At 40.6% G+C, this 144,179-nt stretch overlaps 2 protein-coding genes across 5 annotated transcripts; one reads left to right on the top strand and one right to left on the bottom strand.

Annotated features, from left to right (window-relative positions):
* Nucleotides 1-54,781: 54,781 nt before the first annotated feature.
* On the bottom strand, nt 54,782-76,456 carry isoc2.S (isochorismatase domain containing 2 S homeolog). 2 transcript variants are annotated; one of them, XM_018227017.2, is made up of 6 exons: nt 76,242-76,456; nt 74,269-74,412; nt 67,404-67,616; nt 65,381-65,451; nt 56,663-56,780; nt 54,782-55,009 (listed from the first exon to the last, which is right to left on the bottom strand). In XM_018227017.2, the coding sequence occupies exons 2-6, from the start codon at nt 74,401-74,403 to the stop codon at nt 54,929-54,931; spliced, it is 618 nt and encodes a 205-aa protein (XP_018082506.1). In that variant the 5' UTR covers nt 74,404-74,412; nt 76,242-76,456; the 3' UTR covers nt 54,782-54,928.
* A 2,854-nt stretch (nt 76,457-79,310) lies between these two features.
* tmem238.S (transmembrane protein 238 S homeolog) lies at nt 79,311-96,798 on the top strand. Of its 3 annotated transcripts, XM_041571561.1 has the most exons (3): nt 79,312-80,009; nt 82,526-82,569; nt 84,678-85,260. In XM_041571561.1, exon 1 carries the CDS (start codon nt 79,524-79,526, stop codon nt 80,004-80,006), a length of 483 nt encoding a protein of 160 aa, XP_041427495.1. In that variant the 5' UTR covers nt 79,312-79,523; the 3' UTR covers nt 80,007-80,009; nt 82,526-82,569; nt 84,678-85,260. The 3 variants fall into 3 exon arrangements, with proteins under 3 accessions (XP_041427496.1, XP_041427495.1, XP_018083581.1); XM_041571562.1 differs by lacking the exons at nt 82,526-82,569; nt 84,678-85,260 and adding an exon at nt 96,468-96,798 and having other exon boundaries at nt 79,311-80,009; XM_018228092.2 differs by lacking the exon at nt 82,526-82,569 and having other exon boundaries at nt 79,317-80,009.
* Nucleotides 96,799-144,179: the final 47,381 nt, after the last annotated feature.

The raw sequence follows: 144,179 nt of genomic DNA, 5'->3' as shown, positions 1-144,179 counted from the left end.
GGCAAAAATTGCGAACAGTTCGCGAACAGTTCGCGAACTTCGAACATCCGAAAATCGTTCGATTCGAACGATCGAAGGATTTTAATCGTTCGATCGAACGATTTTCGTTCGAATCGAACGAAAATCGTTCGATTTTAGCGACCGAATGGTCGAATGGTCGAACGATTTTGACGCGAACGCCTATTGGCGAACGTCGCGCGACGTTCGCGAACTTGCGGCGGACGCGAACAGCCGATGTTCGTGCGAACAAGTTCGCCGCAGAACAGTCCGCGACATCCCTATTTACTAACAGGCGCAGGCACCAATTCGCTAGCGAACGGGACCGTCATTATCGGTCAATCGCACTCTATCGCCAGACGACTTTTTGCTCTGTCGAACGGACGTTCACTAAAATGCGGATTTTACTGAACGTTACCACTTTCGCCAGAGTTGCCTTCGCCACCTCAGACCAGGGGAAGTGCTATAAAGCAGCAAGATCTTCCTTTGTCTTCTGTCACTTACATCATATCCTGTGAGCCGAAAATGCATCAAAGTTCAAAAAAAACGCTGGCGACTTTTTTGAAGCGGAATTGCCTGCAAAAGTCCTGACTTAAACATTTTTTTGAGTAACTGTTTTTCTCCAGACATTTTATAACATATGGAACATTAATTTTACAGTGAGCTCATGTGTAGGGCATTATATTAACTCTCTTGTCTTTATTAAGGTTCCCTGGACATTTGTAAGAAAAAGTGGTAACTTCAAGCATTTGCACCAACATTTATAATAAAGACGTCCATACAACTTTAAATTACCTGCCGTATGCAAATTGACCTAAGCGCAAGATCACTAGCGAATTTTAGCTAGGCACAAACGAACGCTAGCGCATCTTCGCTATGAAATGCTCGCACTGCCGAAGTAGCGCTTCTGAAAAGTCGCCAGTGTTGGGCGCCCAGGACGCAACTTTGCATATTAGTGAATTACCGTAGTGGTAGCGAATTTGCACCTGGTGAAGTGGTGCGATGGTGACAATTCGCCCTTTAGTAAATCTGCCCCTTTGTGACTAACGGCATGTTTTCATATGTTTTGGGGGCTTTGAACCTTATTTATGACTGCAAGAATATAGTCCTGAAATGGAAGCAAAACCGAGTTTGCTTGGAGGAATCCCCAGTATTTTAAAGATAAATGTAGATATCACATTTATTAATATTACTGTAAGGTATTATTCTGCTAGATTTCCGTAGGCAATTCCTGCAACAGGGGCAGAGTTCCAGAGGAGGGGTCCTTGGGCATCGCAGGTGGGCTGAAACCCAATCCAATGGAAAAGAATGTAACTGAGGGATGACCAACCTGCCAGCTGTTGAGGAACTACAACTTCCAACACTCCACCAACAGTGCAAGACTGTGGGTTAGGGTTACTCGATTTCATACAAACATTATGCCTATGTGATGCCCTCTCTGCTCAACCCTAAAACTGGCCTTGTTCTTCAATAAAATTCAGCTAGGAATTGCGCCACTTTAAGGGCTCTTACACATGAGCGTTCTGACCTGCGCTCCCCTGCGTTCCGTTTTTCGGCGTTCAGCCGCAGGGGAGCGCAGGAATAGACGCATTTAATTATTTCAAATGGGGCTGTACTCACACAGGCGCATGTAGGCGCCGAACGCAGGTTGAGACGCAACATGCTGCATTTTTCCTGCGTTCGGCGCCTACATGCGCCTGTGTGAGTACAGCCCCATTTGAAATAATTAAATGCGTCTATTCCTGCGCTCCCCTGCGGCTGAACGCCGAAAAACGGAACGCAGGGGAGCGCAGGTCAGAACGCTCATGTGTAAGAGCCCTAATTGTGCTCACATCTTACTTGTAAAGCCCCTGTTTATTAGCCTTAGTAGCAGCTTAATGAGAAGGAGCTTAGAATCAGCTGCAAAAAAAAAATTCAATTTCAAGGTTAACGACGCACAACCTTTAACATAAGCTTTTTATTCACAATGCAAATTGTGGGATTCTATCACATCCAAAACTGCCTGGCTCCATCCGTGTGTTATTGGCATTCTACATTAAAGGGTAACATCATGACTGATATTACATAATGTGCATGTGAATCTATCATTATACAATTATAGAGTATGACAAAGCTGGCAAGCTTATGAATAAAAAAAGAGCCTGCCTTACAAAGATCTCTGAGTGCACAAGGCATGATGGTATGCTTTAACCCCCCGAAGCCCTGCTAACAATTATAATGATGACTGTGTAGCTTTGATATATGGAGATACTGTTATAGGATTTGTTATCCCCTCTGGTTCTGCTAAAGACGCTCTTCGCAGGGAGCTTTCCCTTAATATGCACAGCCCTAGCTTATATTGAGCTGATACTTGCAATTAAGCTTAACCTTTTGCTTTCTGAACAGTTACCCATGGTCTACTTTCTGTTTTTAATGTAGGGCCACTAGGGTGTTCACTGGGGGTCCCATGAGTCCGGAGGGAAGAGGCAGATAACATTACAAAGGACATATTTGGTGGAATGAATTTCAGATGAGTTCAGTATATACATCAGGGATGTCTAGCCTGCAGTCGTCTTTGGCTGTCACTGGGATTTGGGATGTGCAGTTCAACAGCTCGAGGGCAGCAGGGTGGACATTATTTACAGTATGTCAGTTTTCCCCCTTCCAGCCTTTATAATTTCCCAAGGCTCCATGTTATCTAACTCCAGCTCTACATGTTTATTCATCTATAATGCAACAGTTAGGAAGGACATAATCTTATACAGCAAATTTGCATGATTATATTAGGTTTGGATGTGTACGATGGATCTCATAAAGGGTTACATTTTTAGAATTAAAGGCAAACATATGCCCATTTGCTGTATATCAGTGTTATGCACCTGTTATAATATCATCATACCTCCCTTTTTCAGAGGGACAGTCCCTCTTTTGACAGCTCAACCCGCAGTCCATCATTTGCACTGGAAAGTCCCTCTTTTCTCTGCACTGAACAGCCAGAAAAAGAAACAAAGTTTCTCACTTAATTGGCTTTTAGCAGAGAGCCCAGAACAACTAACAGGTGCAAATAAGATACTTTGTAACAATTTTGAGACACAAAAACACAGTTTAGATGAGGAGAAACATTTTCAAACTTTCATAACCTGCCATATTTTGTAAAACAAACATGGTAATTAGGGGGTGTGGCCACAGAAAGGGTGTGGTCAAAAAATTGCTGCGCTACGTGCGAAAAAAAATTTTTTGTCCCTCTTTTTACTTCCAAAATATTGGGAGGTATATATCATGTTATTGACAGTTCTCTATTGAACAGATAAGGAAATCCCATATACAGTATGAAAATGTTAGCGATCATTTCCTATACCCAGCGGACTAAATCAACCATATTTAGCCCCTGACATATCCTCTTGTTACATATGTACCAACTTCTTCCTTTTCAGATCCGTCTGCCATATCAATTCTACAGGTATCTTACTGTGCTTCATTCCCAGGGAAATCTCCCCGTCCCCTTGAAGGACACGACTGCAACTATCAACTATGTGATCTTTTTAGGAAAATATTTTGGTACTGTACTGTCCAGCGTATTATTAGGGATGCACCGAATCCACTATTTAGAATTCGGCCGAGTCTCAGAATCGTTTGTGAAAGATTTGGCTGAATCCCGAACCAAATCCTAATTTTCATATGCAAATTGGGGACAGTAAAGGAAAAAGTGGAAAAATAAAAGTCACGTGAATACCCTACCCGCCCTAATTTACATATGCATATTAGGATTTAGATTCGGTTTGGCCAGGCACAAAGATTTGGCCGAATCCAAATCCTGTTGGAAAAGGCAGAATCCTAGCCGAATCACGAACTGAATCCTGGATTCGGTGCATCCCTATTTATTATATTGCTTAACTGGGAGGTGATTCTAGTGTATGTAGATAGCTTTAAAAATATTTTTAACATTTATCTAGAAAACAGCCTACATTATCCACTGTCATTTACAAAACATGCTGGGAAACGCAAAAAATAGGTGCAGGTTCCTGATATCTGTCAGACGCACTCAGGTTCCAATTAAAGCAGATATTCGCTAATGGGCCTATTGGGCCCTGGACAATATCCAGACCTGTCAGTCTCAGATAAATAAAATCAGAAATTTTCCAGGTCTCAGCAGAGTCAGAACACATCCTGGCATCTTAAAATACTACTGGTTCTATTGCACCAACCTTACAGACTTCTGAATATGAGGTTGTTAAAACAGAGACATGCACAACACTGGGTGGGCTCATACACCAACTGGGTATTTCCAGCAACACAACTGCCCGCAGTAGAGAACTTATTCTGCTGCTGAAAGCCATTCTTGTTGTTTGAAAAGGAAAACTGCCTTTGTTTGTACCTGTTTGCTGCCAGCTGAAGTAAAAGCCATTTTTGCTGCCCTGACGCTTACTCTGTGGGAACCTGTCATAATGAGTTTGATTGCATTTGTTAACGAAAAGTTTGTATGGTATAGAATGTCCTTCTGTACTAAGCAGCTTATCAATTGGTCTTTTTTTCTAGTTTTTGAATTACAGGTATGGGACCTGATATCCAGAATGCTCGGTTTTTCAGATCTTTCCATAACTTGTCTACTAGAAAATCATGTAAACATTAAATAAACCCCATAGGCTGCTTTTAGTAAGGATTAATACTATCTCACTTTGAATCAAGAACACTGTACTGTTCTATCATCACAGAAAAAAAGGAAATCATTTTTAAAAATCTGTATTATTTTTAGAAAATGGGAGTCTATGGGAGATGGCTTTTCCATAATTCAGAGCTTTCTGGATAACTGGTTTCCAGATAACGGATCCCATACCTGTATTAGGCACTTTTTAATACTAGGGTAAATGGGACCCTAGCAACCAGACGGATGCTCAAATTTCCGAACTGGAGAGCCGCTGAACAGAAACCTAAATCATTGAAAAACCATGAAAAATGAAGGCAAATTGCAGATTTATAGCTCAGAATAACTGTATATTTATACTAAAAGTTAATTTAAAGTTGAAAGGAGAAAGTCCTCTGTCAAAGGAAACACTGCATTTCTTTCCTTCTATTGTGTACTCATGGGCTTCTGTATCAGACTTCCTGTCTCAGCTTAAACCTCCTTGCCCCAGGCGTGAGCATGCTCAGTTTGCTCCTCCCTCCCCCTGCTGTAATCTGAGACCAAAGCTATAAGTGAGCATAGAGAGCTTCTTAAGCTTTTTACTCAGGTATGGTAAAACATTCTACAGAATAAATATAGCATTCTAGCTTGCACTATTGCAGCTAATTTAATTGCAATAAAATGCCTCCGTAGCTTTCCTTCTCCTTTAATATAGAGTCTAACACTTCTAAAGCAGAAAAGTATCTGTAAAGCTTTTCTTTAAAAAACAGGAATGTCAACTTATCTATTAAAAAATCTGAATATAAAAAGCGGGAACAGATAACGAATATGAATCAAAAACATTGTCATCCTCGTTTAAGTACATATTTCCATGCTCTGACAAATGAAAAAACACGAAATGCACTAAAAGCTCAAAGAAAGAAACCTCTTTGCATTTGGAAATGGACAGCTGCCATTGACTTCTACATGACCTTGCCGGCATTTGGATGGTGAAGTTTTGTATTAGTGGTTTTTGTGTTGTCTAAATTGGCCCCTTAGTGTTAGACAGTGCTAAGGTCATTGTATGTAAAAGGACCACAGATTCTAGGAAAGCAGGCTGCATTATTGGTAAAAAACTTGGTGATTCTTGTTCGAAAATTACACTTTGTGCCACGTTCATAAGTGAGGCTTTAGAAGGCATTTTCTGAACGTCTTTTGCTTTCAGGCAGAAAAATGGAAATAAACTGCATGTTTCATCAAATATTAATACTTTAAAATTGAGGATGAACACTGGTGCTATCAATTACTCCACAGAGCTCTGAGAATCCACAGCATCGTAATTCCGAGGAAGAAAACCAGGACATGCAATGAAATGCCTTTTGAGAATATTAATTCATTTTGTGCTTGACTAGTATTTATGGGGTTGGAGACAAGCTGGATTCTTGTGTAGCTCAGGGGCAAATGGATATTACAGACGCAAATATCAAGCAGGCACTGGCCCTGATTATTTCACTCTGTAGAAAGGTGAGATTTGTCCATCTGAGCAACATGCAGAACAGCATCAGACTGGGGTGTGCGAGGCCCACCAGGGATATTAACCCAAGCCAGGCCCGGACTGGCAATCTGTGGGTTCTGGCAAATGCCAGAAGGGCTGCTATAAGGTGCCATAGAAAGTCAGTATTTAGTGGGCTGGTGGGGGCTGTTTGGGCCTCTATGTGGGCTGATTGGGACTCTGTGTACCTGAAATGCCAGGGCCTAGTTTAATTCTCAGTCCGGACCTGGGCCCAGCCACCCGCTCACCCACCACCAACCCCTTCCCCCCCTCCTGTACACCAATCTTATTCTTACTTTGCCATGATTGGGGGAGGGAGGGCAGTAGGGGAGGAACAATATTGCAGGTGAGGATCATGTCTTGGTTAATGGGTCCCACTGGGTTTTTTCCTGGTGTCCCACTGGTCCAGTCCAACCCTGATCCAGAAGTAAAGACTAGTGATGCTTGAATATGCAAAAAATTTCAGCCAAGGATTTGTGAAACGATGAAAACTCTCAAAAGCAAAATGGGTGTTATTTTCACTCATTTTAACTCCCGTTTTTTCTTATGCCAATACATTGAAGTCAACTGGACTTTTTTCTTGCTCCAAATGCATTGAAGTGAATGGGAATTCTTCAATACGTTTTTTTTTTCTCTTTATTTTTAAGGCGAAAGTATCCACAGAAAATTTGACTACGGGGAAATGCCAAATTTTTTCTTGAAAAAATGTGCTAATTACTCCTGAAGAGTTACTAAGCTGCTTCAGAGCCTCATAAGGGCCATTTGGACTGCAGTAGGCAATGCTGTCAGTTCTGTAGTCTCCATCCATCAATCTATCAGTTTGAACCTTTCCAGCTCCATCTGTGTTTCTAAACCAGGCATGTCAAGCCCACAGCACTCAAGAATTTGTGAGTCAATCCTCCCTGTATCCCCCAGCAGCCCCTGCATTTGGCAAAGCAACTGACCATCACTTGAGACCAGCCTTCAGTTTCCATTGTTTGCTTAGATAAACAGAGATGCACAGAGTGTGATGTTGGCTTTCCACTCTATAGCGTGTGCAGGATTTTGTCAATAAGAAGCTCCAGGGAAGCTAATGGTGACCTTGGGTCAGCTCTATGAGGGCCCAGTATAAAGTCTATTAGGGCTGAGGGGGAAAGACCTTCTATATTAATTTTAAGGATCAGAAAACCAATTCTGCCTTCTACATATGCATGGTTGTAACTTGACCTCCATGTCTCTCCATCTCCATTATGCTCCAGACTCCAGGGGGATTGGTGGTCCTTAACCAATGGCATGACTAGATGTTACTGGGCCCCACAGCAAATGTTAGGACCCACAACATATCCAATAGTTGTCTTATTCTACCAGTATATATCGAAGCTGCTCATTAATTAGGGACTCATGGTGCCCCCTACAGCTACAGGATCTGCTTCTTTTTTAGTTATGTCCCTGTTCTTAGTGGCCCTTGCCTCTTTATCTACCTCCCCCCTGCAACCATGGGTTTCTTCGCCTCCTATTTTTATACTATTGTACTGACATCCATTGCCTTTCTGTTTGGAGTTTTGACACAGATAGAGCATTAGATATTGCAAATAATCCTTCAACGCAAGGCTTTATATATATCATGTCACAGTATTGAACTGCCTCACCTCCTTGCATTGTAGTCAGTGACAGCAGTAGTGAAAAGCCAGAATTATCTTGCGACGGGATGACTGGATTACACAGTGATTCAAAATATCTTAAACTCCATCTGCATTCTGAATTTAGTTGTATGGAGTATCCGAGGGAAAGGACGCTGACGTTAGATTTACATGTAGTGGCAGATTTGTGGTGTTGCAGGTGTTGGGTCATGTTAGATCATGCCCCCAGCCGGCTTCTTGTAAAGGGAACAAAGGAGATTTGGGGCGACATGAAGGTTGGGGCAAGAAGAAAGAACTATAGTAGTGTGGTTATTGGTAGGTTAAGAATAAGATTTAATTAAGATACTTTGAGTATCCTCTTCATAGAACACACACAAAGACTACACTATCTAACTATCAGTATATATCCTGAGGCTAAATCTGTAACTACCCATCGAGTCCATTTAGGAATATATAGAATGCTGTAGTCACCATGTAAACTCAACCCCCTCACCCCAAACATAAATTTGCAGGGATTTTTATTCCATGGCACGGTGATGGTAGAGCAACAACTACACTCACTGATTCCATGGAAGACATTTTTTCTGATTTGGTCTTTCTTGATCTAGTTAGCAGTTCATTGGCCTTTATGAGACCAATCACATCAGCAAAAGTGAGATATTCAGTCCAGTAAGAAGCACACGGGTCCATGTTTGCAGTTTGTAACTTGCCATTGAGATCCTGTCCTGATAAAATCAGGAGCAATGCTGGATTATTGGGCACTGTTATGGGAATATAGCACAGAAGAGCTAAATTACAATTTCATAACTCCTAACTCCTGAATTTTTTAACCTGATTTCAATATTTGCAAAACCTGCCCCATTCTTGCAGGAAGCTTTGTACTGCTTTATCTGGAAATAGAGTGGTGAATCTCAAATGCTTCCACTCCATTACAGGTGACTGAGAAGGTCAAGGTTTTAGCCTTCAGGACCAGAGTGATCAGGGGTCCATTTAGCTTTTTTATTATTATTATTATTTGCATTTTTTTTAAATATTTATTTTAATTGCACTACTGGGTCTGGTCAGGTGCACCCAGGTCCGCCATCAGGGGGAATTTGCCGTACAGGGCCCCGTGATTTCTGAAGGCTGTCCTGGGTGGACCTGCTGGGAGAAGAAGGACAAGCATGATGTATGCAGATCCAGTGACATCATTGGAGCACACCAAACCCAACCTGCTGTAGTTGGCTTGGGTGCACATGTACTTGGATCTGCATGCATCCGGACCCAGCAGTGGCCTAGAAGGGGGCCTTTGTGGATGTAGCCTAGGGGCCCAACATGTCATTAATCCACCACTGGGGGTGTGCTGCAGAGTGTAAATTTAACCATACACAGGGCTACTAATTTTCATCAAGGGTCGAAGTGAAAATTCGAATTAAAAAAATCGAATTTCAAGCTATTTTTTGTGTACTTCGACTAGGGAATCGTCCAAATCCGATTCGAATTTGAAAAACTTCAAATCGAATTCGATCGAATACAATGTTACTTTGATCCGTACGATTCGAATTCGAACGAAAACGGCCTATTCACCCGGAAAAAAAAAATTTGATTTTATTAATACATTCCGGATGGTCTTTTTTTATTCGAAGTTTTTTCTTTATTCGAAATTCGACCCTTGATAAATCTGCCCCTATATGTTGAATCAGCTGTCACAAATCAAAAACTGATGACATCTCTCTGTGTGATATTTGTAAGGGTATTCGTGGCATTTTTGTATTATATACATACAGTAGTTACATAGTTAAATCGGGTTGAAAAAAAGACAATGATATATTGATTGTTTACGATCTCCATGGGAAAGCTTACATATATATATATATAATACACAAAAGACATGAATATCTTGTAAATTATATCCTTATAAACGGTGAGTTCTGATGTCATCAGTTATAAACGGTGAGTTCTGATGTCATTTCTGTCACATGACTCACTGAAACTTGTGTATTATAATAAATAAAGTACCCCCAGTTGCAAAATATGAGGATATTAGAAGTTACCTCGGAGTTCCATGACCAGTATAAAAACACTCGGCCTTCGGCCTCGTGTTTTTATATGGTCATGGAACTCCTCGGTAACTTATAATATCCTTATATTTTACAAGAGGGGGTACTTTATTCACTATATATATATATATATATATATATATATATATATATATATATATATATATATATATATATATATATATATATATATATATATATATAGCGACCTATTATCCGGAATGCTTGGGACCTGGGGTCCGGATAAGGGATCTTTCTGTAATTTGCAGTTTGTTTTCAATAAGGATTAATTATATCTTAGTTGGGATCAAGCACAAAGTACTGTTGAATCATTGGAGAAAAAAATATGGCCTTCCTGTAATTCAGAGCTTTCTGGATAATGTCTTTCCAGATATATGTGTTAACCGCTATATTCATTCATATACAGTAGTAAGGCTGTGGTTACTGAATTTCGGCAACTGCTTAAAGTGTTTACATAGGTCATATTTAAGTGCTACTATGCTCCACTTCTAGGCTTAGTCATGTTGCTACAGTAACATGTAATTAAGGGGACATTTTTCATTTATTTTTGATTCCTGCCTCACTCTGTCAGGCTTACTAGAAATGAGGACATTTTAATGGAAGCTAATACTGACGATGCCTTATATCCTATCTGAATTCAGTAAAATGTATAATATTATGGTTACTATACATTATCAAACCTTATTGAAACTGGCTATGATTGACATTAAATAAACCTGCCTTGCCTAGGGCCATTCAGCTGATGTTGAACTACAACTTCCAGCATCCCAAACAGTCTCCAGCTTTCAAAGGGTGTAGGGAGTTGCATTTCAACAACATCTGAAAGGCTGCTGGTTGGCTGCACCTACATAAAGTTTCACAATGTTGCCCTTCTGTCTTCATTTTCATCTGCTCTACCTGCGATCTCCTTACCTTAAACGGATGCTCATATAGTGTACAATACAGGTATGGGACCTGTTATCCAGAATGTTTGGTACCTGTGATTTTCCAAACAAAGGATCTTTCCATAATTTGGACCTTGTGTTAAGTCTAATAAAACGAATTTAAACATTAATCAAACCGAATAGAATTGTATTGTCTCCCATAAGGATTAATTTTAGGGGGTTATTTACTAAACTACGAATGCAAAAATCACGAAAAAAAATTTAAAGTCCGATTTTATAAAAAAAAATGATTTTTGCATTCAGAGTTTAGTAAATAACCCCCTAAATCTTAGTTTGTATCAAGTACAAATTAATATATTTTTATTACAAGGAAAAAGAAAATATTTTCTTTGATTAAATGGAGTCTATGGGGGGTGGCCTTCCCGTAATTTGGATAATGGTTTCAGGGTAATGGATCCCATTCCTGTAATGTGCACCGGTGCTAGGCATGTCTTTACTCCATTCATTTATGTTCTCTGGGGTTCAGGAAAGAATCCAAACCCCCTCTGCTGCTTCTAATGTAATAAGCCTTAATTTCATGAAATTGCTACCACATGCATTGAACAATATTGAATTATTTAATGTAAAGCTTTTCTGTAGGAGTCTTAGATATATAAAAAAAAAAAAGACCTGGCTGAAACGGCTGCCAGGCTATGAATTGCTACACAAGACAGTCTCCCCTGGGAGCTAATGGATAAGCAGCTCTCTGGGATGGAACCCTATACATATGTTTGGCTGGGTCAGACAAAGGGAGGGCATGGCTTGAAAGGGGACTGGCTGTTTGGCTGCATTGTAATTTGATTTTGAACAATGGACCATGTTTTTCCCTGCTTTAAATACACCCCTTCCAGTCCTTGGCACACTGTACATTTATGCATATGATTCCGGGGGAAAAGATATTACCCCCTTACATTAAACTATCTATCACAGTACACATTCAAGAGCACGAGTATGTGTATGATATATAACCTCTGTAGAGCCCTGAGGAATATATTAGCCATTATATAAATAAAGAATAATAATAAAATTCAGTTCATTCTAATACTGAGCCTTTATGTCTTCTGAGAGTCCCAGTCGGTGACCCCACATGCACTATTTTACTCTGAGCTGATAAATGGCATCGGGAGCAACCAAACTGCTAGAAAGTGAAAGGCAGAGCCGATAGCAGTTAGCTCCTTGGGTTTCTTATAAGAACCCTCAGTCTGAGCCCACCTGTGCTACCACCTGTGCATACGGTGTACAATAATGCTCAACACCTTTCCAGCTGAACAGCCCAGCGGCTTACTGCTGTTGCTACATATGGTATTGAATATGGGTCTGTATGTCTGTATTCTGCAAAGGGCCACATTTGCATGAAATGTTCCTAGGGCAGGTTTTAGGAAAGGACAAAGAGAGCAACAAAGGGGCCCTGGGGTTAGGGATATGTATGGAAATGTTAATAATGGGTGACAATGTTTAATAAGTCAAATGCAGGTAGAAGATCCTTTATCCAGAAACTAGAAATGCACCGAATTCACTATTTTGGATTCGGCCAAAACCCTGAATCCTTCACGAAAGAATACCGAACCCAATCCGAATCCTAATTTGCATATGCACATATTTTTGCATTTGCATATGCAAATTACTGGTGGGAAGGGCAAAAATGTTTTACTTCCTTGTTTTGTGACAAATAGTGATGCTATTTCCCTCCCCCTCCCCTAATTTGCATATATCCGGTCGGCCGGCCGAATCCAAATCCTGCTGAAAAAGGCCGAATCCTGGCAGTATCCGGAACCGAATCCTGGATTCTGTGCATCCATACCAGAAACCCATTATCCAGAAAGCTCTGAATTAAGGGAAGGCCAGTGCCAGAAAGTCCATTTTAAGCAAATAATTAAAATTTTAAGAAATGTTTTCCTTTTTCTCTGTAATAATAAAACAGTAGCCTGTACTTGATCTAAACTAATATGTAATTAATCCTTTTTGACGGCAAAACAATCCCAGGGCCGGAAGTAGGGGTAGGCAGAGTAGGCACGTGCCTAGGGCGCAAAAGCTAGGGGGCCCGGCTCTGATCAATCCTATTGGGTTTAATTATTTTTTAACATTTTTTTATTAGACAAAGTATGGAGATCCAAATGATAGAAAGACCCCTTCTCATGGAAAAGCCCAGGTCCTGAGCATTCTGGATAACAGGTCCTATAGCTGTAACACATATGAACCCATTAGGGATTTCCATTCTGTGCCCAACTCCCTGACAACTGGGAGCTGTAGTTGAACAGGAGGACCACAGGGACACCAGTTACATATGTTTCTTTCTCTTTAAGATTTTTGGCACTTCTTTGCAAAAAACCATAGCTCATCCATAAGGCGAGCCTACAGGCTGATAAACAAAGAAGTTAATCAGTGCTCAGGTAGCATTCCTTATAATCTATATATTGCTGTCTCTGTCTCCCTCCCCCCTATCACCCGCATCTGTCCATTCATTCTACAGTGCACCTAACCAATGCAAAATATGCCAGGCAGCCTGTACTGTTTCCATGGCAACCCACACTGTGCAAATGGCACCCATCCCCCCCCCTTTACTGCTGCTTTCGGGATGCTGTCTCTCTACTCCCTGCACCCTTTCACTAACTGTGCACAATCCTATATCAGCCACAGATTGCTGTATTCCATGCCAAATCAGGAGTGGGGTGCAAGCCCTGTCCATGTTGCTATTGTGCACTATGGTGCCTCCTTTCCATACAGGTATGTGCCAGCTCTGTTCAAATCTTCGCACAATATAAGTAACAAACCCAACAGTTTTCCCGAGTGGATAACTCAATTCATACACAATGTTGCGCACAACCCCGGGGCTATAAATTCCCACCAGTATCATAAATAACTTAAATCATTTAGCGGCTGTAATGAAAGCAGCCTTGTTTGCACATTGGCCATAAAACGGATTATTAGTTATTATTTAAAACCCATAAGCATTCCGGCACCTGCTTATTTTATATTCCCCACTAGTGAAGGGCGAATTTGTCCCGTTTCGATTCGCCGCAAATTTACCGCGTCAAAATGGGCGCCGGCGTCCGTTAAAGTCAACGGGCGTCTATTAATCGTCGCCAGCGTCACAATTGGCGCCACAAATTTGCGCCTGCCGAATAAATTCACCCATCACTATTCCCCACCTAAAGAAATTCAGAACCATATACCCCCCCAAAAAAAGCCCCTTTATTACAAAGGAGTGAAAAAAACCACTAGAATAAAAGAAAATCTCTGTGTTGTGTATCTGAGGATTTGCTTTAAGACACGGATGTTCTGAAACAGTAATAGTGAAATAGGACAATTTAAAGTATGACCTAATCCGCTACAAAATCAATAAGTGTGAAAGCAGCAATAGCTGCACTCTAATCTATGATGTGGCTACTGAACTGGACTCAGCACAGCCTGTGGGTTCTTCAGTTCCTTTGCACCGTGCCTCTTGGCATCTACACCCATACACCCCTAACAAAACCCCAATTCCCATACACATCGGCAATGCCACACAATGCAGGGACTTACCTTCTTTATCCCCCTGTAGAAAAGAAAATCCTCAGGTATAAAATCCAGTATTGGCGTGAGCACTTTCAGTTCCCAGTGAACAATATCCATGCAAAAAAAATGTAGAAAAATCTGTTGCTGATATTTTGCTCTTGTTGCTGTTCGATTATTTCCCCTTTCTTTGTAGCCGGAGTCCGTTTGGTAGAAAACACACAGACCATAAAAATTAAGCACTTGTTTTTATAAAAATGAATTTCTTCTGTGCTTTCCCCCAAAAAAAAAAAAAACCTTGGGGAAAAAAAATGAGAGCTCATGTCTGTTTGATTCCATTGGATAAAACAAGCCACCCTTGGCCAGCCTGATGCTGTCATTGGCTGCAAATGTCTAGGACAGGGGGAGCTTTATCCCTATCTACCCTCCCAGTCCCCTGCTCATATCTAATCTATATCTTCTCCTGTTTCTGGAATGAAACAGTTAATTCTCCACGTCTGGTTGGTTTTGCAGAGAAGACATAAAGAAGTAGCAGCCGTGTTAACCTTTCCCATCCTGAGGGGCGCTGCACTACACCAGGGCACCCATATCCATGCAGCCTTGATACCTATGTTTCTATATCAGTCTACAGTGTGTCTTCAAATCATATCCCTGCTTCTCCTGTTTTCCTGCATCTATCCATCACCTCTTTACTTTCATTCATTAGCCTCTTCTTGCACTCTGTGCCAGATGTCAGGACAATAACTGCAGTATTGCTCCTCTCAGAATATTGATTTAGGGGCGAGCAGGAGAGACAGTTACATCACAAGGCTGGCCGTAAAATTAAGGATTAGGGATTTTGTATGAGAAAAAAAAAACAGTTATTCTTGTTGTACAGCACTGAGGAATATGTTGTTATTATGAAGAAACACCAACGTATTCCGCAGCAGTGTACAGTATGAGAGTATATACAAATAGAGCCCACAGGAGGTTAAGAGGGCCCTGAATATGCCCTATAAATACTTGCTGATCTCTAGTAAATACCCTGTAAATATCTAACAAATGGTAAACCATATAATGTGATGTGGGCATATTGGCCCCAAGGGGCCCAGGACAGGTGTTCTTCCTCCTCTACTCCAAAATCAGTTCTGGCATGAAATAAGCAGAATGACTTATTTGCATTGTTTTTTTTTATGTTTTTTAAATGGGCAAATTCAGGGCGATTCTTTAGAAACGAGACCCCATCCCAGTGCTCTCTGCCTTTCATCATATCCCTAAGAGCGCTGGGCTGTAACTGTACCTTCCAGCCACGCAAAATGACTGCAGTCTGGTTACTTTGTATGTGCAGCATGTTCCTCTCTGGGCACACGCTTTCCTCTATTGTTCTCTATTACCCACTTCTTCTCTCTCTTGCCGAATTTCTTTGATATATTAATTTTTGCGTCTCTTTCTGATGCAGGTATTTGAGAAGTAGAAGGTTAGCACTATTAATACCATGTTTTTTGTTCAATGACACAGCAAACAAACAATTGTGTTTAACCCCTTCAACAGTGGGATCACGCTTTGCCAGACAACTCACACTCTGCATTGAACCTACAAAGATGCCATTGACGGTCCTGGCACTTTGTAAATTACACAGCGCCAGTGCTGTAAAGTGATCTGTGGCAGTTAAAGGAGTAGGAAAGCTATGGAAGCATTTTATTGCCAATAGATTAGCTGCAATAGTGCATACTAGAATTATATATTTATTCTGTAGAATGTTTTACCATACCTGAGTAACAGCTTTAGAAGCTCTCTGTTTGTTTAGGATAGCAGCTGCAGTATTAGCTTGGTGTGACATCACTTCCTGCCTGAGTCTCTCCCTACTCACTTATAGCTCTGGGCTCAGATTACAGCAGAGAAGGGGGGGCTGGAGAAGAGGAGCAAACTGAGCATGCTCATGCCCGGGGCAAGGAGGTTTAAGCTGAAAGAAGGAAGTCTGATACAGAAGCCCATGTGTACTCAATAGAAGGAAAGAAATGTGGTGTTTCTTTTGACAGGGGACTCAGAGCAGCATTACTTTGAGGGTTCACTGGTATATTTAGGTGGACCTTTCTGATAAGGCTTACTTAGTTTTAACCTTTCCTTCTCCTTTAAAAAGAGTAACTGCACCTTAATCAAAATCAGTTGGTAGTCTGATTTTTATATACTTAGTACAGTATAGTGTGGAATATGAGGCAGAGGCTGCCAACACTGTTAATAAATTAAGATTAGGAGTTGCCATAGTGCTTCCCAGGAGATATAGGATCTATCATGGAGCTGGTGGTTCTGGTTTCGGAGATTAACTTTGTACCAATAGCTAGATGGACAGGAAAGAGTCTTCAGGGGATTAGGTTGTTGAACAAACAGGTAAGCAAAGGGTCTCCTATTCTCAGGGGTTGGTTCGCTGATGCAGTCCTGTCTATGACCGCCTGTATTCCCTTCATTGTGATCTGATTGGATCAGTCTATTTCCCACCTCATGGTGAGCATATAAGGGGTAATATCTGCTTGTTGGGTGACAGTTGCTGCCCATTGCCCGAGGGGCGCCGTGGAGTTTCTTTGCATCCCCTCTGCATGAATCTGCTGCTCTGTGCAGCCCTTGATCTTAATTTAGTGCCTATTTGAAGGCAAATAAAGAACAGATAAAGAGCGCCCATAAAAAGCCTGTATTACCCTTTTAACTAAAGTGGAGATGAGATTTAATGTCGTTATCAGGGAGTGTTGCATTTGCTCACTGTGCACAAACTGATATTAAGTCACATGTACAAGGAAGATATAACTGCCAGCATTGGGCTTAACCCAGAGTACTAGCCTGGCAGTCAGCCAGGGAACAATATGCAGTTGAATGCATTTACTAATTAAGGGCCCAATTTGGTGTGGTATTTAAATCAACATTTTTGCACAGAATCCTAAGAAGCTTTCAAGCTGTTTGCCCATATGGGGCTAATGGGGAGAGGCATAAAACTGATTCTGCTCCCTGGAGCTTCCTCAGCTCAGCACAAACAGGTTTTGGGAACTTTGTAAGTCCTATTGATCATCACACACATATACACATGCACCTATTTAATTGCACAAGAATACTCTTGGTCACAGTCATTCCCAAAAACCCATTGTGAGTGAGTAATGCTAGGGGCAGTCACACTCTAGAACCCATCGTGAGTACTCTTGAGGACAGTCACAATATAGACTCATTTTAGGTAAGTTATGCTGTGGACAGTCACCCTCTAGAACCCATTGTGAGTACTCTTGTGGACAGTCACACTGTAGACCCAATTTGGGTAAATAATGCTGGGGACAGTCACACTCTAGAACCCATTTTGAGTGAGTACTCGTGGGGACAGTCACCCTCTAGAACCCATTGTGAGTGAGCAATGATAGGAGCAGTAACAATCTAGAATCCACTGTGAGTGAGTAATGCTGGGAGCTGTCATATTCTAGAACCCACTGTGAGTGAGTAATGCTGGGGACAATCACGTTCTATGAACCCATTGTGAGTGAGTACTGTTAGGGACAGTTACCCTCTAGAACCCATTGTGAGTGAGTAATGCTAGGGGCAGTCACACTCTAGAACCCATTGTGCAGATGTACAGTGCCGGACTGGCCCACCAGGATACCAGGGAAACTCCCAGTGGGCCCAGATGCAAGTGAGCCCTCATGCTGCTAAACCTTTGGCCTATTTCATGACCATTTTCTATTTCTATGAGAACAAAGAGGCTTAATAGATGTTATAATAAATCATAGTATGTAAAGAAAAGAAACTAGGAGAATAGAGGTTTAGGGATGTAGCGAACTGCCGATTTGGTGTTCGCGAACACCGGCAAAAAATGCGAACGTTCGCGAACAGTTCGCGAACTTCGAACACCGCTAAAATAGTTAGATTCGAACTATCGAAGGATTTTAATCGTTCGATCGAAGGATTTTCATTCGAATCGAACGATCGAAGCCATTCGATCGAATGCTTTTCATTGAATCGAATGCTTACAATCGTTCGAACGAATGGAAATCGTTCGATTTTTAGCGGTCGAAGGAATTCGAATGGTCGAATGGTCGAACGATCGAACGCGAACTCAAAATGCGAACGTTCCCAAACGTTCGCGAACATTCGGCGGACGCGAACGGTCGAAGTTCGCGCGAACTAGTTCGCGGGCGAACAGTTCGCTACATCCCTATAGAGTTTGAGTGAGGAGAGGAAGAATAATAGTACTAAGGCTTTTGGGTGGGCCAGGGCCGCTATCATGGGAGGACAGGGGGGACAAGTATCCCGGGCATGAAGGGGGGGCCCGCAGTGCTGCAGTTTTGAATAGAGTCGGGCCCCCCTTGAGAGCGCCGGGATGTGCAGAGAACAGCCAAAGGATCCGAAGCCACGAACACAGCCGAAGCCGAACTCCTGAAGCAGGGAAAAGACCCAAAGTCACGAAAATAGCAGAAGCCAAGTCCCCGAAGTCATGAAAGTAGGCAAAGTTGAAGTCCTGAATCCACGAGTTCAATTCTACTGAACACCAATGTGGGTTTTTTTTAATCCCCTGGCCACCAATTTTAATATTCTGTAGGCCCCTGACACCAATTTTTTTTAACTTGTAAGGGGGGCCCTGGCACCAATGTTTTTTTTAAAAAAATATTTTTTGGGGCCCCAATTTTTTTAACTTGTAAGGGGGGCCGTGGCACCAATGTTTTTTTTTAAAATTTTGTTGTAACAGGCCCCCGGGTGGCGGCCCTGGGGTGGGCCCCAATCCAACACTGAATGAGTAGTCTTGGGGACAGTCACACTCTAGAACCCATTGTGTATGAGTATTACTAGGGTGAGTCACAACAACCACCAACACTTTCTATATTAGTATGGGATCACAGGTATACGATTGGAGCTGTAGGGCCACTGCTAGAACATGCAGATCTTGACCTGTGGAGGCGGTGAGTCCGCTCCTCTGCTGCTCGATGTGCCTGCAATGGAATACATTGCCAAGATTTTGCGTTGAAATTCGCCATATTTGCCTTCACCTAAACCGATTCAATGTATCCGAGTGCAGGCACATCAAGCAGCAGAGGAGTGGATTCTCTGCAGGCCGAGATTCACATAATTTGGCACTTGCCTAAGCCATTATGTATGTGAATTCAGCTGCCAACTCAGCTCCTCCACACCATGTTGGCCTTTTATGAGCCCATGTGTGGGCCCTCAGGAAATCCTACCCTATAGATGATTGACTTCATTTTGATTGGTTGGCTTAAATTTGCCCAAATCAGAAAGGTCTGGAAATCTTCATGGGTGAAAACTATATTATCACAATGATGCAGTACTCTTCTGATTGGTTGCTAGTTGGATAATAAGCTTACAAATCAGGCTTCAGCTGTTCTTCTCTGTGGCCCTAAAACCATTGCTTGAGAAGCGTTTACTTAAAACGGTATTAATATTAAATTCTACTGGGATATAATGAATATAGTTCTGCAAACCTATTCTCTGGAGCAGCGTACAAGGACTATTATAAGTACTATATTTCATGTTCTATTTATTACTATAGTGTAGGTGTTCAAACAGCAGCTGCATATAATAGCTAGGTTTATTTTCTTATGTAACAGTAATATTGTGTTACTTTGTAAACTGGCTACTTAATCTCTCTCTCTCTTTTTTTTTTTTTTACATGCCTGCAATATACAGGCATGGGACCTGTTATCCACAATGCTTGAGACCTGGGATTTTCTAGATATGGGTCTTTCCATAATTTGGATCTTCCTACCTTAAGTCTACTAGAAAATCATGTAAACATTATATAAACCCAATAGACTGGTTTTGCTTCCAATAAGGATTAATTATCTCTTAGTTTGGACCAAGTACAAGCTACTGTTTTATTATTATAGAGATAAAGGAAGTGGTTATTTTTTTTTTGGATTATTTTGATACAATGGAGTCTATTGGAAACAGCCTTTCTGTAATTCTGAGCTTTCTGGATAATGGGTTTCCGGATAAATCATCTCCTGTACCATTTTTGGGGAGGTTTTATTTGAGAACGGATACTTTATGATATCAGTAACCTAAGTGTTATTAAACGACATTGGAATTGATTCAGTTTGACGTGGAAAAACATCTCCTAATTTAGTTTTAAACTAGACTTTAAGAGAATTACGGAAGGCCATCTCCCATAGAGTTGATTTAAAATTTTAAAAATGATTTCCTTTTGTTCTGTACCTTGTACTAGAGTCCTGCAGTGGGTCGGGTACCTGCATAAACTTGAGGTACCCTGCGGGTTGCGGGTAGAAGTTCAGGGTGCGGGTATAGACGCGGGTCAGTGGTTCTGTGGGTTTGCAGGTCTGGCTGCGGGTCTTCTCAATAGCGATTTTTACTCCTTTTTTCTGATCACGCCTACTTCCGATGATGTCACTTTCCGGTTACAATGACAGCACTTCCTGATTCTCGATGGTCAGCGGGGGCGGGTCCAGGTTGCGGATAAGGTACTTGCGGGTCGGGTAGCTGGTCCAAGCGGTAAGAATGCGGGTTGCGGGTCCGGGTTGCGGATTGCAGGTTGCGGATACGGGTCGGGTATGGGTTCCAAAAAATGGACCCGTGCAGGACTCTACCTTGTACCTTGTTTAATTTGTTTTTAGTTTAATTAGTGATTACATTTTTTGGTAGACTTTAGGTATGGAGATCCAAATTACCGAAAGATCCCTTATCCTGAAAACCCCAGGTCCCAAGCATGCTGGATAACAGTTCCCATACCTGTAGTTCATTGTGATTAAATGTCTTTGTAATAGTGTAATGGTGAGCAGGTCCCACGTATATCTGAGGTCCTGTCTTGCTAATGCAGCGCAAGTAGAAGACCTACATTTCTTTTCCTGACTTCTTGCTCTCCACTGTGCCATGGCTCTGGCTGCTAATGAAACAGCGACTGCAGGAATGCATACCTATATCACAGAGAAAAAGAAAAAAACAGAGAGTACCAGAAGATTAAAAAAATCCGAAGTAAAAGGTGCATCAAACACATAAAAGATCCTAAATGTACAGTAAGTGCAGGAAACACACTAAATTGCTTTACCTTCCGATCTGAGCCTCAGTTCTTTGCTAATGGACTCTTATGGCATTGCTTCCTAGCTTTGCCAAATGCCAGCGCAATTTAAGGCTCACTCATACTAAAAGCTGTAAGATTGTCTATTTTTCATTTTTATTCTCTATCGACAGTGGATGAATCAGGCATAATATCAGCAATGCAGTAAATAATAAAAAGTTAAAGAGATAAAGCTAAATAAGAGAAAAGGCATGTTATCCAGAATGCTCGGGACCTGGGGTTTTCCGGATAACAGATCTTTATGTAATTTGGATCTTCATACCTAAAGGGCAGAGACATACGTGAAGATTCGAGGAGATTTAGTCGCCCGGCGCCAAATCGGCTCTTCTTTGAGCGACTAATCTCCCGGAAAAGCCTTCCCGCCAGCTAGAACCTAAATCGCCGGTGGGAAGGCACTCGTTTTCCGAAGTTGCCCGAAGTTTCTGTCTGATTTAGATTCTAGCCAGCAGGAAGGCTTTTCGGGGAGATTAATCGCCCGGAAAAGAAGCGAATTGTCGCAGGGCGACTAATCTCCCAGAATCTTTGCGTGTGTCTCTGCCTTAAGTTCACTAGAAAATCATGTAAACATTAAACAAACCCGATAGGCGGATTTTGCTTCCAATATGGATTAATTATATCTTAGTTGGGATCAGGTACAATGCACTGTTTTATTATTACAGAGATAAAGGAAATCCCTTTTTAAAATGTGGATTATTTGGACAAAATGGAGTCTATCGGAGCTTTCTGGATAACGGGTTTCTGGATAATGAATCCTATACCTGTAGGAACGTATTATGTTTATTATTAGAATTTATTAGAAGGTCATGTGTACCCAGAATTTATTATGTGTATATTATATTTTGCATAGAGTACCATTAGGTTCCAAATAGTTGCATTCTTGAAAACAGTACTTTCCCTTTAGGAGGCAAAAGCATTGGAAAGGGGTCACAGACTGAAGGCCAGAAGGGGTGAAATGAATGCTTATTTACAGTCATGAATATCCATGAATGTAAAGAAAAGTGATTGCCGCAACTGTATTTTCATGCATCACTTATCAATGAAGGGTGATCCAACTGCAAGGGGAGCTTGAGCCATGTCTTGACTTATACAATACAGGCGCAGGCGCAGTTTAAATGTAAAGGCATCATGCATTGACATGCATTGGATTGTATTTGGCTGATTTGCCCTAGAATCTAACGTTTATCATCTTAATCATCCGGAAACCTGAAACCACAAAGGCCATCTCCCATAGATTCCATTTTTATCCAAAATAGTGAATTTTTTTTGAAAATGCTTTACCTTTTCTCTGTAATAATAAAACAGCCCATTGTTCTTGCTCAAAACTAAGATATAATTAATCCTTTTTAAAAACAAAACCAGCTTATCGGATGAGACTTGATAGAAAGGATAGAGGGGAAGTCTCATATGGTCGGCAATATTTAACATGTTAATGTTATAATAAAAAGTACCTAAGGAAATATAAAGTTGATTGGTATTTGATATTACCCTGTACCCCTACCACTTTTTTCCCTTTTATGTTTGGAAAAATAATTGAAATAAAGAAATTAAAAAAAAAACAAATAAAAAAAAAAAACAGCCTATTGGGCTTATTTAATGTTTACATGATTTTCTTTTACGGTATGAAGCTCCAAATTACAGAAAGATCCATTATCCAGAAAATTCCAGGTCCTAAACAGTCTCGATAACAGGTCCCATACCTGTAATAATTTTATTATCACCCCGCTTCATTTAAAAAGGTGATTTTATCCATGGACTTTAATTATATCATTAAAAAACCCAAGACTGACACAGCACTGTAGCAAACAAAAACATGGACATATATTAATGAAATATAATTTGTTTATTACAAACAGGAAATATTGTGATTGGGCTAATAAAACAGATTACTTTGTCTATGGTTAGATTCTCGTTCTGTGCCTCACTTTCATTTCATTGTTAATGAATCAAAGCAGATCAGGCACATTGGAAGGTGTTTTCCAACCGAGCCAACCGATAAGCAGAATTCTGCATGGGGTGCAGAATATACACACATACAGCAGCCGCAGGGGAGTGACACGGACACTGGCATGATAGTGACACAGCAGCAAAAAGGGAGACAATAAACACTAGCAGAAAGCAATTGTATAACTGTAGTGACTGAATACTGTAATCATAACATTTATTACCATAGCATTTCATCATATCATGGCAGCACCGAGAGTGACTGTGCATGCAGTACTCCGTGTCCTAATTTAACACCAGTTATTTTGGGTAAGGTTGCTTGGCATTACATAATGAGAGGAAAGGGAGCAGCAGAGACGGGTGGCACCAAGACCTGCAGCATGACAAGATGATGGGATAAAGATGGTTGGGACTGATCAGAATGATATATTCTGTTCTTATAGATATAGCTAATAATGTTGCAGGATATTTCGTTTGCCCGTTAACTTGTATATGAATAGAAGCTGTATCACCGGGTTCATTAAGTGAGTTGTTAGACATCCCTGTCTGTCTGAAGAATAACTTTTTAAATGAACATTTAGCTAGCCAGCCACAATCACTACCAGCAGCTGTAGTTCAGCTTCACTATAGAGGCATTTTTGTGTTGCAACCATGATTCCTTATAAACTACTGAAGAAGGAGCAATTTGCAGCAAGGTGTCCAGATCCCCATACCCCTGACCAAAGGAGGCACCCAGGTTAGACATCAGAGATGGAAAAGTTCAATACAGACGCACACCCTAGTCCTCCAAATGCGAAGCCCCGATGCACGGTGAGATAGGTATCGGCCACCTATACAATGTATACGGCAAAGGATTCACTGGCATACGGGTAATGCTGGCAGGGTGATACCCTTGCTTTAAATTTATTTAATGCAGCATGCGTTAAATAAATTTAAAGCAAGGGTATCACCCTGCCAGCATTACCCATGTGCCAGTGAATCCTTTGCCGTAGACATCAGAGCTGACCATTGTGTGCTTCACATCTGCCATTGTTTGGAGGGAGTTATTAGCTGGGCACAATTAGCAAAATAGATTCTATTATCAAAATGCAAATATTTAATTAGAATGAACAATTAAAGTCACTGCGTCTCAGTGAAGGACAAATGCATTGTTGTACATTGTGCTGAAAACCACTCATGTTCCAAAGGGTGTTAGACACAATGTAACCTATGTATACATCAAGCAAAGGACAATACTTTGTAAAGAGCAAGGGAGCCTACTGGAGCTGTTCTTGAGACTGCTCCTGGTAATGCCACTGAGGTTTCATTAAGGACTAAAATAGTAAAGATGTGTGGGCAGAGTATGCGTTTGCCTTCCTCGCTTTGTTCTAGAGCATTCAAACGGTTCTTTGTTCATCATGAACACTCACATCCACAATTGACATAATTTATTATGAGCAAAGGCAATGACTTGGATGGGATTGTTATAGTGGCGTATGAATATGATAAAAATAGCAAGGCCTGCTCTCTGTTTTGTTGAGCACGTTCCACCAGATTCGTTGTCACGTTTTAGCGTTTTCGATACTCTTTCAGGAGGACAATTCGCCAATTAAAAAACGATACCAGAAGAATGGACGAGGTATAAATGAGGGGTTTCTTAGTCACTGTATCCCCCTGAGCAAAAAATAACATTTCATTAATCATTTTACTGAATAAAGGCTAATCAAAGGGCCAAGAAACATGTTTATTCTCTTATGTATAGGCATCTATTGGCTAAATGACAGGGACTAGGGTTTGTTTACAGGTATAAACTTTGGCAACCTCTTCAATTATAAAGAAGGGGGACACATACTTATTCTTACACATTACTAAACCCCATTAAATGTTATGCTAACTACAGGTAACGACAAAACTTGCAATACTTGGCCAAACACACTCCTTTAAGACAGCAGCCTGCAAATGTTTTTTTTTTTTTTTTTTTAGTAAATAGTTATTATACCCACATATAAGTGCCACAATCATATTATAAGAAGACCACCTTATATTATCAAAGAAATCAACACAAAATACTTATTATCTTGTGAAACCACCTGCTCACACACATAATACATGGCATAATATGATGAATATTAAATGTAAAAGATAAACATAAAGGTGGCAGGAAACTTATGAGCAGACTTTCTATCACATACAGTAGCTTTTATTCTTCTATCTCTGCCCCTGTCTACAGCTTTAAACTGCAATATTCCCCTTACATCCACCCGGGGATGAGATGACAGTTTAAGGTACATGTCTTGCTCAACTGGAGCATCAGAAACAGTATTACTTAAGAATTATTTAACATTTTTCCCCAAGTTTCTATGAAGTTGTCACTGACTGAACTGACTTGTTTTGTCACATAATTCCCTAAACATGGAACAAAATGGTGTTTGGTTGACAGCACTTAAAGGACAAGGAAAGTTAAAATAAAGAAGTAGCTAGAAATGTTGTACATTTTGTTTTGTGTTTCTGTACCAGCCCAAGGCAACCACAGTCCTTTAGCAGTAAAGATATGTGTCTCCAAAGAAGATGCCCCAGTAGCTCCCCATCTTCTTTTCTGCTGATTCACTGCACATGCTCTGTGCTGTTGTCACTCACTGAGCTTAGGGACTGACTCACATACTCACACATACACATAGAATAGAAATGGCACTGTATAAGGCAGATTAGTAATTAATATGGATAATTACTAAATGGCAGCACAGAAACCAGTGCAATTAGCAGCAGAATTTAATAATCAGCCCTGTAGCATCAGCTTATATTACAGACCAACCTCATTTTCTGCTTGATAATTTGTGACAACCCCTAAGCTTAGCTTCTCAACAGCTGCTCAGAGCCCACTGACACTTTCCAAGATGGTGACTCCCTGTGACAAGTTTAAAGTCCTGGTTCATTGCTGTTATTAAAGGAGAAGGAAAGCTCCACGACAGTTTATTGTCAACAGATTAGCCACAATAGTGCAAGCTAGAACACTATATTTACAGCAGGTATGGGAGAAGGGAGGGGGAGTGGAGCAAACTGAGCATGCTCAAGCCCTGCCCTGGAGGTTTTTGCTGAAAACAGGAAGTCTGATACAGAAGTCTATGAGTACACAATAAAAGAAATGCTGTGTTTCTTTTGACAGAGGACTCAGAGCATCATTACTTTCAGGGTTTACTGGTGTTTTTATATAGACCTTTCTGATAAAGCTTACTTAATTTTAGCCTTTTCTTGTCCTTTAAGAAGCTGAAACTTTAGGCTGGTGCATAAAGTTCAGTATTTAAAACATGACATTCATTCATTTTTAGGGTTTATTTCTCCTTTAATGCATGGGCAGACACAAAGGATACTAATGGTCATGTTGGAACTAGGGCTAGGCCAGGGGTCAGCAACCTTTACTATCAAAAGAGCCATTTTGCCCCCTCTTCCACTAAAGAGAAATAGTTTGGAGCCTCAAAACATAACACAGCTTATAAACTTTGAAATGTTTTAACCTTTTTTTAATTTAAACTGTTACAACAACAGAATACAACAAACAGAAGTGCAGTGTGTATGTGTAGGTCCTACTTTAAAATAAATTAAACACTGAATAGCCTTATTATATGCTAGTGTTCTCATCTGCTTAATGTGACTTCTGTTTTTGAAGCTCCATGTTGAATTTCCCTCTCTTGTCTTGAGTGTGTGACCGCGGTAAGGACCAGGATGAATCATCTTCCTGCGGCTCAGTCTTGCCTGTCACTCCTGGGACGTCTATACACCCCTCGCTGGCGGCTTCCTGAGTGTGCGACCGCAGTAAGCTAACTGATAGTTTAACGCGGTCGCACACTCAAAAAGCCGCCAGCGAGGGCTGTATAGATGGCGTGACAGGTAAAGCCGTAAGACCGAGCCACAGCAAGCAGGATGAAGAGCCGCATGAGGCTCCGGAGCAGCGGGTTGCCTACCCCTGGGCTAGGCAGAAGAGGAAGGTGCCAGGGACACAAAGTGGGGTTTTCTAGGACCCTAGACACATGCCTTTGCTGCCTACTTCAACACTGTCCCTAAGGATCAGGATTGCCAAGCACGAAACTGCTGAGATGGGTGGGTGAAGAGAAAGAGACCTAGAAGAGCAGTGGTGGAAGGCGAGAGAGAGAGAGAGTTTCCAGCTGGGGGGGGTGATGAGGGCTTGTCTTGGGTGCTTTGTCCAGTGGCCTAGTTCTGCAAGACAGGAACAATCTTGGTCACTAGGTTCACTAGGTTACTATGCGGGGCTGGATCCCCTAGTTGGCAGAGAGTAGAGTGCCATTTTGATATATGAGCAGAGGTATGTGCCTATTGTCCTTACACACTTTGAAACTGAGGCATGTTCCTCTTTTGCCTAACCTTAGTTTGCTCTCCTAGATATTCCTGGGAGCCCTTTCTTTTGGTCAGATTTGGGGGGGGGGATACATATTTGCTTAGATATCCTTAGATCTGTTGCTGACTGAATCATTCAACTTCATGACAACAGTTGCAAAATTGTAACCGACTCAGCCAAAGTTTGCTCTACAAAACGGACCCAAAATTATAAAATCTGAAAACGTGTGCCCCTAAAGTATAAAAGCTAAACAAATGCTTTAAAAAAAAAGTAGAAGTTTGCCTCCCGACATTGTTCCCTGCCTTATATAATAAATACAATGTATTTCCCATTCTGGTTATGACCTTGATTTGTGCTCTAGCAGCAAGTTCTTATTGTTGGCGATGGTGACAAACAGTCAAGAGAAAAGGTTATTAATGTGGTACCATGAGTAATGCATGCATGAGCCAGAGACTGACAGGAACACCGAGTATCTCGGCAGCCTGTCTTCCACCTATCTCATCATACTTGTTAACAGGACATCTATATATGTCATGTTGTAAAATCTCATGCTCTTGTATTTTCTATTTGAAAACAGCAAATAAAACAGCCAGGAGCTGCCTCTGTTAAGCCATCCTGGAAAACACAATATTGAAAATATGAAAGTTGAACTTATACTGTCCCTATATTTCTTATCAATTTCATTTTGAGCTGGAAAGAAATTCAACCATTGACTTGTTCAACCTATAGCTCCCAGCTGCAGTACAATTTCTTTGCACATCGCTGATGGAATAACATCAAATGTCATGCCTACGGTGGCAATGGACCTAAATACAGCTCTACCTATTCATCTTCCTGTAGATACCATAGGGTCACACATTTTACTCAGGCAGTAGGATTTGGGTCATGCTCTAAAACAGGGGTCCCCAACCTTTTTTACCCCTGAGCCACATTCAAATGTAAAAAAAAATTGGGGAGCAACACACACATGAAAAAAAGTTCCTGGGGGTGCCAAATAAGGGCTGTGATTGGCTATTTGGTAGCCCCTATGTGGATTGGAAACCTACAGGAGGCTCTGTTTGGCAGTACAACTGGTTTTTATTCAACCAAAAATTTGCCTCCAAACCATGAATTCAAAAAAAAGGCACCTGCTTTTAGGCCTCTGGGAGCAACATCCATGGGGTTGGTGAGCAACATGTTACTCACGAGCCACTGGTTGGAGATCACTGCTCTAAAGCCACGGAGATGGACCCAGTTTAAGGGGTAAATTTATCAAAGAGTGAAGTTCCGCCACTAGAGTGAAATTCCGCAGCTCTCCATTCATTTCTATGGGATTTTGAAAGGCGTATTTATCAATGGGTGAAAGTGAAAGTTCACCCTTTGATAAATACGCCTATAAAAATCCCATAGAAATTAATGGAGAGTGGCGGAATTTCACTCTAGTGGCGGAACTTCACTATTAACTTCACTCTTTGATAAATATACCCCTAAGTGTTTGGGTGTTAGACCCATGATTTCAGTTATTAAGGGACCAGTTTATAGGTCCCTGGTGAGGCCTCATCTGGAGTATGCAGTGTAGTTTTGGACTCCAGGCCTTAAGAGGGATATAAATGAGCTGGAGAGAGTGCAGAGACTAAGTGCAACTAAACTGATTAGAGGGAGGGAAGACTTAAATTATGAGGGGAGACTGTCAAAGTTGGGGTTGTTTTCTCTGGAAAAAAGGTGCTTGTGAGGGGACATGATTACACTTTACAAGTACATTAGAGGACATTATAGACAAATGGCAGGGGACCTTTTTACCCATAAAGTGGATCACCGTACCAGAGGCCTCCCCTTTAGACTAGAAGAAAAGAACTTTCATTTGAAGCAACGTAGGGGGTTCTTCACAGTCAGGACAGTGAGGTTGTGGAATGCACTGCCGGGTGATGTTGTGATGCTGATTCAGTTAATGACTATAAGAATGGCTTGGATGATTTTTTGGACAGACATAATATCAAAGGCTATTGTGATACTAAACTCTATAGTTAGTATAGGTATGGGTATATAGAATTTACGTGAAAGTAGGGAGGGGTGTGTGTATGGATACTGGGTTTTCATTTGGAGGGGTTGAACTTGATGGACCCGATTTAACTATGTAACTATGTAAGTTTACAAAAAAAATGAAAATGTGTATTTTGCTCTTTGCAGGATCCATTGTAGCATGGACAGACCTCAGGGAAGGCTGTTGAAGCGTGGTGTACAAATGTGAAATGTTAATTTAAAATGTGTTGTTGATAATAACTATTTTGTTCTGTCAACGTGGACGTTGACATTTCTAAGTGGGGGGTAGAGTATAGAGACCCTGAGGGTTAGAAATTTTATTCGGCCAGTTTCCCCTGTATTTGGACATCTAAGTGGTCCTTTGATTCATCCAGGCAGCTATTTCCCTCTTCCCGTGTTTGCCCAGAAGGTGGCAGTATAATTTTGTATAAAAGGAGAGCGTTCGGGGTATTTGCTAGATCCCCACCTTGAGGGTAGGCGGGTACAGGAGTGGGTCTGGACAGTATCAGGCCCCAAGTTAGGGAAAGTTTATTTGCTGTGATTGAACTGGAAGAGCTATTCTGCCAGACTTCTGTAAAACATATCCTCTGCCAATCTTAAATAAATACGCTTGTTTTCTCTTCACCCACCCATCTCAAATAATTATTTGTTTGAAGCAGCCTTTTGGAGTGCTGCGACTTTCATCATGCTTGATCTGTGCACCAGAAGACACCCAGGATCCACCTGAGATGCTTAAAGGGGCCATACACGCTGCTGGGAGAGAGTATCCAGGGTACACTGTTAGCAAGTCACACCATTCACTCACTTCTCAGGCCCACCCACGGGTTAATAGAATATGAATGCGGGATATTGGGGGATTACCTTTGCAGTTGCCGAGCCATCATCGAAAAATTCCTGCTCTTTTTCAGCTCCAACATTGGAGAGATCTGCTATTCATCTTCCTATCTCTCATTGAAACCACTGCTTGGTTACTGGGGTAAACTAGACCCTAGCAACCAAGTAACTGCTGAAATGCCAATCTGGAAGACAACTGAACAAAAGCTAAATAATTAAAAAAAAAATTAATTGTACACAATTGTACACACTCACATTAGAATATGAATGTCTACATCATACTAAAAGTTAGTTCAAAGGTAGAGAACCCTGTTAATTATGGATGTCAAGGCAAGAAATGGAAAAGCAAGAAAATGTTCAGATAAAACTTGTTGTATGCTGGCCAGAAAGGCAAATCCTGTATAGGACATGCAGCAAGGTTTGGCTGACACAAGCCCGATCCTAGACACAATTCATGTCTCTTCTATTCATATTGCATTCTTTCTTTTATATCACTGCCTGGTTGATAATGTAAATTGGACCCTAGCAACCAAATAGCTGCAACCAAACTGGAGAGCTGACCAACTCCAACCTGTGGTCCAGTCCAAACGAACTTCGTTAGAAAACGTGCTTTTTATATGAGTACGGTTACGGAAGATCAGTAAAAAGGGATTAAGCCTAATGTAGGATTGTATATAATTCAGCATTTTTTTATAACATGCAACGTTAGCATGCATACTTTATACTGTATATATACAACCTGGCATATGCCACATGTCAGGAGCTAACGAGAAGCGATTGCAAGCTGCCTTGCATGGATCTAAGCCTATTGCACGGTATAAAGGCAAGTCAAAAAGCTGTATAATGGTGATAAATGTTCAAAGGCATCACTTTAATTTACCATTTGCAGATCGTCACATCCTTGTCTTTAAGCTGCTGTAACATTAATAGGTCACACATATCAACCCCAACAGAAATATCTACAGGGCTATGTTAACATTTTTTAATGACATCATGTGCGCAGCACTAATCAAGCAGATTAAATGGGAAACTGCCACGAAAAACATTTTTAATTTTCCCATTTTGTGAATATATTAAACATTTTGAACCATTTTCATTGCCCTCCCCAACAGCGGGGCTGATCTTCTATATTGCTACTACTTGGGATACACTGATTTCTTGGTAAGCAGAGCTCTACTTAAAAACTATAGGAGTGCAATTAAAGTGGCCATATCTGTTTTAACATTGCCCTATAGATTGGCAGCGAAATGTCATCCCCTAGAACAGGGGTCCCCAATCTTTTTAACTTGTGAGCCACATTTAAATGTAAAAGAGAGTTGGGGAGCAACACAAGCACGAAAAAGTCCATGGGCATGTCAAATAAGGGCTGTTATTGGCTATTGGTAGCCCCTATATGAACTGGTAGCCTACAGAAGACTCTGTTTGGCAGTACAATTGTTTTTTATGCAACCAAAACTTTTCTCCAAGCCTGGAATTCAAAAGTAAGCACCTGCTTTGAGGCCACTGGGAGCAACATACAAGTGGTTGGTGAGCAACATGTTGCCCGCAAGCTACTGATTGGGGACCACTGCCCTAGAATGATCTGTAACTTTCATGTCATTCAAACATTAGGTATCACCAGGGACCATAAGAAGCTGAGGAGCCGGGCCCGTGTATATTCCCAGATTAGAGCCACAGTTCCACCCATAATTGTCTCCACTGTGCCTTTAGCAAAGTATATTATTCTGAGAGGTGTCCATTGCTCAGTAACATGTGTAGAATTTCATATTTTTGCGAGCTCCACATGGATCCACAGCACAACTCATATGCAAAATTATTTTTCGTTTAGGAAAAGAGGAGAAGAAGGGGGGGGGGGCATTCTACACCTTTATATGTCACTTCCATTCTGGTCTAATGGGCAATTATATCATATGGCATATATACCCTAAGATCCTCTAGATAAGTGGTTTCTGCCATTCAGCCCAGAACAGTACCAAGGGGCCCAGTCTGAGACCAAGTTAAGGTGAGATTTTTGAAAGACTCTCTCTGAATCCAGAAGGTCAATTTGGGGTTAACAGTATTCTTGCATTATGGATGAACTACTGATAAAAGTGTGGGGTCTCTGGAAGGTTGAAGACCACTACTTTAGATGTTCTTGAAGTGCAGCTCACTCCCAATAGCCAGGTGGTGTTGTTGATGTACGAGTAGCTACATCCCGCCAATAGTTGTAAGGATTTTGAAGGCCACAAATTTACCAAACCTGCTTCAACAAATGAAACAGTAAGGGACTGGACATAACACCTCTTAGATTAGGAGGATGGTTGAAACTAATCTCTGTGAAGCTGGAGGAAGGAAGGCAGGGAGCTAATACAAGAAAGCCCTGCTTTTCAGATAGAGACACAGATACATGGAATAGCAGATGAGGAGAGGCTATAGGTGGGATACATATTTGTAATAGAGCAGAGGTCCCACTTCAGTCCGCACTTCCATATCAAACCTTTAAAACATACAACTACTGTCTCCTCACTCAATCTAACATCAACCTGGTAGGCTTCAGTTGATAGCAACTCTTATTTTCTATTGCTTATCTTTCTATTCAGGTCTTTTCAGATTGTCTTAGAAGATTACTGTATACAAAGATCATACTAAAAGTTCATTTAAACTAGTGTAACGCTAATTTGGCTAGGCAGACCAAAAAGGGGTTAATGTCCAGATAATGATTGGAGCACGGGTTACATGTGACAACACTTCAGGCTAGGGCCTTCGCTAAGTGGAAGATTTCGGACAGGATGTAGTGCAACTACAACTCTCAGGCTACGTAAAAATAAAAATAAGAAAGAACAGACACCAGGAGATTCTTATGATGGAACAGAAGTGCAACGGTTTATTTGTACAAGACAAATGACCTCAGGTTTACTTACAGTTATATGAGGTATATGGAAATGGTATTAGCAGAGCTGAGACAGGTTGGATGACATGGCTGAGGAATGTGACTCCCATAAGGCATTGTAGTCAAGTAGTAATAAGGAATCCCAGGCAGATTTACCTTGAAGTGGTCCAGATCCCACCCAGTCAGAGACAAGAAGTCTAAGCCTGACACCCTGTCCACTGAGGTCCCTTCACTGAAGGCAATCTAGGTGCCTTGGGAAGCTACTCCCTGCTACAGATCCTTGATGCAGCACAAAGCTGATCTTGCTATCTGAACTCTCTACCTTACTCTTCTAGAGAGTCTATAACAGATATAATTTGTCTCTAGCTAACTTCGTTCACGGGGTTCCCTGGTCCCCGACTCAGACACTAAAGGTGCTGGTCCCTTTAGAGCAATGGCATTACTGGGTGTTGGTGTACCGAGGGTCAATGGGCACATCCAGATGGTTAGGACACCAGCAGCCAAAGAGAAAGATCCATCCCTTTCCACACACTATATGGAAGTGCGGTAGGAAGTGGTCATTACACCTCTTGGCCAATAACACTGGATATGTAAATACTTAAACTAGATACACGGGCTTTTGCCCAGCAACAAGGGAAAAGGAGGAAGGGTTGGGGTTTTAAGCCATAGGGACATATTACACCTATGGGTCCCTACACTAGAACAATCTTTTTAAGTACTTAAAAAGGCACCTTAAATAAAAATTGTCATGAGCAGACAAGATGAATTAATTGGTTTTCCCCTGCTCCCAGCTCCTCATTCATCCATCTGCAACCGAAACAGAAGACTCAAAGCCAACTCAGCATACTGTAATGAAATACTGTCTAAATGTTCTACCCACAAACGATCATAAATATTTATCTGATATTCTGTCAAGCGTAATCAAATGACACGGCGAGTCTCAATGCCTGCACGTCATCAGTGCCACTTTCATACAATAAAACACTTCTGGCTGTTTTTACAGTCTATTCCTTTGCCTTCTTCCCCGTGTTCCTTGCTCGATGTATGTACATTACATGCGGATGAACTACCTAAGAGACTGAGTGATTAAAACCCTGGGCGAAAAGCAGCTTGAAACATCAGGCACTGGAATCTGTGCACAGTCTCTGAACATATGAAGATTTAAAGTTTGGGCTGTAGACATCTGAATGTGGAGGTCACGCATTCTGCTTTGGCAGAAGTTTCTATATAGCACAACAAGAGCATATTGCTTTATTGGATCCCTTCCTTTTTGCACAATGGTAGAGGACAAGAAAGCTAAGTCATAAGCTCCCAAATCCTGATGCAGACAGTGCCAAAATTTGCTGTGACGATGCCTCTGAGATCCAAACACTGCAAAGGCATTCAGAATACGAAACACGTTCTTGAAGGTTTAAAAATTACTCGCATTTAAAGGGATTCTGATGCATTTTTTTCCAAACAGCATCAGGTAATAGTGCTGTATTCCAGCAGAATTCTCCACAAATCTATCTTTCAAAATCTAACATGGAGCTTGACATTGTGGTTATAGTTTCCCAGGTGCCCTAAGGAAACTATAAGCCTTCTAATAATATTGAATCACTTTTGGCTTGCTCTCTTCAACTTTGAAAAGCACTACCTGGGAAAGCACTACTTGGGTTCCATAACACTTGGAGGAGCACAGGTTTGGTACCACTTTCTAAGTGTTCCATATGTAATGTATGCCAGGCAATTGTGGAGTGCATCAGACCACGTATTGTGGTCTAAACAGATGTGGAATCTTTAAAGGTTTCCTGTTCAACGTCATATATTGCAATGTATTATAGTATGTGAATTGCAGTGTTCATAGTGACAAGCTACAGCAAATTCATGTTGTAACTGGAAGTTAGATTAATCATTCAGTTGCAGTTACATAGTAAGTAAGGTTGAAAAAAGACACACGTCCATTTTTTTTTATCTACCTAACTGCCAGTGGATCCAGAGGAAGGCAAAAAACCCATCTGAAGCCTCTCCAATTTGCCTCAGAGGGGGAAAAAAAATCCTTCCTGACTCCAAAGTGGCAATCGAACTAGTCCCTGGATCAGAGACTTGAACATGTTAAGATTAACAAAGGTCCAGGGCCAGATGGTATTCATCCCAGGGTAATTAGCGAGCTTAGCTCTGTGATTGCCAAACCTCTTTACTTAATTTTTCAGGATTCATTGAGATCTGGCATAGTGCCGAGAGACTGGCGAATTGCTAATGTGGTGCCTCTATTCAAAAAAGGATCCCGTTCTCAGCCTCAAAACTATAGGCCAGTTAGTCTGACGTCAGTATTAGGAAAGCTTTTCGAAGGGTTAATAAAGGATAAGATACTGGACTTCATAGCAAATCATAATACTATGAGTTTGTGCCAGCATGGTTTTATGCGTAATAGATCTTGCCAGACTAACTTAATTTCTTTTTACGAGAATGTAAGTAGAGACCTCGATTCTGGGATGGCAGTGGATGTGATTTACTTAGACTTTGCTAAAGCATTTGATACAGTGCCACACAAAAGGTTACTGGTTAAATTAAGGAATGTTGGCCTGGAACATAGTATTTGTACCTGGATAGAGAACTGGCTAAAAGATAGACTACAAAGAGTGGTGGTAAATGGAACATTTTCTAATTGGACCAGTGTTGTTAGTGGAGTACCGCAGGGCTCTGTACTAGGTCCCTTGCTTTTCAACTTGTTTATTAATGACCTGGAGGTGGGCATTGAAAGTACTGATTCTATTTTTGCAGATGATACTAAATTGTGCAGAACTATAGGTTCCATGCAGGATGCTGCCACTTTGCAAAGTGATCTGTCTAAACTGGAAAACTGGGCAGCAAACTGGAAAATGAGGTTCAACGTTGATAAATGCAGGTTATGCACTTTGGCAAAAATAATATAAATGCAAGTTATACACTAAATGGCAATGTGTTGGGAGTTTCCTTAAATGAAAAGGATCTAGGGGTCTTTGTAGATAACACGTTGTCTAATTCTGGGCAGTGTCATTCTGTATCTACTAAAGCAAATAAAGTTCTGTCTTGCATAAAAAAGGGCATTAACTCAAGGGATGAAAACATAATTATGTCTCTTTATAGGTCCCTGGTAAGGCCTCATCTGGAGTATGCAGTTCAGTTTTTGACTCCAGTCCTTAAGAGGGATATAAATGAGCTGGAGAGAGTGCAGAGACGTGCAACTAAATTGGTTAGAGGGACGGAAGACTTAAATTATGAGGGTAGACTGTCAAGGTTGGGGTTGTTTTCTCTGGAAAAAAGGCGCTTGAGAGGGGACATGATTACACTTTACAAGTACATTAGAGGACATTATAGACAAATGGCAGGGGACCTTTTTACCCATAAAGTGGATCACCGTACCAGAGGCCTCCCCTTTAGACTAGAAGAAAAGAACTTTCATTTGAAGCAACGTAGAGGGTTCTTCACAGTCAGGACAGTGAGGTTGTGGAATGCACTGCCGGGTGATGTTGTGATGGCTGATTCAGTTAATGCCTTTAAGAATGGCTTGGATGATTTTTTGGACAGACATAATATCAAAGGCTATTGTGATACTAAACTCTATAGTTAGTATAGGTATGGGTATATAGAATTTATGTGACAGTATGGAGGGGGTGTGTGTATGGATGCTGGGTTTTCATTTGGAGGGGTTGAACTTGATGGACTTTGTCTTTTTTCAACCCAATTTAACTATGTAACTATGTAACTATGTAACTTGTACTATGAGCTATCTTCCATAACCCTGTATTCCCTCACTTGCTAAAAAGAAATCCAACCCCTTCTTAAAGGGATCCTGTCATCAGAAAACATGTATTTTTCAAAACGCATCAGTCACATGACTTGGGGCAGCTGGGAAATTGACAATATGTCTAGCCCCATATCAGATTTCAAAATTGAATATAAAAAAATCTGTTTGCTCTTTTGAGAAATGGATTTCAGTGCAGAATTCTGCTGGAGCAGCACTATTAACTGATTCATTTTGAAAAAAGATTATTTTCCCATGACAGTATCCCTTTAAAGCTATCTAATGTATCAGCCTGTACCACTGATTCAGGGAGAGAATTCCACATCTTCACAGCTCTCACTGTAACAAACCCCTTCCCAATATTTAGCCGGAACCTCTTTTCTTCTAATCGGAATGGGTGACCTTGTGTCAGCTGGAAAGACCTACTGGTAAATAAAGCATATAGTTACCACTATATAACTGGGCAGTGACAGTTGGGGCTGTATTATTCTCCATACATTTCACAGAAGCAATCCGTCTGGCTTTTCCCAGTGTTTCACAACAAACCCCCTTTAGAAAAATTTGGACACACCACCAATTGTTTCTCTCTTCTCACCGGAGCCATTTACATCTGATATACATAGCAACTAACACCTCAGCAACAAAGTCTTTATTTCTGCTTTCATCTCTCAGGACACATGTACGTAAACCAACACAATTCATTTTACACAGTAACTAAAAGACAAAGAGATTATCACAGTAAAAACACACAGCAATATAAAATCACAGTGGCCTGTCTTGGAGAGACATGACTCAGTAGGGTTGCTTTTTTTTGGAAAAGTAGCCATAGACTCAAGCTAGGAGCCAGCGGTATCAACCTTATGCCTTGGAGGTACCAAATACTCTAGTGTCCGTTATATTGGGATCATTATGTATCACGGGAAACATCATCCAGTCATGTATATTCACTGTTGGTTTGAGGGGCAGAGCATAGATCTATACTGTATATCTATCTACCTAATATCTATCTATCTATCTATCTATCTATCTATCTATCTATCTATCTATCATCTATCTATCATCTATCTGTATCTATCTATCTATCTCTCATCTCTCATCTCTCTATCTATCTATCTCTCTATCTATCATCTATCTATCTATCTATCTATCTATCTATCTATCTATCCATCTATCATCTATCTATCTATCTCATGTATCTATGAATCTATGTATCTATCATCTCTCTCTCTCTCTCTCTCTCTCTCTCTCATATATATATATATATATATATATATATATATATATATATATATATATATATATATATATATATATATATATATATATATATTGTCACATGGAGGATAATGTGGTCATGCTGTTAAGTTATCCTGAACTGACCTTCTTCTTTTTCTCTGTCTGGGCTCAGATGACAGCCATCATGGGTACTTGCCAAGTGACATTGTAAGTGTAAGATCAATGTATGTCCAGGATGCACTAAATGGGCATTACAGTAATCTTTGCATTTCTTTTTCATTTGCGTCAGCTTCCTTACTAGATTACTGAAGGGTTTCTTGGCAGAAAAGTCATCGCTTATTCTCTGAGGTTATTTCGGAGAAAAAGGTAATAGAATACAATCTTTCCTACAGACATAATTAAAAAGGACCTCTACCAATTAGGTATAATTACATTTAAAACCATATGCAATCTTTACTGACATGCAAATGCTCTAGCTGAAACCAAGGGTATTAATTTGAAGTTGGTCCTCTCTTAGTGGCTCTTCACTCCCCTGTTGGTGGGTAGTGATGGGCGAATTTATTCACCAGGCCTGAATTAGCTTCAAATTTCCGTGTTTCCAACGACAATTCCGACGCCGTCAACAAATAAACCTGCGCCCATTGACTTTAATGAGCGTCAAATTGTCGTGGGAAATTCGCGAATTTTTTTCGGTGAAGCGAAACGTGACAAATTCACCCATCGCTATTGGTGGCATTTGCTTCCATTCAGCCACAAGAGCATTAGGCTGGACAATGATGATGGAGGATCAGTTAAGGCTTTCTATTCCAATTCATCCTGCAGCTATTCAGTTTTCTTGTGATCAGGATTCTGAACTTAATTCTATATGGACCACAGTTTGGGAAATGATCACAGAAAAGGGAATGCCCAACTATTGATACAAATTGGTAGGCAAGGGATTTTGAAGAGTTTCATTGTACCTTGTAGCATTAAGTTTTGATCTCACTGGAACCAGGGCCCCCAGCCCAACCCATAGAAAACATCCCCAGAACTTTATTACATGATTATATGTTTTAGTTGCCATTGTGCATTCCACCAAACTCAGATTGTTGGATAGTGAAATGTCACCAATTACTCCAGAAAATGTGTTTCTGTTCTAGATTCCAGTGATGCCAAACTGTATACTGCAGCCAATGCTCAGCTTTGCTCAAGCTCATGTTAAGCTTATGGGGGGCCACTTGTCAATTAATAAAAACCTCATGTTCTCATTGTTTTTTTTGCTGACAATGTATTCATGAATGGTTTTTTAATCTGTGAGTGTTCCAGCTGAAACTTTTTAGCTCTATGCAACTGTCCCCCATTGGAAAAAGGTTGTAAAACCCATCATTTAACATGGCTGCTCAATTGTACCAGTGCAGTGACTTGCCAGTGGCAATGAATTTTGATCAGTATTTTATATTTTGAGTCTTCCATTTAGGAATTAATCATGCAGCTTGTAGGTTTTGCCTTGACCAGTGGTATAACTATAAGATGCCGTTACCCCCCAAAAAAATATTTGTAGCTCAATGTGCCCTGCAAAAGCACTGCACACCCACCCCCTCTTGCATCTCCGTTCCTCACTCGTGCCAAGGTGGACAGCGGCTGGGAGGGTAAATTTCTTACAGTAACTATAAAGGGATCCTGGGATCCCCATGGGGTCGGATCCTCACTGGGCTTGATACTGTCTCTCTGATTATACACATGGGGGCAAATTTACTAAAGGGCGAAATGACTAACGCTTGCGAAAATTCGCCAGCATGATGTCATTTCGGGACTTTGCCGGTTTACTAAAGGGCGCTGGCGTAAATTCGCTTGCGAAGGAGATAGACTGTAGCGCTACTTCACACTCTAACACTGACGACTTTTCTGTTTTTCAGGGTGATAGGCTGCAAAAGATCATACATTTTTTTAGGGTACCCGGCTTCCCCCCTACATTTCCTAACATATTGGACATAAACTATACAGTGGGCACATGTATAGGGCATTATAACAACTCTATTTTATTTTATTAAGGTTTCTGGACTTGTGTAGTGTAATGTATTTGCTGCAACATATACGTCCATTGAAATTTAACTTCCTGCCGTATGTAAATTAGCCAACGCTAGCGCAACCTAACTTTGCTTGCCGAATTAACGCTATGAAACTTCGCCATCGCTCGGCGCCCTAGACGCAACTTCGCATTTTAGTGAATTAGCGTTGTCCTGGTGAATTTTCACCTGGCGAAGTGTGGCGATGTGAGCGATGCCGTCGCTGGCGAATTTCCGCAGGTTAGAGAATTTGCCCCATGGTTCCATATCACTTCCCAAAGAACAGTAATTGTTTCATAATCCCATAACAGAAAATCAGAAGGAGTTGTGGTTCTGTCAGTCATTGGGTGTGTCCATAAATGGTATTTCTCATAGCAGGGAAAACTCTTTAGGTTTGCCCATAACCTGAGTCCATGATTCTATATTACCACCATTCTACAGAACAATTTGGGGTATAGACCCTTCCTACTTCCCCGGATTATATATGTCTAGCCCATCACCCTCCTTATGCCCTTCATAGAAGCTCTGAAAATAGATTGAGCACAAAACAAGCAAAATATAATGTGTTTCTCTTTTTAGTGAATTTGCAGATTTCCCGGGGGAGATATAACCAAACATCTCTCCTCGTTCAATCATCTCCCATTCATTATCTTCACTGGTCTGGGGCCCAATTCCCTTGTATCTTTAATGACTGCATTCACTGTCAGTGAATTTTGTTCCGCCATGTGACTTCCTTTTCAGAACAAAATTGAAGGCTTGTATTGCCAACTAATGCTTCTGATTCCTGTGAAAACTCTGCTGTTTAACAAATGGTGGGTTATATTGCTGGGAACGCTTTGCTTCCCGTTAGATACAGTACCTTATTAATAACGATGCCTTTATACATAGGGCCCTGTAAAGGCATGGGTGCCAATAGAAATGTTACTGAGTAACACTTTAATATTAAAAATGCCAAAAGAGACGTGAAGGAAAAGCATCACTAAGATCATATCAATAGCAAGCTTTCAGAACAGTCCAGCTAATTGAGGAATATTCAGGAAGCATATAAATAGGCACATTTAAGTTGAGCTGCTGCCACGTGAAAATACTGCATTGATGTAGTACAAGAAGCCCAGTAATGGAGTATGGAACATATACAGTTGTGTTCAAAATAATAGCAATGTGTTTAAAAAAAGTGAATAAAGCTCAAAATCCTTATATAGGTATGGGATCTGTTATCCGGAAACCCGTTATCCAGAAAGCACGGAATTACAGAAAGGCCATCTCCCATAGACTCCATTTTATCCAAATAATCCAATTTAAAAATGATTTCCTTTTAATCTATAATAATAAAACAGTACCTTGTTGATCCCAACTAAGATATGATTAATCCTTATTGGAAGCAAAACCAGCCTATTGGGGTTATTTAATGTTTACATGGTTTTCTAGTAGACTTAAGGTATGAAAATCCAAATTACGGAAAGACCTATTATCCGGAAAACCCTAGGTCAAGAGTATTCTGGATAACAGGTCCCATACCTGTAATAGCTTTTATTTCCATACATGTAAATGCATTGGGAACACTGCACATTATATTCCAAATCAAAACATGAAGAAAAATTTGTGTGAAGAAAAGGGAATATTAAGCTGTTCAAAAATAAAAAATAGCAGTATCTGCATTCTTCTTTACAAACTGTATCAACTGAAAATGTTTCTGAAGATTTTGCTTTCCTTTGAATGCCTGAACTAATATTTAGTTATATAATCAGTGTTTCTGAGAACTGCTGCACATCTGTGTTACATGGAGTCCCCCAACTTCTGGCACCTGTTACATTCCACAATTCTTCTGCATTTCTTGTTTTTGTCTCAGAAACAGCATTTTTGATGTCACCCCACAAGTTTTCTATTGGATTAAGGTCTGGGGATTGGTCTGATCACTCCATAACGTCAATCTTGTTGGTCTGGAACTAAGATGTTGCTCATTTACTGATGTGTTTGGGGTCGTTGTCTTGTTGAAACTCCCATTTCAAGGGCATTTCCTCTTCGACATAAGGCAACATGATCTCTTCAAGTATTTTGATTGAAACTGATCCATGATCCCTGGTATGAGATAAATAGGCCCAACACCATAGTATGAGAAACATCCCCATATCATAATGCTTGTGCCAACATGTGTCACTGTCTTTACACTGTACTGAGGCTTCAATTCAGTGTTTGGGGTCGTTTGTGGCCCCTTGCTTTCATCAGTCCATTTCTCTTTAGGTCAGTCAATATGTTCTTTGGCAAATTGTAAGCTCTTCAGCACAATGGGACTTTGCAGGGGGGATTCTTGCAGATAACTTCACATAGTTGTAACAGTAACTTTAGACCTTCTTTGATCTTCTTGGAGCTGATCATTGGCTTGGAGTCTTTGCCATTTTGGCTATTCTTCTTTGCATTGGAATGGGCATTTTCCATCTTCCATGTTGTTCAAGTTTTGGTTGCCATTTTAAAGGAACGGTTCAGTATAAAAATAAAAACTGGTTAAATAGATAGGCTGTGCAAAATAAAAAATGTTTCTAATATAGTTAGTTAGGCAAAAATGTAATAAATATAAAGGCTGGAGTGACTGGATGTCTAACATAATAACCAGAACCCTACTTTCTGCTTTGTTTTCAGACAAATCTCTGAACCATGTCATTGAGAAGGCAGGATAAAATGATGGGGCGCCCAACAATCAAGGTCCTATCAAGATTTTGTAGGCAGCAGTCAGTAACGCTACAATGGGCAGTAGGGTTCTATTAACTTCACTCCAGTCCTGACATAGACTTCGAGCAACTGTTAAAGCTTCGTTGCTGATTCTGCAGGATTCTCCACTATGTGTAAACTTTTGATTCGCATGGCTATGTACATCTGTGCTTCACCATACTGGTACAGGTATGGGACCTGTTATCCAGAAACCCATTAACTATCAAACTACTAGAGGCCTAAGGTATGGGTTAAAAAACACTGCTGAGTACTCTTTTTCAGTGATACTGGCACAACTCCAGTTCTTGATGTTCAATTCCAAAATATGACCATCTACATTCAAATGACAGGAGTGCAACCAGCTGCCTTCTTGCTGTCAGCAACTGAATCATTCGAAAAATAATCTGTTTTTGTCTATATAAAGAATAGGTGGTCTCACCATAAAAACGATAGGCCTCTCCCATGAAGAATAAGTGTTCCTACCATATTAAGGATAGGTCTCTCCCATGGAAAATTGGAGTCCCCACCATAAAGAGAAAAGACCTTCTCACTAAATAAAAGGACTTCTTCCAGACACACACTAAAACTGCTTCTAAATTTTTGTGATCATTGCCTAAATAATTATACTCAACACCTTTAATCTGGTTCAGTTTTGAAAAACAGCTATTCAGATATTCCTATGACCCTTTTAGCCGGACTCTTTTAATGGAAATATTCCAAAGAAAAAAAGTATCAAACATGGATATTCAAACTGGGGCCTTAACCTAACAACCAAAAGTTAGATGGTCACATTTTAGGCAACTCAGTGAATAAAACCAACATATGTAAATAGGCAATGCTATTAAACGTTATTTGTCATGTTTGTGCTTAAGTCAGTGATGTCCAACAGGCGACCCATCACATGCTGTACAACCACACCTCTCTCTTCTTAAAGGGCATGTAAAGGCAAAAAAATAAAATCCCATTTTTTACTTTCTTTAATGAAAAAGAAACCTATCTCCAATATACTTTAATTAAAAAATGTCTACCGTTTTTATAAGAAACCTGACTATATGCAGTGAAATTCTCCCTTCATTTACTGCTGTGGATAGGAATTGTCAGATGGTCCCTAACTGCTGAGCAGGAAAACAATCATACTTATGAACAGCAGGTGGAGCCCCCGCCTTACTTCCCAGCCATGCAGAACTCAAGCAGCTTTGTTTATGACGATCCCTAAGCAGCCCAGACCACACTGAGCATGTGCACAGTCTTAGTCTTGCAAAGATGTTTAACAAAGTTACAAGATGGTGACCCCCTGTAGCCAACTTTGAAAGCATAAATTATTTGTTTGAATCCTGTAATCGCATAAGCTTACATATTTAAGTGATAATCAGAAATGATTCTTTACTGTATGTTTAGCGTATACTTGCCTATTCTTTATGAATAAAGTTTTCTTGAAATACAAAAAAAAAATTATTTGTTTGTTTAGGCTTGTGGTTCAGTAAGTTCATGTTTATATTTAGAATACAAAATACAGCATTTCTAGCCTTATTCTGTTTTAGACTTTACATGCCCTTTAATGTCTAAGGCTGGTAGTTCAGGGGATTCTTGTTAGACTTTAATACTTATTAATGCAATTATTGCATTTGAAGTCTAGAACCTGCACTCCCCTTTGAGTCATAATGGAGATCTGTCTGTCTGTCTAACTGGGAAGATTTCTAGTAGTCAATAAACAAAGACCTATGTTCCCTTTGTACAAGGGAGAAGAAAGGGTCACAATTCTTGCAGCAGAAGCCGATCTGCTTAATTGAATTAGATGTGATGGTCGCTCACCAATAATCTAGCTAGCCCCTAGGGTAACGGCAGGAGCACGTGGGACGTGGAAGCAAATTGCTGCTCGCTGTCCACTGAGATGAAATCATCAAACTGAGAGTACAGAGAGTATAGGGAGAATGTGGACAAAGGATGAAGTGACACAGTGCTGGGGTCAATAAAATCATGTTTATGTGCAGGGAAGAGAGGGCACATCTCCTGGGTCTTAACATATGGTCTGGTTCACTTACACATGGGGTTCCTTTCTGCGTTCCCCAGCTCTGAATTTTACATGCATTCTACCACAGGGGAGTGCAGCAAGAACCACAGTCTGTACAATGAGTTTGTACCCACAGAAAAGCGCTGAATGCAGGTTCAACTCAATATTTTTAGATACATATGGATGTGCAATAAGAAGCCCTCCAGCTGTATTTGGACAGCTTCTACTGACGGTGGGATGCTGAGAGTTGCAGTTTAACAATGACCAGGCTAGACTATAGCATATTTAATGAGCAGTAGTGATGGGCGAATTTGCGCCATCGTTTTTTAATGCCGGCGTCCGTTTTTTCGACGCCGGCGAAAATAATTTTTTTACGCCGGCAAATTTTTTCGGCCGAATTTTCGCGGGCGTTTCGTCCATCACTAATGAGCAGAATTTACAATGGCATACATAACAGGCAGGCTGGATAGGTAGACTATAATATACACAATGGCCAGACTATTTTTTGTCTAGTGTAATATACACAATCTCCAGTCTAAATTATAATGTATTAGGGATGCACCCAATTCGCTCTTTGGGATTTGGTCGAATCCCTGAATCTTTGATTAAAGATTCGGCCGAATACCGACTGAATCCTAATTTGCATATGCAAATTAGGGGCAGGAAAGGAAAAAGTGGGATAAAATTCTTCTTTTGTGACGAAAAGTTACGTGATTTCCCTACCCCTAATTCGGATTCGGTTCGGCCAGGCACAAGAATTCGGCTGAATCTGAATCCTGCTGAAAAAGGCCGAATCCCGAACCGAATCCTGGATTCGGTGCATCCCTATAATGTATGTATATCATCAATGGGTAAGAATATAAAATCTATATCATGGATATGTACAGTATGTGATGGAGCCTAGGGAGCAGCTCTGCATCTTCCTATCCCTGTACATCACCATAGTTGTATATTAATGTAATTATACTTTGCGGAATGAAATTATCGTCATTCATTACAACGAGAAGATGAAAATACAACATTAACATATATATCACATTTGAAAAAAAGAGTAAAACAGGGCTGATTTACTCATAATTTATGCACTGGGATTGTTTTTTTCATTGACTTGTGTAATGAGTAAATCAGCCCTGTTTTACTCTTTTTTTCCAAATGTGATATAAATGTTAATGTATTTTCATCCTCTCATTGTACTGAATGACGATACTTACTTCTTCCATTCCGCAAACAATAATTTCGTCCTTCAGCCAAATGATTTCGAAATTCCTAGCCCTTCTGAGATTCTATGTGGGACGTAGTTTCCCGCATTAAGTTTTGTTGAATGCAACATACTCTCCGTTTCTTTCATTTTTCTTAGAAGAACCATCCATTTTCCTTTTATTATCTCTGCAATCATCATTTTTCTGTTAATGTATTTAACTTTACACTTTTGAGCTGGTAAGATTCCCTATTAAACTGTCACTTAACTTTCTCTCACTGTTACATAAGAATTATCATTATTCACTCTGCTTTCCTATCATTACAATTTCTTACTGTTAATATTCCTCAGATATTTAACACATTGCCTGCTGTTTCTTGATGATCGTTTGTGCCTGGCACTTACTCCACGTTCATTTGCTTTCACCCTTGTGTATACTGTACATACAAGTGCTGGGCAACATAAACGTCCGGTATTATTGCACATATACAAAATGTATGCACAATATTGCACATGTTGCTTGTAGATCACAAAACCAAAACCGCTGCATGGATTGTATCTGGAGAATCTGTATATAGGAAAATGGCAGATTATTTAGTATTTATGTATTCCATTACAAAGATGGCATCTGTGATGTTCTGCGGCATCTAGAGGAGCTTTAACATACAAGGGTCGACACAAATAAAGTTAAAAATGTAATGTTTATTGTGGATTCATTAAAAAAGGAACAATATCTCAATTGGCCCTACACATTTCGTGCCCCCCAGGGCACTTAATCATGGGCTATCTTTAACTTCAGGGAAGTAGGTATTTATAGAAGATATGACCAACAGGAAACAAGATACAAAACTTATTCAAATTCAAAGCAAAAGGGGGAATGTCTCTTATAACATACCTCCCAACATTTTGGAAGTAAAAAGAGGGACAACATTTTTTTTCCCGCATGTAGTGCAGCAATTTTTTGACCACACCCTTTCTGTGGCCACACCCCCTAATTACCATGTTTGTTTTACACAGGCAGGTTATGAAAGTTTGAAAATATTTCTCCTCATCTAAACTGTGTTTTTGTGTCTCAAAATTGTTACAAAGTATCTTATTTGCACCTGTGGCTGTTCTGGGCTCTCTGCTAAAAGCCAATTAAGTGAGAAACTTTGTTTCTTTTTCTGGCTGTTCAGTGCAGAGAAAAGAGGGACTTTCTAGTGCAAATGAGGGACTGCGGGTTGAGCTGTCAAAAGAGGGACTGTCCCTCCGAAAAAGGGACAGTTGGGAGGTATGCTTATAGGAAAATTCATCCGTAACATTAAAAAAAACCCTACCCCTCTACCCTACATAGACACCCCTCCCTCCTCCCCCCAGCCTAAGTGTTAGCCCGGGCAAGTGCCCCTAGCGTTTTACTTACCCCTTGTTGCAGATTCAGGCATTGGAGTTCACAGGCGCCATCTTCTGCCGCTTTAGTAATCTTCGGAATGAGACCGACGCTTCAGCAATTTTCGTGAGTTGCGGTGCCTGTGCAGTTGTCACGAAACAGAAAATTGCTCCAACTGCACATGCATTCCGAAGATTTCCAAAGAGAAGAACATGAAACCCCAAATTTTTTTTTAATTAAAACATCTATGCCAGTTATAAACTCGTTTAAACTCTCAGCTGTCAATCATCTATTGCCTGCCCCTCCTCTACGCCTGTGGGACAGGCAATTACTTTCACTTTCCAATCTGCACTTCCTAGATGTCAGTGCACTCCTCACATTCCCCCTCCAACTTCAGCATTTTTTGTAGCCAGTGAATGAGCATGGGCATTAGGTTCCCCATTTTGGAGCATAAACAAGATTGTGGCATTAGTATACAGAATACAGCATTTCTAACCTTATTATATTTTAGACTTTACTTAAAATATGGTTTAGACAGTTCATTTAAAGGTGAAAAACCCCTTGCAATTTAATAAAAAAGATTTAATATTCAATCTGAGCATTCACTCTGTGCCTGCTCTGCTCTGTCACTGCAGAATTCTGTATTTTAAAGCTTTTTCTTTGCAATTTAGATTGAACTACTATAATGTAAAAGCAGGTGAACGCACAGAAAACAGCAAGCAGTAGCTGTTCAGGGAGTCGGTGTGCTCCAGTTACAAAATACAAGCACAATTTGCAAAGGTTACATTATTGTCAGTCGTTTCTGACCATTACAAGAATAAAATACGAGGCACGGATTGTTCTTTAGCTGCTATCAGGGGTGCTGCTGACATTTTAATAGCCAAAATTCAGTTTTTCAAATCTGAATTTTAGCTCTTCTAGTACAATCCGATCCCCCTTGACCAATGCCGAAGGTATGAAGGCCCATTGTTCTGTTGTTAGGCTGCTGGGGTGGGGAGGGAGGGGGGTGACATCACTCCAGCTTGCAGCACAGCAGTAAAGAGTGACTGATGTTGAGCACAAATCACATGGCTGAAGGCACTTGGGAAAGTTGAGAAATATAAACAATGTGTTTGTTCTTTTGAAAAACAGATTTCAGTACAGTATTCTGCAGAAGGAGCATTATTAATGGATGTGTATTTAAAAAAAAATGTTTTCCCATGCCAGAATTCCATATATTAAAGCTGGCCTAACTACAAGTTCCTCAAGGTGATTGGAAATCAGTTCTAGGCATGGAAGCTGAGTTGTACAAGTGGAAAAGCAAGAGGGAGTAGTGCGGTAACAGTGAAGATGTAGTTATTGCTATGAGCTTTGGTTCAGTGCCAGGGGAGAAATATCTGCAATTAAAAAACATCTGCTCAAAACACAAAGGCAAATGCAAAACAGGCTCTTCCAGGTTGATACATGCACAAATAGTGAGGCAAGTGCACAAAGAAGTGTCTTTTATATCAGTATGGATGACTCCTGGAACAAATAGACTCTCTAGGACAAGGATTACTCGAAAAGATTAAGATCTACCAGTAGATCTTGACCTATTGATTAGAAGCTCACAGCAGCCCAGAATTGCCACAAATAACTCCATTAAATAACCTTTCTGGGTATTTCCAAACAGTAAAGCACCCATGCTCTAAAACAGGGGTCCCTAAACTTTTTTTTACCTGTGAGCCGCATTCAAATGTAAATAAAAGTTGTAGAGCAACACAAGCATGTAAAAAGTTTCTGGGGTGCCAAATATGGGCTCTGATTGGTTACTGGTAGCTGGAATGTGGACTAGACAGGAGGCCATCAAAGGGGCACAGGGGGTACACGTATATCGGGCCCAGGCCTGAAGGGGGACCCAGCAGTGCTGAACTTTTGGAAAGAGCCGGGCCCCCTTGACAGCTCCAAAGTCGTGCCGCCTCCTTCCGAAGTCCCGAACAGCCGAAATGCGGAAGTGCCGAAAGTTCTGTCCTGAAGCTGCGAAAAGACCCGAAGTCATGAAAGGAGATGAAGTTGAAGTCCTGCAGCACAGCCCTTGCATGGTCACCTTTACACTAACTAGCAAAAACCACTTCCATCATCTTTGCCTAAAATAGGCAAAGATGATGGAAGTGGCTTTTGCACAACAAAAACTCAAAGAGTAGACGGCACTTCTGAAAATGGGGTTTATTAGAGTTCCTGCTGGAAGAACCTAACGCATTTCGGGAGTTATCCCTTAGTCTCAATAACTCCCGAAACGCGTTAGATAACCCTAACGCGTTTCGATAACTCCCGAAACGCATTAGGTTCTTCCAGCAGGAACTCTAATAAACCCCATTTTCAGAAGTGCCGTCTACTCTTTGAGTTTTTGTCGTGTTTACAGTGGGGACACTGTCTGACTGAGCACCTGACCTGAGGGGAGAGCGGTGAGCTTGTGCGGTCCTTTTTTTCGCTTCTTTATCTATGGCTTTTGCACAGCTACTTTATTTTCAGTCCCTAAAACGCTATTCTGGAATATGACATTTCTCTTAATGTTCTACACAAAATGTTATAGCTTTTTTCTTTGGAAAAAAAACTTATCAATTTCGTAAAAATGTATGGAGGGATTTTAGTTATTTCATACATTCAAGTGTAATTGAAAAAGCATACAAATATATTCTAGCATTTTTCTTTCAGTTAATGTTACTCTTGTTCAAGATAAGGCTGTTAAAGGAACAGTAAATATACAATTTTTTAACATAATAAAAATATAATGCAGTGTTGCCCTGCACTGGTAAAACTGCTGTGTTTGCTTCAGAAACACTACTATTATTTATATACCAGTATATACTCGAGTATAAGCCGTCCCGAGTATAAGCCGAGGCACCTAATTTTACCTCCAAAAACTGGGAAAGCTTATTGACTCGAGTATAAGCCTAGGGTGAGAAATGCAGTGGCTTCTGGTAAGTTTTAATCAAAAAATTGAGGGTTTCTGCTCCCATTGGAGGTGCCGGCGTCTCGTTTTTGGATGCCGACGACTATTCTTGGACGCCGGCGACTATTCTTGGGCACCGACGACTATTGTTGGGCGCCGACCGTTTTTTGCGCTTGACCCGAGTATAAGCCGAGGTAGAGTTTTTCAGCATATTTTGGGGGCTGAACAACTCGGCTTATACTCGAGTATATACAGTAAATAAGTTGCTGTGTAGCAATGGTGGCAGACATTCAAAGGAGAAAAGGCTCAGGTTACACAGCAGATATGCTCTGTAGAACATAATGGTGTTATCTGTTATCTACTATTTAACCTGTGCCATATAGCCTTTTTTTCAATTTCCGCCATAGCTACACAGCAAAACAGATCACATTTACCAGTGCAGGGCCACAGTATATGATATTTTTATTACTTTAAAATACTTACATTTTTTGGTTGATTGCTTCTGGCACTGTCTGATGAGCCAACATTGTATTAGGTGACAATGTCAAACAAGGGTGGGCCAAGCAGGACACCCTAGGCAATCCGATGGCCAACTCTCTGCCCCTGCCTCGTGCAACCAACCTGCATGCCCCATATGAGTGAGTGCACACACTGACGCCCCAACGCATACATTAGAACAGGCACAACGCCAGGGTACAAGAGATCGGAAAAGGAACAAAAGAGCTATGTGCCCCCCTGCAGCAGCGGCCTGGCACATGCTTCTTTTGCCTACTCCTAGTTCCAGCGCTGATGCCAAAAAACCCTCAGAATGTCCTGAACGATATATAATATATATATTAGAGATGATTTTGTTGCAACGTTTGGAGCATTCACTTGTTCATCCAGACAGAGATTAATGATCTTGAGCTAAATCATAAATTCTGTTCAACCTTGCATGGAATCTGGACGGTTGATAGTAATTTCATAATTTGCCTTCTCTTTTATACGTCTGGTAATCACTTCCTCCGTAAAATGCAGGATAAATGGTTAATGTACCCAAATGAATCTTTCCATCGTGACATTCGCATATGCTTCACTAGTCTCACCATTTGTGTTAAGTGAAATGCTAAACCTGCAAGTGCCACCCTTCCATTACAGCAAAGCCCATACCGCTGTCGCTTCTTCAGCCACTTATTCTTCTTCAATAATTCAGTGTGTTCCTTTTGAAAGTTTTCCGGTTATATTTTAAAGGTATTAAAACTGATTTCAAGAAGTTCAGAAGGACTGCAAACAAAACCACTGAGCTTTCTATCTCTGTTCTCCGATTGCATTTTGAAGTAGTGTAGTGCTGCAGCAAATAAAGCTTTTTAAGTGGTGAACCAGTTTAGTAAAAGATGGATTATGGGTCCCTGGAGTGGATGGAAGAGAGCAGGCTGGGCTTCCATCTCTTGCTCCATGTAAGGGTTTTGCAGCTGCCAAGCTATAGGCAGTTAGAGGTAGTTAACTACAGGTATGTTAAAAGGAGGTGTGGAACAACAGCTCAGTGCTGCTTCCCCCTAGAGACCTCCTGGAGTGGAGGAGACTGAGGGGCCACATGTGCTTGTACGCACCAGGGAACAAGAGAGTGATTCCCCTGAGTTGGGGAGGGCTCCAAAAGGTCTGGAGAACGGACCAGAGAAACCACTCCCAGGAGACAAGAGTGTCTCAACTGAGCAAGCAACCCACATTTGGCATTATGGATAATGCCAAATGAGGTTTGCTTGCTAACACTGAGCATGTAACTTTTTGACGCGCGTCTTTTTATTTTGACGCACAACGCCATACAAGTCTATGGGCATAATTTTTTTGGCGAAACAAGGCAAAAAAATTCCCTAATCGTGATGCCAAAGCATGTGTGTCTAACTGGGTTGATACAAGTCCAAACAAAGTGCCTTCCTTAGTTTATATAAAGCAGGAGTTGTGTGTGACTACTCCCATAGACGTACATGTGTCGGATCCCGGTGGTAGAGGTAATAAGCTTGCCTTAAAGGGATCGTCCAAGAGAGTCATACCTTCCATGAGTGGGGGTATTCTAAGGAAAAATAAGCCTCCCTGTGCAGGTTTAGGGGCAGAAGGTGTAACTGCGTGTGATGAAAGGGACTCCCATGGTTCAGGCATGATAACCTGGGGGATTAAAGTGAAGAAAAAAGGCAAGCTCATGGGGCTGATGCCTGAAAGAGTTTCAAGTGTATAAATTACGGAGAGGCTGTCTCCCGTAGGGGCAAATTCACTAAAGCGTGAAGTGGCTAATGCTAGCGTCATTTTGTTACTTCGCTGATTTAATAACGGGTGCTGGCGTAAATTCGCTAGCGAAGTGGACCTACTCTAGCGCTACTTCGCACCCTTACGCCAGACGAAGTTGCGCTAAGGCGAAGGGACGTAACTACGCTAATTCACTAACTTGCGCATTTTACTGAATGTTACCTCTTGCGCCAGACTTGCCTTCACCACCTCAGACCAGGCGAAGTGCAATAGAGTAGATAGGGCTTGCTTCAAAAAAAGTTGGCGTCTTGTACTTTTTTAAGGGAGATAGGCTGAAAAAGATCGTAAATTTATTTGGCGGTACCCTCCTTCCCCCCTACATTTCCTAACATATGGCACATAAACTATACAGTGGGAACATGTATAGGGCAAAATAACAACTCTATTTTATTTTATAAAGGTTTCCCAGGCTTGTGAAGTGTAATGTATTTGCTGCAACACATACGTCCATTGTACTTTAACTTAGGCGCCATATGCAAATTAGGCATCGCTAGCGTAACTTCGCTTTGCTTGACGAAGTAAAACTAGCGCAACTTCGCTACCTTTCACCTCCCTGAGCGCAACTTTGAATTTTAGTGAATTAACGGCGCCCTGGAGAAACTTCGCCTCCATTTTATCCAAATAATCCAAATTTTACTTTAATTATAAAACAGTACCTTATATTTGATCCAAGCTAAGTATAATTATTATGATTTATTATTGGAAGCAAAAACAGCTTATTGGGTTATTATTAAGTGTTTACATCCCATTACATACCAGTGTATACTGGGACTCCCAACCAAAACACAATTGTTGTACATGTGGGAGTAAGAGATTAATCTAGGGGAAATATATCTCCTGTTAAACTGTTCTCCGGTTATCAGTTAACATTATATACTGTATGTATAAATATATATATATAAATATATATTAAGGAACCACAGTATGCAAAGTGCATTTTCAGAAGCAATCGCCAGCAACCCACAACACACCATAATGACGCAGTCACCAGAGGGTGTTACACATAGTTGCCCATTTACTTAGCTCGAGTGAAGGAATAGAATAAAAAAAAACTTTGAATTTCGAATGTTTTTTTTGGCTACTTCGACCATCGAATGGGCTACTTCGACCTTCGACTACGAATCGAACTAAAAATCGTTCGACTATTCGATAGTTGAAGTACTGTCTCTTTAAAAGAAAACTTTGATCCCCTAGTTCGCCACCTAAAACCTACCGAAGTCAATGTTAGCCTATGGGGAAGGTCCGCATAGGCTTTGCTATCTTTTTTTGGTTGAAGAAAAATCGTTCAATCGATGGATTAAAACCTTCGAATCGAACGATTTTTCATTGATCGAACGAATTGCGGTAAATCCTTCGGCTTCGATATTCGAAGTCGAAGGATTTAACTTCCGACAGTCGAATATCGAGGGTTAATTAACCCTCGATATTCGACCATAAGTAAATTTGCCCCATAGTGTAATGGCAGCCGATGCTCCAAAATTGATGAAGTTGTGCTTGCACTTTGTTGCAAATCAGGCAAAACTGCACTGGAAATTTTCTAAGTATAATTGGCATCATTTTTATGCATTTGGTGTGAACCCAATTCTTTGGATGCAACTACTGTGGTGATTGCCATTGGCCACTGTGGGAACCCTGGAGCTACCATCTGTTTCAAGTTGGTGATAACTGCAGGGTTTCCCCTGCAATAATAGGCACAACTGTGCGAAATTGGGGGCAGGAGGAATGCAGCAGCACAAGTAAATCCCTACGGAAGTGCAAGGAGTGGATGTTAACACAGAAACCTTCAATAAATGGGACATTTACTGTGATACTGTGTAAGTTTTCGTTCGTAGATGACCCCTTTTTTTCCAAATTGAACAATTACTGATTGAATTACAATCAGTACACATGTGCAAGGCAAGCCCAACTTACTGAATTCATGTTGATAAGTGTATATTGCCCCTTTAATAAAATTGACATTTGTGAAAAGGAAAGTCTCTGCCAGCTGATGAAATCTTTTAATACATTTTTTAATTAAGAGCAACCCGCAATGTGAGAACATCCTAGAGTTGAATACAATACAAATAATCATAATCTTCTCTAGGCTTAGAGTTTGGCTTGGATTCTAGAAGTGGGAAACGGTGAAGACATTTGAAGAACACTATGTGCTGAAAAGATTTGGGCCTCGGAAAAGAGACAAGAGGCCGCTGTCGGGAGCTGGCTCCATTATGATCTTTTGGACCTTGAAGAAAAAAGCAAGATATGGTCCGTTAGGCCTATTATATTACTGCCTCTCTGTTTCCTTTGTCCTGCAGATCTCAATTAAATATCATTTTCAAAACATAAAACAGAAGCAGCAGGGAAGCTGCCGAATTTGATGAGAAATAAGTACAGCAAAAAGTCAGCGTGGAGTAGAGAATGGAAAAGTGGAAAGTGGCTGAGATGCAAAGCTTTTTATTTAACAAGCCACAGAATGATCACAAAAACGCTCAGCCTGATAAAAAAGCATTTAGAGTAAAAACTACAGCAGAGTCAAGGTAATCTCAAACAATCAAATATTTCAGGAATCCTCAGGAGAAATCCTTAAAGGGGAACTATTGCGAAAGTGAAATATTAGCTTCAGCATACTGAAATAAGAAACTTTCTAAATACTGGTATGGGACCTGTTATCCAGAATGCTCGGGACCTGGGGGTTTCCGGATAGTGGGTGTTTCTGTAATTTGGATCTTCATACCATAAGACTACTAGAAAATCATGTAAACATTAAATAAACCCAATAGGCTGGTTTTGCTTCCAATAAGGCTTATTATATCTTAGTTTGGCTCAAGTACAAGCTACTGTTTTATTATTACAGAGAAAAAGGAAATAATTTTTAAAAATTTGGATTATTTGATTATAATGGAGTCTATGGGAGACAGCCATTCTGTAATTCAGAACTATCTGGATAACGGATCCTATACCTGTACAATCAATTAAAAATTCTGCATTGTTTCTGAAATAATCAAGTTTATGTTCACTATTCCTCTCTCAGCATCTGTTTCTCTTCATTCTGTCTTCATGCAGCAGTTGGGTATCAGATGAATGATCCAATATATCTTGTAGGAGGGCTCTTGTTGCCTAGAAGATGTATTAGAGCTCACTCTATTAAAATCACCAGACATCATGTCTCTCTACATGCAGAATTTGTGCAAAAGGCAGTTATTTTGTTAGATTTTATTTGTACTGGAATCAGTTATTTGAGTGAGCTCTAATACATCTGCTAGGAAAGGAAGCCCCCCTATAAGATATATTGGCTCATTCATCTGACACCCAACTCCTGCATGAAGATAGAATGACGAGAAACAGATGCTGAAAAATAATAGTGAAGATAAACTTGATTATTTCAGAAACAATGCAGAATTTTTAATTGATTGTATTTAGAAAGGTCCTTACTACAGTATTTGTAGAAACTCAATTTGCGAGCACTCAACCACTTATGTCCCACGGGTCCAGAACAACACCTGTGCTGCAACATAAATGGCGTCCCCGGATCCAGACGTGCTTGACATATATTGCTTCTGCGGAAGTGGCGAGACGCCACGAAACGCGTCAAGTGTGGGGGAGAAGTTATATCCACACAATGTACTTATGATTTTAAAGGATTTCCAATAAAGAAAGTTTGAATTCTTCCTAACCACCGTGTGCTCCATCTTACTACAGTCTGTGGAAGCTTATATATTTTCATTTTCTCGATAGTTCCCCTTTAAAGGGTAAGTCTCATCTTTGTATGAAATTATATTTCCCCCCCAAATCAGTGATTATTTCTGGGAGATGCTTCACTCAAATGGTGAGTCAAATATTATACAGAGCTAAAAGCTATTTTTTTTGTATGATGTAAACACAATAAAGGAGTTACCTCTTTAAATTTTGGGTGTTTAGCATCCCCTAAAAGTTGTAGGAGTACACCTTCACTTGTGGTTAAAAATGCTCCACTCTGTCTCATCCGGGAGAGGGCAAAGAGTCGGTCGACCTGGCTAGAAGAAAGAAGAAGATTACAATATGGTTGCTAATAACAGTTACAACAAGGGCACTGATATGCTGTAATTGCATTTCTTGCAGCCTGCATAAAAAAACCCTCAAAACATTGGCCTTGATAATGAAGAGAGATTTAATTGGCGGTCTGACTTAAGAAATCCAACCGCAAATAATAAACCAGATTTTGACTTCGTAAGAATCCATGGATGAAGAATAACACGGCTCAGTATGGCTCCATTGCAGTGGAACCTCATGTTGCAGTAGATTTGGAATCCAAAGATAGGTGAACTGCTGTCATGACTTATACTTGAGATATTAGACACCAATAAAGTCACAGTCTTGAGAAATTGGCTGGATTTGCACAGTTACATGGCAGCTTATAAAGGTTTGCACTGTAGCTTGGCCAGCATGAAAGGGCCAGCCTTCTGTCTTATGACAAATTTGCAAATACCATACACCAACTGGGACACCATGTCTATGTGCAAAGGGCAGACACTACACTCCAGCGAGTCCTGAGTTTATGTATGTATGTATGTACATAAGCAAGTTAAAATAATCTGGAACTCCGGACAGAGCAGTTTAAAATTATGGATCCCCACTCCTTTTCTTGTGAGCTAGGGCAACTGAACTAAGAGTAAAGCTTGTCACCCATGCATCAACACAGTTACCATTTGTGCAAGGCTGGCTGATCATCAATCGTGTGTAGGATTCCAAACAAGCCTTAAGAATTAGTAATGTTGCGGGCTGGCCTGATACCCGCAGGTTTACCCATGGTCCAGGCAGGTTTAGGCTGACCTTGGCGCAGCTTTCGCGGGTCATGGTCTTACACTGCACCTGCCACGTCCCTTTTGTGCCATCATCAGCTGGGTGGCGCAAGGGGCACATTCATACGCGCAGGTCTATATGGATTCGGGTCAGGTGCAGGTCAAAGTTTTCTCCAAACGCACATTACTATTAAGAATAGTCCGATCAAAGCTCATCACTCACAAGAGAGAGAAATAGTTGGCTGGTGTCACTGACCAGGACATGTACGGGGGGACATTAATCTGTAAGGCATAAAATATGGACGGATAGATAGATCTGGTAATGGCCTGTATCAAATCAGATATAAAGAATTGGAGAATTATGGTCTCTCAATGGCAAAAAATATTATATGCTTTATCAAGGATTTCCACAAGTTGCCATATTAAGACATACCCTTAAATAGAGTACATATACATCCGCCTCCCCTGTGGATAACACCCCCCAGCACAGGATTAAACCCCTTAGGGTCGTAACAATAATTTTCAAATGCTAACAAATCCCGAAATACCAGGCTTATGTTCGACAGGAAGAGCAGGGCACACACAGGGAAGGAAGAGTATGGCAAACCCAAGGAGAATAGAGCAGGCAAAGTATGGCACACACATGGAGCATAGAGCAGACAAAGTATGGCACACACAGGAAGCATAAGGAAGGCAGAATATGGCACACATAGGGAGGGCAGATTATGGCACACAGGGAGCATAGGGCAGGCAGAGTATGTCACACACAGGGAGCATAAGGCAGGCAGAGGGGGGTTGTGGTCCACATGATATAAACTATAGTAGAGTTTCTGAAGCAAACACACCAGCTTTACCAGTGCAGGCCAACAGCATTATATTTTCCTTTAAGTTCAACTGCATTTGAATACATCCTAGGAAATTGCAAACGTGAGATCTCAGTATTGGATTACACCTGGAAAATGTCTTTACAGTCACCTGGATAAAAAGTACATTCAAGCAAAGTACACTACCTGTTATACAGTAGTTCTTCTGAATCAGTGTGTGTTTAACTCTGCCATTAAAGGAACAGTTCAGTGTGAAAATAAAAACTGTGTAAATAGATACACGCTCCTGGGAACACACGGCTTTTCTTTACAGTTCACAGCAACTTTATTCAACAAACAGAAATATTTCCTTGTTATGGCAATAGAAACAAGCAGAGCAGCATATGAAAAAAGGGAACCAGGCAGTAACCAATCAGAGACTTGAGGGGGGCACATGGGTCATATCTGTTGCTTTTTGGCACTTAAAAGAACAGTTCAGTGTGAAAATAAAAACTGTGTAAATAGATAGGCTGTGCAAAATAAAAAATGTTTCTAATATAGTAAGCCAAAAATGTAATGTATAAAGGCTGGAGTGACTGGATGTCTAACATAATAGCCAGAACTATACTTCCTGCTTTTCAGCTCTCTTGGTTTACACTGACTGGTTACCCTGGCTACCAGGCAGAAACCAATCAGAGACTTGAGGGGGCACATGGGTCATATCTGTTGCTTTTGAATCTGAGCTGCATGCTAAGGATCAATTGCAAACTCACTGAACAGATATGTTCCAAGTTGCCCCCCTTCAAGTCATTGACTAGCTCAGAGTAGAGTCCTGCGCAGGTCCATTTTTTGGAACCTGTACCCGACCCGTACCCGCAACCTGCAATCTGCAACCCAGACCCGCATTCTTACCCGCTTGGACCCGCAAGTACCTTATCCGCAACCCAGACCCACTACCCGCTGACCATCAAGAATCAGGAAGTGCTGTCGTAAACCGGAAGTGACATCATCGGCAGTAGGCACGATCAGAAAAAAAGGAGTAAAACAGGAAGTGCTGTCATTGTAAAACAGAAGTGACATCATCGGAAGCAAGCGTGATCAGAAAAAAGGACCCGACCCACGACCCGCAAAACCGGCTGACCCGCGTGTCTATACCTGCACCCAGAACTTCTACCCGCAACCCGCAGGGTACCCGACCCGCTGCAGGACTCTAGCTCAGAGTTAGAGAGCTGAAAAGCAGGAAGTAGTGTTCTGGTTATTATGTTAGACATCCAGTCACTCCAGTCTTTATACATTACATTTTTGGCTAACTAACTATATTAGAAACATTTTTTTATTTTGCACAGCCTATCTATTTACACAGTTTTTATTTTCACACTGAACTGTTCTTTTAAGATAAGATATGACCCATGTGCCCCCCTCAAGTCTCTGATTGGTTACTGCCTGGTTCCCTTTATTCATATGCTGCTCTGCTTGTTTCTATTGCCATAACAAGGAAATATTTCTGTTTGTTGAATAAAGTTGCTGTGAACTGTAAAGAAAAGCCGTGCGTTCCCAGGAGCGACTGATGTAAGACAAGCCCTAGGGGACAGGTCAGGGGGCACAGTGTTTTCCCTTGCTAAACTGCCAGTGACTGAGTGCCAAGTGGGTCAGCGGATAACTGCTCCGAGCAGCTTTTTTGACCCAAGGGGGTTTTTTAGTTGCACACTGTAACATTCTGCGGCAGCAGGAAAAAAAGGAAATCAATGCGGTTAAAATAATTTCCCCTGACTGGCTGGAAAGCAAAGTGGTCAGCTTCATATATCAGCTTCTATAAATCAATGGAAACATATATCTTTTACAACTCATGGACGTTCTCTAGGTTGTGTCTACTATTAATACCAGTTGGTAGTTTTATTTTGCCTGTTGGAAATTTACCCCAGTACTTTAAATATATCTCTGGCTTAATGTCTCTTAAATGAAATAGCCGTACAATAAAATGGTCACTGGTCGCACCTTCCCTTACTAGGGTCTCTCGCAATTCCTTGAAATTATATCATAGCTCTCTGAAATGTCATTTTCTTGTCTCACATATGTCTGACATCACATTGGGAGGGCAAATATATGGGCTCTTATTAACCCCAATGGATTTCCTGAACAACGCAGGGGCAGTGACAGGCCAAGTTTTTATGTATCCCATATTCTAACAAAGCAAGAGTAAAGCATGGTTATCTTAAAGCCATACTTTTACATAAGCATACAATAAATCAATTATTATTAATTATAACTTTGTATTATTATTGGTTGTAATTTGTCAGCTAAAATAGTATATATTATATTTTGCCCTTGTTGGGTATTGTTCATGTTTCAAGATCAAAATACCCAAGCATTATTTGTAAGTGTTTTTATTCAAATCATGCCCTTATCTTATCCCGTTTAGACTATTGCAATCTCCTCCTAACCGGTCTTCCTGACTTCACTCCTCTGCTCCTCATTACATTTCTTCTCTTGTCTCGCTATATGTTCCCGGTCGTCTTCTCTGCTCTTCTCAGAGCCACCTTCTTTTCACACCATTCACATCCACTGCCATCTCTCGTCTCAAACCCTTCTATCTTGCTGCTCCGTACCTCTGGAACTCCATCCCTGAATTCCCCCATAAGGAATTCTCTCTCAATCTCTTCAAGAAAAAACTAAACGCCTACCTTTTGGAGCATTAAAACATTAGCCTAATCCTGTTGGCCAATTTCTTGGTTTTCTATGCCAATTCACATGCCAGTGGTGTTCATCAGTCACATTTGTACAATCCACCTATGGTGCAATGGCATTTTCATGTTAGGCGCCACCCAAGTGATTCTGCTTGCTTTCCTCCTACTCTGGGCCAGTGTACCTCTTGGGAGGCCTGGGGTATTGTACTTGTGAGTGACATGTCCCAGGCATCTCCTATGCTTTCTGAAGCAGGGCACGTGCACAGTACAGAAATCAGCAAAAACTTCTGTGCTGCACATGTTCAGAGCAGGAAGCCAGGGACATGGAAAAAATGGAATGTATTGCTTTGTTTGTTAATAATACCACATCCCAGTGCATTTTTTGAAGAAGAGAAATCTGGCCTAGTGTAGGAGATAAAGGTGGCCACAGACGTAACAATTACGACCATTGGCCAAAGGAAATATTGTTCGCTTTCATTACCGATATTTAGATCTGAATTGTCAGATATACATGTAGAAACAATAGAATTGTGGCTGTATCTAACAATTCAACAGTAAACACTGGTCAATGTTCGGGCAGAATCCAAATTGTCTGACTTGGCCAATTGATGAGTCATTTGCAGATATCGGTCGACTCATCTTTCTCCATACAAGCACTGACTATTGTATCGTATGGTAATATCTGTGCATCTATGGCCTCCTTAAGTGACTAGAATAATTGGAGATGCCTAATAATTGTTACCCCCAGTGATTCTACTTTTTCTCCTGGTTGTATAAGATATTTATCTAACAGACAAACTCACAAATAATTCAGCAAGCAACTTTCTATCTCCAAAAAAAACACTGATTAGACATTTTCCCATGCTTTTAGGAATGGAGCTGTAGGCACAGACAGAATCCTTCTACTTAGCAATAAGCCCAGGGAGAGAAGGGTCATAGTACAGAAGCTTAAATAAAAGCATAAAATCTAAAAGGCTCAGTGCGATGGCAACTAACAGGGCCCTGCCAATGGCTTATTCTGATGGGAGAAGCCGTTAGTTCACCAGCAGATACAAGATCAGAGAATATATTCATCTATTCACTTTCTAAGGGTCTCGGTGCTGTATTTAATATACAGCTTTACTCTCCTCACATAACAGCTGCCACCCTCCCCCTACACAGTACATGTTTAATAGGATAGAAACATAGCAGCGTGTTGAATTAATTAGAGTCGCCCGTTTGTGCAACGCACCGCACTCTTTCCTCAGTGGAGATCAGTTGCATTCGTACTGCATTGTTATTCTAATATTAATAAGGACATTATTTCAAATACATCTACTTAAAGAATATGATTGAAACTTGAATTTACAGACATCTGGAAAGCTGTTGTCCACTATATCTTAGCACTTTGTTACAGATAAATGAAAATCTCACTGTAACAGTGGCCCTGTCAATGTCTAAGAAAGTGATTTGTAACATACTCGTCTATCAGGAACCTTGAAAAGTAGTGGGTACACTCTGTGAATTCGCGTCAGTGCGCACCTACGCCCCCTAAGCAGGGAAGGAGATCCCTGGTTGTTCTTATCTCCCGGCGCATCTTCCATGATTAGCCTTTGGACTTAACCCATTCCCTTTGCCCATCTCAGAGGGTAAGGCCACTAGTTTCGGAATTTCTGCAGAGCAGCAACAGACAGTTGGAATGACATTGTATTAGAACATTTCACATCATATTGTATTCTACCATCATCCTTTATCGTCATTAATTAAAAGGTGCTTAGGTTGTTTGCAGCAATGATCATGAAGAGTTGCCATAGACGTAACAATTACGATCTTTCTTGGAAAAGATCTTTCCAAGAAAGATCGTTCGTTTCAACACACACGTGTAGAGCAGAATTGTCAGATATACAGGTAGATATACAGATAGAAACAATAGAATTCTACCTGTATCCGCCGATTCAGCACTAACAATGGCCGATGTTTGGGTCCCTTCAAAGGCACCCGATCAAAATTTTCCGTCCAGCCCGATCGAAAAGCCGACCAATATCCAAGTCTTCTGCCGATATCGGTTGGCTCTTTTTCCACCATACACGCAACAAATATCGTACGCAAATTAGTTTCGTACGACATTATCTGTGCGTTTTTGGCTATCTTAAAGCATATACAGATTTACATACTACAGGTGACATGGCCCCACTTGGGAGAGCACAAGGGCTGTTTATTGGATATTCTTGGACTCCAAAATTGAATGTGGATTGCACCGAGTGCATTAACAGTGTGCAGAATATGAGTAGGGTTATGATTGAGAATAAACTATATGAGCGTAGCATAATAAGGGAGGCCAGTTTGCACAGTGGCAGGACTGGGTAAGAGATAAGGCATTGGGAGATGCTGAAGTCCATACCTATTGCTACTGATACCACAAAGCAAGCACATCAAATTGTGCACAGCTGGCTTCTTAACAAATGTCGCCCCCCACTGTCCCTTTAAGGAGGCAAACACCTACCTGAATGCAAAGTAAGCTCTCTCTTTCCATTATCCAGCTTCTCACTAATAATTATATTACAAAGAAAGCTACATTATTTATTACACAATGCAGAGAGCATCCCTGTGATCCTGAAGCCAGTTTGCCCCGTGGAGCATTTACAAAGCCATCAGAAGGTCACCTATGCACGTAAATGAACTATAATAATGCAATCTGGCAGAAGAATGAGAACACATGAAAGAATAAGCAGTATTATGCAGTGCTTTAATCTAACCATCATTTGGTGAAGTTGTTCCTTTGAACAGAAATAACAAGTGGAGGCTTAATGTCTTAAATCCTGAATTTAGCTGGGAAATGGGAATACGGACACTTCCATCTACCGGCTGAATGGAATGGGTCATTTCCTACCTTATTTATCTGAATTCTGAATGGAACTGCCATGAGTGGAAACATTAAGCTCTACTGTACTCTGTATTGTTGAATTGGCTGTTCATGCAACATCAGGGAATTCTGTTTGCACATTCAGAAACCAGTGTGTTATTCTTTTAAAGGAGAAGGAAAGCTACTAAAGCAGCTTAGTGCCAATAGAATAGCCACAATACTGCAAGCTATATGACTATATTTATTCTGCAGAATGCTTTACCATACCCGAGTAAACAGCTCTAGAAGCCTGTTTGTTTAGGATACAGCTGCCATAGTAGCTTGGTGTGACATCACTTCCTGCCCGAGTCTCTCCTTCATAGCTCTGGGCTCAGATTACAGCTGGGAGGGGAGGAGGGAGAGAAACAAACTGAGCATGCTCAAGCCCTAGCCCGGGAGGTTTATGCTGAAAACAGGAAGTCTGGTACAGAAGCCCATGTGTACACAATAGAAGGAAATAAATGCTATGTTTCTTTTGACAGAGGACTTAGAGCAGCATTAATTTGAGGGTTTACTGGTGTATTTCTGATACAGCATACTTAATTATAGCCTTTTCTTCTCTATGTATACCATTTTTCTAGTGAGATGTATACATAGTTACCAATTTACTGTAGGTGTAGTTACTCAACCAAACTCAAGGGGTACCCATGTGCAGAAAAAATATGGCACTAACACACGCTTGAATTTGCAGGGTTTGAGAAATACAGTGGTGCTCGAAAGTTTGTGAACCCTTTAAAATTTTCTTTATTTTTATATGAACATGACCTAAAATGATCCTAAAATGAAATGAAGAAAACCTAGTTTAACAAATGAAACAAAAATTATTATATTTGGTCATGTATTTATTGAAAAAAAGTCAAAGTCCTGCCCATAATCCAATTGAAATGTTGTGGAAAGACCTAAAGCAAGCGGTTCATGCGAGGAAACCCACCAACATCCAAGAGCTAAAGCTGTTCTGCATGGAGGAATGGGCGAAAATTCCTCCAAGTCGATGTGCAGGACTGATCAACAGTTACTCATAATGTTTAGTTGCATTTATTGCTGCACAAGGGGGTCACACCAAATAACTGAGCTGAAGTGAATACTGATTCAGAAATATTATTGGATCATTTTTTTCAATAAATACATGACCACATATAATAATTTGTGCTTCATTTGTTTAAGTGGGTTTTCTTCATCTACTTTTAGGACTTGTTTAAAGATAAGATGTTTTTTTTATTCACATCTATATAAAATATAGAAAATTTTAAAGGGTTCACAAACTTTCAAACACTGCTGTATTGATAAATTAAGGAGGAGGGGTTATAAAACTGGCAATGATTTGAGCCTGGGTATTTGGACATGACAAGGAGTATAGCCACAAGCAGAAACCCTCAGGTTTTTGGTTACACCACTGAATCACTAAATACATTAAGCAGCTATAGTAGCAAAATACATACTGGAACTACAACTCAATTTAAATGTTACCTTCGGGAAGAGCAAGCATCAGCCACAACGTGGACATCATAACCCTTATCCAGAAGGTCTAAGGCAGTGCTCTGAAAAGACAACAAAGTTTGTTTAAATTAGACATGCAGAAAAAACAATTACCTGATGTGACTATGGAGGCTCTGAGCTGTCAAATGCTGTTTTGGACAGGGTTATTGAAAAAAAAAAAACCCAATCATAGATGGTAGAACCGAATTACTTCATGATCAGCAGTTGGCAGAGTTTCATGGAAGCTGTATCACTATAGTGCCCATAATAAAGAGTGGTTAAACATGCTTTCTGCAGGGATTCTACATATCAACTTAACAAATAGTGGGTCACAACAGAGACTTCAAAAATTAATGGTCCTTCTGAGAAACTTCTAGAGGCATGTTTAATGCACTATTTTTTAGTTGCCTTAGTGATCATTTGAAGTGGGAAATGTTTAAAAGTTGGTTGCCAGGCCTACCTATCAGCCTTCAGTTTTTTAGCAGACCAATAAAAGAATCGCATGGATATACATTTTAGGCAAGGCCTGAGGGGCAAGTTTGAAAACCTATGATATACAGCAGGGAAAATACGTATTGAACAGGTCAATGTTTTTCTCAGTAAATATATTTCTATTGGGGCTCTTGACATGAAATTTACACCAGGGGGCACATTTACTTAGCTCGAGTGTAGGAATAGAATAAAAAATACTTTGAATTTCGAAGTATTTTTTTGGCTACTTCGACCTTCGACTTTGAATCAAAATAAAAATCGTTCGACTATTCGACCATTAGATAGTCGAAGTACTGTCTATTTAAAAAAAACTTCGACCACCTACTTCTCTACCTAAAACCTACCGAGCATCGATGTTAGCCTATGGGGGAGGTCCCCATAGGCTTTCTAGCCAATTTCTGATTGAAGGAAAATCGTTTGATCGATGGATTAAAATCCTTAGATTCGAATGATTATTCCTTCGATCGTTCGATCGAACGAATAGAGCTAAATCCTTCGACTTTGATATTCGAAGTAGAAGGATTTTACTTCGACCCTAAGTAAATGTGCCCCCATGTCGGCAACAACCCACGTAATCCACACATCTGACCATACTATATTCTCCCAGGCCAAGGCAAAATAAGGTTAAGGCAAGATCAGGTTTGGAGTGCGGAGCAAAGCAAGATTCAGAATAGCAAGGAAAGCTGAACAGGGCAAGGTCAAAGCAAGGAAAGATCAAGGTTTAAAACAGGACAGGAGCAGAACTGGAAGGGGAAGATAAGGCAGATCAAGACAGGACAAGGTTCAGAGACAGGCAGGACAAGACAGGGAAGGGTTCAGACAAGACAAGGCAAGGCAGAATAGGAAGGAGGCTAGAACAGGAACCCGTAGCTACGGACAATGCCGCACCGCTAGGATGGGAACCAAATGCTCAGACGAGGAATGTTTGGAGGGCTGACCTTAAATTGGGCAGAGTCAGCCCTGATTGGCTGACTGCAACAGACTGCTGCTGGGCTGCAGAGGCCAGGTAATATATAGTGAGCAACCCTACAGTCTGCTAACCTGGCAAAATGCTTAAGGTATTGAGCCAGAAATCCAAAGGTCCCTGGTTTCAATCCCAGCAGATCCTGACAATATCTTTGCTTTTACCCATGAGATGCTTCTTGTGTGATACCTTGGTAGTGAGAAACCTTTTTATAGGCCATCAATTAGAACTAAACCAGCTGATATTAACTTGCACTGATAGGGGAATAATTCCTTTCAGCAGGTTTCTTGGTTTTCCATGCCTTTTTGCATCTCCTTTCCTTCATTTGTTCAATACTTATTCTGTGTCATTACACTTTATTACACATAACTTAATTTATGTACTTATTTGTTTTGAGTAATTTGTATGTGTGGATTACTTGGATTGTTGTCGTCATCTGGTGTAAATTTCATGTTAATAGCCCCATTAGAAATATATTTAATGAGAAATACGTTGACGTGTTCAATACTTATTTTTACTGTTGTAAATAAAAGTTAAGGAAATATTTAGTATAACTACCATAATGCAAGCCTGTGTCTCAATACCGCACAAGACAATGGAGCGCAGGTCAGGAATCGATTGTAGTTCCTCTTCTACCTCAGGGGTCAGCATACTGAAGGAAGTTTTTGTGTATTTCTTTAAATCATCCGCCCCAAGTTCTGGAACTGTGGGTCCAAGTCCTTTTGGGTGTTGCTCTGTGATAATGACTGGCATCTCCAATTTTTTGGCAGCCTATAATTGAATCAATGAGAATTTGGTTGTACATACGCTATGATTAACACATGTTTCCAGTATAACATGGTCGAATTGTAATGCTAAGTTGCACAGCATTGATGTCACCATTCAGGACTTATTTATGATACCATTCTGAATCTGTAGTCTCCTGAAGTAATCTAAATGCTGCTGGCACCAAAATCCACCAATTCTAAAGGTGGCCATACACGGGCCGATAAAAGATGCAGACAGACCGAGTGGGCAGCTTATTGGCCCGTGTATTGGGCCCTCCGACGGGCTTCCCCGATCGATATCTGGCCGAAAGTCTGGCAGACTTCGCCAAACGAGCGGATCTCTCTGTGTATGGCCACCATTACTGCGACTGAGCAGAGGAAATTGTTCCGGGTGCAGGCAGCACAGCAGAAGAGGAGCAGTGGGCAGCAGATTCTCAGCCTGTGTTTCTAAACAGGCTGAGATCCTTGTCAAGTGGCCCTAGCCTAAATGATTTTCAGTAGCCTTCAGTGATGTTTAGACCTGGTGTACGGTTGAATGTAAATGTAGTACTATGCTGAGCAGTGGTTGTCAACCTTTTCAGATTAAAGCATCCATTGGATGCCTAACCTTTGTTCAGCCCCCCCCATAGTTCAAGGTAACAGATCTAGAAAATCTCAACCTAACTGATCTTCAAGCTAGGCTTTCAGGTTTATCTAGAAGAGAAAAACGTCCTTTTCCCTAAATTAGCCTTCAGACTTAGGTCCCCTGCTACTGTTCCAGGACACCCTATAGTTTGGGAACGACTGATGCAGAGTAATCAGACAGCATGACTGGAGCAAGATAGCAGTCAATGACATAGCAGATCTATATTGTTCATACAGTGATAATTGGCAGTGTGGGTTTCTCCCATTTTCCTGTAATTATTCTTAGAAATAAATGGGGATAACAACTATTCAGAGCTTAATGCTCTCTCTCTCAATGCTCCGAAACACATGGTTTGTGTTCAATAGATTAGATTATGTTTTTGCATATTGACCTTGGTTACAAAAATGTTCTGAAAGCCACTAAATAACATTATTTTGGAACTCACAACAATGTCAGAATATTGGTGTAGAATTCTTGAGCAAGTGCTACAGGATTTAGTTTTTTTCCTTAGTGCCCATCTTTACTCACTGGTGAGTTTCAGGTTGTCACCACTGTTTCTGGTGTAGTTCTTACTTATTTTTCACATGCAACCGTAATTTTTAGAACTGTTGCATGTGAAATATTTTTCCATTTTTGTACCAGCAATTCTGGAACCATTCAACCTTTTAAAACTTGCTCCATCTCTCTCAAACTCAATGCGGCCCTTGCCACTCATTTGGCAAGGACACCAAACCAGCAGATTGCCCAATATGGTGACCTATGGGGCTGATCCGATCATTGGGAGCTGAGTTCTCTCAGGACACCAAACCAAGATTCTGCCCAAAATGCTGGGCCATATCGGACCAATCAGATCATTTGGCTTTCGGGCCAACAATAGAATCATAATAGTGCTAATTCAAGCTGTCATCAGACAGGACTTTTTTGGTCAGATATCAGGGAGAAAGTTGGAAATGGCTCATACATGGGCAGAAAAGCTCTCAGTCTGAAGGGGCTTAAATCTGTCCAATATTTTTAATGGAACTTTGTTTGTGCTCTTCTGATTCGTTGTTTGTGTTCCAATTAATTTGCCCACTTAATAGATAAATACACCAAAACATCATTAATCATTTTGTAGGATAGAAAATGCATTTGCAGCATCATGACTATGATTCTGAATGTCTAAAGCTAAGAAATCCTTGTTCCTAGTGACCAAAATAAAAATAATTAAATATAGTAATCGATGAAAAAAAAGGCTTTCTCTGTTTGATACAAAGCAATTTCCCACAAAGAGTTTGCCAATTAAAATGACAGCCTGGCAGAGATACTGAAGAACAGGTGTCCACTTTGCATAAGTAACAATTATTTAGAAGGAGAGGGAGGCCAGGCTAATTGCAAACAGAACGCCAAAAGAAGCGCTTCCCTTGCTGAGAATTGTGTTGAGCAATTCCCTGAGAATAGTTTTATTGACTATTGTCAAGGCTGTTCGGGCTATACTGCACATTGCAATTGATTCTCCAGGATAATGATCCCCAGTCCCTCATTCTCTGAGCTTGCTACCATATACCCAATCACTGACTGTCAGGGAGATTGATCCCCAGACCTTCATCCACCGCCAGTTTTGCACATAGTCGCAGATCCTAAAGGAGGATGATACCCAGGAGCTTACCCTTATCCCTAATTGCCGATGCCCCTGATCCCTCGAGATCTCATTGTTTGTTCTTGGTGTATACAATTAATCATCATGAAGAACTTGTCCTTCATAGTCTGTCTCTTCTCCACAGTCACTGCTGCTCAAGAAGATTCATTCCCAGTCACTAATTTTCTGTTTTTGCCCTACACAATCAGTGATCATCATAGAGATCAATTGCCATTGCCTCATCAACTTCACCTCTTACACAATCAATTATCTTTACTGTTTGCTTAGTCCCAGTTCCTCACCCTTTGTTATTGCTATGCAATACCAGCGATCCTCACTAGCCTCATCCTATAAAGTAATCATTGGCAATGCTAGTGCCCAGTCACTCACACTGTCTCTCAAAGCCAAAGTGAATAATCTTCATTTGCCCTTTTCAGGTTTTTTTTTTTGATGCTTGACGCTAACCCTGAGACCCAAGTACAACTACATATATTTCTTCTATGCTTCAGGCCTTATCGGCTTCACTGAAACTCCTTTACTGATCTAAACACATAGTTAAGCCAAGCACCAAGAACAATCTGCACTTGAGATTGTACAGTAATGTGATACAGTTTTGCAATGACAGAGTCCCACCAACAGAATCTTGCCAAGTGCAAGGTTTATTAATGACCACCCTAGACCTATACACCAACCGGGAATGGTACATTCATCATACAAAAAGAAGAAGAAGAAAAAAAAATCAGCTTTTCTGTCCCATATTCCCAAAATGGTTTCACCAACCTTCCTATTAATCAAAATATTTAACCCTTTTCACTTATACCTGTTCCTGTTCCAGAATGCTTGGGACCTGGGGTTTTCAAGATAATGAATCTTTCCGAAATTTGCATCTTCATACCTTAAGTCTACTAGAAAGTCATGTAAATATTAAATGAAAACATTAAGCTGGTACTGTTTTATTAATACAGAGAATAAGTCACTTATTTTTAAAAATTTGTATTGTTTGGATTAAATGTAGTATATCTGAGACGGCCTTTCCATAATTTGGATTTTTCTGGATAACAGGTTTCCGGATAACCTATATTTGTAATAAATTTCCTTTCCTTAACCCATCTTCATCAGCATTTATATCCTTTTGCCTTTTCTTCCTCTCCAATCAATTTGTAAATGTACTCACCTAAATCTTGCTGACCCCCATTTTTAATTTTTATCCAAACTTTTTTTGCTGACTGTTTAATGCATGTCTTTTATGTATCTTTATATTTATGTATCAATAATATTACCCCCATCTCCAGAGATCACTCTTGTATATGTGGATACAGATGAAAAGGATTTTTGCTAGATCTGGGTGGAACAGTGCATATAAACTAAAGTTTCAGTAAATAATCTAGAGCAGACTGACACAATAAACTGATTCACTGTCAGTTACTGTCTAAAATTTACATTACTTTCCCATGCAAAATGGGGGAAAATTGTTTTAGTACAATTCATCAGAAACTCCCAGCAGAAGGTTAGTTGGGGTTTCAATACATCACTTATTCAGTACCAGTGCTCTTATAAGTAGGCAGAATTTTGTTGCCACCTTGTGGCACAATTCTTACAATTTTGAAGAAAACTGCATAGCAAGGTGCACAGCAGAGGTAATTCATAAGGTTTATTGTAAAGTTGTTGATTCAGAAACAACTTTAACACAGTGATTGCGCCTTTCTTTGAGCATTAAAGACTCGTAAAGAATCGTACCTCACTTGCAATAACTGCAATACGAGAAAATGTGCAAGTTTACTTAACGGATACATCTACAATTTGGTGATATCAAAAGTAGATTTGTCTGGAAATCTAATACTCATAAAACTCTGAAATATGGCAAGGTCATCTCCCATAGATTCCTTTTTAATACAGTGGAAGATAAACAGGGGTATTTTAGATTTTTTTTTTTGTAAATATACTATAGCAATCAGGGCCGGATCTAGGAGTGGGCAGAAGAGGCACGTATCTCAACATAACGCAGTCGTGTGGGGAACTGGGCATGTACCTTTTCTGCCTCCACTCCCCTAGTTCAGGATTTGCAGGATTGCAAATGCCGCCAGTTTTAATAGCTTCCTGGGCCCTCCGAGTCATCCAAGAGGTGCTCGTCAGCACATGCTTGCACGGGAGGGGACGGGACACGCACAGACTGCCTGGGGCGCCGAGTTAAATTGGCCCGGCACTGATAGCAATCTCGAAAAAAAACTTGAGTGAGACGTTATTTCGCTTCCTCTTTCAAATTTTTAAAAACTCGTATTCGAAAATTGATAAATCAGCCTCTCGCGTTACATTCACTCACCCCAGTGATGTGCAAGCACATGAACTCCTCTCCTTATGTCTGTATGCATGTATCTACATACGCAGGGCTACAGTTTATCTGTAGCTACTGCTGTCGTTTTTGGCTGAGAGACCAAAATGGCAGCCTTCAATCAAATGTGTTCTTTCTACCAGACATGATGTCCCTCTGCTTTAATCCTACTCAGCTGCCTCCCCTGGTCCTCCGCTCAATGTTTTTTTGTTAGTTAGCATTCTTTCTGCATCCACTTGTATGATTGCCATCTCCACCAAACAAATTTCTAACAACCAGAAGAACTTCTGGCACTTTGCATTAATGGGGTATATTAACAATGAATTAACTTTTAGTATGACGTTTTTCATGTTTTTTTTTTTTTTTAATATTTAGCTTTTTGTTTAGAGGCTCTGCAATTTGGAACTTCAGCAGCTGATTGTTAGGGTCCAATATTCCCTAGTAAATTTTGCAAGGGTAACATGGGATGGGGGTAAGGAAAAAATATCCAGTATTGCAAAACTTGTAAGCAGTAAGGTACATTTACCAATGCTAACAGGGGGTCCAGGTGCTCAAGCCCCAGACCTTCAGCTCGGGGAGGTAATATCAGACATATAAAATTCAGTGGTAAGCTGGCACAGAAACTGGACTTCACTCCAAAATAGATGCAAATAAAAAGTTTTTATTACGCAAAAAGGAACATCTTAGGCCACCCTCTGAGATGTCCGTTTTGCGTAATAAAAACTTTTTATTTGCATCTATTTTGGAGTGAAGTCCAGTTTCTGTGCCAGCTCACCACTGAATTCTACATGTCCAATATTCACTAGCAACCAGGCAACAATTTGAATCAGAAAATGTATACAAGAGGGCCTGAACAGAAAAATAAGTTATAAAAAGTAACAGTAACAATAAAACTGTAGCCTTCCAGTTTTTTGCTTGTTGGTCCAGTGATGCATGTAATGAAGCTTAAAAGAGACCTAAAACCTCATACAGAATGTTTGCACCTTTAATGCATGTGGGACAACCTGCTGTGGAATTGATGTGCATTCAGCAAAGATCCAAAAATTTGTATACAGTGAAATAATACGCATTTTTACCAAATCCACCCCTTAACTGTCCCTAGTAGGGTCAGCATAATGTTACATGGGGCACTTACTACCCACAGGGAGAAGTTCTGCACAAAATGCAGTAGCATAGGCAGATGCACTGGAAAAAATCATTGCGTTTAGTTGCTGGAGAAAAGCTGGGGTAATTGCCCAGACCTGCTGCTGGTTTTTAATTTAATTCTCCTCTACAATAACAAAGGGAATATAGAATGATATTAATGATATTTCTGTAAAACACAGTAAAGCTCATTCAGTGCACTCAAATAGCATACACTAGATCAGCATTATTCCCTGGATGGAGCCTGGGGCAGAACTCGGCTGACACACACTGTTGTGTTCAGATAGGACAGCCTACCTCTTGTCGCAGCTTAGGCATTGACCGCGGGCTCCATGCAGGACATGTGACATAGATTTCTCTAGAGCAGAGAAGAAGCAGCCAGGAGGGAATGAAAAATTTTCAAAAATAACGGAGCTTGAACATGAAACAGATTATGTAAAGAATAAAACAGCAAAATCAGGAAAGTAAAAACATTAATAAAAAGAACCAGTGGTCACAGTTTAAACTACGGTTTAAGCCTGGACTTAAATTTACTAAAATTCAAAGTGTGGAATTTTGAAGGATTTGCAGCAGTTTCACTCTGGAACCGGGATATATATGGTACTCAGTGTCAGACTGGGCCAGCGAGACAATGGGAAAAAAAACCCACGACCCAGGTTTGCTCTCTCCACTGGGAACTGCAGGCGCTATTGCTCCCACCCCTCATCCCAAAAGGTAAGGAAGGGTGACATCTGTAGGTTCTGGAGCTCCCAACTAGGGTGGTAGTTGCCCTGACGGCAGCCCTAGCGGGCCACCGACCCTGTACTCAGAGGATCAAATAGCTCTCCCCCCCCACCAGCCCACTAAATAGTGACTTTCTATGGCATGTTACAGCAGCCCCTCTGCCATTCACCAGAAACCACAGATTGCCAGTCCGTGCCTGATGTTACTGTATTAGATTTTACCTGGAGCATGCGGGCAGCCACAGACACAATCTCTGGAAAGAATACAATGCTCTTCCGAAATTTCTCCTGCATGTCACACAAGAACAGGACACTGGACCTCTCACCCAGCTTTCCTATTCGCCTCAGTGACGACATCCTGAATTCCTGCACCAGAGAAGCAAGACTGATTAAACATTATTAGTACTGATAAATTGCTCATTTGTGTGTGATATAAAATACAAAGTACCATTGACTTCTAATGATTCCCCTGTGTATTTACAGGTACACAAACCAGTAGGGCCAGTTTGATTCATATGGACAATGAGTATTGTGAGCAGGCTTCAGCCACTTGATTTGCTTCATAAGATGTGATAAAAAGAATTTAGTCACTCAAGATTGGGTCAAATATAAATAGCTGAAAGTTTTTTGCGGCAGGTGAAATTTGTCTCCAGTCATTATCACAGCAGCCAAATGTGCCACACACACAGGGCAAACCCTACAACAATCTGAGATATTGGTCTCCATGATGTCATCACTGAATTGTACTTGTGTTACCTCGCCCCAATAAGGGTAACAGGTTCAATAGCACAGGTTGAGTAGTCTATCGTGTATAGGACTAGAGGCAAGTTATTAATTTAGGAGTTTCAGATTGGCAAATGTACTATGCCCCAGGAGTTCTAAATGATTTTTGAGAATGCCATAGTTTAATTGGGTATTGAAATGACAGTACCCAGCTGCTATGGCTAGCAGGGTAACCAAGGCAGAGGGTGGGTCAAGATATGGGAAGTGAGTGGGGCTTAAAGGAGAACTAAAGCCTAACTAAAGAAGTAGCTAGAAATGCTGTACATTATGTTTTGGGCTTCTGTACCAGCCCAAGGCAACCACAGCCCTTTAGCAGTAAAGATCTGTGTCTCCAAAATGCCCCAGTAGCTCCCCATGTTCTTTTCTGCTGATTCACTGCACATGCTCTGTGCTGCTGTCACTTACTGAGCTTAGGGACCCACTCACAATATACAGTACACATAGAATAGAGATGTCATATTATTAGGCTGATTAGTAATTAATACAGATAATTACTACATGACAGCACAGAAACCAGTGCAATTAGCAATAGAATATAATAATCAGCCCTGTAGCATCAGCTTATATTACAGACCACCCTCATTTTGTTCTTGATAATTAGCGACGACCCCTAAGCTTAGCTTCTCAACAGCTGCTCAGAGCCCACTGAGCATGTGAGTGTCACAGACACTTTCCAAGATGGTGACCCCCTGTGACATGTGTGAAGTCCTGGATCATTGCTGCTATTGACAAGCTGAAACTTTAGGCTGATGCAGTAAGTCCAGTATATTAAATATGGCATTTTTAGCCACATTCATTTGTAGGGTTTAGTTCTCCTAATGAGGCATGCATCTGTCTGAGAGTATGGATGTGTGTGAATATTTGTATTCTATGTTTTTCAATTGGGCCGCATTCTACTTAGTTGGCAGGCCCCACTGCCCAGCAATGAAGAGGGAGAGGGCCCTGCTAAGCAAGTAGTAATGGGGCCCATTTTTATGTTGACCCTGAGCATGGTTCTACATTATGATCGATTACTGCTAACTGTTCAGGGCCAGACTGTCACACCAATAATAAGCGAGAATTATGATAGCAGTGGAAAGCAGAGCTATAGCTGATTATGAAGAAGACAAGAAATCAAGGGAATATGCTTAGCAAGTAATAAGTAGCTAGTGGTCTTTTCTGCTTTGGAGATTCTTAAAGTAGAAGGAAAGGTTAACACTAAGTCTTATCAGAAAGGTCCACCTAAATTATAATTATAATAATAAGGGGAGCGAAAGCACTGTGACTGTGAGAGGTAGAAAAAGCAATCTGTACTGACGCCACACAGGACACGGTGGACATGATTTCTGGAGGCTTCTATAGCAGCGCTTACAATACAAATAGACATAACTATCTAGCGGCCAATTCCCACATATTCACCTTCACTCACTCACCTCGCCACTTCCGGCATAAGAAATGTTCCCGCCCACTCAATAATTCAGCCAATCGAATGCTCCACTTTCGCCACACCTCCAGTCTTCCGCCTCTTCAGCTTTCTCCATATAGCTTTCCACTCGCTGTGCCTCCTCGGTGTCAAATCTCCTCCCGTGTTGCCTCCTTCCTGCTCCCTCCGCATTTCTCCGACCCTCGCTTTAGATACCCTACAAGCGATATTCTTCCTGCTGGCATTTTCCCAGTGCTGTCACGTGTACATTATCCTCCTTAATCTGTTATGAGACATCATCCCGCCCTCAGCTCATTCTCATTGTTTATACTGCCTGTCCATCAATTCTTTTTATCCAATCAAAACTCAGCAAGGCGTTAACCTATGTTTAAACCAATCGAAATGGCAGTAGTATCATGTGCTCAAACTGCCCCGCCCCGCTCTCTCTTTCATACTGCCACCAATATCTGCTCTGCCCCTGATATTAACATCCTTGCTCCTTCCCAGCATGTGCCCTTATATCATTCCTGCTGCCCACAATTACCAGCCTGGTGTTATTTCTGCTGCCACAATTTTTTTTTTGATATTCTTTCTACTTCCCAATATCTGCCTTGATATGATTCCGTATCCTAATTTGCATATGCAAATTAGGGGTGGAAGGGGAAAACATTTTTTACTTCCTTGTTTTGTGACAAAAAGTTACGTAATTTCCCTCCCCGCCCTTAATTTGCATATGCAAATTCGGATTCGGTTCAACCGAATCCGAATCCTGCCGAAAAAGGCAGAATACTGAACAGAATCCTGGATACGGTGCATCCCTATTTCTTGCTGCCCCCATATCTTCCTTGATAACATCCCTGCTCCGTCCCAGTATCTGTTCTGAGATTATTTCTGTTCCCCCCAGTATTTGCCCTGAGATCATTCCTGCTGCCCCTGATCTCTGTCTGCTCTGGAGGTGGGAGCAGCAACTACTGCGGGAGGTATTTCCGGCGACTGGAGACACAGACAGCATGCGGGAGAGAAGAGCCTCTGTTGGGCCTCATAAGCTTCCATACGAGTCGCCAAACCCCGGAGCCATCTTTCCACTTCAAACGGAGGAGCTTCCTCAGTGGGGTCCATGTTCCGATTCCTGGTATAAGAACCTTATACCAGGGTTCCACTCTCAGTACTATTATTCTTCCTCTTCTCAATCAGCCTCTCCTAGTCTCTTTTCTTTACACACTATAGTCTATTATTCCATCTATTTAGCCTCTTATACAAATAGGGAATGGCCATGAAATAAGCTAAATGTATAGAAACAGGAGGGCCCTTTGACACCTGGGCCCACCGGGATTTTTCCTGTTATCCAGGTGGGCCAGTCCAACACTGCTGGGATATAGCCCCCAGTTCTAAGGGCACATATATCAAAAACAAAAATATCCCAAAACTCTATAATAAATTTAAAAAGTTAGTTTTTATTTAAGATTGAGTTAAAAGAATAGGCATACAGACCAACTTGTATTCCACCTAATACCAGGTCTGTACGCCTATTCTTTTAACTCAATCTTAAATAAAAACTAGCTTTTTAACTTTATTATAGAGTTTTGGGATATTTTTCTGTTTTTGATCCAAGAAAAAGTGCCCCAAAACCAGGTTGGTAAAGTCAAATGTATTTTATAAAAAAAAATAATCTCTCCGCCATACGTGGTACTTTTATGCACATATGTCACTGTATGCTGCCACTGCTGCCTCCCAGTCACTTGTACTGGCACATACACATGTAATTATATATACAGGTATGGGATCCATTATCTGGAAACCTGTTATCCAGAAGACTGAGAGTTATGGAAAGGCTGACTCCATTTTAACAAATAAAATCTAAATACAAAATAAAATACATTTTTAATAATACAATTGTAATAATACAACAGTTCCCTATACTTAAATCCAAACTAAGATATATTTTTCCTTATTGGAAACAAAACCAACCTATTGTGTTTATTTAATGTTTACATGATTTTCTGGTAGACTTAAGCTATGAAGATCCAAACTACTGAAAGATCCATTATCTGGAAAAGGTCTTGAGCATTCTGGATAACAGGTCTCATACCTGTACCATCACACACATACAGCTGCTTGGACTGATACCGCAGAACTTCTGCACAAGTTACATGCAAGTTCCAAGTAAGCAGTAACAACGCCTTAACTGACCTAAGCATTCTGAATAACAGGTTCCCATACCTGTGTATATATATACAAAACAAGTAAATGGCACCCAAATAAATTAGTTTTAAATGTACAGTACAGGCAGTCCCCAGGTTACATATGAGATAGGGTATGTAAGTTAGAACTTAGTTGAATTTATATACATGTTGAAACATATACATTTACTTATTAAATGCAACTTAGATATTTGTCTTAACATAGTATTTATTTTTATCTTTCTGTGCATATTTATTTTTACCTTTCTGTGCTCTGCAGTAGACAACAAACACCAGAGGGGATTGGAGCAGGTTGTTTTTTTAAAGCTAAATGGTATTAAAGGCCAAGCAAACCACAGTACATTACTGTAATAGCCTCTGTATGTAAGTATGAGTTGTATGTAAGTCGGGTATATGTAACTGTGATTAACAAACCTTGACTTCAGCTACATTGTTTCAGAACTAAAGAAATATAAAGTGATGAAGCAGTAACAAATACTGCTTTCAAGCGGAATGTAGCATTGTGGGCAGAAAATGCTGCAATAGTGATGTGAGGGACAGCCGAGGCCTGTGGAACCCGCGGATTGGGTGGATTCAGGTCGACATCTGCACAATGTTGTGACCTTCTAGTGCTCCACTTCCATCTAGAGGTGTGTGTGTTGTTATATACTCGCCACTGCGTGTCCTGACCCTTCAAAGACATCACAGCAGGGTTGGCACAGGTATATAAATAGGAGAGTACACCGGGTTAGGGTTGGATGTGGGTTCTGCAGGGCTGAGTTGGGTAAAAGGCTCTGTAGAAATAAATAGCAGAATTCTACAATTATCTCTTGAATGTTGTGCTGTGTTTGGTGCAACATAGTTGATCTGCTACCTCTAGTTGTGATGACAGAAAAAGCATGTAGTTTAACAATGGTTGAAGGAAAGCAAGCTGCACATTCTGATAACAGTGCCATGTGTGTCTCTTGCATAGTTGTTGGAAAAGAACAGTGAAACAGTTAATAGCAGCATGCAAACCAATCTCATCCGCCGCCCCTTTATGTCCCTAAACCTGTTAGACCAGTTCCTTTCCACTTCCCCACAATCCATTTGAATTGCACGCTTGTAGGCACATGCAAACAGCCCACACGGATAAACTATTATTACCTGCCTATGTCACAGCAATGGCTCCAAACTCCTTAGATCGCTGTCGGCTGGCCCTACTCTTTGCGATTTTAATGGACTTGGCTGGTGTGGTGTCCCTCCTGGTTGGCATCTTTGCAGATCTTCAACTGAATGGTCAAGATTTTGGTGACCTGTTGATATACACCGGAGCAATACTCGTCTTTTTGAGTTTAATTGGCTGGATATTTTGGTACACTGGGAACATTGAAATATCTCTGGAAGAACTGCAACAGGACTATGTCATTAAGGATGGTACCCTTGCCCGCCTAGCACGTAAGATCTCACGCCACATTTCTAGCCGGGGTACAAATCGCGGAACCAGGAGATGGAAAATTGAGGCACAAGGAGGATCTAGAAAGCCAGACACTCTACAGCTATCTAGAGCCAAGGCCCCCAAGCCAGAACTGCTCTCAGGTGTTTCTGAATCTTAACAGGTGAGATAGAGAGGAAACAGAGGAAAAAAATTAAGGGTTGTGAAACTATCCTTTAATATAAATTTATTGTAGTCATACTGAGAATGTACGAAGCAGATGCAGCTTGGAAGTCTACATTTTGCTGAGGTCCTTCCTCGGGCAAAAATTTGGACTTTTCGGGACAAATCGTATGATTTGGGTTTTTGCTCAATTTTATTGCTATTTTCCCCGATCGGATTGAATCAGAGTTTTTTAAATAAAAAGGTCAAATCATGAATTCTAGTTTGGTCTGACTTTTAAATTCGGATTTTGATAAATAATCCACTATGTATGTATGTATGTATGTAGAGCACGGTTTCACGGTCAAAACTGTGACTAGTACATGGTGCAACCACTGGGTGCATAGAAACAGCTGCTAATAGATTGCAAGCTCCTTGGGGCAGGAACCTCATGCTAAATTTCTATTGAAAGCTCTTAAAGGGATACTGTCATGGGAAAACATTTTTTTTTTTAAATGAATCAGTTAATAGTGCTGCTCCAGCAGAATTCTGCACTGAAATCCATTTCTCAAAAGAGCAAACAGATTTTTTTATATTCAATTTTGAAATTTGACATGGGGCTAGACATATTGTCAATTTCCCAGATGCCCCAAGTCATGTGACTTGTGGTCTGATAAACTTCAATCACTCTTTACTGCTGTACTGCAAGTTGGAGTGATATTACCCCCTCCCTTCCCCCCCCCCAGCAACCAAACAAAAGAACAATGGGAAGGTAACCAGTTAGCAGCTCCCTAACACAAGATAACAGCTGCCTGGTAGATCTAAGAACAGCACTTAATAGTAAAAACCCATGTCCCACTGAAACACATTCAGTTACATTGAGAAGGAAAAACAGCAGCCTGCCAGAAAGCACTTCTCTCCTAAAGTGCAGGCACAAGTCACATGACCAGGGGCAGCTGGGAAATTGACAAAATGTCTAGCCCCGTGTGCCAATTTCAAAATTGAATATAAAAAAATCTGTTTACTCTTTTGAGAAATGGATTTCAGAATTCTGCTGGAGCAGCACTATTAACGGATTCATATTGAAAAATTTTTTTTTCCCATGACAGTATCCCTTTAAGCATAAACTATCTATTGTTACTTAGTTACCTAATATAACTATACCCCTGTTTGTATCACACCTTGTAAAGTACTGAGTAGAATTGTGGCACTATATAAATAATTACATATGTATGGTTGCTGATATATTTGGCACTGCACTCAGCTTTTCTGACACCGCGCTCAGTGATTAGGGGGTTACTAGTGCCTATACATGTAAATTTAATTCATAAGATTGCACATTAAAGTTTTTTGTTGTTTTTTAAAGGTGGGTCGTAATCACTGGTTATTGTTTATTAAAGAAATGTTTGCACATGACCTGATATTTAGTAGCTAGCTTTTTGCCACACTATACTGCCTGGGAGACATACCATTGCCAATATGGCTTACTATAATATTACCACTTATTTAATAAATATGGCGTTCTTTATTTGCATTTTGTGGTAACACATTGCATTATTAGAGACAAGGAGACATATTGTTTGCGAAGTACAGTGCTTAGTAATACAATTTCCAGAATTGTTCACCACTTAACACAAAGTTACAGAGTAATCAGTGCTACGCCTTTGTCTGGTTTTGGTAGTCAACAGATAAAGTGTCTAGTAATGAAAGTCCCTCTCCTCTGTGCACCACCCACTATAGAAATGAGAGGAACTGCCCAATATCCATCACTTCGCAATACAACAAGGGGAGGAAGGAATTGAAAGACTTGTTGAGCCTAAATATGGGAGAGAGCCACTTGTTTAGCAAAATCATGCTTTCCTCTCAATCTGAGGAATCATGTATAGTTTGTAGAAAAAATAATAATAATAATAATATATATTTACAGGTATGGGATCCATTATCTGGAAACCCGTTATCCAGAAAGCTCTGAATTACGGAAAGGTTGTCTCCATAGACTCCATTTTAATCAGATAATCCAAATTGTTAAAAATTATTTCCCTTTTCTTTGTAATAATAAAACAGTAGCATGTACTTTATCCCAACTAAGATATTATTAATCCTTATTGGAAGCAAAACCAGTCTATTGGGTTTATTTAATGTTTACATGATTTTCTTGAAGTCTTAAGGTATAAAGATCCAAAATACGGAAAGATCCAGAATATAAACAGACTATAAACTCATGTATCAATTCAAAAGGGAGCAAATAATATTCATTTAAACCCGCTGGAACCAATGTCTTCAACTTTTTCATCCAAAAAAAATTCTCTTTGAATTTGAATTGATACATGAGTTTATATTCTGTTTGATACTTTGTTATTATATGCTTTCCTTTTTTTGAATGTATCCTTTTTTTGTATTCAGTACGCTGCTGTCAGTGATGGTCGGTCCCAATGTTATTAATAGGGAGAAATGATAGATATATAGGCCGGTATTTTTTTCCAGAAAAGGTGGTAACCCTAGAAACATCTGGTGATCATCCATGTTCCTTTGATTCAGGGTTGTGTTTCCTTTCACATGGTTGCAGGGTGACAAACAGTTAGGTGAGTGTTTCTGCTTTTAATTATTTAAGTGTATATTGTTCTTATAGCAATCTATGGTCTTGAGAAAGGTCTTAGGAACAGACCGAAGCGTTGACCTATGTTTTAATATGTAAAACATTAAAAGTTATGAAATTTTAACTTGTTCTCAAACATGCACAGTGTGCATCTGCATTTTTGGAACTTTCACAAAAAAATCCTGGAGTTGCTGGTCTCTCTCTCTCTCTCTCTCTCTCTCTCTCTCTCTCTCTCTCTCTCTCTCTCTCTCTCTCTCTCTCTTTTTCTCTCTCTCTCTTTCTCTCTCTCTCAGAAAGATCCAACATTTTACAATGGAACTGCTTTCATGCAGGGTATTGTTCCTCCTACTCAACGTAACTGGATAAGTCGCAGTGTGACTTGGATTTTTAATATGGAGTGCTATTCTCATATAGTATCTACCAGGGAGTTGTTATTTTCTGCCCGGGAGCTGTTATCTAATTACCTTCCCATTGTTCTAGGGAGGGGGAGAGATCACGCCAATTTGCAGTACATCCTTCCCATTGTGTCTGCCTGAGACCGCCTGCCTTTTGTTTTATAACAAAGGATTATGATGCTGCTTCTTGAAAGGGTTTTAATCAAGGGGAAGTAGGATTAAGATAATGTCATTAAAATCATTTTTAACGTTTTGGAATGTCGACATTAGGATTTACTTGTTGTTGGCTCTGCCTTTGGAGCTGAAGAGGAACCAAATATTCACCCAGAGCCTCACCTCCACTTTGAACTGTGTGAAGATTTAACTCAATATTACTAGCTTGCTGATGGCGTCAAGAAATATAGAGCCAGTACACGGGGGGGGGGGGGCTCATTGGAGCGATTCCAACAGTTTGAAAACCACCGCTTTACATCTATAGTAATAAGTCAAATCAGCTGGACTTGCTGAATTTTATGCCATAAGGCTGGTGGCAGACGTGAAGATTCGGGGAGATTAGCCGACCAGCGACAAATCTCTTCTTCCTCGAAGCGCTACGTATGCCATCCAGCCGGCGAATTGAATTCTTGCCGGCTGGAAGGCATTTCGGGGAGTCTCCTGAAGAAGATGAAATGTGTGCGTCGCATTTGGGCAACTCATCTCCCCCGAGTCTTCACATCTGCCACCAGCCTTAGTGAGAGAAACCATACAGTTCTGGAAGTTATCTGGGGGGTTTCTGCACAATGTAAGACAGCAGCCAAGGAGTATTCATCCTGAGATCCACTGTGTTTCAGTGTAGTCTCATGTAATTTCCAAGGGGGCCAGTGCTCCCTGTTAATGTAAATCACATAATATAAGTCACATGCCACTTACCAGTGGTGGATTAAAACTACTATCAGCCCTGGTTGGGTTTCACTTCATGACCTCCTTTCTGATCATCTTGTCCTTGATCAAATTATCACCTCATTTCACTGTCTTCTCAACAAGAATGTTCCATGTTCAACAAGAATTTTCAACCAGGAACACACCACTGTTGGTCCTCTGCCATGCTTATGGTGCATGTATCACATGAGAGGTCAAATAAGGTTACAAGGGGGTGGTTGGATACAGAATAAAGGACCAATGCAAAAGTTAAATTAGCTATTGATGTTGATGACAGAGAACCAAGAGTCAAATCTAAAATGAGAATCTTTTACATTTCTATGATGGTCTATGATGAACTTCAATTACTTGGGTTGCTTTACTGATTACAATGTATTGTAGGATGATATGTTTGGTCTTATGACTTTGGACATTTTTAGAAATCACTATTTGTCAGTGTACTATACTGTGTGAAAGTTTTTTTCCTTTCACCCAAGCTAATGGTATTATTTATAACTCCAGAAGGATCAGACAGCAGAGGTACACACCCATGTTACTCGTCGGCTTTGCTTGTTATCTTGTGTCAGACATTATTTTAAGACAATTAGTCCTAACTCATAATCTGGTGTACTGCTGTCAGGTACCATAAACTCTTAATGGTTTTATTTGAATCTCCATTATAGATGCCACCTTAAATGATGGAGGGTGTGACCAGTTGGGAGGGTACCAGGTTTTTACCTAACTAGGTTTTATATTGCCTTTGAGTTCAACTTTTCCACTTTTGTTTCTTTTGTGTATTTAGGTTTTGTAGCAAAGAATTGGAACCACCCAGGATCCAGCTGCCACTGATGCTCTTGGCTACCAATATGCTCTGAATGACTTCTTGATGTATCCCCTTTAAGGCTGTTGAAACATTTCAATCTATGGACCATGTGTTGGTTTCACAGATACGGAACAGATTTAACAACAATATTGTGCCTTTATGTATATTTAAAAAACATTTGTTGTTGCTGTTGCAGAACTTGAATTACTCCTAGCAACCAAATAGAAATTAGATTTGATTGGTCTATTGCTGGACTGTCAGCAGATGTACCACATTTACCCTGCTGCTCTGCTGTCAAACAATAGAAAGGTGGCCATACTGTGTATGGAACCATGATTGGCCAAACAAAATAACCAAAACATCTTCTGGATCAGAAAATGCTAATGCAGCTTCCCACCAACACAAGAAAACAGTTTTCAAAAATGTTAATTTCTGTAAATTACTTACATAAATGCGTATGACCTTAAAGGAAAAGTATACCCCCAAACTATGTAGGTCTCTATAAAAAAATATTGCATAAAACAGCTCATGTGTAAAACCCTGCTTCATGTAAATAAACCATTTTCATAATAATATACTTTTTTAGTAATTTGTGCCATTTGGTAATCGTAAATAGAAAATTGCATAAGGGCTGCCCCCTGGGATCGTAGGATTCACGGTGCACACAAACAAACCATACATGTTAGGTCACATGAGCCAATTAACAGCCAGAGTTTTGTCTTTTGCTTCCACACTTCTTCCTGTTACAGTTAGGGGCACATTTACTAAGGGTCGAATTTCGAAGTTAAAAAACTTCGAAATTCGACCATCGAATTTGATACTTCGATAGTCGAAGTATTTTTTCGATCGAAAACGGCCTTTGATCGATCGATTAAATCGTTCGAATCCACCGATTTGAACGATTTTACAAAAAATACTTTGACTACTCAAAACTTAGCCAAAGTTTATAGGAGGTCCCCCATAGGCTAAACAGCAATTCGGAAGGTTTAAGGTGGCGAAGTGGCAAAGTTTTTTTAAAGAGACAGTACTTAAATTTTCGAAGTTTTTTCAATTCAAATTGAATTTTGGCCTATTCGATGGTCGAAGTACCCAAAAATTACTTTGAAATCTGAAGTTTTTGAATTCGAAATTCACTTCGACCCTTAGTAAATGGGCCCCTTAGAGTTGTAGTATTTCTGGTCAGGTGATCTCTGAGGCAGCACAGAGACAGTCACAAAATGGTGGTTCAAGGCAAGAGAGAAAAGGCCAATATTTACTTAAATATATATATACCAGTTTGGTAAGAATCTTTAATATGCCACTTAATATGATAGAAACTATCTGTTGCTTAAATATTCATTTTGGGGGTATCGTTTTCCTTTTAGCAAATATATATCCCATTCTCATGAAAGGAGGCTCCCTGGACAGGTGCAAAGCAGTGCACAAGTTGTGCATGAAGAATGCCCAAAGTAGCATTGACCTAAGCCAGATCCATCTTTAAATGGACATCTATCAAAGGACAAGTTTAAAAAAATGCTTAATAAGCAGCAATGAATACAGGTACAGGACCTGTAATCCAGAATGCTCGGGACCTGGGGTTTGTCTACATATGAGGTCTTTCTGTAATTTGGATCTTCATACTAAACATTACAAAGCTCAATAGGATTGTTTTGCCTCCAATAGGAATTAATCATATCTTAGTTGGGATCGAGTACAAGCTACTGTTTTATTATTTGAGAAAAAAAAGAAACACATTTCTGGATAAAGGATCCCATACTTAACCAATGACATAATAGGAGACATACACCATCGAGACCTAAAATAAATACAGGTATGGGACCTGTTATGCAGAATAGTCAGGACCCGGGGGTTTCTGGATAACGGATCTTTCCATAATTTTTTTTTTTTTAACAGTGCTGTTCCAGCAGACTTCTGCACTGAAATTCAGTTTTTCAGAAGAGCAAACTGATTTTGTATCAGTTCTGCGCAAGTCCAGTCTACGGAGTTCACCTATGCCATCTTCTTCCACGCGATCTTCTTCCTGTTTTGACCGGCGCATGCGCAGTAGCAGCATTTTGCCGGTACGATCTACTGCGCATGCGCCAAAAGTCACGAAGTGAAATTGGAAAACTTCGTGACTTTTGGCGCATGCACAGCAGATCTGTACTGGCAAAATGCTCCTACTGCGCATGCGTCAAAACGTCAAAGCAGGAAGAAGATCGCGTGGAAGAAGATGGTGCCTGTGAACTCCGTGGACTGGACCTGCGCAGAAGGGTAAGTAACAAGTTAGGGGCATTTGCCCAGCGGGACAGGTAGGCCAGGGGGGAGGGTGGGCAACACACGGGAGGGGGGGAGATTTTTTGCGCCGACTGGGTTTCCTTTTCCTTTAAATTCCCCTATATCTTCATAGTCTATAATTGTGAATTATGTAGCCTGTTCAGGGACATGTGCATTAGGCCCGCATTCTAGTGCATAAACAAGATTTTGAAATGCATAGTTTGCCTTAATAATAGTGTTCACAAAACGGTCCCTTACCACTTGCTGTCACTGTGTGATTCTAAGGGGTATATTTATTAGAGTGAAGTTTGACATCACCACAGTCCTCTAGAGTAAAATTCCGCCACTCTCCATTCATTCCTATGGGATTTCGAATAGCGTATTTATCAAAGGATGATCTTTTCACTTTCACCCATTTATAAACACTCTTTTAAAATCCCATAGAAATGAACGGAGAGTGGCGGAATTATACTCTAGTGGACTGTGGTGATCTCAAACTTCACTCTTTGATAAACGTACCCCTAAGACTGAAGGAAACAAGATCTCCTTTAAGTGGGCCCTTGCTGTACAACTGGAAGAAATATTCACACAGATTTTGCAACAAATGGGGGGCAGTAATTTTCACATATAACTGCTAAAACTTCACAACAGAATATACACTGTGAACTTTGTTGGTAGTACTCAACAGGTGTCCATCCCTCAATGTAAAAGGCACCTAGGGTACTAGCCCTTTCTGCTCACCTAGAGTGAGCTATAACAGGTGCTAGGACTATTTGATTTTTACAAATCCTTACCCCCTGCATTAGCGCTGCAGTTCAGACCATCATTGGAATGGCAAAGAAGCCACATTCCAACCACTATGTTCAAGTTATGACAGAGCTGGAGCTTTCGCCCATATTTGTTTCCAGCACACCACGCCTGCAAGTCAGCCTTCTAGAGGAATGTAATTATGAGGTAGTGATGGACGAATAAATTCGCTAGGCACATTTGCAACGAATTTCCACGTTTCGCTGCCAGCAAATAAGCTTGCGAGACTGCGCCGAAAATTTGCTGTTTACTTGCAAATTTTTCTGCGAAGTGAAACGGGACAAATTTACCCATCACTAGGAGAAGGCAAAAGAAAAGGCATTCAGGTGGACGGGGCTGGTGGATGATGTGTGTGTTTTGGGTGGAGGAATGTATGTGTGTTGAGAGAACAGATGGTGGAAGAGGATAGAAATAGTTGTTTCATTGGTAGTGGAGAGGACCAGTGGCAGCGGTGTACTGCAGGTGGAGAAGGTCCAGAAATAGTGGTGTGAGCAGCATGTAGCGATGGCTAGAGCAACTGTGTGTGTGGGGAGGGTGAGGGAAAGGTGTCCATGTGGAGGGATACATGTGTGTGTGGCTGTATGTGGTGGTGGTGGTGTTGGTTATGTAAGTACTGTATGGTCTTTTTTGTCTATGTAATTACATTCCGGGTGGTGTCTGGAGTTTTAGCAACAATACATGATATTTGTGCCTTTCTCTACGAGACATTTATTGGAGCATGATGGTTGTTGGGGGTCTGGAGATAATTCAACAGAATTATGTGAATTTCGTTATTTTTTTGATTGAATATAATGGAAGACCATAAGTCTGTTTTGGCCTAATGGTGCTGGCGCTAGGGAGTCATCCCTTATAACGATGGTTCTAAACAAGGACAGGAGCATCAGACTGGGAAAGCCTCCGATGTGGGTGTGACTGTGGGAATATAGGTTCATGCAATGATGGTTGAACGTATACAAGGATCAGGCTGAGCTTTAGGGGATATGTTATAAGATGGCTGTGATGTCTAATTGTATAAAACAGACTTCAGTTAACTGGCATATAGCAAGCACATTTTATTGCTCATATATCAGATCTGATGAGTAAAAAGCATTAACATATATAGATACAGAATCCGATGTTCAGTGATGTACTGATGTTATAATGTATCAGCTCAAGGCACTTGTTCCTGGACTGAACAACATCAATATTTCTACCTGCCATGTTATGTTTTTAGCATAACAAAACAAGCGGCATCAATTTTTTGTCCCATGAAAATTATATCATCATTATAAAATTATATAATAATTTTAAAACCCTTCCTTCCCTATCCAGTAACAATAACATGGCAATCAATCATGTTCAAGTCAAGTCAAGTCAAGTGGATTTTATTGTAATTTCAGCCATAAACAGTAAATACAGTACATAGTAGAAACAAAATGACGTTCCTCCAGAACCACCCGGTTCTATACAACAACTCTAGTACACGGTCACGCTGGGCAAAGTGGACATTTCAGTTCCTTATGAATATATTAATAGTTCAGTCCTTGGGAGTTGAGATACCAGATGGCTTGTGGAAATAGACTGTTTTGTATTTTGTTATGGTGACAATTCAAAAGAACATATGCAGCAATGTCCTCCCACGATTATAATGTTTACCATATGATTTCCACACTTATTACCAGTAAGATAAATCAGGGCATTATCAGGGCTGCTTTAATGAATGGGCAAAAGCGGAATTTTCCAAGGGCCCACTAGGATAGGGGTCCCACCATCAACCATTTAATCTGCAATAACATTTTGATTCAATGACCATGGAGTGAGTCTGTCACTGAACTCGCCTTATATATGTCACTGTAGGCTAAGAAAATCGCAATATTTCTGTGCAACTGTGACACTAGATATACCTGTAGAGATAAAGCAAAAAGAATTAATATGCCTTGGTGAGGTTGCATTGGTAATTTCTGTTGGTAGGCAGAGACTTGGGGGAATGGGTGGGAGAAGGCTTTAAAGGGACACGTTTTTCCAAAATTGCAGAACTGTTGACTTAACACGGTATTAGCCTACAAACTACTGTGAGGGTCACAACATGTTTCAAGAAACTTATCAAGTGAACACCTAACACTGGTGCCTGTGAAAAATCTTTTCTACTGCTAATCTCCCGAAAGTATTTTGAGGAGATTTGTAACCCACGAAAGAGGTTTTACCAGACCACTCAGCCATCAGGGACACCGATCTATATTGCAGACTTTCAGCAGAGGGGTCAGCCTTTTTTTCCAGGTACACTAGTCCATATGCACCCTAGTCTCTATAAAGTCTCTATAAAGTTCAGACTTTAGCGTGTACCTTTATATTGTCAGAAAATAATAATGTCTGCACTGGATACAACTTTATTTGTACTCACAACTCGGTACCTCCTCAGTGACATTGTCCACAAACAAAAGGTTCATTAATGTAATGGTTACCTGGTAATGTCAACCATAACATTCATCGTCCAATAAAAATATTTACATGTAGTTTGGATCCAAAAAAAGTGGAGTTTTTATTGGCTTATAGTGGAGCAAATTGTAGGCAAAGGATACAGCTGCACTTGCATGCCCAATCCCTTCTACCTAAATGAGGGCAAGCCCCATAGATCATTGTTTAAACATAAGGCGAATTTGCAAGAGGGGTAAGAGTAGCTGCCAAGTGTATTTAATCCTTGTTGTTAAAGACTGCTTTCCTCTTTATTATTATTAACATGTATTTATAGAGCGCCAACATATTTCACAGCGCTGATAGAGCGCCAACATATTTCGGCTGATTTGTTTTCTTTCTAGCATCATCTACATTTATATACATTTATACCCGCTGGAGCTATTCAGAGGTAGTTGAGTAGAGAGGTATACATCCCAAGGATTTACTCATTTCAAATTAGCACCTGAAAGCTTATCCACATGCCTGTTCATCATGGACACTTTACTTGATGAAAAATGGACGGATAAAAAGCAGCTATGGATATCCATCAGGCATATCTGCTGTTCAGATAAGGTGCAAGTAAGGGCTCCTGCCCTCTGATGCACCCCTCACTTGTATATCACTGCAAGGTGTAGGTCAAGCTTATCAGGGTGTCCTCATCATCCCCTTTTCCCCCTCAATTTTGCGGTGGCATGGCCTAAACCTTTATCTCTTTTCCATCAACTGAATTATCTCTGCACTCAGGGTACAGATCCTAATATTAAATCCCTTGTAAAAAGTGAAAACCGGCACCACAGTCTGGGGGAACAGGGGGCCCAGACCACAGGGTCAGCTTCCTCTATAGTCTCTCCACCTACAGAAAATATACATGCCTGCTGGCTGCTTGAGGATATGCATGTACACACTCACTGGAGCATGGGGAGTGCCAGGGAGACAGCGAGGTGGTCAGGTCAGGACCAGGCCCCTCTGAAGATATTGAATCCACATCCTGCGTGCTTGATTAGCAATTAATTCAGATGCATGCTGGGTGGCTGCACATAAAACAATTCAGTCTCTAACATGCAGGTACATCCAGATGACAACCCTAGCCACAAGTCAAGGAGTTCTAAGGGGCACAAAAGTGTATCTACCATTGGTGCTCATTTAGGTTGGGTTTGTGGCAGGGGCAGTGTTCTCTTGGCACTTTGTGCTGAATTGAAAACCTGGTGCACAGCTGTTGGCATAGGGCATCACCCAGCATCTACAGACACTCCCTAAAGTAGGGGACTGGTAGGCAGTGGGAGATGGAAAACTTATGCGTTGGAGTCGGACCCCCCTCATAAATACAGCGTTCTACTGAATGTGGTGGTGCTAATTCATAGGGGTGCAGACATGTATCAGAATTTTAGAGGGAAAAGACTTTTAGCAATGCATACAGTAAGCAGGGCAGGGTACAAAGTGCAAAGACATGTTGCATCTTTATTTTTGTACTTTGCACTAGGGATGCACCAAATCCACTTTCTTAGATTCGGCCGAACCCCCGAATCATTTGTGAAAGATTCGGCCAAATACCGAACCGAATCGGAACCCTAATTTGCATATGCAAATTAGGGGTGGGAAGGGGAAAACAATTTTTACTTCCTTGTTTTCTGACAAAAAGTCAAGCAATTTCCCTCCCCGCCCCTAATTTGCATATGCAAATTAGGTTTCGGATTCGGTTCGGTCGGGCAGAAGGATTCGGCCTAATACGAATCCTACTGAAAAAGGCTGAATCCTGGCCGAATCCTGAACCGAATCCTGGATTCGGTGCATCCCTACTTTGCACCCTGCCATGAATGATCCACGTTGCCTTTATTAATTATGGTTGTTCGTTTAAATATGAAGGAGCCATCCAATACTATAGTAAATAGGGTAACACTGGAAAAGAAAAACAAAAAATTTTTTTTTATCACAGAGTATAGTGAAGAATACAAATATATATGTAAGATTATCAAAAAATATTGAATGGGGATGAAAAAATGGCAGAGATATTATCTCAAACTGATATAAAATTTGTTTCAAAATAAACACCCACATTGGGGAGAATGCTAGCCCCTAGCCAAGTAACATCGGTTCCAATAAATCCAACAGGTAATTGGTTGTCGGTCAAGGGCACTTACAGATGCGGGGCAACAATTTGCATGACCTGGACAGTCATCATCAAAGGCAAGAGTTCAAATCAAACGTCACAGGCCAGTCATTCAAGAAACTGCAATACAAAAAACGTTGTTTATTTACTAGAATGTGGACAATGACACAAACAATATGTAGGTCAGACCACCCAGCCACTCAAAGATAGGATAAAGGAACATATTAGGACTATAGTGAATAAAGAGGGAACCACTCCGGTTGGGAGGCATTTACTAACATGTTCCCCCAATGGCCTTAAAGACCTAAGGTTAAAAGTAATAGAACAAGTAAAAGTTCCTATCAGGTTAGAGGATATCATCCACGGACTGAATCTGAGAGAGGCATTCTGGATCCTGAAGTTGGAAACCAAATGGCCTCAATTATAGACATGATAGTTATTTATGTTAAGAATTGAATTAATAATTGTAATTAGATGGAATTTATACATCCACTGAAGTAATTGTACACAACATATAGGTATAACTTTTTCAAAATGATACAGAACAAAAGAACATAGACTTATATACTTTACCTCCCCTTTCCCCTTTAAATTGCTTAGAGTTTTATATCGAATAGATCCCATTTATACAAGAGGCATAAAGCAAATGAATCACCCAAACAAGATCGCCACTATGTTAGTAAATCAAATTCCCCATAGACGCGACGATTCTTCTTTGGTGAACGACTGATTTCAGTGCAGTCCGACTAATCCATCAAATTATCGTGCGGTTAGTGGGATTCGAACAATTTTACGATTTTTTGACCGACATCTGTCTACTCTTCAGCTACTCTTCAGTTTTGCTGCCAATATCGCCTGAAATGGTCTTTTTAGTTGATGGACACATTGTACATTTAAACGATCATTTCGAGATAATCGTGGTCTCACAATAACGATTGGATCTTTTAGAAATCTTTACATCTATGGCCAGCTTTAGTTCACTGCATGTTAAGAAGTGAACAGATTGAGCAGCAGAGGGCGCTGGCACCCTTTGAATCTTCTCCCCCATTGTTTTCCTTGGAAGGACTGAACAGATCCAGCATTGTAACAAATTACAGATTTCCATGATTTGCGCTGCAGACAAGTTACAGATGCAGAGCTCCCTCTCACCCACCAAGTCGGCTTTGAAGGAAATAGTTCAGGAACTTTCATTCAATTAGTCACGGCATCTGTTCTTAATTATCCAGTAATAATACTTAAATAAAATGTGTAAAAACCCAATTAGGCAGAATTAAGGCATTTCAGTTTTTTTTTATTAAATGTTGTGCAAAAATAATGGAAGACACCTTATAAAACACTCAAGCCCTCCTGAGGCCTATCCAGTCTGAAGCCCTTGGTTAAACTACAAATTCCAGAATTCCAGCATCTCCGGACAACACCAACTCAACTCCAGCACTTAATAAATACAATTCCCAGAAAACTGCAGGTGCTTAATCTGAACTAGTTACTTTAGTTAAATAAGCAAACCACACAAGGGCTGATGAAACCTGCTGAGTGACAGACCGAGTTTGCCACTTATTGGTCTATCTAAATGGGTCCACCGCAGGGCCGGACTGAGAATTAAAATAGGCCCTGACATTTCAGGTACACAAAGGCCCAATCAGCCCACACAGAGGCCCAAACAGCCCCCACCAGCCCACTAAATAGTGACTTTCTATGGGACCTTATAGCAGCCCCTCTGGCATTTGCCAGAACCCACAGATTGCCAGTCCAGGCCTGGTCCACCGATGGTCTGACCAACAAATATCTGGCTGACAATAGCACGGGTGTCAATGGGGCTTGCAAATCTTGCAGAAAATAAAGTTGGGTTTTAAAAAGTCTATAACAAGAGGGGTAATTTATGACCACAATCACAGTTGTGCTCCACACTTTTCCCCGAAGGGAGTTGTGCGTAAAATAAACCCCAACCGTTAAAGGTATTGCAGCAGAATGTGTTCTCTGCACCTCCATATAACCCTCCCCCTGCCTCCTGCCCATGTACTGTGTATCAAATGATTCTTTTTGAAGAGTGAGACCCTCAGAGATTATAGAACTTAATTTTATTGAAATTTTTCAATTTGAAAAAAAATAAATAAAAACTAAGTGCACCACTGGGAAGAAATGAAAACACAATAAGCAAAATCTGGAAGAATAATTTTTCTGTGCTACGCAAAGGGACGATCAGGGATTTTTTTTGGCTATTTCTTCTCTGCGTAGTGCTACAGGCATATAACATGTTGGAAAATTCCTTGGATTTGTAGTGATAAGTACCATTTTGCCACATAAAATAGCTTGTTGGTTCATAGAAGCGTACAATGAGCAGAGAGGCTTTTTTTGAGACTTAAGCAGAATGCACAAGAATCTGTACATATAAATCAGGAAATTAATTAAAAATAGCAAGAGAATCCTTTAAAAGTATTATAAGAGGACACAACCATACCCTCAACAAGCTGAAAGAGGTATTAGTAACTCACCTTGGGAACTGAGACCCCAGACCCAAGTGTAAGAGCAAAAGAAAACATGCACCCCTTAATGCTCATTTAAAGGTCACTTGCATCCAGGATCTAGTTCTAGGTTAAATGAGGACATTTCAGAACCATGTACTATCTACAGGGCAGTGTGCACAGTACAAAAAGAGACAAAATCTGTATTGTGTTTTGCCCTTGCGATACAGGTAGAATTGCCACTTCATTCTGGAACACAGAGACCTGTTGTTGGGTTTATACAAATGGCCTGTAGATGTCACTGTGCTCAAGACTTATACTGTGCATACTTTCTTTACTGCTTGTAGTGTTAGAGTTGCTGACTGTTGTGTAATTGCTGCATGAGCCTGCTAATAAAGCACTGTTATACTCTACTCATCCTCGGCTACCAAAAACATAACTCTGTATTCATTTGTGGTGAGTTTGGTGAGGCTTCAACCTGCCATTCAGAAGTACAAATTAGGGCGCATTGGTAGGTCCTATGGCAGACAGAAAGGACAAGACTGCTTTGTACCCTGCATTTCACACCGGATTTTTCTATCTGGCATGTCGTAGCTCAGAGCTCAGCTAGATCCTGGATGCAAATGACTTTTAAATGAACAATAAGGGGTACATTTTTGCTTTTGCTCTTGCACTTGGGTCTGGGATCTCAGTAAATGGTACAGAGCAATGAGGATAGACAACCAGTTAAAAAAGAACTATACCCTAAAAACTAATATAGTTAAAATGCCATATTTTATATACTGGACTTATTGCAGTAGCCTCATTGTTTAGCATCTCTATAACAGTAATGATCCGGGTCTATTGATGGGCGAATTTGCGGCGAATTTGTGCGATTCGCCACCAGCGAATAAATTCGATGGTGAAAAATAGCCGGCGTCAAAAGATTTTTCCGCTGGCGTCAGAAAAAATGGACGCCGGCGTCAAAAACCGCCGTTTTGCGAATTTCGCGGGAAATTAGCTAATTTTTCGGCGAAGTGAAACAGCGCAAATTCGCCCATCACTATCTGGGTCTTCAAAGTTGTCGCAGGAGCTCCCTATATTGGCTTTTGTTAGGTGAGTCAGTGGCACTGCACATGCTCAGAATGCTCCAGGCAGCAACTGAGCAGCTAGGCTGTTAGGGGTTGTCTCAAATTATCAAGCAGATAATTAGGTTGGTCTATCATAGAAGCTGATGCTACATTGCAGTTTATATAATCGGATACTGTGCTCAGAAATCCAGACGCACTTCCAAGCAGGACTGGAAAAAGTCAAAAGACTTCCTAAAATGCTGCCATTTTCTTAGCAGGCCGTTGATAAAGATAATATTTAGATGGCGTCCCTTGCCGTAGCAGGTAGCTCTAGTCGATTGATTCTGCAGCCATACAAAGAAGATGGGTTCTGGAAGGATAAAAAAGTAATAAAGCATGGTTCAATCGAGAGAAAACACAGATGTGTGCCAATATGAGGTCATAGTGTTACAGGTTCTACAGATATAACAACACACGGAAAACATTATGTTGCTAGGTACCAACAATAGAAGTTCCCTCCACAAGAGCTTAAGCAAAGTAGTACCTGTTTATGAAAACAATGGATGTTGCTTTAACCAAACAATAAGGTGATTTATGTCACTTTCCACTTGCTTATTTTTATCTTTGTTAACAGAGGAATGATGTTTATTTGTAGATCAATGAACCGAGAAGGAGAAGAAAAAAGAAATCCCTGAAAACAAGTTCACATTCTGGAAAGTTGTACGTAATTTTGAAGGAACTAAAGATGACTACAAAGCCTGGGTTGAGGTGTTGGAGGCAGAAGAAATTAAATTTGACACACATTGGAAAGCCTTCAAGGAGCCTGTGTGACCCAGTCTGACCGTGAGAAGGTTCCTCCGGTGGCAAGTTGATCATTAATGGATGCTAAACCAGTGAAAAAGAAACTGCTGAATATGACTCGACTGCGTATAAAACTGAAACCACAGGACTGAAAGACAAATATTCTGGAAGTATGGGGTGGCCTAGGAAATAAAATTCATCCCTTTGCTTTGGTGCCTATCGTTTTTATGAGCTCTTTGATGTGCTTTTTAGCCCTTAAATTTTACTTCCAGGAGTAGAATCAGCAGGAATTTTCACAGTTCACAAATTGTGGCCTGAATTAGTATCATATTAATTGGCAGATTAAGAAAGATCTTGTGCCTTCCCTTTCCTGCTTTAGGAGGTAAAAGCTTTGTCCAGGGAAGAGAGAGAAACCACAAGATTTGGTACTTGGTATTGCCCCCCTTTGCTTATAGACCCTGACTCACAGCAGGGCTACAGTCCGCAGGTTTATGGCTTACATGTGATTCTTAGTCAGACAAATGCAGAAAATTGTTACAATTGGATTAACCTTTGGCTTGGGTGGTAAGGTCTTAGTATAAATAATCTTGAGTTTAAGGGGTCCTAGAGGACTGTAAAGAAATGTAAGAAGTTTGGGGTTAAGTCTCCTGTATGCATTCAGTAAAGGTCAAGCCAATATAGGTACAATGACTGTGGGCTGCAGAGTAGGGGTACAATACATATTTATCTATGCACAGTATAACTTCATTTATATACCACTATGCACAGAACATTTGTACAGATACAGTACAGATACAAACAAGGAGCACAAATATGGACAATACATAAATATAAATAGAGCCACAAAGATAAAATGCCACATGCTAAGAAAAATACAAGTAAGGAGGCCCCTTCCCCATAGATTTTGCAATCTAAGCGAGTAGATAACATAAAGGCACAAAAAAAGGGGGAGGATATAAAATGCTAAGTGTTTTTTACAAGGATGTACAGTAATTGCAAAGGTATTGAGCAAGACATATAGGTTAAGTTGTGGATGTAGATGGTGTGAAAATGACTGGGATTCTGAGAGGGAAGGAGGAGATGACCAGGAAAATTCAGAGACCCAATTGTAATGATGACGAATAGAGGAGTAAAGGGCTGTGAATGTTAGCAGAAGGATTCTGTATGCTCTCCTTTGCTTAAAACAGAGACACACACTCAGATTTGGGGAGAATAGTCGCCCAGCGACAAATCTCCTCTTCTTCATGGGCGACTAATCTCCCCGAACTGCCTCCTGCCGGCTACAATGCAAATCGCCGGCGGGATGGCAATCAGTGTGCTTTGTTTTCCGAAGTCACCCAAAGTTGCCTTACGAGGAAACTGTGGGCATCTTCGGAAAATGAAGCCCTCCGAGTGCCATCCCGCCGGCAATTCAGATTCTATCCGGCAGGAGGCAGTTCCAGGAGATTAGTCGCCCCGAAGAAGAGGCGATTGATCGCCAGGCGACTAAATTTCCCCGAATCTGATCGTGTTTCTCTGCCCTAACAGCCAGTTGTGATAAAGATTCTAACAGGTAATGCACAGGATCTCTCTTAAGGGAAAGAGCAGGGTCAATTCTAGCAGGAGTAGAGGTGCATAGTGTAATCGGAACATAATGGCGGGGTTGCATGTTGGCATGAGTGATAGTATAAAACAGAATTGATTGGAGGGACGAGGGAATGATAGTCTCACACTGATCCTGTGGGCCTCATAGTACCCAAAAGGGGTACGATGAAATCAAAACACTACAAATGGACTACCTGCAGAGCATGAATGAGTGGCTGGATAGCATTATACTGGCAAAATAATGGGCATGCTTAGTTTGAATAAATAAATAGGCTATAGGGAGGCACTTTTAAAGATGTAACCCATTTCTAATAAGGGTTTGTCTTTCATGTGTTTCCATGGAGTGTCACTATATTGAGCCCATTACCTGGTGGAATAGTTCTGTATAATTATCTGGTTTTCAAAAATAATGGTCCCACTAAATTATGACAAAATGATGGTGAAGGTAATCTATTGAGAAAGAGACATGAGCAGGGCAGAGCAGAGGTCAGTTGATAAATAGTTTAGGATAGGGATGCACCGAATCCAGTATTCGGTTTGGGATTTGGCCGAATCTTTTGCGAAGGATTCAGGGGTTTGGCCGAATCCAAAATAGTGGATTTGGTGCATCCCTAGTTTAGGAGCATTATAACATTGGTGTGCTGCTTCCCCTTTATTCTACAATCTGCTTGGGTCAGCACATAGGGGCAAATTCACTAAGAATCGTAGTTGCGCCAGGCGCAACTTCGCCGCACTTCTCCACACTTCGCCAGGCGTAGTTTTGCCAGCACTCCGCAAATTCACTAAAATCCGAAGTTGCGCTCAGGGGTAGCGTAAGGTTGCGAAGTTGCGCTAGCGTTGATTCGCTAAGCGAAGCGAAGTTACGCTAGCGATGGTTAATTTGCATACGGCGCCAAATTCAAATTTCAATGGAGGAATACATAGAATCACTACAAATGCCTGGGAAACCTTCAAAACATGTGCCCACTGTATAGTTAAGTTGCCATGAGTTAGGAAATGTAGGGGGGAAGGAGGGGAGCCCCAAAAAATTTTTCGATCTTTTTCAGCCTATCACCCATAATATAGAAAAAACGCCAGCGTTTTTTGGGACTTAGAAATAATTTGACTTTTTTTTTAAGCAATCCCTATCTACTCTATTGCGCTTCGCCAGGTCTGAGGTGGCGAAGGAAGTCTAGCGTAAAAGGTAGCGTTCAGTACACTGCGTGCGTTAGTGAATTTGCGTAGTTATGTCCGTAGCGAAAATTCGCCAGGCGTAAGGGTGCGAAGTAACACTAGCGAATTTACGTCAGCGTTCGTTAGTGAATTTGCGAAGTAGCGAAAATGCCCAACGCTAGCGAATTGACGCTAGCGTTAGGCGCTTCGGCGCTTAGTGAATTTGGGTCATAGGCTGAGTGGATCAGGGAACATGATGAACACTGTAAATGAAATAGATGGGAGGTATATAGTAGGTTTGCTCTCATGTAGGTCTTGACAAATTCAGCTTAATATATATTCTGGAAAAAGACAGAATCTCAGATGTTGTTACTTGCAGAGAATATGCAATAGAAGGGAGACTGGCATCTGTTCTTTTAGTATGATGTAGAGAGTGATATTCTGAGACAATTTGCAATTGATTTTATTATTTGTGGTTTTTGAGTTATTTGGCTTTTTATTCAGCAGTTGTCCAGTTTGCAATTTCAGCAATCTGGTTGCTAGGGTCAAAATTACCCTAGCAACCATGCACTGATTTACATACGAGATAGAATTTGACTAGGAGAGGCCTGAATAGAAAGATGAGCAATAAAAAGCCAATAACAACAAATTTGTTTTGTAGATGGAGTCAGTGACCCCCATTTGAACTCTAAAGAGTCAGAAGACGATGGTAAATAATTAAAAAATTAATTCTTTGTGTTCTAGAATCACTTAAAAGAGTTTACACTGCTGCCAATGATTAAAGGGCATGTAAAGTCTAAAATAGAATAAGGCTAGAAATGCTGTATTTTGTATACTAAATATAAACATGAACTTACTGCACCACAAGCCTAATCAAACAAATAATTTATGCTTTAAAAGTTGGCTACAGGGGATCACCATCTTGTAACTTTGTTAAACATCTTTGCAAGACTAAGACTGTGCACATGCTCAGTGGGGTCTGGGCTGCTTAGGGATCATCATAAACAAAGCTGCTTGAGTTCTGCATGGCTGGGAAGTAAGGCGGGGGCTCCCCCTGCTGTTCATAAGTATGATTGTTTCCCTGCTCAGCAGTTAGGGACCATCTGACAATTCCTATCCACAGCAGTAAATGAAGGGAGAATTTCACTGCATACAGTCAGGGTTCTTATAAAAACAGTACCAATTTTTTAATGAAAGTATATTGGAGATAGGTTTCTTTTTTAATTAAAGAAAGTAAAAATGGGATTTTATTTTTTTGCCTTTACATGCCCTTTAAGTGTAAAATCTTTTAAGTGATTCTAGAACACAAAGACATATGGGGTTTTACTATTCTTTTCTCTTTTTAAATTAATAAAATATAGTAAATTGGTGATTGTACCCAGCTGTGCCCTTTTTTAAGGTGATAAGTTGCTGAGAATATACAACCTTTTTGATAAATAATTAAAAAACTATAAAGAAGAAAAAATGAAGAACAGCTGAAAAGTTGTTTAGAAACTGGCGGTGACTGGGCCAAGGGTATTTAGAAAGCAAGTTGCATGGTCAAGGCTTAAACTAAAGTTTGCATTTACTTTACCAAGGAACTCATGTTACCACATTGGGGAGAATCTGTTTGATCACTACAGAAGAGCCGCGGTCATTACCACTGAACAATCCTTCTCCTCTTGTAGGAAAATTGAGGTTTTGCAGATAAAAGTGGGTCAGAATGATAACATTAATAAATCACAGCCCTAAATATTTGTTATGTCTTGTTATTATCTTCCCGAGTGTTCCAAGCCTGGAGGTAATATTAATAATGCCTTTGAAATCTTGCGCATAGCTCACATTCCAGACAAAAAGGCTCATTGTGGACTAAGGAAAAACAAGCTAAATATCTAATAGGAATTCCAGCTACTGGCTAGCCAGCACAAACATAAACAGTATATACATAGGGATAAAACATATAAATATCATTTGAATGTGATATTATACTATTGTATTGTGATATTTAACATCTCAAAGAATTATAAGAGCATAAGAAAAGCTTCTTATGCTCTAAGCTTTCTAAGCTTCTCTGGGAAACAATTAAAAGAAAGGCATATAAACCCCAGGGGAAAATTTCCTCCTAACCCCAGTCAGGTTACTGAATTACTTCTGAATGTTTAAAAAATAATGATATATGACCTTTCCATGTACGTGAATTGAACCTTTTATCCAGAATTCTCGAGACCTTAAGGGTTTTCTGAATAACGGATCATTCCCTAAATTGAATCTTCATACCATCTACTAGTCTACTAGAAAAGCATTTAAACATTAAATAAACCCAATAGGCTGGTTCTGCTTCCAATAAGGATTAAATATATATTAGTTTGGATCGAGTACAAGCTACTGTTTTATTATTACAGAGAAAAAGGAAATCATTTTTAAAAATGTGGATTATTTGGATAAAATGGAGTATATGATAGACAGCCTTTCCATAATTTGGAGCTTTCTGAATAACAGGTCTCCAGATAACAGATCCCATACCTGTCCTGTACCCATATTAGTATTGCACCTGGAATTGATTTGCTACTTAGAAGAGCAAAATGGGAGGTTTTATTTAAAGGGAAAATAAAGTTTATTATAGCACAACAGAGGGGATGGCATGGGAGGAATTGGAGAGAGTGGCAGAGGGAGAAGAGAGGAGAGAAGAGAGGGTGACAGAGGGGATGGCATGGGAGGGATTGAAGAGAGTGGCAGAGGGAGAAAAGAGGAGAGAAGAGAGGGTGACAGAGGGGATGGCATGGGAGGGATTGGAGAGACTGGAAGAGGGGAGGACAGGGGAGAGGGTGGCAGAGGGGGAGGGAGGAGAGAGCAGCACCGGGCACTAGGCAACCTGGCTGGTTGCACCGCCTCTCAAGTGCTGACACATAGAGAATATATGCACTTTCAGTTCCTCTCAGCCAGGAACAGCTGGCTTGAGAGTGGAGAGAGGGGACCGGACTAGGGGTAGACGGCAGAGAAGGAACATGCCTGGCTCCCTCCCAGCTTTGCACCCTAGGCCCGTGCCTACTCTGCCCATCCCTAGTTCTGGCCCTGGGAGAGAGTGACAGAGAGGAGAGTGGAAAGAAGGAAACAGACACAGACTAGGGGTAGGCAGAGGACCCTTTAACAGGTACCTGACCAGTGCCCCCCCCCATCATTGCACCATAGGCAGGTGATTCTTCTGCCTACCCCTAGTTCCAGCCCTGAGTGGTTCTTATATAGCCAAACAAGAGTGTATATCAGAAGGGCTGAGATAAAGTTTGCTGCATACAAAGTTCCCTCTAATTGAGAGCAAAAAAACCCTTTGTGCACAATTTTCAATACCATGTGCACTTTTAAAAAAAAAAACTAGTGTGAGAATATCAGAATAAGCACAAAATGATTTATTTCCATAATAAATTCTTTGTGGGCACCACAACTTATTGTGTGCACTGGCCTCAAAATTTGTGGATTGGTACAAGGGAGCTTCTAAACATATTATTGTAAGATTTTTAACCTTGATTGTTTCAAACCAAGGCTATGCAAACTTGTGTAAAATAATGCATTGGATCATGGAAAGAGGCCATTATTTTATTACATTATCCCTTAAATGACATAATTGCATTGTTTTTGCCCAAGAAATGAAGCAACCCCCCAGATACCTTTTGTAGGAAAATCTTTGTCCCCAAACAACAATTCTGCCAGCCGGTAGTGTAGTAAGACAAATTATACTAAGCCAACCAGCCTGGGCCATCTATCTTTTAATTTGGATAACCATACAGAGGCCAAAAACAGAATTTGTGAATTCAGGGTGAACAATCTGCCTCTACCTCTTTATAATGAAAGACAACTCCATGTGCCTTAAGGTGTCATTATGACAGGGTCTCCAATCAGAGAGCAGCTTATTCTGTACTGATCATTTGGAAGGTTGATTTCAAGGATCCAGAGTTATCCAATCTCTAATTGGAGAATCTGTCATGGTGCGCTAGCAGGTACCCAAACATATACAGTGCTTGCCCATTAACACCAATTTAGTAATCCATACCAACCAGTCTGACATTTCTATTTAATTTTCTAGCCACACTAGGTAAAGCAAAGGTCATTGTCGATTGGTTACTATAGGGGCATACAAAGACCCTGGACAAAAGTTCACGAGCACTAAGGGGTGCAAGACCACCTACGTACCTCCACCTGCCCCTTATAAATTCAGCACTGCTGACCACAAGCCACACTGTATTCATGGGAGCGTCTGCACTTAATTTAAGTAGAGTTTACAGTGCAAAGTGTAAAAAAATGGTGCAATCTTTTTTGCACTTTGCACCATGGTTGCCACTTTGTAAATGACCCCTGACGAGCGGCTTTAGCAGGTCTGTGCTGCTACATTTTTGTTTTAATAGAGTCTTCTGTGTTGCAGAACATAATACGCTCCTATTGTAGGAAACATTCCATTGCATGTTGAATATGACACAGGATGTACAGTAATGCACGACAGAGCAAAGCAAAGTACCCAGCTTAAGCCGGAATATGATGGCTTTAGGGGATTTTAAATTCTGTGTCCCTGATTTAATGCCTCAGCTAATCACATAAAATTAGTGACTGGTGCAGAGAACAGGAAAAGTGAATAATGCCAGGCCCTGCTGTACAGTATACGTCAGCACCTGCACGGAACAGGAAGAGGGACACGCATTAATTGTTTTTGTTCAGGATAATCAGAAGACAAAAAACCTAAATACATATATATTTGGTTGTTCTGCCATGAGGCACAGCGTTGAGTCAACATCAAAGATGTTTTCCAGTATTTAGGGGCCGATGCATCATGGGTCGAATATCGAGGGTTAATTAACCCACGATATTCGACTGGGAATGAAAATCCTTCGACTTCGAATATCGAAGTCGAAGGATTTTGCGCAAAAACTGCGATTGAACAATCGAAGGAATAATCATTCAATCCTTTGAATCGAACGATTCGAAGGATTTTAATCCAACGATCGAAGGATTATCTTTCGACCAAAGAAATTTAGCCAAGCCTATGGGGACCTTCCCCATAGGCTAACATTGGGTTCGGTAGCTTTTAGGTGGCGAACTAGGGGGTCGAAGTTTTTTCTTAAAGAGACAGTACTTCGACCATCGAAATGGTCGAATAGTCGAACGTTTTTTAGTTCGAATCCTTCGATTCGAAGTCGAAATCGTAGTCGAAGGTCGAAGTAGCCCATTCGATGGTCGAAGTAGCCCAAAAAACACTTCTAAGTTTTTTTACTTCACTCCTTCACTCGAAGTTAATGAATTGGCCCCTTAGACTTGCCTAGTTCAAAACAACATTTAATTTCAAGGATAATTGCTAGTGGGGCATTTAATTCAGTGCATACTCTGTATCTCTGATGGGAAGGAAGTATTTTATTCATAAAGTAATATAATATTACCCTTGGCCAAAGAAAGAGTAAAAAGAAGTACTTATACACCTTTATAGTATAAATGTCTCATACATACTTCTTACCCAGCAGTCCAAAGGCGACAATTGACCATTTCAATAGTAGTGGGTATGATTATGTCATCAACCAGTGCCCCTGTTTGATTTGCCCATTCACTGCTTAATGGCTGCCTTATATAGGTTTCTGTGAGTTACAGAAGCTGATAAATAGGCCATTTTGATAAACACTGGGAAATGTTGCACCTGTGCAGTAACCCATTAGATCTGAAATATTTGCAATAAAAATAAATTTAAAGTTAAAGGAAAACTATACCCCCCAAACAATGTAGGTCTCTATTAAAAGATACTGAGTAAAACAGCTCATGTGTAAAACCCTGCTTCATGTAAATGAACCATTATCATAATAATATACTTTATTTAGTAGTATGTGCCATTGGGTAATCATAAATAGAAAATTGCCATTTTAAAAAATAAGGGCCGCCCCCTGAGATCGTACGATTCCCTGTGCACACATACAAACCACATGTAAGGTCACATGAGCCAATTAACAGACAGAGTTCTGCCTTTTGCTTCCTCACTTCTTCCTGTTACAGTTAGAGTTGTAGTATTTCTGGTCAGGTGATCTCTGAGGCAGCACAGATACAGTCACGAAATGGTGGTTCAATGCAAGAGGTGTAAAAGGGCAATATTTATGTAAATATATATTCCAGTTTGGTAAGATTCTTTAATATGTCATTCAATTTGATATAAACTATCTGTTGCTTAAGTATTCATTTTGGGGGTATAGTTTTCCTTTAATGCAGTAGGGGCCTGACATATGCGCAGGATGTTTTATTCACAAGTCATTGCAAAACAAAGGGTTGAGACTGACTTTTTGGTCCCTTTTGCCTATTAATTAAAGCATCATTGCTATAGAAAGGGCAACAACTTTCTGGAGCTTTCTGGATAATGGATCCCATACCTATATTACATTAAAAAGGTCACAAAAGAACAGCCATTTTCCTACAGACCTCATAAGTTCTGCCACAGATACGCTATTATTCTAGTGCTAAAACTGTCCCTTTAAGGAATAGGAAAGAATTGAAAGGTTGACATGAACCATGACAATAAACTTAGGAAGTGTGTTAGACGGGCGTAATCATTGTGACGTACATCAGCCCTGCTCCAGTGGGAAAGAGTTAAACATCACGCCTGACACTGAATTTTCCCTTGCATCCCAAATACAGCATGTCTGGGTTCTGCTTGGCTGCAGCCCGTGGCATAAAAGGAAGTCATGATCATCATGTAAAGTTATTTCTCTGCAAATTATTTGCCCCCAAACCAGTTTCCACTTTCATATTCTGATTAGCATCAAGCAGCGGTGAGTGTATGGATAACAAAAATAAACCCAGAGGAACGCAAGACATGGCGTCTGTAAGTGCTCACAGGCGCCTGACCCCTCCTGCCCCCCAGCAAATTCCTCCTTTTCAAAATAAAAGTGACCACTTTGTGAAAATCCCCAAATCGCCTACTATTCATTGGGTATCTATGGTCTGCGACTGGGGGAAAACAATAGCACGTATACCTTGGACATGATGTCAGTTCCACAAGGATTTGCTGTAAGAAAACATTGCGGCTTCTGAATTCCACACATTTTCCAGATCCATTTAGCCCCTTTTTTCCCGTACATTAACAAAATAAAGTTGGAATTTTTTATTCAAAGTGTTAAAACAGGCAGAATCGAAATGAGTATTTGCCTTGAGTCTCTTTCATTTCGAAAGTGGCAGGAAAGGATTATGGTACGGGGATTTACACATTAAAGCGTATGGTTTTGCCTCGTTATTTTAACACTTTCCATGAAGTTGCCTCTTATGTGCACAGATAGTTTAACCTGAAATGGAAAAAGAGCTGAATAATATGAACACGAACATAACAGAGGGGCACATTAAGGCAAAGACAAATGCTCAGATTCGGGGAGATTTAGTCACCCGGAGATAAATTGCCTCTTCTTCGGAGCGACTAATCTCCCAGACCTGACTCCTGTCAGCTAGAATGTAAGTCGCCGGCGGGATGGCACTCAAAGTTTCTGCGTGAGGCATCTTCGGGCAACTGGAGTGCAAATGGAAATTTGCACTCCTAGGTACTCAAGGACTACTTATGATTTGTTAAAGGGAGATTTGGGGTCAATGCTTCTTCGCAGGCCTCAGTAGTCTTGGAAGAATATCTAAATGACAGATAAAAGTTTGAAAGCCATTACGTTAGGGCATTAATCCACAACCAGTAGCTAGTGAGCAACATGTTACTCACCAACCCCATTGGATGTTGCTCCTAGTGGCCACAACGCAGGTGCTTATTTTTGAATCCCTGGCTTGGAGGCAAGTTTTGGTTGCAAAAAAACCAGATGTTCTGACAAACAGAGCCCATGTAACCCGACACTCCACATTTGACCAATCACAGCACTTATTTTGCACCACCCTAAAATATTCTTTTTGAATATGTTACTCCCCAACTTTTTTTTATGTGAGTGTGACTCATGGATAAAAAAGGTTGGGGACTCTCAAGTTAGGGCAAGGGCCATAGGACGATTAAGCTATTACCAGCAAAAACATTAGGAATTCTTTCCAAAGTTAATTGCCTGAACCCCTTTGGCACAATTGTAAAAATGTGTAGCCCAGGGTCAGACTGGGGGGTCAGGGCCCACCAGGGTTGCCACATCAGGGCCCCTGTCCCCCCAAGGGCTCCCTCCCCAGTCCCCCTCTGTCTCTCTCCAACCCCCCGCTGGCACGTACATGCTTTGCGTCTTCTTTATGAAGAGGGGAGGTCAGGAAGGCTCTGTGTAGTGGGTCTGGGCCGGGACCCACGAGGGCTGGGACCCACTGGGTTTTTTCCTGGTGTCCCGCTGGCCCAGTCCGATGTTGGTGTAGACTTTTATGGCATTACTCTTAGCTCTAATGGCGATGTCATTGATTGGGACTGTACCTTTTCTCTATTGGCCAGCTGCAGACATGCAGACTTTACTTATTCGGGGGCACCCCTCTAGACCCTTTAAAATTCTGCACATTTAATATGTTTTATATATCTCACTCTTTCTCTAGTAAAGGATTGGCCAAACTCCTCTCCTTTCAATGAACAGCCACAGACTACTTCTTTGTGGTGCTAGACTATTTTGCTGCATTACAGACAAAAATCCTGATTCATAGTTACATAATTAAGGACTATAGGTCTCATTTACTAACCCAAGTTCAAAAACTGTTGGACATAAATCACCATGTGTATTGCTAAAGTAAGCTGTGCTTTTTGTCAGATTAGTTACATAGTTAAATTGTCCATCAAAGTCCATCAAGTTCAGCCCCTCCAATTTCATACCCTCACATAAACTATGTATACTCAAATCTATATTAACTCCCTATATCATACCTGATGAAGGGACATTGAAATGCCAATATCAAACACCCTATTTTTTCCATTTTTAGTTCAATAAATAGGGCAACACCACTTTTGGTGCAGTGACTATTATTATTACTGCAAGTCTAATTTGTTCTGCTCCTGTCTTATATTAATATGAGTGAGTGTCTAGGCGCACATTTTAGCAGTGTATGCTTTACAGTGTATAGAGGATAGGCAACTTTTCTTCCTATAGTACAAATACTGTCATTTCAGTGGTTGGAAATTCCTCCAATGAGAGCTGAACATTGGACAATGTGGAAAAAGGGGTTGGGAGCAGAAGAGGGTCTGGTCAACGATAGGGGGATAGGAAACAAGATATCTGTTCTTATTGGCTGGACTCAGAAAAATATAGTACAGCCACAGGGAACACAATTTTTAGTTTTCAGATATACAAGAACTTGTTAAAAGATGCTGCTGGAACCTATGCCTCAGACTGGGAATCATGAGTGTTTAGATTTTGCCTCCAAGTCCTTGTGGCTTCCTTGGTGACTGACAGAATCCAGCGCTCAAACCCTCCTACCACTAATTGCACCCTTTATGTGCCAAGGGTGGGCACCATAATCTTGCCACTCCGGTTGTTGCTAGTACTGCTTTTATAATCCTGTTGTATATTTCCTACTTAAGGGGTTATTCAATTTTACTCCAAGCCATTAGGGTTTCGAGTACAGGTGAGAGATCCGTTATCTGGAAAACCCATTATTCAGAAAGCTCCGAATTACAGAAAAGCCTTCTCCCATAGACTCCATTGAATGCAAATAATTTTTAAAAATCACTTCCTTATCTCTTTAAAGGGATCCTGTCATCGGAAAACATGTTTTTTTTCAAAACGCATCAGTTAATAGTGCTACTCCAGCAGAATTCTGCACTGAAATCCATTTCTCAAAAGAGCAAACAGATTTTTTTATATTCAATTTTGAAATCTGACATGGGGCTAGACATTTTGTCAATTTCCCAGCTGCCCCAAGTCATGTGACTTGTGCCTGCACTTTAGGAGATAAATGTTTTCTGGCAGGCTGCTGTTTTTCCTTCTCAATGTAACTGAATGTGTCTCAGTGGGACATGGGATTTTACTATTGAGTGTTGTTCTTAAGGTGGCCATACACGGGCAGATAAAGCTGCCGATATCGGTCGTTTGGACCGATTTGACAGCTTATCTGCCCGTGTATGGGGGCTTCTGACGGGTCATCCTATCCTGATCGATATCTGGCCACGATATCGATCGGGAAGGTTGGATTTTTACCCGACCGACCCGTCGGAGCCGCTTGGCGCATCGTAATTCGATCGTTCGGCCATACGGCCGAACGCTCGAATTACCCCCGATATAGCCACACAGTTTAGTGGCATATCGGGGAAAGATCTGCTCGTTTGGCGATGTCGCCAAACGAGCGGATCTTTAAGTCTATGGCCACCTTTAGATCTACCAGGCAGTTGTTATCTTGTGTTAGGGAGCTGTTATCTGGTTACCTTCCCATTGTTCTTTTGTTTGGCTGCTGGGAGGGAAAGGGAGGGGGTGATATCACTCCAACTTGCAGTATAGCAGTAAAGAGTGATTGAAGTTTATCAGAGCACAAGTCACATGACTTGGGGCAGCTGGGAAATTGACAATATGTCTAGCCCCATGTCAGATTTCAAAATTGAATATAAAAAAATCTGTTTGCTCTTTTGAGAAATGGATTTCAGCGCAAAATTCTGCTGGAGCAGCACTATTACGTTTTTTCTCATGACAGTATCCCTTTAATAATAAAACAGTTTCTTGTACTTGGTCCAAGATAAAATGAATCCTTATTGGAAGCAAAACCAGCCTATTTGGGGGTTATTTAATGTTTACATGATTTTCTAGTAGACTTAAGGTATGAAGATCCAGTTTATGGAAAGATCTGTTATCTTGAAACCCCCAGGTCCCGAGAATTCTGGATAACAGGTCCCATACCTGTTCTCCCTTATTAATGAAATTGACATCCAGTTCCATGGTCAATATTTGTAAAATACCAGGTGGGTGGCAAGTGTACCAACCAATGAGACTTCCCTGTTGCTGTCGAACTCTTCCTGCTGATGTAGACAGGAGTTTCAATCTTTTATGTTTTAAGTTTTATAATCCAACAATTTTAAACGACACCAACAACTCAGAGAACTCACTGGCATACATTTAAATATCCAAAATTCAGGGAGATAATGCCAGTCACTCGTTGTGGTTCACTCTTTAGATTGCGTACCACACATTGAAATTCAAATGATCACATCCAATTCTTTATTCTAAGAGGGAAGTGTTGTTACATGTTTGGGTGTGTTTGGCTAAGGTTATGAAACACCTTTTGTAGTCACTCGCTCCATATGCTCTTAATAAACAGACTCAGGTTGCCTACAAACCTTGCCTATTATTTATTAATACAACTATTTGGTTTGAGCGCATAACAGAGAAAAAAGGGTTCTAGTCGCCTTTATACTAACCCCAGACCTGATACAATATAATTCAATTTAAAGGGGTGGAATTTTAGTATGTGATTGAATGGCTAATTTTAAGCAACTTTTCAATTGGCCTTCATTTTTTTCTTTCTTTAAATTTTTTTGCGTTCTTCATCTGCCTCTTTCCAGCTGTCAAATGGGGGTCACTGACCCCATTAAAAAAAAAACCCAATGTGCTTTAAGGGTACTTATTTATTGTTATTGCTATTTTTTATTACTCATCTTTCTATTCAGGCCTCTCCTATTCATATTCCAGTCTCTTATTCAAATCAATGCATGGTTGCCAGGGTAATATGTACCCTAGCAACCAGATTGCAAGCATTGCAAACTGGAAAGCTAAAAGCTAAATAACTCAAAATCTACAAATAATAAAAAATGAAAATCAACTTCAAATTGTCTCAGAAAATCACTCTCTACATCACATGGGGAGGCACATTTATCAAGGGTCGAATTTCTAATTCATGTGTGTTTTTTTTAAAACTCCCATAAACTCCCATAAATTCGAAATGAATTATTTATTAATAAAATCAAATTTTCTCAGCTCGGATGAATTGAATCGACCAGAAAACTTAAATCGAACTCGATTCGAATTTAAAAAACACAATTTAAGTTTTGAATGTCAGGAAAGCTGCAAACATCACCAAATTGATCCCTGGACCTCTCCCATTGACTTATACAGCAATTCGGCAGGTTTAAGGTGACAAATAGTCAAATTCGACTTCTTAAAGGGCCAGAGTATGATAAATTTCGCAATTCGAATTCGAATTAAAACTAGAATTCGAGTTTGGATAATTCACAATATGAATTTGAGAGTTTTCAGTTTTGTACTAGGCATTCCTAGTAGACAGATGCCCAAACAGCCCCCCACTAGCCCACTTAATAGTCACTTTCTATGGCATCTTACAGCAGCCCCTCTGGCATTTGCCAGAACCCACAGATTGCCAGTCCAGGCCTGATGGCAATGCAGACTCTGGAGTTCCACCTCTCCTCATTACCAAGGGGAGGCCTGCTAAGTATTTCTTATTTCTTTGTGAAGTGTGACTGAGGTTTGGAGCCTGTGCCAAGCAGCATAATATTTTTATCCCGTTTATCTGTAGGCAATGGTAACAACGTGAGTTTCAAGTGCTGTGATTATTATTTCTACAGGGAACATGATCTCCAAGTGGTCACTTAACCATCACACAGAGTTCTGAAAGGTTACAGCTGCTGAGCCAACCAATCCCCAACAGATTGGTTGGCATTTTAAAGTCAAAGTGCCAACTGTTGCTGGCCGTCACGAACAGCCTGGGAAGCAACAAGAAGTTGAAATGCAAGGTACAAGTAAAGTTTTGGAAATATTTTCCTTCCATTTTTAGGGACCAGTAATGAAAACAGTTCACACTTATTTTGTTCCATGTACTCATAAGTAGTGATGGGAGAATTTCTCCCGTTTTGCTTCACCGAAAAATGTGAGAATTTCCCAGAAAATTCGCCAAACGGCAAAAAATTTGCTTGGAAAATTGTGAAATCGGAAAGTTTCACGGAAAAAATTTTGAAATTTGAACATTTTCATGAAAAAAACTTGAAAACCGGACATTTTCACAAAATCTGAAATTGAGGCCCGCGTCCAAGCTGACGCTGGCGTTATAGTCAATGGGCGTAAGAATAGTGTTTGCACGCACTGATTTGACGCAAGCAACTTTTCGGACACGCGTCCAAAAAATTTTGACTCGCCGACGACTTTTCGAGGGAGATTCGCAAATTTATTCGCCCGCGGCGAAACTTGGAAATTCGTCGCAAATTCGTGCCAGCCGAATTTATTCGCCCATCGCTACTCATTAGCATAGTATTAATGACATTGGCTGGCAAAAAGATTTATACTATGCAAAAGAGCAGAACAGCTGACAATCACTGTGAGAATGTCAGCAACCTCCTCCTCTAGTGAGATACCATTTAATTCTAATTACCTTTTAATTTGTAATAAAGTCCCTTTTTGCAAAACTGTATTTTAAAGTCAAGTAGACCCCTCCTGCTAAGGTGTTTTCAATGATATTTATGATAGAACACCCTGATGCTGTAATCAGAGGCAACATCATGCTATTTTAAAACTTTTACATTGGTTACATTTTTAACACTAGTATCTAGGTGTTCCCTATACAAAGAATTATGTAATGCAAACAAGGGGAATCCGTGTCTTTTTCCATTCTTGATGTCATACAGAACAGGCAGGTTGCACATGGAATTTATTTTATTACTGGGGTGGAGTAAACAGTTTTCATGCTCACTGTCAGCTTGTCTGGCAATTTGACACGATTAAACACTTAAAATAAGTACGGCCAGGCAGCCCTACTGAAAACCTTGTAGCATCTAAAGATTGGAGCATAAGTGGTTGAAAGCACACTTAACCTTTATAAGTTTCTCATTTCATTTTCTACAAGATATATTAAGAGCATAATATTTTAGGACTATGCAAATATCAAATAACAATTGATGCACCGAATCCAGGATTCTGTTTGCGATTCGGCCGGGATTCAGCCTTTTTCAGCATGATTCGGATTCGGCCGAATCCTTCTGTCCGGCCGAACCGAATCCGAATCCTAATTTGCAAGTGCAAAAGAATGTTTTCCCTTCCCACCCCTAATTTGCATATGCAAATTAGGATTCGGTTCGGTATTCGGCCGAATCCTTCGTGAAGGATTCAGGGGTTCGGCCGAATCCAAAATAGTGGATTAGGTGCATCCCTAAAACATATAATAGTCATTTTGAGGCTGATTAGGGTAAAATATGGACAGATTGCCTGTTTGCTTGAAGGTTAATCTGAGATGAAGATATTTGCAGAGATATTTGCGATCTTGAATATTTTTAAATCTATGGCTGAATAATAGAATAGAGTTTTTATCTGTTAAACCCTTATTATAAGGTAAAGGGGGACCCTGAACAAATATGGGATCTCAAAGGGGTCTTACACAACAGCCCTTATTGTTGCCACTAGCCATCCAGGGAGCATCCAGATAATAAAAAGAGAATTTTTTTCTTATTTTAATAAAGTAGTGACATAATGCTTCATTTCTATAACAACCTGGAAATAAGATACAGAGGGGCAAATTTACTAAAGAGTGAAGTGACTAACGTGGGCGAAAATTCACGATTTATTAATAGTCGCTGGCGTAACTTCGCTAGCGAAGGAGATAGACTGTAGCGGTACTTCGCTCCCTAACGCCTGGCAAATTTGCGCTCTGGCGAACGAACGTAACTACGCAAATTCACTAAGATGCAGATTTTACTGAACGTTAGCTGTTGCGCCTGACTTGCCTTCGCCACCTCAGACCAGGCAAAGTGCAATAGAGTAGATAGGACTTCCTTAAAAAATTGTTGAACATTTTTCTAAGTCCCAAAAAACGCTAGCGTCTTTAGGCTGCAAAAGATCGTAAACATTTCCTAACATAAACTATACACTGGGCTCATGTGTAGGGCAATATAACAACTTTATTTTATTTTATTAAGGTTTCCAGGGCTTGTGTAATGTAATGTATTTGCTGCAACATATACGTCCATTCAACTTTAACTTCCCGCCGTATGCAAATTAGCCAATGCTAGCACAACTTCGTTTCGCTTGGCGCAGTAACACTAGCCCAACTTTGCCAACGTTCGTTGCCCAGGACACAAATTCGGATTTTAGTGAATTAGTGTTGTCCTGGCGAATCTACACCTGCCGAAGTGTTGCGCTGTGAGCAAAGTCGTCGCTGGCGAATTTTCGGAGGTTAGTGAATTTGCCCCAGAAAGTCTCAAATATACTAAAGAAGTCACTGACACAACTGCAAACATATTAGCAAAGATATATTGATAAAAATACTAATGTTTTTTATACCAGCTTTCCTAGAAGGAATAAATAAGGACTGCTGTCCAACATTTTCCATTCTGTGGTCCAGTTATTCGTTATTTCACATGTTTGAGAGCCAGATTATTATAAAGTAATTATATCTATGATAGCTTGCGCATGCTGGAGGCCATACAATTTCGAAAACGGACACAGTCTGATCACAAACCTCTAAGTGGACAACCTTAGGCTAGACAATGTATCACTGTTCTTCTGGTCCCGTATTATTTTGGGGACTGCTGTACTGTCATGTTGTCCTCTTGGCCTATTTATTCATCCTATAGATCTCTCTCATTATCAGAAGTCAGCCAACATGGTGATGGGATCTTGGTAAAGACAGTTGATTCCATCCTTGTGGCAAGAGTGGTAGGGTCACAATTTGCTCTGTGGTCAGTAAGAAATGGCAGAGGCGTTGTTCCATGGTGAGCCACAAATCAGCAGTGTTTGGGTCTTTAGGTAAGATGTCATACCACAAATGTTTGCATGCTGGTCTGAATCTACGATGATCCAATTCTGCTGACGTTACGGTGACATATTTCATTGAATTTGTATTACATTATTTCTCTGTGGGCCTCTTTCATGGCACAGTAATAAGCTTGTTCATGGTGAAAACCTTCAGTTGATAAAGAAAGAGGTGTTGGGCTTTTATTCTACAAGTGAGATAGAGACATTCACCTTCTCCCATCTAGTCAGTGAGTAAATGTATAAGTGCTAATTGAGGGTTAACATAGCTGTAGTCATAATATCTTAAAGGGATACTGTCATGGGTACATTTTTTTTTTCCAAAATGAATCAGTTAATAGTGCTGCTCCAGCAGAATTCTGCATTGAAATCCATTTCTCAAAAGAGCAATCAGATTTTTTTATAATCAATTTTGAAATCTGACACGAGGCTAGACATATTGTCAATTTCCCAGCTGCCCCAAGTCATGTGACTTGTGCTCTGATAAACTTCAATCACTCTTTACTGCTGTACTGCAAGTTGGAGTGATATAACCCTCCCTCCCTTTCCCCCCAAGCAGCCAAACAAAAGAACACTGGGAAGGTAACCAGATAACAGCTCCCTAACACAAGATAACAGCTGCCTGGTAGATCTAAGAACAACACTCAATAGTAAAAACCCATGTCCCACTGAGACACATTCAGTTACATTGAGAAGAAAAAACAGCAGCCTGCCAAAAAGCATTTCTCTCCTAAAGTGCAGGCACAAGTCACATGACCAGGGGCAGCTGGGAAATTGACAAAATGTCTAGCCCCATGTCAGATTTCAAAATTGAATATAAAAAAATCTGTTTGCTCTTTTGAGAAATGGATTTCAGTGCAGAATTCTGCTGGAGCAGCACTATTAACTGATTCATTTAGATTTTTTTTTTCCCATGACAGTATCCCTTTAAAGCTTTAATGGTTTGATAAAAATGTATTATCTAATTTTGTAATTATAAACATTTTTCACTTAACCCATAATTAGCAATGGTTTTGATCAATTTGAAAAATTTTCACTATTGATATTTTATGAATAAATAATAATTGTACACTGAACTCACTTCTTATGCATTGGAGGATATTGATCGGGTGTGTAGTGTCTGAAGCGCCTTGCAATAAAAGTTGGGATTACCCCGTTTGAAGCACAAAGGGTCTGGTGATCCATTTTGTTTAAAAAGTATATTGCTGGTCTTAGCTAGGCCAGTACTGGTACCTGGACCTCTGCGCAATTTATATTCTTCAATCAATTTATTCCACAGCAGCCACTTGTGTTTTTAACAAATTAATAAACCGTGGTTGTGGCTGTGCATTTTTCTTTTTTTCTTTTAGATAAAAAAGAGGTTGCATCACTTTATTGGTACCAGTTTAGGTGTTGCTTATGCATAAACAAATAAACAAATAAATAAAAAGCCCAGAGTTTACCCAGGTGCAGTATTTCATAGCAACTAGGGATGCACCGAATCCACTATTTTGGATTTGGCTGAACCCCCGAATCCTTTGCGAAAGATTTGGCCGAATACCGAACCGAAACCTAATTTGAATATGCAAATTAGGAGTGGGGAAATATTTTTTACTTCCTTGTTTTGTGACAAAAAGTCCCGTTATTTTCCACCCGACTAGTGATGGATGAATTTGCGCCATTTTACTTTGACGAAAAATTTGTGGATTTCCTGTGAAACGGCAAAAAATTCACGAAACAGCGCCGGCGTCCGTTTTTTCACCGCAAATTTGCGCCTGCCGAATAAATTCACCCATCACTACATGATGATTGATGGATTCGGTGCATCCCTAATAGCAACCAATAAGGTGTTTTGACAGGTGTCTAGTAAATTCTGCAGATTGGTTGCTATAGGTAACTATACCTGAAGCAAACTTTGCACCTTTTTTTAACAAAAGCTTGATGGTTTATTATCATAACATTTCTTGTATAAAAAAAAAGCAAATCGGACATTCACACGAAAAAAACGGAAATTGACACCGGAAAAGTGGCAATTCACCGCGAATTCGTCCCAGGCGAATTTATTTGCCCATCGGACCCCTGACAGTTAAGCCCTAATTAATGAGCAATTTCAATTAGGGATGCACCGAATCCATTATTTGGCCGAACCCCAAAAATTTTTGCAAAAAATTCGGCCAAATAAGAACCAAATCTGAATCCTAATTTGCATATGCAAATTAGGGGTGGGAAAGGTAAAACATTTTTTACTTCCTTGTTTTGTGATTAAAAAGTCACGCAATTTCCCTCCCACCCCTAATTTGTATATGCAAATTAGGATTCTGATTTGGTTCGGCCGCACAGAAAGAAACAATTGTTACTATTTAAGATAAGCAGGTCTCTTGGGGAAACTGTGCAGCGTAAAGGTCAATTCAACGTCATTAGCAAAACTGTAATAACACATAAAAAACACAGAAACGTGTTCAAACTTTTATACCCTGCCAAATTTTGTAAAATGAACATGGTAATTAAGGGGTGTGGTCAAAAATGGGCTTGGTCAAAAAAATTCTGCCCCGCAGCAAATTAAACACATTAGACTGCACTGTCCAGCCTCCAGTTGTTCTTGGAGAAAGTGTCAGTTCTTGCTGGGAGTATTTTCCATAGAAGGGGGAACAGTGCCACGCTCGGGCATATATATCACAGCTCCCTATTCACTAGTAGTATAGTTTATGCACAAATTTATCAATTGATGAAAATAGAGCATGGGATTCCCCTCTAGTGAACTCTATTTTTACTCCTTGATATATATATGGCCACTGTATTTTCTGCAGCTTTTGAACTCAGTTCAGCATCCCGGCAAGGGTTCCCTTCTATTTATATCTGGGGCTTTGTGAGCATTTTGCCAGTGATCGGGATAATTGTTGGGGAATGAAGAGGTGGGGAGGGAAAGCACATACAGTGTAGTGGGAGAAAGTGAGAAATTGGTGGTAATGTGACACATGAAGGGGCCGACCCACCAACGTCTAATAGTCTAGTCTTGTCATTCCTTCAATGCCTACAACAAATTAAACTGTCTGATTAGTGGTCACTATGATGGGGGGTTCTTTTAACCTTTTGTATGCCAGGCAACTCCCCACCCCTTTTATGTATCGATTCAAAGCAGTGTGCCGTGGCTGATTGGCTTGTGTGTGTGCAGCTTCACGAATAAATGTCTCAAATCATGTTTTATGCATCTATTTGCTATGTACATGTGCCATACTGGATAGGTGGATTTTCTGGATTTTTCCCCATTAACACAATCATTTAAAAAGTTATTGCTGTGGAAGTCAAAGCAACTTAAATGGGTATTTCACCTTTATGTTAACTTTTAGAATGGCTAATTCTAAGCAACTTTTCAATTGGCCTTCATTGTTTCTTTGGTCCAGTGTCTATTTCTGTCTCCCGCTGAATAGGACGCCTTAATGACCAGTTGAGATGGACGTGCTACCTACAGTTTGAGCCATTCTTTAGTAAAGCCTGCTTTGAGATGAAAAATATTTTCCCTGCTTGTGTCATCGGTTGAATACGGTGCAGCTCATGCTGGGAAGAATTCCAGGCATTCCACAGGGTGGGAGAATTGTCTTGCAGGTAATCCCTTTTCTGCACCCAACAATGACTGGGAAACTCAATAAGTGTGCTTTGTATTCTGTTTGGTTTACTCCTGATTCTTCTCCCGTTCATGTATCTTAACAGACTTTCCCTTCCTGTGTGTTTTGTTATCTCCTCCCTACTCCCTGCACTCAGCTTGGCCAAAATGGGGGGGGGGATAAAAGGTTTTAATGGTCCCTCTGATCAGGGGGCTGAATGATGTCATGTGGGGAATGGGTTTTCACCACAGTGCGTCATCACATTGTTCACATTCCACTCTCCACAGACCAGCCACCTCTATTCAGAGCAGGGACCCGGGAGCTGTTCAGATCAAACACAAGAGGTGGGCGTCAAAGGAAGGGAGGATGGCGGGAGATTATGGAAACATTTGAAGTGTATTTGGTCTTTTTTGATTATTCAGATGCACCAGAGGACAAATAAAAAAGAAATTTATATATTTAAGTAAAACAGAAATATTGCCATTGAAGATCTCCTAGGATAGAATACACTAGGCGGCATCTATGCTTAATTTTATTTTGGTACCATTGCCCCTACAAGGCCTAACTTTATGTACAGTATAATTATAATGTGCCATAATAATGCCAGCAACATGCTATATATACACATTGCAAGAATGGCAAACCTAGTGGTCTTTAAATGAACTGTATTCCCGATACCTTCTGTTCACCTTGTCCTTCTTTAAAGGGGAAGTAAAGTCTAAAATAGAATAAGGCTAGAAATGCTGTATTTTGTATACTAAATATAAACATGAACTTACTGCACCACAAGCCTAATCAAACAAATGATTTATGCTTTTAAAGTTGGCCACAGGGGGTCACCATCTTGTAACTTTGTTAAACATCTTTGCAAGACCAAGACTGTGCACATGCTCAGTGTGGTCTGGGCTGCTTAGGGATAATTATAAATGATCAAAACAGCACAAGTCAAATAATATCCGATACAGCAAGACTGATTAATAATCAGAATAGGCAGACTGCACTGGGTCCTGTGTTGTCATGTTATCTAATGGGAGTTTATAGTTTTTGTATTGTCTAATACAAATTTTCTCCAATTCTGCAGAACCAGTGGCTGCAGCAAAATAATTCTCCAAATAGAATCCCAGTTTATCTGTTTAAATCTGGCTCCATGATCTTTGTCCCTGCAGCTGGAGTTGGAAACAGTAAAGGGGATGTAAAGGCAAAAATAAAATCCAATACAAATCTCTACACAGTTGCCGACTGCTCTACAGGGAAACAAACAAAGCTGCTTGAGTTCTGCATGGCTGGGAAGTAAGGCGGAGCTCCCCCTGCTGTTCATAACTATGATTGTTTTCCTGCAGAGCAGTCAGGGACTGTCTGACAATTCCTATCCACAGCAGTAAATGAAGGGAGAATTTCACTGCATACAGTCACGTTTCTTATAAAAATGGAACACATTTTTAATGAAAGTATATTGGAGATAGGTTTCTTTTTCATTAAAGAAAGTAAAAATGGGATTTTATTTTTTTCGCCTTTACATGCCCTTTAAAAGCTCATATTGAAACAGATTCTTCTTGCAATAGTATTGATTTACACATTCCCATTTAGACCCAGAAAGCCACTCTATATCAGCATGAAAACAGAGGCGCAAAGTGGATGAGTCTAAGGTGGGCTGCTCGGCTCTTATTAATTATCATAGTCCCTTTGACAACTACACATTAGGGCTGTGCAGAGCTGCTCACTGTCTCACACTGTATGCAAGCATAGCTTGTCTGCATATGGAGCTCATGAAAATGGAGCAGCAGTATAACATTCTCTATAATGTATAATTTAGGCCCATTGCAGACCAACAATTTTTAATGCAAGCATAGTTGTTCCAATTGATAACATCTACAATGTTGCTAGTTAATATAATAGGATCTTTGTAAGCAATAGAGTATTGAAACTTTGCACGTCAACTTGTACAGTCAAATGAAAGTTGTGATACAATGCAACATGGGCCTATGGGGGGGATTAGAGATATCTCAAAAATACTCAGTTTAAAACCGCTGCACTCACTTACAAAGGTCGAACTCTTCTTCCTAATTTGGAGCTGACCCCTGGAGGAGCTGTGTGCAGATTTGGTCACCAAAAGGAGTTTTATGGTCTTATAGGGGAGTCAGTGAAAATATTCTATAAGTAGAAGGGCCCCTTATTGAGCATTGCATCTCCAAGCACTGAACATGATGGATGATTTCCATTACCCAAGTATGGAAACAAACTTTGAAAAGGCAATAAATTATCTGACCACATTTTTAGCATAAAGAGGAATATGATGTTTGGCTCAGCCCAGTAACCCATGGCAATAGCTGCTAGTTTCTACTGTTGTAGTGCAGAATATAGAAATTAAACATCTAACTGGTTACCATAGGGGCAGCTGGAGGAGTGTACATTTTGCCCTTGTTGCTTACTAATCTCTTGGATGAAATGATTATTTACCATTCAATGAATGTTCTTACAGCACCGGCTTTTATCTTACTTGCAAGTGTTTCAAAAGCTTCAACAAATGAACAAGGGGAAAAGTACAAGTAAATACATTCTGTTCCATGTTGGAGTGGATTTTATTACAGAGTATATGTTTAAGAGAGTTGTCCCGTGGAATCAGTTTGTTTAAACCCAGATGTGAATTGAGTAAGAAGATGGAAACGTTGGAAAGGTTGCTGGCAGAAGAGTAGTATATAAGCCATAAATGCGAGGGTGTGTCTGCACGGATTCTCTTAATATGCATCTGGCGCATTAGTAATCTGGCCAGTTAAAAAAGAGAAGCACAATCTACAGTCAGGATAGGTGTTAGAACTGGGGCGTTTTCATCCTTTTTTGTCAGTGCAACCCATTTGTAATGTAAATAAATATATTTATGTACAGGTATGGGATCCGTTATCCAGAAACCCGTTATCCAGAAAGCTCTAAATGGTATGGTGACCATCAACCCCATTGAACAGTTCTGCATTTGTTGCACGGGCAAGGGGAAGCAGAGGACCCTCTATGTACATGCCGGTTTTAGTTGTTTTGCTACCAGGGTGTTATACAGGCAAATGACATAACCTTAAAGGTAATGCCCAGACTGACTTGGGTTATCTACTTCTTACCTGCGAGAGGTAATTGTTGAGGGATGGAGAACATTCTGAGACTGCTGGGAATTTTGTTCTGCTTGGGGTGAACTGCTGTGATTAGAAGCTTGTCATTAATTATAAGAAGTCTTTTACTTCTTATAATTTACCATTTGCATATAACATACTGTATGTTCCCCTACAGTTATGGGACCTGTTATCCAGAATCCTCTGGAACTGGGATTTTCCGGATATGGGTCTTTCAATAATTTTTATCTCGACACCTTTAGGTGGAAATGTAATAAAAGTCAATAAAAGTCAAAAGAGAAACACAATTTGCACAATTAAGACTAAAAATGTGCATTTTTGCAATGCAATATTCTTCCTTAGACTGTCAATGTAGTGAAAATTTTAAATGTGTATTGTGCCCTTTAAAGAAGTGTTTGGTGCAAACATAGCAGCTTATTCAAGTAAGAAGTCTTATTACATATACTTTGCAATGGCACAAACTATAAAATTCACAATCTTTCTTCCACTGTCAGAAGTGGTCTCTAAACAATTTCTGGGTTCGCAAACGCTATTTTATTTTTAAAAATCTGAATTTGCTTAAAAACGGGTCTATGGGAGATGGATTTCGGGTTTCACGGATAATGGATACCAAACCTGAAATATCTTCATTTTATTTTTATTCTTCCATTTATTTATTTGGACCATAAAACTACAGTTCTCAAAGGTCAGTGACGGTTAGATCCAGTGTTGGACTGACCCACTGGGATACCATGAAAACTCCTAGTGGGCCCAGGTGTCAGTGGGCCCTCATGTTGCTAAACATTTTGCCTATTTCATGGCCATTCCTTATTTCTATGAGAACAAAGAGGCTAAATAGATATAATAATACAGTAGATTAGTATGTAAAGAAAAGAGACTAGGGGAATAGAGATTTAGTGAGGAGAGGAAGTATAATAATAATACTGAGAGTGGGCCCCTGGTCTAAGGTTTTTGGGTGGGCCCCTGGTGTCTCAGTCCGACACTTGTTAGATCTTTCATATTTTCAGTTGGCAAGTTTCATATCCAGCCTACAAACTCTGCCTACAATCAGTGTGGCTTCATATTGGCTTGAGAAAGAGTATGAGCTACAGTATATTAGAGATGTGTACCTGTCCCTGCTTCTGACTTTTTACCTTTCCTGTTCTATTCCAGTGCAGAGAGAAATGTTAAAAACAGCATCTGGCACTGTTTTGGCCAACCCTGAATGACTTTACCTTCAGTGTCCTTTTGTACCTTTCTAAAAATGAAATAAATTAGATAGACACTCAACATTCGAAACCCTAAAGTGATTTTATGTGATTTATGATGTCTCGCCATTTATATGGTATAGTAAAATGTATGGCTGCAGTCGTTTCGAAGCTCTCCATTCTTGAGGCTGATGTATTTAAAGGTATTATAAATAGTTGTATTTTGATATATCTATATTATCTTGCCAGGGTGGTCATACTGACATAAATATGGATCACAAGGCATTTAAATACTAAATGACAATTTAACTTGTTTATAACTTTGGCTAAAAACACTGGCCTGGGGTGAAATTTGGCAGGCTTGTGTATATTTTGGGTCAAACCTTTCTCGCAAAACTTTAATGTTTTAGCTTTCAGGCTAGTTATGTTGAAATTCCCCTTTTTACATAACAAGGCCTGTTTTGTAGATATTTAAAGAAAAAAAAGATATATAATCCGTCTTAACACATTTTTTTTTCTGAAATAAATTGTTGCAGAAATTTTAGCATTCTTGCGGCATTAGCTTTTCCTTTTGAATGTCGCTGCCGGAGTCTGGGCGCTAAGGTTGGTTTAAAGGTGGAGCAGTTTGTCTGGGGATTTGCAGTTGCAGCCTTGGCATTCTCACTGCCACCCTGATCCTTGGAATCTCATTACGTCTGAATTAGCATTTCAGATACCTCTTCTTCTAGGTTGGGATTGGCTGCAATAAAGTTCTCTGACTACCTTTGGATCTTTTTACTGGCAGCATTTAAGGTTACATATAAACCACCCAACAAAAAATGTAGCAGGTATTCACCCTCGTATCTACAGTCCACTGTTCCATGATATTTACCGTACAAACCCAGAGAACAAAGGTACCAGATACCTGTTGGTATAAGGAGATGGGTTCTTTTGGAATGCACTAATGAATGGAGTTTCCTTCCTTAGGATGGTGGCCATGTTATGTATAAATATGATATTGGGGGCCAAGTGCAATCAAGTCTAGACTGAGAACCAAAATAGGCCCTAGCATTTTAGGTGCACAGAGGCCCAAACAGCCCACACAGAGGCCCAACCCCCCCCACCACCGATAGCCCAATAAAAAGTCACTGTCTATGGCAACTTACAGGCGTCCCTTTGGCATTGGCCAGAACCCACAGACTGCCAGTACCGGCCTTCCTGCAATTCAGAGTTCCAGGAGAATGTGTCTATGGTAGGTTTCAGATTAATACAGTGCAAGGGACAGTGCTGTGAATGCAGGTCCTTGATGAGTGAAAGCCTCTTATTGTAAATGTGGCTTTCAAAAACACCCCATCATGCATTGCAGCCTTTCAAACTGACTGGAAGGACACAGTAGACCATGCCCACGCCAGAAAGCACGCTGGTTGAATTTCAGAGCTTTCTTGATCCTGTGCAATATGAAAAACATACCACTATAGAAAGCATAGATGACAATCTCATTGAGAAAGCAGATCTTGTATGTCAAGATGGTGAAGTCTTTGTCTGACCCAATATCGAAATGCCAAAAGCTACTGTATTATCTGAAAAAGTGACCACGTCCTTCAAGCAGAAAAATGTTAAGATCTTGATCTTGGGTCTTACTAACAATTATTATTTGGTGGATAACCAAAAAGCATGACAGGTGCTATATCAGACTCTTCCTATGGAATAAGAATATATCACAAGGAACCTGTATCTTTAATTTTCTAGGATGCTTAGCCAGTCAGTAATATGGTGAGAATGGCAGTGACAGAAAGAAAGTTGGCCATGTGGTTTACACTGCTCCAAGCTCTGAATAAAATCCTCCTTTATCCATATGGAGAATCCATTATCTAAATGTCCTCCCAGCCCTATTTACTGTATATTTAAAGTGGCCATCCATCAGTACACTGGGGAGGCTTTCCCAGTCTTATAGATAACGTGTCTATGTAATTACTGGTATGGCTACCTTCCAACTATTCCTACCTACATAAACAATAGTTCTTGACATCCAGTCCTTTCCAAAGTGGGTCTCTACAATATTTCAGTGGAGTTTGTATTAAGATCAAGAATGCACAACAAGGCTGGGATTAGGATTAGGCAGCGGAGGCATGTGCCTAGGGCAGTAGGGTAAAATTGTTAATTGTTCAAGTACAAATGTGTAATTAATAGTTAATACAGGTATTTCCAGGTGAACCACTAGGTGGAGCTGTTGTTAGGGATAGTACCCGGTGGGCTGAGGAAAGGAGGTGATAAAAGGCAATGTTGTAGGTAGGAATATTAAGGTGCATCATGGGAAGGAAAGAGATCAGTAGACTTTCTGACAGTTGAGTCATTCCTCGAAAGAGCTATTGAATTTAGGCAGTGAGGAAGTTGATGGTGAGCCCCCCTGACAGTGTGCAGTCCCAATGAGAAATAAAGCAGAGGGACCGGGAAATAGAGCCCTGTTGGTGAACTGCTGTACTGATGAATGCCCTGATGAATAAAGAAAGAAGTGTTTGACTATGATTCGCAGAAGTGTGTCGTTCCTGGAGGACCTTCTCCCCACCCTACAGGTCAGTGATATGATATATAGAGGATACACGGTGTGACATAAAAAGGTAGTTGCCCCCTTACAGGAGTCCCCAACATTTTTTAACATGTGAGTAACATTCACATGTAAAAAGAATTTGGGAGCAATGCAAGCTTAAAAAGTGTATTTTGTTACACAAAATAAGTGCTCCGATTGGCCATTTGTGGACTGGCAACTACAAGAGTTTCTGTTTGGCAGTACACCTGTTTTTTATGCAACCAAAACTTGCCTTCAAAACCAAAAATTCAAATATAAGAACTTGCTTTGAGGCCACTGGGAGCAACATCTAAGGGGTTGGTGAGCACTGGTTTAGGGTGTTACAGTGAGAGGGTGGTAGGACGCTAGTCTGACTCTGGTCTCTGGTCCTACACATCCAATGCTACACCGATGGGCAAGAAGAATGCAGCAAACATGGGGAAGGTGAGCTTACACTGGGTGCTAGAAGTTTTGGCCTGGCTCCAGGGCCATATTTATATATAGACATTCAAGGGCCTGTGCCTAGGGCGGCCCTTGGTTACTATATATTTATGTCCATTGTATATAATTTTGATCAATTTCTATTGTACTCTCCTTATTAAATTAAAAGTAAATTTTTTCGCTTTGAAGAGTTTGGCTGTATATCCAAGCTGAGAAAAGCCCATGTAGGCATGAATGAGTTAAAGTGTTGTTTGTTGCGAGCATTAACAGATTTGTATCATTAGCGCTCAGTGGAGACATTTCACAGATAAAGCAAAAACACAGATGTCGGCTTAGCAGTGTACGGAGAATGTGATAGAAAAGCCCTGTAGACCCCAGGCAGACAGACACAGACTGTTTTTAGAGGTTACAAGATGAGAAAGGCATTTTGTGCAAATAAAAAATATGTTTGTCCAAAGGCCAATAATAAAAAAAAGTAGAATTAATAACCTTGTACAACATAAGTTTCCAGTTAAAAACATTGTTTTCTTTACAGTAAAAGTGAAGGAAATAAATGTCAATGTCTCGTCGTAGCGTAGTAGTGGCGCTGTGCCGACGCTCAGCAAATTGGCCTTGGATACAATGACTTTCACCATGTGGATTAGATGTCTCGGCAAGACAACTGGCAAATGGCCACAGACCATTTAAATATTGCAAGTCCACTGTTTAAACCAAAGGCATTTGGCAAACTCACACATTCTGCGTAGGAAAACGGATCAACACAATAAAGGGGAGTTTGAAGTATTTTAGGATGATTGTGACCTCTCAGGACAAATTGTTTCTTGAGGGCAATAAATAAAGGCACATGCAACTCTCCAGTAATTATACGAGGGTTAGATTTCAAGAAAAATGTTTTAAGATAAGTCATTAAAGATAGCGAATTAAATGGCAATGTGTAGGGTGTTTTGCAGCTTTATAGAGATTTCCATAACTAGATGTCTGTGAGGCCGACAAGATCTGGATATAGGGACTATTGAGCAAGCAGATATTGGGAAACATGCAGATCAGGCAAATAGCCCAGTAGCGAGGTATGCACAGGGTTAAGTGGGCAGGTAGTGGTCAAGATAGTCAGGATCAGGCCAGGAGTCAATGACTGAACTATAAGGGGCCGATTCACTAACTTTGAGTGACGGATTCGAAGTAAAAAAACGTCGAATTTCGAAGTGTTTTTTGGGCTACTTCGACCATCGAATGTGCTACTTCGACCTTTGACGAAGGATTCAAACTAAAAATCATTTGACTATTCGATAGTCGAAGTACTGTCTCTTTAAGAAAAAACGTTGACCCCCCTAGTTCGCCATCTAAAAGCTACCGAAGTCAATGTTAGCCTATGGGGAAGGTCCCCATAGGCTTTCCTAAATTTTGTTGGTCGAAGGATAATCCTTCGATCGTTGGATTAAAATCCTTCGAATCGTTCAATTAGAAGGATTTAATCGTTCGATCGATGGATTATTCTTTCGATCGTTCGATCAAACTATTTGCGCTAAAATCCTTCGACTTCGATATTCGAAGTCGAAGGATTTTAATTCCTAGTCGAATATTGAGGGTTAATTAACCCTCGATATTTGACCCTTGGTGAATCGGCCCCTAAGAATAATGTAAAGCAGTGCTGTCCAATTTCTGTGGTACCGAGGGCCGGCATTTTTCTGGCCTACATGGTGGAGGGCCGATAATGGAAGTCAGTGTTGACCACTCCCCTTTTTAAACCACACCCATTTAATCCACACATGTTATCACAAGAACTTTTAAATCAGGTCCACATTAAAGGTGGTACCACAACAAAAAACTAATAGTTGGTGCTCACTGCAGGGGTATCACTCATCACTCATATTTGAAAAATGTAAGTCATACCCTTAAATAAATATGCTGCCGTCTACCCTGTGGATAACACTGCACAAGCACCCCCCCCCACCCCTGGCACATGATTAAACACATTAGGGGCCCTAACAAATATTTCTAAATGCTAACTAATCCCCAGAACAAACCTTACCAGGCTCATGTCCCACAGGGTACAAAGTAGGACACACATGGGAGCATAGGACAGGCAGAGTATGACACATAGAGAGGATAGAACAGGCAGAGTATAGTACACACAGGGAGCATAGGACAGGCAGAGTATGGCACACACAGGGAGCATAGGACAGGTAGAGTATGGTACACACAGGCACAGTATTTCACAGACAGGGAGCATACGGCAGGTAAAGTATGGTACACCCAGGCAGAGTATGGCACACAGAGAGCATAGGGCAGGCAGAGTATGGCACACACAGGGAGCATAGGAAAGGCAAAGTATGGCACGCACAGTGAACATAGAACAGACAGAGTATGGTACACACAGAGAGAATAGGACAGGCAGAGTATGGCACACACAGGGAGCATATGGCAGGCAGAGTATGGCACTCACAGGGAGCATAGGACATTCAGATTATGGCACACATAGGTAGTATAGTATTTTAAAGAAGCTGAGCAGAATTTTAATATAATAAAGGGACAAAGTGCTCCACAATGCACAATTTTTCCTCTAGAATTGGAGAGTTAACTTAACCTGCTGTAAATATGTGCAAAAACAGACCGCTGGGCACAAGCTATGCAAAAATTGTGCCTGCTTGTAAATGTCACACAAATACAGAATATGAAACCTGCGTTGATGAGTTTTGAGTTAGGTTAAACATTAGGGTCCTGATTTAGCAAAATTCGAGTTTGTGTTTTTTTTCATGATTTCAAAAAAATGCATTAAAAAATACAAATATACTAGTGAATACTCCTTGGAACCTTGAATAGTTGGCATTTATTAAGAAAAAAAACAACCTGTGAAAAGAAAAAACTTGGCTAGTAAGAGCTAGTGAGATTCAGCAGAAGTCAATCGGAATTGTCTCTAACAACTTTATTAAAGGGGTTGTTCACCGTTAAATGAACTTTTAGTATGATAGAGCAGGGATCACCAACCTTTTGAACCCGTGAGCAACATTCAAAAGTAAAAAGAGTTTGGGAGCAACTCTAGCATAAAAAATAAGTGCTGTGATTGGCCATTTGGTAGCCCCTATGTGGATTGTCAACCAAAATTGAGGCTCTGTTTGGCAGTGCACCTGTTTTTATGAAACCAAAACTTGCCTCCAAGCCTGGAATTCAAAAATCTGCTTTGATGCCACTGAGCAGGGCTAGGCCAAGGTAGTTTGGAACCCTAGGCAAGGGTTCCAATCAGCGCCCCCCCCGTCCAATATTACCCACCTTACTATTACCTGTGCCAGCAGCCATCACACTGCCAGCATGTACCTGCTGTTCCCAACCCAAACCTTCATGATCTGTACCTTACCACAGGCCAGCCCAGGGCAGGCCCAGCCATTTCCACCTTTAATACTGCAAGCCCAAGCCCACACCCCACCTGTACCAGCCTGTGCCCAACCCAAGAAGCCCCCATGATCTACCTGTGCCAGCAGCAAGCGTCAAAGAAGACATTAGTAAAACTTAGGTGCAGCTGCCAAAAGTGCCCATGCCCCAGCCAGCAGGACAGACAGACTCTGAATGCTCCCCTCTAGGCGCGCGCACAGCAGGACCTCTCTGCAGCTGCCCAACGCTCCAACCGATCCTTTTTAATGATGTTTGACAGGACTGATGTTTTGCGCCAGCGCGTCAGCATGGAAGACGCCAACTCACACTCCAGGATGAGGGATCGCTTTCACAATTTTGCCAGGCTGAAACAAACCCCATACTAAATGCTTTTAGTAAAGGCCAACATCTGCTTAGTGAACTGAATAGTAAAAAATGAAAAAATTTAAACATTAAATAAACCCTATAGGCTGATTTTGTTTTCAATAAGAATTAATTATATCTTAGTTTGGATCAAGTACAAGTTACTGTTTTATTATTACAGAGGAAAAGGGAATACTTTTTAAAAAATTGGATTGGAGTCTAGGGGAAATTGCCTTTCCGAAATTCCGAGCTTTCTGGATAGCAGGTTATCTATATGTAAATTGGAATGTTTTAGAGGTGTTTCCCTGGCAGCAGAGAACAATCGTGCTGTGTAAACAATTATAATAATATTATTATTATTAACAGGGCCGGAACTAGGGGTAGGCAGAGTAGGCATGTGCCTAGGGTGCAAAGGTGGAGGGGCTCCAGGCACGTAGTTACTTCTACCCCTAGTTAGGTCCCTTCTCTGCCGACCAGCCACTTGTTCTATATTTCGGAACTTGATCTATTTGCGCATGTGCGCGAGCGTCTGTTCGCGCATACGCACGAGCGCCTTTTTTTTGCACATGTGCCCGAGCATCTTTTCCAGGATGCTCACAATCGCCTAGCTTGCACGCATGCGTGCACCCAGATGGCGCAGCAACCGGGCAGGCTGCCTAGGGCGCCTACCCAGCTTGGCCCAGCTCTGATTATTAATAATAATAATAATTGTATATATATATATATATATATATATATATATTTATACACTGTCTTTTTCATGCCTGCTCTGTGTTGCAGTAACGCTTCATATGTCCAGCTGATATGTGTAACACCACATTTCATTAAATAGCAGGCAACATCATTAAGTCATTTTACTTTTAATAGCCTTGTCAGGGCGCAGAGGATATCTACATGTGTTTCTTGTTCAAGAGACTTATATTTAAATGAAATCGTTCACTCTCAGTACAAAAGGAAATGATCGTTCCCAGCGCAGCCGGGAGTATAATATATATTTTCTCATGAGATCTCCCCTGGGACTTATATCATGAACGGAATCCACAGCCTTTCCTAAGCGTGACTGGAAAAAGCACAGGCTTTAGTCAAGAACACTGCCTGACGGCATCCAGCGGCAAGGACGAGTGATGACAGTTGCCATCTGGTTTCCGGATACAAAGTGCACGGCGGGATGTGTAACACAGTGTGTATGTCTAGTCACTGAGTCCTTTGTTAGTCTTGTTTGCTTATTTCACCAATTGCACACTCTTGTTTTTACAGTGAGGTTTCACTCATGTTTTTGACATCACTGAGTCTCTTTATGATGTCAGGAAGTTTAATGACACACTCAGCATTTCGGCAACAAAGTACAGTATACAGGAAACTGGTTCTGCTGCCCAGTGCTCTGAGTAAGCCTGAGCTGGAAGTCCTGGGCAACCACATGAATGGCTTGGGGATTAGTGAGAAAGGCTTTTGCCAAATGGTGTCATATTTACCTTCAGCGACTGCAAAATTACAAAGTTGTTGGTGAGACCTGTCTGTGAACAAAAGGGTAAATCAAAAAACATACTGTATATACAGGGATAGTATCCATTATTCAGAAACCAATTATTCCGAAAGCTCTGAATTTCGAGACGGCCATATCCCATAGACTCCAGCTTTTTAAAAATAATTTTATTACCTTCTACTTGCTCTTAAAGGAACAGTTCAAAAAAATAAAACATGGGTAAATAGATAGGCTGTGCAAAATAAAAAATGTAATGTAGTAAAATGTAGTAATGTAAAAAATGTATAGTGAGCTAGCCAAAAATGTAAAGTATAAAGGCTGGAGTGACTGGATGTCTAACATAATAGCCAGAACACAACTTCCTGCTTTGCAGCTCTCTTGATTTTCACTGATTGGTTACCAGGCAGTAACCAATCAGAGACTTGAGGGGAGGCCACATGGGTCATAACTGTTGCTTTTGAATATGAGCTGAATGATAAGGATCAATTGCAACTCACTGAACAGTTATGTCCCATGTGGCCCATCTTATAATCACTGACTAACTTAGAGAGCTGAAAAGCAGGAAGTTGTCACTCCAGCCTTTATACATCACATTTTTGGCTAACTAACTATATTAGAAACATTTTTTATTTTGCACATACTATCTATTTACCCAGTTTTTATTTGTACTCTGAACTGTTCCTTTAATGAAGATATAACTAATCCTTATTGAGTTTAGTGTTTAAAGGGCATGCAAAGGCAAAAAAAATAAAATCCCTTTAATGAAAAAGAAACCTATCTCCAATATTCTTTAATTAAAAAATGTGTACCATTTTTATAAGAAACCTGACTGTATGCAGTGAAATGCTCCCTTCATTTACTGCTGTGGATAGGAATTGTCAGACGGTCCCTAACTGCTGAGCAGGGAAACAATCATACTTATGAACAGCAGGGGGAGCCCCCGCCTTACTTCCCAGCCATGCAGAACTCAAGCAGCTTTGTTTAAGACGAACCCTAAGCAGCCCAGACCACACTGAGCATGTGCACAGTCTTAGTCTTGCAAAGATGTTTAACAAATTTACAAGATGGTGACCCCCTGTAGCCAACTTTGAAAGCATAAATTATTTGTTTGATTAGGCTTGTGGTGCAGTATGTTCATGTTTATATTTAGTATACAAAATACAGCATTTCTAGCCTTATTCCATTTTAGACTTTACATGCCCTTTAAGCCATTTTTAGCAAATATAGGGTATGGAGATCCAAATTACAGAAAGATCCCTTATCCAGAAAACCCCAGGTCCCAAGCATTAGGGATAACAGGTCCGACACCTGTATTGGCAAGTTTCCGAAGACAGGAATACAATATCTACATGTAAACTGAATATCCTCCCAACAAGGTTAGTAAGAGTAACATTGACGTTTATAGGAATTCCCGCAAATTCAACAAGCCCTCCAATCTGTTATTGTTTTGAATTGTTTTTGGAGTGATCTTATTAACTACAATAAAACAGAAGTTCCCTGGTATCCATTACATCAATGACATCCTGTTTGGAAAGAATGGGCCATTCACTACGTCATTTTAAACCCAGAAAGACCTAAATTCTGAAAGGCATTCCAAATACTTTGTGAGTAGGCTGCTTGACAAATATTGGTTGGTTTGTAAACTGTCTGCATTGATTTCTTTCCTTGAGTTTTTTTGCAGGGAAACTATTGTTAAAAATAAGATACATGGCTACACAGTCTCTAAAGTTGAAAAAAGACACATTTATTAAGAGCAAACATTTCTCAAAATTATGCTACTTGATCTTTAGCTGGTGGATAGCTGAAAAAAAAATTTATTAGTTGCCTCCAAATCGCCTCAAATAGAAGGGGGGGGGGGGTAAATCCACTGCACCCATAAATGACAATTAGAACAGCACCAACCAGTGCATTCTGCAGCAACATTGTATTATCAGCCCAGTAGCATCAGCTTCTATGACAGACAACCCTAATTTTCCCCTTGATTCCCTGCGACGACCCCTAAGCTTAGACCTGGCCCAGAGCACACAGAGCATGTGCAGTGCCACTGACACTCCTCTAAGATTCAAGATGGTGAAACACTATGCCGAAATTTAAATCACTGTTGTAGAGATTGTGGAACTTGAGGCTGGTGCAGTAAGTTAAGTATATAAAATATAGCATTTCAAGGCATATTCATTTTTAGGTTTCAGTTATCCTTTAACTGGGTAAGTAGTTGAAGGCCTGGGCTTTAAAATGTATATGCTGGACCAAGTTTTCCCTATATGTATGCATGATATAGATGCATGATAGAGCAGGGATCCCCAATAGTGATGGGCGAATTTGCGCCGTTTCGCTTCGCCGAAAAATTCGCGAATTTCGCGCGAAATTCGCGAAACGGCGAAAAATTCGCGAAACGGCGCCGGCGTCTCGTTTTTGACGCCGGCGCCCGTTTTTGACGCCGGCGCCCGTTTTTCCGACGCCGGCGCCCGTTTTTGGCGCCGGCGACTTTTTTCGGAAATTTTTTTTTTTGACGCCGGCGAATTTTTACCGCGAATTTTCGCGGGCGTTTCGCGAATTTATTCGCTCGGCGCGAATCGCGCAAATTCGCCGCGAATTCGCGCCTGGCGAATAAATTCGCCCATCACTAATCCCCAACCTTTTTTACCCATGAGCCATATTTAAATTTAAAAGAGTTGGGGAGCAACACATGAAAAAAAGCATCTGGGGTGCCAAATAAGGACTGTAATTAGCTATTTAGTAGCACCTATGTGGACTGGCTGTCTATGGGAGGCTCTGTTTGGCAGTACACCTGCTTTTTAGGCAAACGTGACTTGCCTCCAAGCCTGGAATTCAAAAATAAGCCCCTGCTTTGAGGGCAATGGGAGCAACATCCAAGGGGTTGGTGAGCAACATGTTACTCCTGAGCCACTGGTTGGGGATCACTGGTGTATAAAGCTTGTTTCACAAAGCTCTTTAGTCCCTCTATATTACCTCCTTGAAACTGCAAGATCTAGGGATGAGATCTATGGATGGTCACCTATAATACATATGGAAGATCTCAATAGTAGTTAGGGGAATACTGTTAGGGGTTGTTTACATATGAGAAGAGTTTAACTCATGGATGATTACAGGGACTCATTTACTAACACTATACAAAATTGCCTCGGTGTAGTAGCCCATAGCAACCAGTTGAGGGCTCAGTATACATCAAAATAAATTGGAAGATTTTAGTCAAGAAACTAAAAACTACAAATCACACAATTAAAATATCAAAATCCCACTGGTTTTGCCACCTTAGAGCTGAGCTGGAGAAATAAAACTTCAGATTCAGTGATTATATTTGCATTCTTGTCAGTTGTGGTATCGGGATTGTAAAAACCAGACCTGCATGGCATCAGCTGGGAAATCAATGATACAGACCTCCCAACATTTTGGAAATAGAAAGAAAAAAAAATTGCCACACGGAGTACACATTTCTGTCGTTTTTATGTTTTATTACAGTTTTGCTAATGAAGGTGAATTGCTCTTTAAGCTGCAAGTCATAGTTTCCCCAAGAGACCTGCTTATCTTAAATTGTTTACGATTGCTTCTTTGCTTATCTAAAATAGTAACAAATGTATTTAAGTGCACTGCCACATATTCTGGGCTCTCTGCCAAAAGCCAATTATGTTTTCAAAACTTTGTATCTTTTTCTGGCTGTTCAGTGCAGGAGATCGAACAGAAAGTCGAGACATTTCAGTAACAATGCGGGACTGCAGGTTGAGCTGTCAAGATTGGGACTGTCCCACGAAAAACAGGACAGTTGGGAGGTATGCATGAATCAAGGAGAAAGTCAATAGCTGCCATTAGCTTCTTCAACCTCAACCTTTGATAATGTGCCCGGTTGTCTCCTGGAACTCACTACACAACTGTCATCTGAAAATGCTAGTTTAGAGAAGAGTATGAAAGCACTGAAGGTGCGGGTTACAATGCTTGTAGCATCTTAGCATGTCACATGCAAGGAAAAAAGCACTGCTGTTCCATCTTGTTAGAATTTGGACACATTAATAAATATTGTGTTCTTTTCACAGTTAAGGGTCAGGCCACACTGGGCGTTTTGGGGAGATTTGGTCGCCTGGTGACTAATCGCCTCGATTTTGACCAATCTCCTCAAACGCCCTCCCTCACTCTGCGCCGGCTAAAATGAAAAAATTCCGGCACTAATCACACGCGTCGATTTGTTTTCCGAAGTCGCCGAAGTTGCTGAGGAAACTTCGGCGACTTCGGAAAATTAATTGCCGCGTGTGATTTTTTCATTTTAGCCGGCGCAGAGTGAGGGAAGGCGTTTGGGGAGATTGGTCGCTGCAAAAACGAGGGATTAGTCGCCAGGCAACCAAATCTCCGCAAAACGCCCTGTGTGGCCTGACCCTTCGAATCCCAAAGTTTAGCGGAGACCATAGAAGGAAAAGGACCACCCTCTGATTTCTAATCTTCTGGATTGTTTGTCTTGATTCTCCTTCTGCTTTCAAATGCCTGAGACCATTTTATCAACAGATGGGCAATACCTTGCTAAGTGTTGCAAATGTAATAGCTGCGGTGATTAACTGGACATCATTACATGCTGGCAAGGATACTCGTGAATGGGAACATCACTTCTCTGGAAGTTTTACTCATCTAACCAAATGTTCACATACAGCAAATGCACCAATGACTGATCACTGCTCATTCCCATGTCTAAACAATCATGACGTTTTCTCCAGCATCCCAAACTCAAACTTTATAGGCACAAATGTATGATTATCACACTGATAAGCCTTCATGTCCACGTCAAGGTAAACCCCATATGGTGCGCACTTATCTCTTGATATATTTTCAATTGCACCCCCTTGCCTTATTGCATTTCTTATTAAAGGGTTGGTCCACCTTTAAGTAAACCTTTAGTATGTTGTAGAATGACCAATTCTAAGCAACTTTTCAACTTTTTCATGTTTTCTTTTTTATACTTTTTGAATTATTTGCCTTGTTCTTATGACCTTTTCCTGCTTTCATATAGGGTGTCACTGACCCCATCTAAAAAGTACATTTTCCTGAAGGCTACACATTTATTGTTATTGCTACTTTTTATGACTTATTTTTCTATTCAGGTCCTCTGCTATTCATATTCCAGTCTCTTGTTTAAATCAATGCATGGCTGCTAGGGTAACTTGGACCCTAGCAAGCAGATTGCTGAAAGAGGTGATGAATAAAAATCGAAATAAATTAAAACAGCCCCTTTAAGTTATCTCCTAATCAATGCTCGATTTGCCCAATGTTTCTGCTGGGAAAATGCACTTATTTGTTAGGAATTACTTGAATCATTAAAAACTTTGTACTCATTCCTGACTCCTGGAGATGCAAGCACAAGAGCCAACCCTAAGGGAGTTATTTACTAAAGTTTGAATGCCAAAAACCTGAACAATTTGTGTTTTTTTACAATAAAATCCATATTTTTAGTGGAAAAAAACCCTGGATTTTTTCAGGATATTTTATATACCGAAGATGGAAAAGTCGGAATCTGAAAATCCGGCATCTCAGACCTGCTGAGGTCAGTGTTGGACTGGTGCCAGTGGGACACAGGGAAAAAACCCGATGGGCCCCGGGCTCTTGTGGGCCCCACCGTCCCAGATCCGCTTCTTAGTGTTGCATGACCCCTCTTTGTCGGGTGTCGCGGCAAAACAAGAGACCCGGCACCATTTGCGTATGCATAAATGCAATGCTGTGCACTACAGCGCCAGTGGGGGTCGGAGGGGGGCCTTGGGGAAGTAGCCCCGGTGGGCCCCAAGCCCCCCAGTCTGACCCTGGCTGAGGTTGCATATAAGTCAATGGGAGAAGTCCTGAAGATATCTTGATTTGGTCTGGGCTTCGTGCAATAATCCAAAGATTTTGTAGTTTTCTGGCAAAAATCCGAAAACGTCCGAAAACGTCATTTCTAGATGGAGTAGGCGTCTTTTAATAAAGGAAAACTGTCCTACTCTGCCTCTTACTTACAAACCAATACTCATAATATTATAATTTCTTAATTGTATCTAAAAGGCCAGCATAATTTATCATTTGGTTCTAAAAGGAACCTAAAATCTGGCCCATAAAGAGGGTCAGATCATCATCCAGTATATTGTATTTACTCCATAAATTCCGTGATGCCCTCTGGGGTTTGTAATAATGTTTCCCAAAGTTTAAAAGTGTTAAATATTTCTGCACATAACTTGTCTACATACTTCTAAACGTAAGCCACATTTTTACTGAAAAAAAAAAGAAAAATTGTCCAAAAGGTTCAAATAACAAAAAAGCAAATTCCTATGAAGCAAAAGTTGTGACCACTGGTCTTGGAATTGTTTTGTGACCTTGTAAAGTTATGTCCGAAATGTTGTTTTATTGCACAATGTCTCTGTAAAAGTCACAACATTCACGTTATGCCTAATCAGGATTCTGATCACTGAACTCTGGGGATTTTTTATTTCCTAAACTTGGCACATTATTACATGACTCAGAGTGATTTACTACTTATTCTTACTCTGACGTCTTACATCTAACCCTTGCTTTGACTTCAGCTGACAGTCCATGTTTTGCTATTTAAAATGATGTCTCTTTAATGTCTCTTCAATGAGGCAATGAGTGACAGCTCCATAGAAGCACCGGTGCTGAGCCCTAATTTCATCTCTGCTTTATTGAAACAACAACATTTGCAATGGGCCCCGGGCCAGTAACTACAGCACAGCAAAGTGATTGCATTTGCTGGCATGATGATATTCTGAGACAAATTGCAATAATCTGTGGTTTTTTAGTTATTTAGCTCTTTATACGGCAGCTCTCCTGTTTGCAGTTTCGGAAATCTGGTTGGTAGGGTCCAAAGATGAGATGAGTAATAAAAAGTAAAAAAAGTACCAATAACAATACACGTTTAGATTTGGGGAGATTTAGTCGCCTGGCGAAAAATCGCCTCCTCTTCAGCGCAACTAATCTCCCGAACTGTCTCCTGCCGGGTAATTTTTTTCATTTTCCGAAGTCGCCGGAAATTTCCTTGTGGGGCATCTTCTGGCGACTTTGGAAAACAAAGTGCACGGATTACCTTCCTGCCAGCGATTTACCTTTTAGCAGACGGGAAGCAGTTTGGGGAGATTAGTCGCCCCGAAAAAGAGGAGATTTGTCGCCGGTTGACTAAACTCCCCGAATCTGAGCGTGTGTCTCTGCCCTTACAGAGCATTTGTTTGTTTGTTTTTAGATTCCCCCACCATTTGAAAGCTGGAAAGAGTCAGAAGAAGAAGGCAAATAATTAAAAAAAATATAAAAAATAAATAATTATATCATAATATAATATATATTAATAATATAAAATATAATAATAATATAATAATAATAAACCAATTGAAAAGTTGCTTAGAAATGGACATTCTATAACACATCAAAAGTTTACTTAAAGGTGAACCACATTCTTGTTGCTGCCATCTTGAATGCACCTTTAATTACAAAGATATTACTGAATAATACACATTTCAATATATAAACCGAAAAACTGTGCTCTATCACTGTAAAACGATGAATGAATCCCTATAAGATCGTGTTCATACTCATGTATATATGTGAGCATAGTCAAAAAAATGCAGAACTGTACAGATTAGTTCATTGCTTAAATCTGTGATTTTGGGGTATTTGATGTAAACGAATATATATCAAATAAAGGCTCCTGCCTAGTACCCACGTATATATCATAGATCCACATGTTTTACCAAAGGAATTGATCTTTGTGTCATTTAGTCACCCAGGCGGTGGGTCACACTGGACTGATCCATTGGGCAGAATGGTAGTTCTGGTTACATTTGGTTCCAGCCAGGGAGCTTTCTGCAAGGAAACTGTTTGTTTTCCCTGTGTCTGTGTGGTTTCCCTCTGGATACTCTGGTTCCCTCCTTCACTCCAAAAACATATAGACAGGTTAACGGTCTCCTGATAAAATTGGCCCTAGTGTGTGTCAGGGCAGAGACACACGTGGAGATTCGAGGAGATCGTCGCCAGACGAAAAAAATTGCCTCTTCTTCAGGCGACTAATCTCCCTGATCTGCCTTCCCGCAAGCTAGAATCTAAATTGCCGGCACTCGGGGGACTTCATTTTTTGAAGTTGCCTCACGAGGAAACTTAGGGCGACTTTGAAAACAAAGTGCTCCCAGTGCCATCCTGCCGGCGATTTAGATTCTAGCCGGCAATAAGGCAGTTTGGGGAGATCAGTCACCCGAAGAAGAGGCGATTTGTGAGCAATAGTTATCGGTTTAACTGAAAAAATTATTGAGCGATTAGTAGTGATGAGCAGATTTATTCGCCAGCCATGGATTTATGGCAAAATTCTGAATTTTGATACGTGCAAATTTTTTGTGAAACTGCAACAAAAATTTGACACTAATAAAATGCCCATTGACTAATGCATTTGGAGAAAAAAAGTCACCATGAGAAAAAACACCCATTGGCTTTTATGCATTAGGACAAAAAAGTCGCCATAGGAAAAAACGCCCATTGACTTTAATGCATTTGGAGACAAAAAGTCGCCATAAGAAAAAACGCCCATTGACTTCAATGCATTAGGACAAAAAAGTTGCCCTAAGAAAAAACGCCCATTGACTTTAATGCATTTTTGAGCGAGAAACATTGTTGTGCGCATAAAAATTGAAGCGCATCAAAATGTCCATTGATTTCAATGTGTTTTGCGATATTTCACTCATAACTGGCGACTAGGTCTCCTTCAGTATTGTATAAATAAATTTCGGTCCAACAGTTATTAGCAGGTCACTTAAGGATTAATGGCCAGTACGATCAGAAAGGGAAAGTGCACTAGATGCATTCATAGTGAAAGTGCACTCGCCTGTATTTAGAAAAATGTGCCTTGTTTCTAGAGATGTGTCATTTCAAAAATAGCTGTATTTTATTTCCCTTTCATTTTCCTTATCTACATTTCCCCCAAACACAGCCAAAATAAGAATGAATGGGAGGGTGTTTAGGAAAAATGAAAACATTTATTTACAGAATTGAGAGCAAACATACTGACTCTGAGATAAAGCACATTCCGAGGCAATGAAGGTAAAGAAACGAATACTGTTTGCTAGTTCTTCTGAATGACTCTTATATTTTGTCTTTTTTAAATGTTTGATAGAAAATGCTGAATTTATGAGTTGGTCTATAGATAGTGAATAAACTTCATCAGCGCGTTCCTTCCCACAGTTACTGCCTGTGTCTCATGCTTATGGATAAGGAGGAGGTTATTATAAAGGGGTTTAATTGGGATGGGTAATGCGATAACTGTCTTTGTCAGAACCATTGTTCTGAAGATCCATGACCGTTACTGTGCTTGACCAGGGGCAAACAAATGACTTGTCTTTCGGAAGATCATAACTAGACTCTTGGTTGAAAAGGGGGCATTTGCTCTTCATGGTATAAAACAAAGGTCTGATTTTATAGGTAACCTTGTACTGTACTGCTTGCCTTGGGGACCATCAGTGTGAGTAGGAACTTTCTTTTCTCCAGGAAGAGGGAGACACATTCTAAAAAGAAGGTTATCTAAGAGAAGCTTCAAGTTTGACAGTGTGACTTTAGTGGGTAGGAATGAGATGGTAAAGGTGGCCATACATGGAGAGATCAGCTCGTTTGGCGATGTCGCCAAATGAGCGGATCTCCCTCCGATATGCAATGGTGGGCAATATCGGGCTGATCCGATCGATCCAACGATCGGATCCTAATGATGCCTAACGGGTGGTCGGATCGCGGGACCGCATCAACTAAAAGATGCGGCCGCGATCCAACGGGATTTTTTGTCCCATCTGATCGAGATCTGCCCGACTTTCGCCCAGATCTCGATCGGTGAAGCCGATCTGTCGGCAGGTTTTATCGGCCCATGTATGGCCACCTTTATCGGGGCCTACGAGTCCCATCAGAGACAACACTGATCATACAGGACCAAAATCAAGGTTAACGCTGTCTTTCCAGCCCATGATTGGTCCCAATGGGTAACTTTACTTGTGCAATTAACCACCTACTGTATGTTTGTAATTCTGAGCTAGTATTTTAACCTGTTTGCACTGTAGGGGGTTTGAGACGTGGCTCAAATACATTGACCTTGAATGGTTCTAAATCTTATTCCCTGCTGTGGTGAGTGCCTGCCTACTAGCACAAAGCCAGGAAGGGAGACCCAAAGTTATTGTATAGTTGCACTGTGCAAGCACAACCAGCTTTAGGCTTCCATTAGGTTTGGGAGTCTGATGCCCCGACAAGTTTGGCAATACATGCCATGGACTTTCTTTTCATCCCTATTTGTCTCTGCTCCTTAAGGATAGAGTCATGCTGCTATTTCGGGAGATTAGTCGTCCAGCGACAAACTTGGGGCAACTAATCTCCCCAAACTGCCTTCCTGCCGGCTAGAATGTAAATCGCCAGTGGGCTGGCACTCGGAACAATTCATTTTCCGAAATCGCCCAAAGTAGCCTCACAAGGAAACTTCAGGAAACTTCGGAAAACTAAGTGATCCAAGTGCCATCCCAACGGCGATTTACATTCTAGCCAGCGGGAAAGCAGATTAGTCGGCCGAAGAAGAATCGATTTGTCGCCGGGCGACTAACCTCCTGAAATAGCAGCGTGTGTCTCTGCCCTAAAGTATATAGCAGAAGTTAGTTTTCCTCTAGATCTGTTAATCTAAATGCATTTGCTGCATTGTTTCAAGAGTCCAAACCAGCAGTACAGAAAATAGAAAGCCCACCCTAACATAATACAGCATTACATACATATATAATATTGCAGTTACAGCCCCTGATTAAAAAGTGCAAATGCAATCACCCAGCCCTCTCAAAATACTGAGTTTGCCCTTTTCTTTTCTTCATAGCGAAAGGAGCTAATTGTTCCGAAATACATAATTGTCCCGAGTCAGCGTCTTCCCCATTTCATCTCTTCAGGAATATGTTGACATTCCAAAAATATATTTAGTTTAGCATCAGATGTGCTTTTGGCTTCTTTTGTCTATACTAGCTAGCAAGAGGGCGAGGAATATTCTGCTTTGCCTTGGCTGTGTGGCTTTCATTTGCAGCTGCCCTGGGAAAAGACAGCCGCCTGTTTTCATTTTCTTTAAAAAAGACGTACTTTCAAAGAACCATTAAACCTCAAAGGCAGAGAAACTCACCCAGGCTTTGCAGATTTTTCTCACCACAATCCCTTTCTCTTCTGTACACTCTATCCCTCCTTATGGGCACCAGATGTCTGCAGTGAGGCCTGCTGATGGGATTTCAGGTCTCAGTGTATTCTTGGGATTCCCTGTGTGTCCGTCAGCGTGCCAGGTAACTAGCAGTGAGGTCATTGCCCGATGGCCAACAACAACCTCATAAAGTAAACCTGCATTATAATGCACATTTTAAAGTAACCATTTCCTATACACAGTTTTCATGTTAAAAGGGAAAAAGGTTCCATAACTTGGAGCTGAGATTGCTGCCATTAGCACAGTGATGACAAATGCATTAACAGCCAGGCTGGGTTATTAATGCGGTAATCAGTGCTTCGGCCGCAGATTTGTTGGTTTAAGCCTTTTTCCTTCACTTTTGTCTGTAACTTTTTTTTGATGCTCAGATCAAATGTATTCCATTTTCCTGGCTTTAAGATAGTGTTACCCACCTCAGTTCCACTTCCAGTTGTCCTAAATATTTATGTTCTGTTACTTCTTTGCATCTTAATTATATTGCCTTTGAAGTCGTTTCCAGCGCTGTTTTAAAGGCATAATAATGCTTTCTATGTTAGGTTCTGTCTGGGAGGCCCACTGGGCAGACAGAGAGGAAGATTTGATTTATAGGACCTATCTCTATAATGAACAGTGCTGTATTCACGTCAATTATGTGTCCATTTACCAGTCAGATGTAAAAGTTTGGGGATCACCTTTGGGAGCAGGGTGCAAAGCAGCTTGTTCTATGGCAGGAGTTAAAGGGCATGTAAAGGCAAAAAAATAAAATCCCATTTTTACTTTCTTCAATGAAAAAGACACCTATCTCCAATATACTTTAATTAAAAAATGTGTACCGTTTTTATAAGAAACCTGACTGTATACAGTGAAATTCTCCCTTCATTTACTGCTGTGGATAGGAATTGTCAGACGGTCCCTAACTGCTGAGCAGGGAAACAATCATACTTATGAACAGCAGGGGGAGCCCCCGCCTTACTTCTCAGCCATGCAGAACTCAAGCAACTTTGTTTATGACAATCCCTAAGCAGCCCAGACCACACTGAGCATGTGCACAGTCTTAGTCTTGCAAAGATGTTTAACAAAGTTACAAGATGGTGACCCCCTGTAGCCAACTTTGAAAGCATAAATTATTTGTTTGATTAGACTTGTGGTGCAGTAAGTTCATGTTTATATTTAGTATACAAAATACAGCATTTCTAGCCTTATTCTATTTTACACTTTACATGCCCTTTAAGGACAGAGGCATCAGCATTGCACTCAGCACCAGATGCAGTAACAGCCCAGATGCAAGAATGAAACCAAGATACTGCTCGCATCCTGCCCCCCCCCCTCCTCACATGGCAGCCTGATATTCACAGTGAGGGGCAAATTTCGGATATCGTACAAAGGAACAGTTGCCCCATACCAAGGAAAAATGAGTAAACTTTGCAGCTTCCTACATGAACCCTATAGTATTATACTTACAAATGGTGTCAGCATGAATTTCACATCTGGCACTCACAGCCAGGCCCTTATCCCCACTGAAATGAACTTTGCATCATGTGTGCCAAATGCATAATTCATGATCATTCTGTAGTCCATGTATTTCCCTTTCTGCCCTAAGAAGGTTAGATTATTTTATTGTGTCTGCTCTTAGCTAGTCCAGTTCGGTTGGATGTGTGTGGGCAGTTTGGCCGAACAGGCAGGTAGATGGACGCCATGTTGCCGATTCAACATACAAACAAACCGAGAATGTTTATGAAGCATAATATATTACATCTCATATTTGTCAGGATTTAGTAAAAGAGATCTAAAGCCTAAATTGAGAACAGTCTATTATTAAGACTTGGTTTTATCCGGTGCTTCAAAGTGCACTGACCTATAAGTGATGAATAGAACTTGTAGGCCCCACTGGGCACAACTACCATTGGGCTGTGACAGCAAGGTCACATGTAGTGTCTGTG

This window comes from Xenopus laevis, chromosome 7S (genome assembly GCF_017654675.1).
Source record: "Xenopus laevis strain J_2021 chromosome 7S, Xenopus_laevis_v10.1, whole genome shotgun sequence".
Taxonomy (NCBI): domain Eukaryota; kingdom Metazoa; phylum Chordata; class Amphibia; order Anura; family Pipidae; genus Xenopus; species Xenopus laevis.
The sequence above is the reverse complement of the archived record's forward strand: the minus strand, read 5'-3'. Positions and strand labels throughout refer to the sequence as shown.

What these genes read in the sequence shown, in the direction of transcription:
- isoc2.S (XM_018227017.2), bottom strand. Translation starts at nt 74,403, where the DNA reads ATGTCGTCACTGAGGCGAATAGGAAAGCTGGGTGAGAGGTCCAGTGTC. An exon ending in AGACACAGGCTTGCATTATG is followed by an intron (nt 65,452 to 67,403) that starts GTAGTTATACTA and finishes TTGTCTTTTCAG; the next exon opens with AGCACTGCCTTAGACCTTCT. An exon ending in GATGCTTGCTCTTCCCGAAG is followed by an intron (nt 56,781 to 65,380) that starts GTAACATTTAAA and finishes TCTTTCTTCTAG; the next exon opens with CCAGGTCGACCGACTCTTTG.
- tmem238.S (XM_041571562.1), top strand. Translation starts at nt 79,524, where the DNA reads ATGCAAACAGCCCACACGGATAAACTATTATTACCTGCCTATGTCACA.